Source organism: Cydia fagiglandana, chromosome 1 (genome assembly GCF_963556715.1).
Source record: "Cydia fagiglandana chromosome 1, ilCydFagi1.1, whole genome shotgun sequence".
In the NCBI taxonomy this organism is placed as follows: Eukaryota; Metazoa; Arthropoda; class Insecta; order Lepidoptera; family Tortricidae; genus Cydia; species Cydia fagiglandana.
The window spans coordinates 20994617-21119259 of NC_085932.1; the positions used below are offsets into that span (position 1 = coordinate 20994617).

General features: G+C 37.1%; 3 protein-coding genes across 3 annotated transcripts; 1 reads left to right on the forward strand and 2 right to left on the reverse strand.

Moving 5' to 3' along the window:
• Positions 1-22108: 22108 nt before the first annotated feature.
• LOC134666972 (mucin-2) lies at positions 22109-82589 on the forward strand. Its single transcript, XM_063524285.1, has 6 exons — positions 22109-22147; positions 69192-69264; positions 77282-77325; positions 77739-77907; positions 78155-78270; positions 78472-82589. The coding sequence occupies exons 2-6, from the start codon at positions 69198-69200 to the stop codon at positions 82078-82080; spliced, it is 4005 nt and encodes a 1334-aa protein (XP_063380355.1). The 5' UTR covers positions 22109-22147; positions 69192-69197; the 3' UTR covers positions 82081-82589.
• A 499-nt stretch (positions 82590-83088) lies between these two features.
• LOC134667306 (ribosome biogenesis protein NOP53) lies at positions 83089-88259 on the reverse strand. The gene is made up of 8 exons (XM_063524653.1): positions 88076-88259; positions 86995-87154; positions 86269-86482; positions 85815-85996; positions 85250-85369; positions 84415-84626; positions 83994-84190; positions 83089-83278 (listed from the first exon to the last, which is right to left on the reverse strand). Exons 1-8 carry the CDS (start codon positions 88195-88197, stop codon positions 83112-83114), a joined length of 1374 nt encoding a protein of 457 aa, XP_063380723.1. The 5' UTR covers positions 88198-88259; the 3' UTR covers positions 83089-83111.
• A 6697-nt stretch (positions 88260-94956) lies between these two features.
• Positions 94957-104365, reverse strand: LOC134671156 (tol-Pal system protein TolA-like). The gene is made up of 7 exons (XM_063528929.1): positions 104141-104365; positions 104018-104059; positions 101367-101570; positions 99419-99597; positions 98838-98969; positions 96107-96310; positions 94957-95293 (listed from the first exon to the last, which is right to left on the reverse strand). The coding sequence occupies exons 2-7, from the start codon at positions 104046-104048 to the stop codon at positions 95105-95107; spliced, it is 939 nt and encodes a 312-aa protein (XP_063384999.1). The 5' UTR covers positions 104049-104059; positions 104141-104365; the 3' UTR covers positions 94957-95104.
• Between the last annotated feature and the right edge of the window lie 20278 nt (positions 104366-124643).

The following is a 124643-nucleotide window of genomic DNA, read 5'->3' on the forward strand; positions in this document are numbered from 1 at the left end:
ACCCCTTTCTCACCACCTTGGGGGATGATTTTCAAAAAGGCTTGAATTAGTTTTTATGTTTTTTAATTTAATACCTTTTTTTGCAAATAGTTCAAGTTCCTATCTTTAAATTAAATTTACACCCCAAGACGAACTTTCATCCCCTTTTTAACCCCCTTAGGGGTTGAATTTCCAAAAACGTTGCACTTACTTTTTTTTGTAATCGGCTATTATGTCTTTCTAAGAAGTTTCAAAGCATTTGTAATGGATTCAAACTTTGAACCCCATTTTAACCCTGTTAGGGGATGAATTTTACAAATCGCTGAAATCACTTTTATTGTCTTCTAATAATATCCCCAAATACAAAGATTCAAATCCCGCGCTCGAAAAATGTATGATATCCATACAAACTTTCAACCCCGTTTTCACCACCATAGGGGATGAATTTTCAAAAACGCTGAAATTAGTTTTCTTGTATTTTAATTTAATACCTTTTTACAAAGTTTCAAGTTCCTAGCTTCAAATAATATTTGCACCTGAAGACGAACTTTCATCCCCTTTTTAACCCCCTTTTCCAAGAACGTTGCAATTACTTTTTTTTATAATCGGCTATTATGTCTTTCTAAGAATTTTCAAAGCATTAGTAATGGATTCAAACTTTGAAACCCATTTTAACCCTGTTGGATTAATTTTACAAAACGCTGAAATTACTTTTATTGTCTTATAATAGTATCCCCAAATACAAAGATTCAAGTCCCGCGCTCGAAAAAATGTTTGATATCTATAGAAACTTTCAACCCCTTTTTCACCACCTTAAGGGATGAATTTTCAAAAACGCTGAAATTAGTTTTCTTGTATTTTAATTTTAGTATTTTAAGTTCCTTGCCTAAAATAAAATTTGCACCCTCAGACGAACTTTCATTCCCTTTTTAACCCCCTTAGGGGTTGAATTTCCAAAAACGTTGCAATTACTTTTTTTTTGTAATTGGCTATTATGTCTTTCTAAGAAGTTTCAAAACCATTTGTATTGGAATCAAACTTTCAACCCCTTTTTTAACCTTGTTAGGGGATGAATTTTACAAAACGCTGAAATTCTAATAATATCCCTAAATAAAAAGATTCAAGTCCCACACTCGAAAAATGTTTGATATCCATACAAACTTTCAACCCCGTTTTTACCACCTTAGGGGACGAATTTTCAAAAACACTGTAATTAGTTTTCTTGTATTTTAACGAAGTTACAAATTCCTAGCTCAAAAGAAAACTTAAACCCCATACAAACTTTCATCCCCTCTTTAAGCCTGTTAGGGGATGAATTTTACAAAACACTGAAATTACTTTTATTGTCTTCTCATAATATCCCCAAATACAAAGATTCAGGTCCCGCGCTCGAAAAAATTTTTGATATCCATACAAACTTTCAACCCCTTTTTCAACAACCTAGATAACATTCCAACGTTTGAGATCGTAAAAACAAACAATGAATACGGTCGAAGAGTATGGAAAAGCATTGTACCGCTTATATTGAATAGATTTCCAAATGAATTAATTAACTCGTTAGAAGATCGAACATGTGGGCAAGCTAGATACATTATAAAGAAACACATGCTTAAAATGAGAGAATAATCGAATATCCCTATCTTAAGAATCTTATAGAAAAATAACAAAATTAATAATAGTGTATAATTAATTATAACCTAGACTCCTTAACTCAAAAAATCTTTTTAATTTAAGCAGTGGCGGATTTGCAGTCTTTGCCGCCCTAGGCCCCAGGCCTTGCAGCCGCCCCTTTCTCAGCATCACCCATCATATTGACTACATTTAGGTCAGGCAACGAAAAAGTATAGAGGGAAATGCTTGGGACACATTTTTAATTTAGTAACTTTATTTGGACTCTTTAGGAGGTGAACATATCAAAAGTCCCCTTGAGCGGGGGTAGGGGAGTTTGGTTCGAAGCTCACATTTTTCGGTTTTCCGCTTATTAGGTATATCTCAGAAACTATACGTTCTTGTGATATGATCATGGGAACATAGGTTTTGCGAAAAAAATAAGCAAATACTTACCTATTCATTTTAAGTGACAGTTTTACCAATAGCATTGACTTTTAATGTACCTACAAAACATTCAAAAAATCTAAAAAAGAAACAAATAAAACATTTTTTTTGCTATACCTATAAAAACTCATATAAATTTATTTTCCCTTCTTTTGGCCTCCAGCGAATTTCAGAGAAGTTTAAAGGACAAATTAGTAGGTATTTAGACCCAGTACTTTCAGAGATAAGAGGGGAGGGGAATGGTCATTTTTTACCTATTTTCTTGAATAACTGCTAAACTATTTATCCTAAAATTATGAAAAAAAATATATATTTGAGATTCTTACAATGAGCTCCTTGATTTGATATGTAACACGATATAGTTTGAAAAACTTTAATTTTTAATTTTCTCATTTACCCCCCAAAAATGGCCTCCATATTTAAAATTCATTTATTTACGTTACACGTCCATCTTTGGGTCACAAACATACATATGTGTGCCAAATTTCAACTTAATTGGTCCAGTAGTTTCGGAGAAAATAGGCTGTGACAGACGGACAGCCAGACGCACGAGTGATCCTATAATGGTTCTGTTTTTTTTCTTTTGAGGTACGGAACCCTAAAAACGGGGCCCTCAAGATATCAAAAAACTTGTAGCTTGTAGCAAATTTTACCCGCTTTCATTTTGTATAATGAGCATGTCATTAGAACGCATAGTTTTCGAGATATGTATAAGCGAAAAACCGAAAAATGTGACCTTCAAACCCCTGTCTTCCCCCGGCTCAAGGACTACGGCCGGGGACTTTTGATATGTTCACCTCCTAGATAGTCCAAATAAAGTTAGGTACGAAGTCAAATTAAAATTGTGTTTCATGCATTTCCCTCTATAGGTACCTTTTTTTGAGAATTCGTTGCCTGGCCTAATTTTGAGTTATTTTTTGTTATCATCAGCGAATTTTTTTGTCACAATTTGCCGCCCCTAATATTTTGCCGCCCTAGGCCCGGGCCTACTGTGCCTTATGGGAAATCGGCCACTGAATTTAAGATTAGTAGTTAAGATTGTAAATATGCATGCTTTTTTTTTTAATGAAATAAACAGATTAATTTTTTTTTTAACACCTTGGGGGATGAATTTTCCAAAACGCTGAAATAAGTTTTCTTGTATTTGAATTTGATACTGTTTTACAAAGTTTCAAGTTCCCAGCTTAAAATAAAATTTGCACCCGAAGACGAACTTTCATCCCCTTTTTAACCCCCTTAGGGGTTGAATTTCCAAAAACGTTGCAATCACTTTTTTTGTAATCGGCTATTATGCCTTTCTAAGAAGTTTCAAAGCATTTGTAATGGATTAAAATTTTCAACCCCTTTTTAACCCTGTTAGGGGATGAATTTTACAAAACGCTGAAATTACTTTTCCTGTCTTCTAATAATATCCCTAAATACAAAGATTAAAGTCCACCACTCGAATTTTTTTTTTATATCCATACAAACTTTCAACCCCTTTTTAACCGCCTTAGGGGATGAATTTTCAAAAACGCTGAAATTAGTTTTCTTGTATTTTAATAATATATCTTTTTACGAAGATTCAAATTCCTAGCTTAAAAGAAAACTTTAACCCCATACAAACTTTCATCCCCTTTTTAACCCCCTTAGGGGATGAATGTTGAAAAATCCTTTCTTAGTGGACCCCTAGACCTTATAAGGAATCTAGTTACCAAATTTGGACTTTTTAGTCCCAGCGGTTTGGGCTGTGCGTTGATTTAAGTCAGTCAGTCAGTCAGGTCTTTCACGTTTATATATATAGATTTAGTGTCATCGTACGTCTCCGAATGATACGCAGCCTTGATTCGACTGCAATCGGTGGTGAAGGCATAAAGGTGGAAGCATAATCAACTTTAACATTAAGTTTCCTCATTCTTACGCGAAGCCGCTGTCAGCTGATGGAAGGATAACAGGCTGCTTTTGTTAATGTCATCATATCACGCTATCACAAATCATTTAAACGTACACTTTAAGGTTTACGGGTCCCATATTCTAAACAAAATATAAGTGCGTTAAAGGTTTTTAGATGAATATAGAAATTTATTAAAGTTAGTACGATATCTCTACTAGATGCGTCCCAAAAGCATTATTGTCGAGGTCGAAGATTCCTCGATATTTTAACAGTGTAACTAGGGTTAGGTCATACACATTTATTAGAAAACTCGTTCTTAATCTTTAACAACTAATCACAATACAATCTTATTTAGAAATTTTATTCAACGCAATAAAACAATAAATTAAATTAACATCGTCAAAGAGAAAATATACCATTATTTAAGCGCATTAGCTATTGAGCAAGCTACTTTATCTTAATTCGCGAAGCTACGTGGAGATATGAGCCGAGAAATCATATTGCTCAACACATTATAAAAACACCTTGAAAAATTGGCTAGTTTGTGTAAATATTTTTAAAATATAGATATTTTTAAATAGTCTCAAACACTCATATTACTCATAAATTACCATGCTTTAAGATTAGATTATAAATCAACAGTATTAAATAACACGTATAAACTTAATAGAGGTCAATTCGATCGTACACTTAACATCTAAATAAATGATGTCAGTTAGTTCTCATTCGCGCGTGCATTTAGCTAGTACAGTCGACGTCAAAGATATGCTTACACTTTTCGCCTTATTACAAAGGAGTAAGGTGCAAAAGTGTACTGAATTGGCCTTATAGTTTATAGTCATTAAAGGATGACCCACGCTAGAACGGGCCGTGCCCGGGCCGAGGCGTCCGACATGTCATTTTCTATAACGGCTGATTGATGATCACGTTTTCCATAGAAAACGAAGCGCCGGCAGCTCCGGCCCGACTCCGGCTCTGTCTAGCGTGAGTCATCCTTAATCCTACCAATTACGCTACGTCTTACGTAGGCGAACAACGCGCGAACGCGGCGCGGCGCGGCGCGGCGAAATCAATCCTTTGATGCCCATAGAAGTGTCCTACGTAAGCGATCTCGTTGCGAACGCGGTGCGGCGCGATTTGCACGCGAATGTCAGGCGGCGCGGCGCGGCGCGGCGCGGCGGCGGCCGCTTTCGCCGCGCCGCGCCGCGCCGCGTTCGCGCGTTGTTCGCCTACGTAAGACGTAGCGTTATACCACAACGGTATGCATCGCATGAAAGGCCTAATGGCTCCTCTACACGATGGGCCAACGCCGGCCACTCCAAGGGACGCATATATGCGTTAGAGCGAGCAAGTGATATTGCTATCTCATTCTACCACATGGCTGCGTCCCTTGGAGTGGCCGGCGTTGGCCCATCGTGTAGAGGCAGAGGCGCGGACATTGAATGCGATTCGATACGATGAGAGTGCGGCGAAATGATTGCAGCTTCCATGTGTGATGCAAAGCACAAGTGGACTTGGCATTTATATTATGTACAGATCATTTTTCATCAGAAAGTATGAGTTCCTCACTTTTTATCCTCAATGACTTACGGAGTAGGTATAATTATTTTGGCACATAATTATTTTAGATTATTAAGTAAGTATAAGAGGTGGACAAACTGGGAGTTTATTAGTATGATATAGGTAGCCATAAACAGTGTATACGACTACTATATTGCATGATATCTGCTCTACCTGACAAATTACCTACAAATAACTGTAGGTAAAAAAAATGGCAACGCTTTAAATGACGAATGTAACAAAAATGTGCTATTATATTAATGCTAGTAAATTATTATATAGGACTTCAGGGGATCAAATTGAAGTTATAAACTGGTCAACCTAGAAACGCCACTATTGTGTGGAACTGTTAATTTAATAGTGACTTACTTTTCAGCTTACCTCAATAATTATATGTAGCTTCATCCTTTAAATTTATATTTATTTATACTAGAAACTATTATGTGAATAAGAAACGAACAAAAAACTTTACTTTTGCATCGCTATGTCTCATGACATGAGCAACAATTGCATCATATTTGTATAGTGCTATACCGAAACGACCTTTACGTAAATAGCATTCGCAAAACTCGAAACACATTTGATCTTTAGGTTCGGCTGTCGGATAATATAAAGCTTTAAATTTGCTAAAAATTTACGAAATTGATTAGGTGTGCAGATATGTAATTAACTAATTACTATTTACTTAATATACCTACTGTATCTATTTGTGCAATATGTTGCAATACGATTAAATAAATAATTTAAACCGATAAATCAAACTTTGCTATTTGTCTAAAGCAAAATTATAGTTTTCATATTGAATTGTTACATGTCAAGGGCAAATGTCAAGAAAAAAATCAAATAGGAACTAGATTATATTTGTATGGACAGTCTTCAGCCATAACCTTACTATATTACTTACAGTTGATTCTATAGAAAAGAAATCACGAAACTACCTAGCCATATACCCGAGCAACGTTACGAATTTTTAAACAGAAGTATGAATATTTTCAGAGTAATTGTGGTCCTGCGCGATGTCCTTGTATAAATTCCGGCGCATGCGGCGCGCCATGTCTTTTGGTTCCCTCCTGGATTTCCTGGTTTTACGCTACACCCCCTCTTAATGAAACGAATGTATTTTTTTTTCATAATTAAGGACAAAAGTAGGAATGTTACTATCTACCACTTAATTTTGTATCTATGAACTGTTTTAAAAATGCTCTAATTTTTTTCTTTAAAACACATACACACACAACGTTGCTGAAATAAGCAAGGAGAAAAACCACCTGGCTATACTTTATTTTTAAGGTTAACATCAATTAAAAACTCTTATAATTATTTTTCCAATTTACTTACGTCTGTCCGTCTATCAATTTTATGTTCCATCCAGTACATGTTTAGTTACGTCATTTTAACTTTAAGGTAGTGCGTAGTATGTAATACCTAAACGATGTTATATTATTTATGTTTTAGTAAAATACAAAAGCAAAAGTGCATTATTCTCTGGTCTCGCGCATCTTGGTATGACATAATGGCGCTCGATCGTGGTTCAATAAATCATTCTGTATAAAACACGAGTCATTAGTTAGTCGTTCCACTTTTATCTCGTTGCGTTAGCGGTTAGTTTCCATAGAGACATGCGATACGAAATTAATAGGTTTTGTGGTGCATCGAAATTAGACGATTCGGGTGATAAGGTGAGGATTAGTAGATGAGGCTGAAGAAGTGATGATGATACATAGGTATCTACTTACTGTAATTTTATCATAACATGAATTAACTGCACACATGATTACAAAAAAATAGTAGAAGAAGGGTGCTATTACGTATTTATTGAAACATTAACTAAATAAATATAAATCATCATCATCATCATCATCCTCGCTCCATCCCATTATTTGGGGTCGGCAAATAAATATAAATATTGTATAAAAACGTATGCTTAAACTAAAAGTTACTAAATTACAGTAAGTATCCTCAATTATTACAAATAAAACATCCCTAAACCTAAACTACAATAAAAAAAAACACCCCTCGGCAAGGTGCCGTAGACGCTGGCAGCATTATCTCGCTGAATTGCAATGCTAATGCGCTGTGCGAGGAAGCTGCCAAATCAGTTAACTTTTTGCAAGCTTGTTTTGTGGAAACATACCGGTACCGACCGCGGAACTCGCGCGCATCTTGCAACTGATAATCAATTAGTAGGTACCTTTATAGGCTGTATTTTGGCAGTCTCGTGTGCAAGGTCAGGGTGCACATTACATTCACCACATCACTTTCAAAACGATCGGAATACATCTTTAATAAATTCCAACGAAACTGGATTAGTAGCACAGCCAATTACCGCAGTGTACTAGAGTCGGACCAAGAAAAGTCTGCAGCGGATTTGATAGCCCACGCAGTGCAAGTGTTATTTATACGTCATAATTTCATAGAAGTTTGACATTTAAAAATAATACTTGTATTATTAACAAATCCGCTGCAGACTTTACTTGGTCTGACTCTAGAGCCCTTCTAAGCTAACTTAACACCGACTTTGTAGAGACAAATGATAAAGTGACACAATAAAAGTGGAAAACGTATGATGCCGCTTCTTCACTATCACTTGCCCAGTCAGTGCAGAATTAATTTGGACTGAATCTACTTAATTTATGTACCTACGAACCTATTAACAAGTAGATTATCTACCTTCTCGTGACAACCCGGTGACTAAATTTAATGAAATGGACTTATAATCCAATAAAATAACTTGAACTAAAATCTGATTAATGAATTTAAAGTAAATCGCATATTATTCGATTATTTTCATCCAATTGCCACCAACCAGCAATTAACATTCAACGAAAACGGAACTCCTAACTTCTTAATTGTCAGTTATTAAAGTTTGCGTAGGCACTCAATTGTGTAAATTTACCGTAACCGTGGTAAAGGGCCCATGCAAACACATAACACGTAACATCATTATAACATAACAATAATTGACCTTTCTACATACTTTGAGCATTTTTAAAGCATTTGAAAGTAAAGTTGCTATCATAACTTCATAACAACAATAACAACCGACAATTTACAATTTGGAATGTCAACAGTAACGCACGGGATTGTTGCCGTTACTGACACGCCAAGCGTCAGACCGTATTAAGTATAAAAATATCTGATAATCCATTTAAGGCCATAAAAGTATTAAAATAGTTTTTTTAATACAGTTGCTCAAAAAGTGCTACTTTACGTAGCTGTTTAGCGTGCGGAAAGTTGGTTATCTCGAACTAGTGCTTTTTACTTTTCCAATTTTTTTAAATTTATACTTGTCCAATTCACGACTACTTATTGATGAGTGTTAATATTAGTTTCCTTTAAACGTCGTAATCAGCATAAAAACCTACCGTTAATGTAAGAATACGAAAAATATTACATATTTCATATTTAATTATTTAGCTCTTCATCATTATAACACGTTTAGTTTTTAATATTCAATATTGAAAATTCCGTTCTTAATAAGTTGACTGAATGGAACGGAATAGCTGCCAAACGCCCATAGATATAATATACTTAAAGACGACGTTTAACCGAGCTGTCACTGTTACCACTTTTGTTTAGTGTGCGATTAACAATGTTTTTCTTATTTTTTCGCAACTGTATTAAAAAACGTCGTTCGATACACGTGCGGAAATGTCATTCTTCACTCGTCCCGAGTCTTGCCACTCGCCTGCGGCTCGTGGCAAGATATCTCGGTACTCGTGAAGTAATGACATACCTTCCGCACTAGCATCGAAATGTACTATTACAGTACATATGGTTCTACTTTTCGGCACGAGTGCGTGAAATAGCACTTTTCGTGCGTATGTCAAAAGTTTAAAGGGCCATACGTACTATAAAACGTTGTACAGTCAGCAGCAGATATACCTGAGCGGCCAAGGTGTCCAAGAAAACATATACACTTCAAACGTCACAAAAATAAGGACATCTAAGTTGTCATTTTAGCGTAGGCTTTCAGTTCGTCACATATATCTTCTGAGTTTTTCTTTAACACATACACCCTTATTTAATCACAATGACAATAACGGTTAAAAAGTCAGTGGTATCTAAGCACTCAAATTCAAGCTGCTGTCATTAATACCTACACGCACTGCCAATCACGTACGTCAGCAGCCAGGGTGCCACCAGTTGCTAAGCAGTTGTTATTTCAATGGTAACTAAGAATCAACGTTTTATCAGTTTAACTTTAAAAAAATACTGTAGCAGCTACGAATTGACACCTGCTTTCTTAAAGAAGTATTTTATCGTCAAGTGTCAAACTTAGACAATAAATAAGTAGGTTCTGAGTATTATATTCTTTGGTAGGTTCTACGAGAATGATCGGTTTTTTATTTTAACTGTCATAGGCGGCCGTTCTTCCAAACCGTAGAGCATATTATATGTTAATATATTTATTTAGCCCGCTTATTGTACTAAAATATACTATATAGTATATATAGTACTAAAATACGATGCTCCGAATCGATCAAAGAACGAAGGAGAAAACAATAGAATTGAAACGTAACACGTTCACTGTCCCAATCTGACATGTAAACCTTATGGCTTTGTAATAGAGGCTAGCCGTGGCCCCACGTGAAAAGCACGGGCAGTAAAGGTGTTAAGCATATCCAACTATGACTTCTCTCTTTATTTTGTTGGAGGAATGACGAATTTTGTTTTTACAACTTAGCAGAGAGGATAGAGTATACGGAGTTATATACAGTATGTATCAGAACCAAAATCCAAGAAAGAGACCCATTAATGTTTAGGTCATACTGAGCAACTTTTACTATGGGACCAACCCCGAAACCCCGGAAAAAAATTTACTCTCCCATAGAAAATTTCAACATCAGACCAGCAAAATGTATAAAACTTCCAATTATTTTTCCGCGTTATCGGGGTTGGTCCCATAGTAAAAGTTGTCCAGTATGATCTAAACATTAATGGGTCTCTTTCTTGGCCTTTCGTCCTGATACATACTGTATATCTTTGAACTTATTGTTAGTATAAACTAGCAGTAAACATCAAATGGCATTCGGCACCGGAGTAATCTAAGGAACGCCCACTGCGGGTTCAAACCTACAACGTCCTGTTAGAAAGTCATACATACGCTACATGTGACATAATATCTTCAAAAAACATATAAACTTATGCGAAATTAATATAAAACCACAAATTAATAATAGAAATGAAACCTAAAAAAAAAGCTGTAATTTCTAGGTGCGTCCGACTGAGATTTGAACCCGCGGTCTCTGCTTTGAAAAGCAAACGCCTTAGTAACAAGACCACAACGTGCCTTGACGATTGGCTCTAAATTCGGCTTCAGTTAGCTTTCGCTATGTGTCACTCATTCGTTTTGATGATTCTATTCAATAAAAGAAATAGTTTGCAGTAAGTTGACTGACAGACCACTGTCAATGGTTGAAGGGCAAAACGTGAGATAGATGTATGTGATGACAAGACTGTACTGCTTTCGATGATTGTCAAAACGCTTTACCTGAAATTAGCATAGCTATTATTCATTCAATATACGACCATACATGTATGCTTTAAACGTCTATTTTTCCATATTGTTCAGATATATTTGACACGTTGACCGCTTAGATACCAGTGGTTTTTTGACAGCTAAGGTATCAATGATTTGTTGTAAGTGTAGAAATTAATGAATAGCGACTGTTAAGATATTTGTGACATGTTGAGCGCTCACAAGTAAATGCTATCATGACAGTCAACAACTTTTTGACAGTTTAAACATTTACCTCTCTTTGAGCACCTGGAGTGTATAGCGACTTCTGCTGCTGACGTACCATACACGTGCGAATAGGTAATCGCAACTCGTGTCGATTAAAAACACTCCCTTCGGTCGTGTTTTAATTTATCGCCACACGTTTCGAATTTCCTCTTTTGCGCACTTGTATCGTAACGTAAATACTAATTCTGCTTAATAAAATGAAGCAAATATTTTATTGTTACCTCTAATATCTTCGCTCGGGTGTGACTATCATTTGAATTTCGTATTTATAAGGCAAAATGTTTTTATACATTAAAGAAAAAACTCAGACTAAACCAAAGAGAACATTTGTATTGATACGTACTTAATTGCATATTGAAATCGAAGACCATAGTTGCAGCGCTGGACTGGTTTTACGATACTGAAATAGTACAAATTTATTAGAATTTTGTAAATCTCAAAACTCAATATGAATTAAACAAAATTTTTAATCGCGAACAACATTCAACGGGAGGTCTAATACCATTAGCCAATTTATTTTGTAACGCACACGTGAAATACCTCTCTTTCCCAAATCTACCATTACATTAATATGTCAACATGTGTACGTTTTGAGTGTAATTTGCGGCACGCACAGGTCATAGTGCACGGTATTGCGTATAACGATAGAGTTATTTTAAAACGATTAGCGGAACCAATAAAACGTTGTCTACGGTAAATTTTTAACGCTATCGAAATAAGACCTATATTTGCTTAATCACGATTTGTCTCTCATAAGTTAGATTTTATGGGTAATATGTGAAAAATACATTCTTACGGGTGTCTGGTTAGAAGCTTAGAAGTGAGGTTATTTCATAATTTGCCTTTATAATAATTTCATACGAATGACGCTAAACAGGCCTATTCGGATTTCGAGATAATCACAAGATCTAGAGACGATTTAGAGATCAACTAGATCTACATTAGATATTGACATAATTTGTCGAAATCGTTCAAGAGGACCTCCAGAATCGCGGAAACGTCAAAATTTACAATATCTATTTTACAAATATCTTTAAATTATCCATATCGTAACTTGTTGAAGTCTAGTAGAAATCTAATTCCTTTTCTGAATCGAGCCGATAGTCGCATAGTTGTTTTTAATCTGAATGATCGCGTTTGTACAATAAAATGTGAACCGGTGCAAGAACGCGCCGCGGTGAATGTAAACGAATGTTCGACGAGTCCACCAGGGAAAGGACGACACCACTGCAGAGTACCCTAGCACTTCAGAGGGATTGACTAGCGAATGAAGAATGTAGGAGTCATGTTATCCTTTCATACTTACTTCATACGGCGTAACAATGTGTAATCTTGAGAGCTTCGCCTCAAATTGTTACTCACGCCACTCGCCTTTTTTGACCTCTCTTAAACAATGGTTGCATAAAATACTATTTCCCAAAAATTTAAATATGATTATTTACTTAACTACTAAGCTACTTGATAGTAGCTTACTCTCGTTGACATCTATAGTTCGTTTTTTTTAGCATTAGAAAGAACTTGAAAGAAGGTAAGCGATCTTGGCATGTCTTTTAATTGAAAAACGCTTTTTAAAAATCAATAACTATTACTTATGAAAGCAGGAGAATATAAATGATCGTATTAGATTCATAATTGTTACGTATTTGCCGTAACTTATTTTTAAAATGTGTTTTTCATTTAAAAGACACATCAAGATAGTTTACCTAATTTCTAATGCTAAAAAAACGAAGTATAAGTGATAAAAACCTCTCAATGAAGACATTAATACCAATACGTACCTAAGATCTAAGGTACCTAAATATTAAATAACAACATTCCCATTAATCATCATTGTATGTAAAGCTAATTTAGCAGTAATAAAACACCTCGATTGAATCAGGCTACGGTAAATATACATTACTGATTACTTTAATTGCGAAAAATAATTGGCCATAAATAATTTCAATAATGAAGTGCTACTTGTAAATTGTGCCGTGTGGTTTAGTAATAGAGTGTATTGTTGTTTGAAGTGACCTTTAAAGATGATCGTAGGCGTGGTCAAATAATAGTTATGCCGGCTTTTAAAACTTTGTAATAATTGGTGAGTGTCTAAGTGAAACTGTGATATATTGTTCACGATTAAGTCTACAATATCTAGTACAGGGAAATTAGTTTATAATATAGTTTAAGTAGACTATGGGCCCGATTCGGATTTTGAAATTTACATACATACATACATACATCACTGGCTCAGCGACCCAAAGAGGATCCTGGCCTCCGACAAATTTACATCTATTAGATATCTTTTAGACATCACATAGATAAGATAACGATATGTTTAAGATCTAACCTGTCAAATTTGACATTTGCGCGATTCTGGAGATACTCTTGAACGATTTCCACAGGATATGACTTGGAGATCCAATTCACATCTAATGGGTATCTTACTCTATCTAACGTAAGGTGACATTTTTTTCCCGAATTGGGCTGCAAAAGAGAACTAGTTGATATCTAAACTATAACGTATCTAGAATGTATCTAGTACGTGTCGTCTCTTGTGAATATCTTGAAGTTCTAATACGGCAGTATTTCATTATTATCTACGTGATTGAGAAAACGATTTTCCAAAGAATGAAAATTATGTTGATTGATTGATTTTATGTGGAATATGTTTTCTCTAGTTTTAAATTGTTCATAAATTAAAATTGAAGTTTGATTATTACAACAACCAATAATATGTTTGTATAAAGAACCAACACACTTATACACATATGTATCCTAATTATTGATCGTTTAATAGAATAAAAGCTCTGTAGCACATGCTACTCTGCGAGACACTTTGGAAGGAAGGTCACGAGTGTACTCTACAATCGCAGCTCGCGAAGTTGGCTAGGTTCCATAGGTCGCAATATTTAGGGTCTTTACAACTCATTATTGTTTCTAAGTAACTGGTAATTCTACACTCTAATATATGTATATATTTATTTTAATCAATTGCATACAAGCGTAGCTTTAAACGCTAGTAATTGATTAAGTGAGCTATTTATCTTACAATTACAAAATAGAGTATAAGGTATGTAAATAGTTATAAGATTCAACAATGATACCAAGCTATGTAGTTTAGAAACTAGACATATTATGAACAAACGGCGGTAGTATCTATTTAACTTCATAAACTTGTACTAATTAATCAACGACATTCGTTTGACAAAATTTTAAATACACAGACCTCCGATAATGAATATAACGATGTATATTATGTTTCTCGATAATTACGGGAGCAATTAACTATAAGTGATTACATTTGCAAGATGGAAGGTCAGCATTCTAATAAATAGTTTATGTTACCTATACCCATTAACCCATTATTTGAATATCACTAACATCGCGTACGTTACCTAATATAGGTATTTATTGCAAACATGTCTATGTCTTGGATACGTTTTTATAGGTAACTAAGATAATGATATAGTACAAATATATAACTCACGCCTTCATTTTTTTTATTTTTTTTTTATATAAATCAAAACAATCAAAATATTTCTTTTCAGGCAACTAAGGCCCATAGATACATACCTACCTTACAAACTAACATAATTATATACAATAATAAAAATCTTAAATACTAAAAAATCATTTTCGTGGCTTTTAAATAAGCCTAGAGTGTCCCACGCCTTGATATAAACAGATGATTTTTATTAAATTTTACAGTGGCTCTAATTGAAATTTAAACTTTTTCGCGCCTAAAGACTTTTTCTGAACCAAGACAAAATGATAATAGAATAAATTTAGTCATAGGTACAATGTAATACCTAATAAAGTGACCATCCGACCAGATGCATGGAAGCGTAGTAATTTGTAGTGTACTTAACTTGGTATTCGCAGAATTCGCGGTAACTTAACATCAAGTTCGAGATGAATGCGTAACGTCCACTATTTCGCAAACGACATAATACGATACGAGTACTCGTCTTTGTTTATAGGTACATAGGTCGTGGCGGTGAATAAAGTATTAGGTAGCGCAAATGCGTATAAAAATGGTTACCAATAAAGCATCATTCAAAGTACAGTTAATTCGAATAATATACATATTTAATAATATTATAATATACATATTTTGGTTATATGATAAATGCACATTATGATCAATATTTTTGTATGATTTATGAAAATAAACAAACGAGTCGATATAATTTAACCAAAACAAAGGTCCCTTACCTTAGTTTACCAATTATTATTTTTATTAAACTTGATGCCTTTTAGAGTTTGCTTTAGATAGTAAAGCAACATTGTCTTTTAAATGGCTTATGAATGTATGTTTAATTATTGGCTAATTTTTGTAAAAATATTGCATAGAATAAATGCGTGTATTAAATTACCTATAAAAATAGTAACGTACACCCCGACCAATCCACCGCCACACGATATTGTTACCTGTCATAGTATAAAGGTTAAGAAATTTAATACGTAAACATATGTGCCATCAAGGATGACTTACGAGGATCCAAAACTTTACCCAATATCATAAATCCCTTCACGGTCCTCAAGCATGAAAGCACTTTGACCATGACTTTTAAAGTAGAGTGAACGGTCTTGTGCAGGAAATATGTAGGATATTCTGAATATTCATACAAAGAAGTTGTATTCTTGTTTGTCGGTAGGTAATCAACTATTTACGTTACGGTTACTACACATACTACAAGGTCGCTCTTTAACTTCTGTCGTGCTGTTTTATGAATGAATAGTAGAATTAGATAATAAGAGCTAAATAACGATTTAAAACAAACATATAATTATTCCTTAGCTACTTATATTTACATCTTAGTGCCACTTGCACCATCCCACTAACCCGGGGTTAAGCGGTTAAGCCGTTAACCCAGTGTCAAATTGTACTGGTAGTGGTAACCATGGTAATTCCAGGTTTAACCGGTTAACCCCGTGTTAGTGAATAGTGCAAGTGGTCCTAACCGGTTAAACCGTTAACATAGTGTCAAATTGTACTGGTAACCATGGTAACTCCAGGTTTAACCGGTAGTTAAACTCCGGGTTAGTGAATGGTGCAAGTGGCCCTAAAAGGGATTAATACTTTTATTAATTATACATGTTATTATACGGAATTATACATATTATCTACACAAATCAAATCCGCTGAAAACGGAGTACGACTCGTGCGCAACTTTCTTTGCCACGCACGCGACGGTTTCACCTTCAGACGATGACTCCAGATGATCATGATGATTAACGTGTATAATTGGATATTGCACTGTAAAACACAGGGTATGTATTACACCTGTCAAATGCAATACCTTTATAATTAACATCATTCATTCAAAATGTTGCCTTTAATTTTTATAGCATTAAATTACGAATTGAAATATCTTCTGCACAGATGAAAGACCTGATATACAGGGCGAAATCTGGGTCGTGATTCAAACCTATTGTACTTAACTCGGTAAATTAACGCGATGTTAGGTATAAAGCTAATTTTTAAATAATTGCAGCTATTCATTAATTAATCAACAATTTAAGTATCCCAGTTAAAAACACAAATTATGGTTACCTTACAATTACTGTTAAAACCTATTTAATAAACAACTGATTAGATGAGTAAGAAATGTCAACCGTCACTGTTATTATGACAAAGTCAAAACTTTAAAATAAATAAAATCATTCAAAGATTGTACATTGAGTTCATTAATTCCGGTAATTTTAAAGATAATTAAGCAGAAAAATGCCCGCGGCATATCCGTTTTCAAATGTTGAGCGGTCTGACATGGTAATGTTTTATTACCAAGCACGTCGTGCTACCACTGCTCGGGATTTATTTCACCAACGTTATCGATTGATATGTTGAGAAAAGTGGTGCCTGAATTACTGCGAGAAGTGCCGGAACATTACTTGCATAACCTACACTATCAACACGATGCCGATGGTGCTCCGGCTCATTTTGAACACCGAGTACGCAATTACCTCGATGAACAGTTCCCCGGGACGTTGGATTGGCCGAGGCGGCGGCGGACCCGTGGCAAGGCCTCCTCGTAGTCCCGACCTGACGCCCTTGGATTTTTTTCTCTGGGGCGAAATCAAAAGATTGGTGTACCATCGAAGAGCTTTGTCAGCGAGATATTGGAGCATTTGAAAGTGTGAAAATGAATCACTTTGCTCTCGGCAGATTAAAAGATAACCTAAAATGACGAGCCGAATTGTGTCGACAGCAAAACGGATCACACTTTGAGCAGCTCCTGAAGTATGTTTAAGTTGTGATCGTATTTGTTAAAAGCTTGCGGAGTCTCCGTCCCAGTGCTTGTAAATAATTTTAATAAAGTCTTTAAATTATTTTTAAACTTTTTAATTGCTTTTACACTGAATGTAAAACCGAAGATAAGTGTTATCAGTTAATTATCGTAAGTTACACTACTTTCTTTTCGAGATTCTAGATGTTTGTCTTGTCAAGTTGTAGGGTGACCATGACCCTAATTAAGAAATTATTTTGTATTTTATTTTTGTATGTGCAAAAAAAAAACAAATTAATGCACTCTAATCTACAGTGTTGTGTTCCTAATTAAGTGGCAAGTCTTATTTTTCTGTCTTGCTACACGACCCAGATTTCACCCTGTATAAAAGAAGTGCGAAGAGCTGTTTTCGCCTATAGGTAAGTACTACCTATGCGGACGCCTCTAGGTGATCACGACCGCTCTGTCAAAAGCGATACGATAGAGAAGAAGATATATTGCATAATAATTAATAATTAACTTGTATAAATAGTATGCTAAATACTTAACATAAACCCGACTTACTAGTCTAAAGTCCAGTTGCACCAACCACACTTAACAGACTGATCAGCATCATCAACAGAGAACTATGAAAATTTCCATACAATACATATTTTGTGAACGCTTTAACAATGACAGACGGTTTAGTGCAACCGACCCTAAGTATTGATTTAATGTTTATCAGTTTGATCTGGTTGAATATATGTCCTCTTACACTTGACAATTGAAACAAAAACTGCATCGAGGAAATGCGTAATGCATGCATGGCTCGACAAAGCGGCAGCACTCATTGTCAACGGAAGTCGCGTGCGACTCATTTGCATATTGATATGCGCAGAGGCAATTGATTCTCGATTCGCTCATAGTGCTCTAATGTAGCTCATAACCTACTTTGTTTATTTCAAGTGTAAAGGTTTATTGTAATTACTGATGGCTAGATTTGTGTAACATCACTGTCAGGCACTGTTCAAAGATTGTACATAGGTACCTACTTTTCCTAAATAAATTACAAAACATTACCACGGAAGTTTATCTAGTTGCAAATATGTATATAAATTGAATTTAATTATTTTAATTAAAATATATATGGGTAAATTACTTCAACGACGACGACCAAAGTGACAGGTTGTGATGAGACATTCATATGACTACGTAATTACGTAATTTGCAATAAATCAATTAAAAATAGTATCAATTATAATAGTGACCCTGCCTACGAAACCAATGGTCCCGGGTTCGAATCCTGGTAAGGGCATTTATTTGTATGATGATACAGATATTTGTTCCTGAGTCTTGGTTGTTTTCTATGTATTTAAGTATTTATATATTATATATATCGTTGTCTGAGTACCCACAACACAAGCTATCTTGAGCTTACCGTGGGGCTTAGTCAATTTGTGTAAAAAATGTCCTATAATACAGTGCCAGCCACTTGAATAGCCTCACTCACAAAAATTAATATTTCTCATAGTAATATAAAAATGAGATAAACATTAAACATTAAATATGGAATAAAACAAGAAGCCTAGTAATAGTAAATCAAAAATTTATTGTTATCTAATCAAACTTTTAAGAAATAATGTCAAACAAATAATTGGCCCTTCCACTTGAATAGCCTCACATGCTAAAAGATACTGTTTAGTTATTAAAACTCTTTCGTTTAATATTTTGTATACCTTCCATTAGACCTTATTAATTCGAAAATACGATTAGGTAATGATTCATATAAAGAATGTGTGTAATTAACGTCCAGAGAATCCCAAACAGTGTAAATAGCTTGAATCAGTTCTTCTTTATTACTAAACGGTCTTCCGTTGTAATAAACTTGCCGAGACAGCCAACCCCAGGCATTTTCCGTGATGTTCAGACCAGGGGACAAGGATGGCCAATCTAGAACTTCAATCTGGTTTTCTTCAAACCACTTTGTAACTATGGCTGACGTGTGTACGGGAGCATTATCATGCTGAAAAATCATTTTTTTCTACCCATTACTTTCCTGATCTTACTTTATGTTTCTTTTAATGAATTTAAATACTTTTCAGCATTTAGTCTTTCGTCTACCACAATTAAATCAACAGTACCATAGTAAGAAATTGCTCCCCAAACCATCACCGTTCCGAGAGTTGAGTGATGACGTAATAGTACTTTCGGTTCTTTCCTTAGGTCATGAAAATAATATTCAAATCCATCTGGACCATCTAGATTAAACTTTTTGCATCACTAAAAATCACATTTCGCCACTCGGTTTTCTAGGACATGTACTTTTTAGCAAAAGACAATCGACCCGCCACATGTTGTTCGCGCAAAGGAGGTTTACTCATGATTTTTTTCGTTTGAGGTGGGATGATGTTCTAATAATCCGTCGAACTGTAGAGAGAGATGCTCTAGTATTTATTCCACTAGCTATCTGCCTGGCGGTCTTGGTGGAATTTGAAGCAGAGCGTAAAATAAGTCCACGTTCTCGATCCGTAGTGGCAAATTTTGTGCGTCCTTTATACTGGTGGCCGTAATTTTCCTTATTTTTAACATAATTATTAATAACTTTAGGGCTGCGATGTATTTTTTTAGGTATCTCACGATGGGATATTTTTTGAGTTAAATAAAAATTCACCTTTTCAATTTCTAAACTTGTAAGTTTCTTACCACGTCCCATAGTCACAAAAACACTGTGTTTATCGCGTTACTGCAGGTACTTAATAGAACGCCTTCTGTATTATCTAATCTTAATAAAATAAATTTGAAAGCGAAACTTAAATGCACGGTTTGGACGATTATGTTACACTGAGGCTATTCATGTGGACGACCCGTATTAGCTCTTGCGTCCACAACGTTTCGTGCGTAGACAAGTTCAGACTTGTTAATGTGTCGTTCGATAAACGTCAGGGCGTACAATTCAAATTTAAGATATATTGATTAAAATTATCACGTAATAATTATAATACTCACAATATATAGGTGAGGCTATTTAAGTGGTTGGCACTGTATAATATATATAGTATAATATAACATTGGCATCCTGTCGGATCAAATATGTCTCTTCTTCAATACTTACTGCATCTTATTAAGACAACATATCATGTAATGCCTATTTTATTGCTTCCACTCAGAAAATAGTCAATTCCGTAAACTCAATAAACAACACAGTGCTAGTCAATATGTTAGGTATATAAGGTTCATTGTGTAACATGGCATCACAAAAGGCCGTAACTATAAACATTTCACATGTCTACTGTGAGTTTTACGATAGCATATGTTATATATAAGATTCCTAGTAATTGTGCGAAGCTAAGAAAAAAAATATTGTGTGCCGCCGTCATTACTCAGTTATAATTGCTTATTGTACCGATTCTATTATCGCACTAAAGTAATTTTATGATATCACTATAACATATTTTTATGGTGATTTACATCATTCTGTTATTGATTATTATATAATCAAGATGACATGACATGGATTTGGGTACTCACGCGCGTCAAATCATAGTCCTTATATGTATGACAGTCCCTCTTTCAAGTCTCTCTTAGTTGAGCCTAATTTATAAAATATTTGAAGAAATATTATTGTATTGTATTTTTATTTTATATTTCTAATGTTATATTTCTAAATTAAATTAATGTGCAAATCTTCCAAAAAAATGTCTACAAACATATTACGTGACAGCTCTCCAAGTAAATATGATGCAACTCCAAGTAAATATGATTCGACGTGAGAGGTATAAGTTGATACCTACATGGAAATTACTCCTAAGGCAATGGAGGTCTGTAAAACATTACCCTTAGCTCATACTCATGGTTGTAACGTATAGGTTAGGCATTTCGCAAATATCAATAATAACAGATATTTATATCCTGGCAGACATAACGGGTAACCTTTCTAAATAGAACTAAAGATACCAATGCAACGATCAAGCAGTACCTATCTCATCACGGTATCTCGACGACACATTTCTCCAGACAATGCGTAGTGTCGACACTAATGTCGTGTGTCGACACTAGACCTTTCAGATTATCTTGTTAGAGTCCCGAGAGAAATGTCGGGTTGGGTAAGAGGAAGCGGCAAAGGTCGTGAAGATGCTATTGTTGGCCAAATTTATTTGCCCGGTGTCAAAGGGCATTCTAGATGGTAATAAGTAACACATTCTAGGTGCTTGTTACCATCCAGCTGGGAATAAGTAAATACTTTTAAATTTATGCTTGAAACAAACTATAGTCCGTTTTTTTTAGCATTAGAAAGAACTTCGCAGAAGTAAGCGTGTGGTTCCAAACCAAGCACTTTTAGCGGCAATAATTTGAAGTAAATTATATGTATTGACCATGTTACATTAGATAATTCAATAATTATTAACAATTAAAGAACCTGATAAAAACTGCACGCTTGCTTCTGTGGAGTTCTTTCTAATGCTAAAAAAAACGAACTATATAGACATACGTTTCAATATTTATCATGACATATATAACTATATGTCTTTCCTTATAGGGTCAGTATTGAAAGTTCGTAAAAGTTTTACGGTTTAGGTTTTCCAGGCCCACTTTAAAAGTGAATAAACTTATTGTATAATTTTAGCTGCCGTTATTGCATGTTTAGTTTAATACTTAATTGTTTTTGCAAATCTAACTTGACATTTTTTGATTTCAGTTGTGATCTTGGTGCCTGTAAAGCGGTTTCAAACAAACTCTTGGGTAAGTCAAAAGTTCAGAACGTAATACATAATTGTTTGTATTTACTAATTTATTTACTTATGCAATAATGACTTAATGTGACTTGCGATAGAAGTGGCTTTGTAACTAGATTATAATGGCTTAGGTACGCGTAACTGGTTGAACAATTGTTCCCATCCTTATTACTCCACATCTTTCTAAATGAGATGGATAGAAATTAAGCTATTATAAGTTTTTTCTCTACATGATTTTTTAAACTTTGACAACAAGTTATAAATAACGGGTTGGCTTAAAGTAATGAGAATTTTTGTTTTCGGACATAAAGACAAAAAGACAATGGCCATGGATTTCTGGATGTTATATTGAAGAACTATGCAATATCCAACATTAGAACCAAATTCAAGAATGAAGTAATTGGCCTCCCTTGTGTTAGTTTACGTAACATGCTTCTGACCGTTTGCTTTTCACTTTGGACAAACTACCAAGTACTCTCTGACTGATCGTTTTGTAATTACACGGTAAAATTTATTTTATTCTATAATATTTTTGCCTACTATCGCAATATACATATCAGAGTATATAATATTTGCCAAAATTCTTCGATTGATTTAAGTCTTGGGGATATTCTAGGGTTGGAAACGTTTAGTCGTTTTTCCGCGAGAGCCTAAAACCAGTTAAAAACGTCATTGCATACATTTTACCAAAATATGATACATAAACAATTTTCTCTAAATATCAATCAGTTGCAGATTTCATGAAAATGTTAATCAGTTAGCAATTGTGAATGATGGCATGATATAGATAACAAGCTAATATGCCGAAATAATTAAAATTAACGGCAATAAAACAGTTATGGAATGTAAATAAAACGTTGTCCAAAGCATGACGCAGAGGGTTTGAACACAGTTATGAGAAATCGGATGTGGGAGATGTTATAGTATATATAATGTTTTCTTGTAATTTAAAATATGCTCTTGTTTGTCACTGTAAAATTTCGAAAACCCACAGCTATTGTCTTTTTTTTTATATTTCCGAAAACGAAAATTCTCATTACTTTAAGCCAACCCGTTAGCCAACATTTGTAGAAAGATTAGCAGAGTTAAAGTGCAAATCCACTAGTGAGTACTTATCAAAGTATGGGTTTCCAAGCATCCGACATTGTTTGATGTGACCGTCACATTGTGACGAGCAACCCAGAAACGACGCAGTGTTATTAAGAAACATGATAGAATTAGCAAAATAACAAAATTATCTGTTAATTATTTAATGTTTTCCTTATACGATTTTAGATAAAAGCTCCTAGAGAGTCCTCTTTAATCCACACCAATCCATCGAGTTACATAGATCATGTATATATATTTAGTCTATTTCGAGATTAAATAAGTACCCGATCAGGTCGCGTAACCAATATACCAATCGCTACTGTCACTGTCGCACTCATATGGAAGAGTGATAGAGAGACACAAAGCGTTTCGTTGTCGAAGCGATAGCGATTGACACCTTGGTAAGGCCGGCAGGCATACGATACGACTAACACACCTAGTATGACAATTTTATGTATGCCCCGATTGCCCCGGAACGATCAAAACTAAAACGAATTTGTAATTAACCCCTTATCAACTTCATCTCGTGCAGAATGATCGGTTACGAGCACCTTACACAACTTATACAGCTTCATTAATTGTTATTTACATAAGCATGCAACAATAGGATCATGGGAACGGTTCTGGGCGTTTTTAGTGTTGCGAGTGCCATGTGGATTTTGTGTTACTGTGTTATGTTTAGTTCAGTGGCTAGAATTTGCCATAATCTATTTTGTAAATACATGTTCCTATTCAACCAGTAGCTAATAAATTACCGCCAGTCCAAAATAAATTTACGCGGTGTCAGACAGTGATGTTAATTTACGTGGTGTCAGACAGTGATGTTAATTTACGCGGTGTCAGACATTGATGTTAATTTATTCACATGTATGGATAATGTCATCCATGATAGGTACCTACGCCTGCAAATCGTCACATCGGTCATACAATATATCTCGATGACTCATAACATCGATGAATTAAATATATAACCTGAAATTATTTAATAAAGTTGGTAATTTTCGTCAAGAGTTTTGTTAATCATCAAGGGCCAATTTGAATACAAATATCCCTGTAAACGCTTCTTGACATCCTACCTTCCTCGAACTTTTTTACTTAACTTCGCAATATGTTTAAGTGGTAAGGTATAAGGTATCTACAATGTCAATTATTTGTAATTTAATGGTTCAACAATCACTCAAACGGTCATCAAATATCAACTAGTAGGTGCATTAGCCAACCTAGCTCAGAACAAGACTTAAATACCAAATGAACCTTCGAAATTGGATCAATTGCGACATTGTCAGTACTTTATTGAGCGGAATACCCTGAGACGACTAGTTGATTTGTGAATGTGTAGATTTGCTACTCTTATTTCATGTACAAAACCTGACCTAATCATTTGACATTTTTTATACGTGTACTTTTTTATTATTTCTAGTTTAGAAGCAATGAAACCAACTGTGCACAAATACACACACAAATATGCTATGCTATGTACACGCAAAAATGATATAGGTAAAATAAAATTCGCACAATCGACTTGTTTCTCAAAAGGTCTGTATACCTTATACCCGCAGTAAACGAAACCATTCTCATATACGATAGTAAATCTCTCCAAACCCTCCATTAAGCGATACCATCGTATGAGACAATGGCGTGTCCGTATGTATGTCAGTGTATGTACTTTAGCCGCTAAACTGTTGTTGCCGAAGAAAAAGTTCAAGGACGTAATGGTTACTACTAAGGCGGGTAGGGACAGCACATAAATGTAGCACGATAGTAGTTCATATTTTAATAAGATAAATATAATTTCTCACTTATGTTCTTTTACCTACTTACCTATTTTCTTTTTATACAAGTTTCTTTAACCTATTCTTCGGTGCTCAGTGGACAGTGATACATGAACATATTTCGTATTGCAAGTCACCGCCTGAAAGTACTTATACAATAGATATCTCATCTGAACTTACCTATTTTCTAAACAAACATATGTATAAACATGCATATATTACAGTTCACCTGATGGTAAGTCAATGGACTATAACTCCAAAGGTCTCCTATTCACGTTTTCATCCCCCAGTACTCCTCAGTAGTAGTGAACTGAGGATTCTCTACTGTACTTAAAGTGTAAAGGAGACCAAGCCAGTGTCTAGGTCTCTCTGCAAATAATAGATAATTGGTCATCAGAACCCTCCTATATACGGCATATGGATTAAACTAACAGGGTAAGTCAAATAATCAGATTACTCCAAAGCAAAATAGATACTTGATTATTTTTTATATTCTCAAATACTGCTCTACTTTACCTACTTAATCTGACAACGCTACCGATAATCCACTTGCAAAGGCCATCTTCCCATGTGGCATGTCGTGACGTAACGACTCGCCTCGCACTATTTTAATTTTATTGACCTTTGTCTGATAAGGCCGACAATTGGGGTGTTAGTTTTCTCACTGCCCACTTCTGTACATTCTTTCAAGGACTTATATACATTTAGTGTAACCCGTATGCTTTAAAACTATAGGACGTTAATAGTTTTGAAAATGTATCTGATCACTCTTGTATCATCCTGGATCCTACATATTGTCACAATTTGCAATGTCATGAGATATCAGCACTATTAAGTGCTTTTAAGGTGCATTAAGGTTAATAAATCAAATAAGTATTAATATTAATTTGTTAATCGCTTTGCTGTCATGGCCATCATGGTCATAATACGCTATTATTGTCACTAAATAACTAAAACACAATATTTACGGCATGTCACTTGTGTAAATTATTTGTTGGTCGAAAAAACAGCAAAGTAAATTGAAGCACTCTAACTTGAAGCTTCTAACCAGCAAGTTTTGTGTTACCCACTAACTGTTGAACTCAAACTTTATAAACTTTGCACGTCATCGATTCACGGGACATAACAGACGTATCAAATGTGTAACAAGTGACCATCCCGTTCCCACGTCACTCGTCAATACTGACATTTACGGCGACCCTGACATTCGGCCGAAACTGGCTGGCGGTTGTTGCACTTACTGTTACTTTACGTCACGGTAATAACGTTGACATTATTGGTGATACTTGGTAATAAGTGTGGTATGTTGAGAATAACAGGATTGCACTTCCGCGGTTTATTCGGGAATTGATTTGAAGGGCACGATGTCAGTCACCTAAATCGCATCATCTTTAACTGCATAATTGCTCATATCTGGACATTTTCTTACTATGTTTTCCTTCGTAGGAAACCAACTGTTAAATATTTAATTAATAAGGTAACTACCTAATACAAATTTTGCTTCTAATTGAAAACAGAGTAGGTATCTAATCGAAAATAGCTCTTACGTAAATCTGTTTCAAATTTAGTTCCTCACAAGGCTGTAAACATTAGCAACTTTTTACCGATTAGACACTTCTCATCAATCACGAATTGATAAAACAATAGCAAATCACATGATTATTGGATGATCGCGTAACTCTTTTAATCTGAGTTAATCAGAAGCGTCCCAAATGCAGTAACAAAGGCGGTCGCACGCCATAACATAACGCCTTATATAACCAGCGAGTATTCTCACTTGGATATTTTGTTCTATTCTGTCTGACATAGTTCCCAAAACAACCTATATTTTGAACTCTTGATCAAAATCGCACAGTATTGCTTTCTACTTAGGTACATACAGCAAAACAGTTTTTAAACTAACAGGTTTTTTAAAGAAGTACTTATAGTAAATTTGCCCTGAATAAATATGGTAAACATTTCTATTTTTCCACGTAATTTTTATAGTTGATAAATTTTATCTATAAATATATAAAATTGGGACGTACGAGTACCTATAATAGTTCAGTAGGACTTAACAATATATTAGTGTAATTAAAAGAGATTTAAGTATTCGTAGTAGGTACAAGTAGGTATAATTAATTAGATGGACATTTTTTTCTGTGAAACCCCGTTTTTTAAAATAATGTGTGAAAATCGTAAGATAAATATTTCCCCAAAGATCATACTTATTACATAAATGAAATTTGATGTAAGTTGCATTCACTATTTTTGTACATATAAATGCAAGTAGATAAATTACTCTTATCTAAATCTACTTGCTCAATGTCTCGGAATCATATTACGCTGTTAAATATTTGGATTGCAATATAATTTATATTGTTTACGTGACCCAAATGATTTAAATGAAAAGAAATAGTTCTTTTCATTTAAATCATTTGTTTTTATAGCAAAACAGTAATGCTTTCACCCCAAACATGGATAATAATAAGCAGCAATAAGACGGGCAGCTAGGTTTGTAAATATTAGCTACCTATTATTGTGCAAGTTAGGTATCTAGACACATCTGGACCTTCAAATGAGATAACTCTCGTTTCATTATAAGTACTCACTCTTTACTGATATTTTTTTGCAATATTATATAACTAAATAGTAGTTACTTAACTACAAATTTTGGCTAGATATCCTCACCCGCGCTAAGGTACAAATACATATTTGTGTAACTTATCGAAAGAACGTTTAATTAAAACTATTTTTACCGTCGTTGTTTATACTAAATGGAATAAAATAATGTCTTTGAACTTGCCTTTAAATGTAAAAAAAAAAAACATTTAAAATGCAAAACAAACTGCAAAAGTATCATCACATCATGGTAATGAATAGTGCATGAGACATCATTACCATAATTAGAAAAACATTATCTTCCTTTTAGCACCGTAGTCGAGTAAAAATATAAAGGTTGAATTTCGTAATGTCCATTGATAGTGAAATACTTAGTCATGTCAAGGCGTTTTTGTTTCAAATGCTGAAGGTCGTTATTTAGATTTGCTACTTATTTTGGAATTCACACGTTGCGATGTTTAGACTACATACTCGTACAGTACCTATTATTCAACAAATAGTAGTAGTTATATCAACACTAACTAAATAGTGGGATGGTATGTGATGTTGAGGTAGGTCAATCGGTTTATGATACTTAATTATGTTCAATTCCCACATTACATGCTTCAGGTACTAATTATTAAAATGTGTGTTTAGATCCAAATCAACAATATTTTCTCAATTATATATCCATTAATTACGTTATTCAATCGTGACTACATTATAAGCTGATAAAACAAATAGGTGTTCCTAAATGGTCGAGGCCTGCACTTATGGCCAATGCCATAGTCATGACTAATACATATAATGTGAACAAGTCTTGCGGTTTTTACACCTCTCGCCAAATGTCAAGTGACATTATTCTCACGATATTTCCTACGCATCCGGATGCGTATGCCGTATGCACAATGCTTCAAGGAAAAAACAGAGCTTTAAATCAATGTATATTGTATACCTACCTATTATATCTATAACTAATTAACTATGCAACTCCAGAAAAAGTCTTGTCAAAGTAAGTGACGCTGGAATTCCTATAGAAAAAAAACACATTCTATTTTCCAGTCGGCATAACCGATTTCCATACCTCAGTTAAAGAATAAGTAATTTTCATTTTTTTAATAACCCATATAAACATTTGAAAAAAATTTACAACTATTCTTTAAACTTAGAATAAATTTAAAAGTGGAAAAATTGCTGTCTTGGGTTGGGTTGGGTTGTATTGGGTTATAATAGCATCGTTCGCAGACGTTTCTGCTTGTTAAAAATTAAAATTAAAATTATTCTTTAAACATTCAAACACACAACAAATCTAGTTGTATGCACGTATTAATAAGGGTAGTGTAACACTAACAAACAAATGTGGGCCAATTATTTTTTATGGAAATATCAGAGTGCATTACGTTATAAATAACGTTATTTCAGATCTGATCTGATCCGATACTCATTACCTATTCCATAAATAGAGTCGGATCCGTTACTCTGGAAATGCCAAATCGCACAATCGTTACAAACGTTACGTGATATTTGCTCTAATCCTGGTCAATTACAAATGTAATGCAGTTAAGTATCTCGTAAGAAATGTCACTGTAATTGATGAATTGAGGAGGATGCGAGGAGATAATAAACACTGAGCAGACACTATTTGATTGCGATACTAAGTACATATCTAAGATATTCAAATGTCGATAATGTAACATAATGGTTGCGGAATATCGGATGTAGACATTCTTGGCCATTTCGTAAATATAGTTCTAGGACAAGTTAGGTATTGAAATAAGTTCGGAACAGATATAACTTTTAAAAGTTGTAACGTAACGGTGCTAGAAGACCACAGTTTTATCGAACTAATTATTGTAAATTCTAACCCTTTAAGTACCTATTGATATATAGATCCCATCAAAAACATAAATGTAAAAAAGGAGAGCCAAGTTCAATACAAAAATTATGCTTGGCTGTGGGGTTCGCCGTAAAAATAATGGAGATCTAAATAAGTGCCAAGTTCTATGCAAAATCCAAATATGTATTTATAGGAACAAAATAACATTATAAACAAGTATTAAACTCTATTTCTTTGCTTTATTGGATACCTATAACAATTGCTGTTATTTAAAAAAAATGCGAGACCTACTTTACGTACCTACTTTAACCTACCTTAACCTACTTTAAGATCTCACATTTTTTTTAAATAACAGCAATTGTTATAGGTATCCAATAAAGCAAAGAAATAGAGTTTAATACTTGTTTATAATGTTATTTTGTTCCTATAAATACATATTTGGATTTTGCATAGAACTTGGCACTCATTTAGATCTCCATTATTTTTACGGCGAACCCCACAGCCAAGCATAATTTTTGTATTGAACTTGGCTCTCCTTTTTTACATTTATGTTTTTGATGGGATATCAATACTTTTTGTAAAGAAAACTAGGCAGGTATTGAGATTTAATGTTTTTTCTTGTGTTTCCGCTGCATGTTTTTTACTTCTGTTCTTTGTATTAATTATGTGGTGCCGCGCGCCGCCAACGACACACCGTTGGCCGGTTGTTTAGCGCGTATTACAGGTTTTTTGTATGGGGACCCCCCCCCCCTATTTTTTAACTTTTTTTTTATTTTTAGATTTTTTCCTACGCTTACACACAATTACCGAGCTGGTTTCTAAATTTCATCCTTCTAGGTCATCTGGAAGTAGGTTAGGTTTAGGTACTATATGTCAGTCACAATAAAAAAGAAATTTGTATGGGGACCCCCCCTATTTATTAACTTTTTTTTGTTTTTAGATTTTTTCCTACGCTTACACACAATAACCGAGCTGGATTCCAAATTTCATCCTTCTAGGTCATCTGGAAGTAGGTTAGGCTTAGGTACTTATATGTCAGTCACAATAAAAAATGGTTTTTTTGTATGGGGACCCCCCCTATTTTATAACTTTTTTTTATTTTTAGATTTTTTCCTACGCTTTCACACAATAACTGAGCTGGATTCCAAATTTCATCCTTCTAGGTCATCTGGAAGTAGGTTAGGTTTAGGTACTTATATGTCAGTCACAATAAAAAATGGTTTTTTTTGTATGGGGACCCCCCCTATTTTATAACTTTTTTTAATTTTTAGATTTTTTCCTACGCTTTCACACAAAAACTGAGCTGGATTCCAAATTTCATCCTTCTAGGTCATCTGGAAGTAGGTTAGGTTTATAGGTATGTCAGTCAGTCTTCAAATTTACGACTTTTTGACCTTCATATCTTTATAACCGTTTGAGCTAGCTTCATGAAATTTGGGCTTCTAGATGTCATTATAGATATAATTAAACACACGTAGTTTTATGTGTTTACGTTAAAGATGTTTTGAGTTATAGAAGGGTCAAAAGTGGCACCAAGTGGTTCGTGTAATATTACACTTGGCGCTGACTAGCCAGTTCCTTTGCTTGAACTTGGCTTGACACGCTGCCGCGTGTCTAGATATATTCTTCTTGTTCTAATAAGCACAAAAGTGAAAATTTAAACAGCTACCGTGTGGTGCCTATTTGAACGCCGCGTCGTGAGGCCATTTTAAATTTTACACACCATCTTAAGTGTTAAAATACCTAAATAATTTATAACAATGTATAAAGAAAAAATACTAGGTACTGGTATTATGGTAATGAAGATTGAACCCCATTTTTCGGTACTTAATATTAAGGGTCATTTGCTTGATGTTGATTACGTCATTACCAGTCTTTGATTGGTTACCCAATTTGTGGTCCTCTTAAATTAATATGTATGACTACTATCATATGGTATCGGTCGTTGTCAAACTTGTAGCACGATTTAATGATTAACATCTTTTAAGTATTGTAGGTACCTATTATGACAGCGACTTTGTACTAAGCTAGTCTAAATTAATCACAACCCTATTCATATGCGCTAAACACATTCTAAGGTCGCATGAACTTTACGTCAAAGGCCCTAAAACAAAAGTCTCATCTTTTAATCGCTAACGAGACAAAAGAGCAAATGCCATGTTCGTGCCAGCCGGTGTCAAGGATGCCGCCGAACTGTCATACGCGGTGCGCGTACGCACCCGACCGTTAGCCGCGGGACACTCACGATGACCAATCATCTGGTATCCGTTCATCTTTGATCTATTGATGTACATAATTTTGATTGTGCCAGACAGTGTCCAGCAATGGATAAAAGTCATTAAAGCCCACAATAAATTCGCAATATTTATTACTCTTATACGTGGATATTTTTTGATCCGGAATCAAAAATAACTTTCATAAAAATTACGTCATCTTATTATATCCAAATCATATCTATCAACAAGCAAGTCAGTAAATTCATTCGGCAATCAAGCTGTATCAATTCTGCGAATTTTATCTTCGATATCTATCGGACGGAATCTTATAATTGAGAGAAATTGTATCACGCACAAGATCCATCGGACATTGTAACATTAGTAACCGTACATCTCTTTTTTACGACATCATTATGTAAGGAACCTTGTGCTTTCAAAAAGAAAGGATAGCTCATCGATAGAAGGCTTGGTGCCACAGTGATAAACGATTTAAACCCAAAGTTGGGCTTTTTACCTTTATAATTTAGAAATATCAAACAACTAAACTAGAATAATGAATTCACTAAATAAAATTTACCTACCTATAGTTCATCACCTACCTATAGTATAGTTGATTTAGAAAACGCTCAAATTGAGCGTTTTCTAAATTGGTTGATATTCTTCGTCCAGATATATTTTAACCAGCTCGACCTTTCTGGGTGAATGCAATTAGTATTGATTTGAGACCCTAATTTTAATACTTAGTAGTAAGTTTATACATATAACTCCCTATTCAATCACACTATAGTATCATAATTTCCTCTGTGTAGGTTTAGCGTTAGCAATAGAGCGCCGCAGGTATCTCTTATTAACAAAAACAAATGAATTGTTGTTATAGTATATTCTTTTAGCAATAGAAAAAGACTAGGCGATCTATCTGTCTACGATAGTCTTTTTCTAATGCTAAAAAAACTATCCGAAAAGTCGCGTGACTATTTCCATACATTACTAGTTTCGAGTGGCGTTTTCTATCAACGATTGTCATCTTGGCTAGTCCCACTGTCCGCTTCAGCTTGTCACTTGAGCGCAGCCCATCGGTCGTGAGCGATGGTCCGCCTAAATGCCTCCTATTATAACGACTTTCTTTCCTTTGTGAGCGAAGTACTAATCATAATAACGAGCTAATAGCGCGGAAGAATGGCGATAGATGTATAGAATTGACATACGTACATCATTCATGTTGTGAGACAAAAGGGTGTGATGTATGCGGTAACTATGAATGAAACATTATATTACATACTCATGTTACTTTTACAACTTTGAGTGGGTATGTAGAACTTGTGCAAACTTTGATAAAACCTTATAGTTCGTTTTTTTATAGCATTAGAAATAAGGTAAACAATCTTGATGTGTCTTTTAATTGAAAAACACATTTTAAAAATAAGTTACGGCAAATATGTAACAATTATGAATCTAATACGATCATTTATATTCTTCTGCTTTCATAAGTAATAATTTTTGTTTTTTTTTAAAGCGTTTTTCAATTAAAAGACATGTCAAGATCGCTTACCTTCTTGCAAGTTCTTTCTAATGCTAAAAAAAACGAACTATAGGTAGGTAAATTTTATTTAGTGAATTAATTAGTCTAGTTTAGTTGTTTGATATGTCTAAATTATAAAGGTAACAAAGCCCAACTTTGGGTTTAAATCTAAGAATCACTAATAATTTTATATGAGTAGGTATATTAAAACTGTATAAAATAATATACCTAACAATATTTAAAAGACGTGGCGGAAGAAAGAAGAGGCCTTTGCCCAGCATTGGGACACAAAATAGGCCAAAAAAATCAATCACGTAAATTACGTAGGTACCTACGCCTCCTACCTCTTCAGCAAAAGTGCATATCCACTTTATGAATGGAATTGATTCACAAACACATCTACTTTTGTGCAACTGTGTGTAGGTAGGTACATGAATTAAAAGTTATTGTTTATCACAAATTTAATCAAACTGACGTCAAGTTTAAGGATGAGCGTGTGTTTATAATCTAATTTGCAATATCTAATTTAATTCATTAACTGATCGTGGGAACTCCTTCGGTCGTGGGCATATATCAGCCTCCTAAAGATCCAAGGATCATTAATAACAATGGCCGATCGATTTCCGCTTGGGAACCGAGAGCCGCGTACTTACGACCTTCCGACCGGATCCGAGGCTTTATTCTCTATTTACATTTGACGTGTACAAATGATAATGAAATTGTATTGACGTTCTCACCCGCTGCCGCACCACGTCGCATAACAGCCGTAACAACACTTAATAACCATTGGAAAACTCATTGACCTGTTTATTCTCGATATTTATGTGTTATATTTATTTTTGTGCAGCATACCAAATACATACATACTGGTTTTCCGATGACTGTTAGTTATACAGCGATAAAAAGTAGTAGAAAGTATCACGCGCGAGATAGACTACCCGTCTCTTTCTAATTAATTCAGTTAGAAAAAGACAAGTAGTTTATATTGCTGGGCCCACTATGTTGAGCCTGCAGCTCCTATTTGTGTCTTCATCTACCAACATTGTTATTCCTCTAAGACAGCGGTCGGCAACCTTTTAGCAGCCAAGGGCCACATAGTAGTTAACGGAGGTGACGCGGGCCGTAGTTTGTTAATATTTATGACTTTATGAGACATTGTCGTTTGTCACTATTACATACAGATACCCAAGGCGGCACTCGGGCCGCAAGTGACAGGTTCACGAGCCGCATGCGGCCCGAGGGCCGTAGGTTGCCGACCGCTGCTCTAAGAGCATTCATAATATAGGTATATGTGAGACGTCCGAAGTAGCAAGCGGATAGAGTCAGACCAAAGAAAGTCTGCAGCGGATTTGATAGCTCACACGTAGTGCAAGTGTCATTTATACGTTATAATTTCATAGAAGTTTGACGTTTAAAATAACACTTTCACTGCGTGGGCTATCAAATCCGCTGCAGACTATTCTTGGTCTGACTCTACTACTGTGCCCTGTCGCAGTACCAGGCCGGCGCACGATTCAGAATTGTAAACTGCGTGGCACGTTAATATTAGATTGATATTACATTGGTACGAAGATTCGTTTCCGAATAAGGTCTAGATCTGGATGCGCTCGAGTTTCGCAATAACCGGGTAAAAGCAAGGTCGTGTCTGTAGCGATAGTTATTTGGGTGATGGATCTTTAAATCACGTGAATGCTTGATACCGTTTAGGTAAATCAACCTCAGTTTATTTTATTTATTTTTTTATTGGTTATTAGGCAGTTAATATTATAATAATAAATATAAGTACGTAGGTTATAAACACTAGTGTCAAAGTAATTACATATTTGCTATGACTATAATATTATTAATATTATTAGTCTTTAAGTCGATAATTGAGTTGAGTTATTTAATATATGATCTGGTCCACAACAAGTAGATAGATAGACTGACATCAAATATTCGGATTTTTATAGCTTAGATCAGCGGCCCGCGAGACTCCCTGGCTATTTTGTATGTAATATTGACAAATGACATTGACAATGTCTGATAAAGTCATAAATATTAACAAAGTGCGGCCCGCGTCCACTTCGTTAACTGCTGTGGCCCTTGGCTGCTAAAAGGTTGCCGACCGCTGGCTTGGATAAATATCATCCAAGATTTCCAAATGGCCCCACTTTACATTATTCAAAAAAAAAAGCAAAAAAAAAACGGTCACCCATCCAAGTACTGACCACTCCCGACGTTGCTTAACTTTGGTCAAAAATCACGTTTGTTGTATGGGAGCCCCATTTAAATCTTTATTTTATTCTGTTTTTAGTATTTGTTGTTATAGCGGCAACAGAAATACATCATCTGTAAAAATTTCAACTGTCTAGCTATCACGGTTCGTGAGATACAGCCTGGTGACAGACGGACGGACGGACGGACAGCGAAGTCTTAGTAATAGGGTCCCGTTTTACCCTTTGGGTACGGAACCCTAACAAGTATCAACGTTGATTTTTTAACTGTTTTTTTTAACTGCCTTGTTAGCTATTAGTCCGAGTACCTGATGAAGCCTTTAAGTGGAAGGAATAGGACCTTTGGCCGAGTAATCAGTTTCACTCTGATTCGGCTCTACAATACGCGGGATGATGCTATCGCGTGTAACCAGATGAAAACGAAAACGACCTTTCATTGTGCGCACTTTAGCAAGTGCGGACTCGCATGCCGGCAGCCCTACAAATAAATTAGGGTTCGGTGTATGAAACTATACTCAAGAAAAAAATTTAAATGGTTTACTTACAGTAATACATAAAATAGTAGAAATTTATTAAAGGCGCCACTGAGTACTACACTCACTGAGGCCAATGTATAACAGATATTGTCATATAACCTCAAAACTTTACAATAAGTAAGTAAGACCAAAAATAATGTTTATATACCACATTTCTAAAACATTACAAAGATAACCTAGTATCCCTATCTAGTTCAAACGGCCTAATATGTAATGGTAGAGGTACATATTTTTGACCCGGTTATTAGGTAGGTACATATCTAAAGGGGCCCACTGATTATCAGTTCGCCGGACGATATCAGCTTGTCAGTTGTTAAGGCACTGGTCCCACCACGAGCTAGTAAGCTATGAGCTATCGGCTATAAACACGAACAAAAGATAAGCACTCCCGTGTAAATAAAAGAGACACGGCGATATTTATAGCTCACCGCTGGGCGAGTAACTATAAATATCGCCGTGTCTCTTTTATTTACACGGGAGTGCTTATCTTTTGTTCGTGTTTATAGCCGATAGCTCATAGCTTACTAGCTCGCGGTGGGCCCAGTGCCTAAAAGCAAACAGCCGAACAACTGACATCAGGGTAACGGTAATATCGTCCGGCGAACTGATAATCTGTGGGCCCCTTAAATATACCAGAGACCATTTATTGAACTATACGCAACAAATGGTGGTATGGTGGGTTCTCAAAATGTATATAGGTATAGGTTCTCGGTCGCGTTTCTAGAGTCAGACCAAGAAACATCTGCAGCGGATTTGATAACCCACGCAGTGCAAGTGTTATTTTAAACGTCAAATATCTATGAAATTATGACGTATAAATAACACTTACCCTGCGTGGCTATCAAATCCGCTGCAGATTTTTCTTGGTCCGACTCTAAAATATAAAAATCCTCCTTCTCCCATGACTAATTTTACAAATAAAAACAAAGTTAAAAAAAATTGTTACCAAAAAATTAGAAACTACTTAGTATTAGACCAAGAAAAGTCTGCAGCGATTTTAAGGGTGTTCTGCCTTTTCGCAGAACTATTTTTGGCGGAATTTCATTTGCCAACCAACATTTCGCCGACGTTTCACTTTGACAACTAACGATTAGCAAATTTTTGTATGACAACGTTTCAATTGGTAGAATTATTGTAAAGCAGATTATTATAACGCCTCTAAACTTTTGGGAGACTTATCATTTGTCAAATCTTTCACTTGGTCGAACAACTTTTGGACGAATAACGTTTCGTTGAAGCTAACAGTTCGCTTTTTATACATTAGGCAAGTTACAAATAAGAAAAAGATACATACCAAAAAATCAAAAATGGCCGAGTTGTTCGACTTTTTATAACGTATATTTTAATATTTGAAGCCAGTGGCAGCGAGCGAGCGAAGCGAGCGAGCAAGACCTTCTTGGGCAGAGCCGACTTGGATATGGTTAGGTTAGAAGACTAAGACGGGAGCTTTGCTCCCGCCTTAGTCTTCGAGGTTATTTTTTTTTTCAACAACCTAAAAAACGTAATTACACAGCAACTTTCGGGTCAAATATCCCAACTTTCGTGTCAAATATCTCGGCCGTTTTTGATTTTAGAGAAAAGTTATTCCTACAAAACGGCCCCCCTTTGGCTCAGTCTGACCAAATGAAGCAATTTGTAGACAATAAACAACTAAGTGTATATTATGCCAACTAAAACATTCTACGACATGAAAGTTGGCATTTTGAAAATTGGCATTATAAAACACAGACCAAACGTTTAGTTGGTAACTGTACGGTTGGCAAATAAAAAAAGACCATTTGATAAATTGGGAAATGAAAATTCGGCGTAATAAAATTCCGCCAAACGTGAGTTGGGAAGTGATAATCGGCCATACCATTTTCGGCGATAAATAAGAGAACCGTTGTTTCATTCAACCGGTTACCCTACAATAATGATGCGTAGATTAAAATATGTAGAGTTAGACCAAAAAACGTCTGCAGCACTTTCGATAGTCCACGCAGTGCAAGTGTTAATTATACGTCATGATTTCACAGAAGTTTGACATTTAAAATAGCACTTGCACTGCGTAGGCTTAAAATCGGTTCTCTTATTTATCGCCGTTTTTTGGTCTAACTCTACATATTTTAATCTACGCATCATTATTGTAGGGTAACCGGTTGAATGAAACAACATTATACCTATCTAGTTTTTGTAATAGGTACCTATTATTACTTGTAAGGCTGTACCTATTGTAATCAAACGAATTAATTATAGGTTCGGAGTACATATAGCTAATACCTAAGTGTGGAAAGAGTGTGGGATCGATACAATTATTAAGAATGGCCTATTTTAATATTGTTATGTCGGTTATCAGTTCTATCTGACTCGTATCTGTAACCATTCATTAAATTTTGATGGCAATTTGCCTAACAATTGTTGAGGTTTATTATACCTTATATACTACAGTATATATCATTTCATATGAAATTCGTACTCTCATGAGGTTCTTCTTCTTCCTAGTATTATCCAGCTTATTGCCACGGTGTGAGGGTCGCGGGAGCCTGGGAACCCTTTGGTTTTAAATAAATAATTTAAAAACCTACTTTAAGTAAGTATCGGCATCGAACCAATTCTTTTGAATCGTGTATCGGGGGTCAGTTATTCATATTAAATACCGCTAAATCTGTTGACTCAAATTGTGTCCATAGTAAAAGAAAGTCAGGAAAATCAATGACCCACGTCATATAATATTTCTGTACCTACTTTAAGATTGACAAAAAAACACTTTATTAATAAAATTAAGCTTACAGGATCTACAGTATTTACCTATAGTAGTAAAAGCTGTTACGGCAACGCAATCATGGTGCTAATTTCTAAAAGGCTGAATAAATCAAAACGCTTCGCACGCATATCGGCGCATCTACAGATTGTCTGATTATCATCTATCCCAATTTCTTTCGTGTATTGTGGTACAAGTCAAAGAAAACACGACAAATGGTTAGTATTATATGTATACCTTAAGGCCCGGGTTCGGGTTCTTCTCGCACTCTCACTGAGCGCAAGCGCAAGCGTGATGGCCGAATATTTTCTTTCCCTGGTCAGCAAGCAACTGCTTCTTCTTCTTAAAATCGTCTACATAGCCTTTTTGCCATAGCCGATTGTACCTATTTCTACTAAAGAGGCGTTCTTTAACAATGTGATTGAAATAAATTATTGTATAAAATATATGTCATTAGTGAGATGCCCCGCGCTCCGACACTCCCACGGCGGTTCGCACGCTCGCTTTATCCACGCTTCCTAATGCATGCGTGCATCGCAGTTCGCTACACAAATTGATTTTTTGTCCTACAACCGAAGATTGAGAGGGTGATGTTAATAAACTAAAAAAAAACTAATTAATAAGGTCACTGAACAGACACGCTATGCATATCTTTCGATACTGCATGGTGTACGTAGGGCTGCCATAACCGCTGCCGCGAAAATCGAAGTTCGCAAATTGCTGGCATTTTTCTCTGTCACTAATTACGCCTTCATTGGAGTAAAAGAGAAAGATCCCCGCAATTTGCGAATTTCTGTTTTCGCGGTAGCCCCTCAGAGATGGCCGGACAAAATACATAAATGTAGGCCACTAACAAAACTAGGCAGGTAGATATACCTACCTTATAAAAACTCTTTAGTTCTCATATAACTGAGGCTATAATATAATTAGGTAATTTTAATGTAATTTGTAGGTAAACAGTCTATTTTATACATAGGTCTTATCATTTTAGAACTAAACTAAAAAAGTTTTGCTCGCAATATACAAATGTTATTTGAGTAGAAAATGTTCTGGAAAACCCAACAATAAGAGCAAGTCTCATATAACTCGGCTAATAAGGTGTTAAATTCTTAGTTAGCCGCCAGGCAGTAACATAACTCCCCTGATGCGATCTGCATTCTGCGCTCACTGTCGTTGTACTTTATGCGTGTGCGCAGATCATATATCGCCCCTTTTTGCTGTTGAGTAATCTTAGTGTTGTCTACTCTAGTTAATTGTATTAACACAACAAATTAGGTTGACGAGAAATGAATTAATTAGTACCTAAATTTTCGTGCTTTTTCCTCAAAACATCCTAATCCTGGCCGAGGATAGTATGTAGTTCGTGAGATTAAATGTCTTTTGTATGAACAATATTGGGATTAAACCAGCTTGTTCGTAAACTCATAGAGTCAGACCGTGAAAAGTCTGCAGCGATTTTGATAACTAGCCCTCGCAATGCAAGTACCTATCATTTTAAAGCTCAAAATAACACTTGCACTGCGAGGGCTATCATAATCGCTGCAGACTTTTCTTGGTGTTTTACTTACGATTCATATTATTTGCCCATCAACGTGCACACTAGCACCACTGCTAAATAATCGTGATTATTACGATTAACCGATTATAACGGCAGGTATTTTAAAAAGGGGCCGCTTAACTATTACTGTATTTTGTATTCGAGTAGGTACCGTAAAATGGGGTGAGTTGGGTGCAATTTGACTTTCAAACCTCGATAAAATTTTATTTTTACATGTGAAAACTGAATGATGTAGGTATATAATAAGTGGTTCGGACGTTTGTTTTTTAGTTTGTATTTTATTTTGGGTAGTTCCATTTCATAACTTTGACGATAAAGAGGAAAACCCACCTCACCCCGTAGTGTATTCGGGGTGAGAGGGTTTTTCATACAAAGGTGATATTGGAAGATTATTGGATCGATTTTTTTTATTATTCGTATTACTATAGCCCCATTTTAAATTGGAATACATTATTTTTGTAGCTTTACCTTAAAATCCCTTCTCACCCCCCTCTCAACCTTCTCTCCTCATTCATAACCCAACTCTCCCCGCGAAACCTACTCACCCCGTTTTACGGTACCTTTTGAATACTTCAAACTAGTTTTGATGTTAGGTCGAGGAATCTAAGTTGGTACAGCGACATTACGCAGCGCGAGCGCTCACCGCGTTGCGTGCGCATCTCTCGTACGGCGCGGCGGCGCAAGCCACAAACTACACTGCAAAATTATAAATTAAAATCCAGATTATAATATAAGTATAAGTAGGTAGTGTTTTAACTATAATATATTGATTAGAATTAATTTTGAGAACTTTAAGTAATTATCCAAGCGTCCAACCGGTATCCGGTGATAGTTACCTATTATCATATTATTTAGGTATCTAGAAACAATGTTACAACCATTGACTTATATATTACTTCGTAAAGACGGGCCTTACAGGCACTAAGGATGGCCAACACAGCGGTATCACGCAAACGAATGTCTAACGCCACCACAACGGGTTTGGTTGATGAGGTCACAAATCACGCGCGTGATGGTCACAACAAGTTGCGTTACACTGCACGATTGGCCCGAATTCGTGAGTGACACCGCTGAACTAGCGCCATTCTTAGTGCCCATAAGGCCGATCTTTATTATAATATAAGTCAAGTGATAATATACAGTGAATAATTATTTAATGTAAAATCTAAACATGTACTGTGAGAAACCATACGTACTTGGTTATATATAAAAGCAAGAAAATGTTTAAGGATTTATTTATCTTATGTTGTAAATTATATTGTTATCGTATATCGCCGCCCACCGCTTATGCCTCGCGGCCGCACTTTCACCAGTCGCAGTCGGGATGCGCGGGAGTCGCCCAACCACGAAATCGATTCAGAAATCATTTAATCGACTCTCATTGCGCTGCTGTAATACGATGTAATCCCGCGTCATTGTTCCACCATATCAGTGTAGATGAACTTTTGAGATTTTATTTGTTTTTCGCAAACATCGTGATAGGTAATTTGGTGGTGAAACAGCCAATCGAACATGCCAATCTATTCGCCATGTCGAAATGAGGAGCTTAATTTTTGGTGCCATCCAGATGCATCTCGATTGCGAAATCCTTGAGAGTCTAGATGTCGAGATTTTATACTAAGTATTATTCGAGGCATGGCAAAAATCTAGATGCCCTGCGGAGTTGGCATCTAAGATTCTAAGCGAATGAGAGCTCTTGATGCTACATTACTTAATCTTGGTAGGTATTCTTCATAATTTCATAAGTATAGCAATTTTACAGCTGCCGTCAGTTTTAATATAATGGCAACATTGAAAATGTCTTAAGTTGTCTTAGGTTGAACTCGGAAGTAAGTACCTACCTATTTATTTCGCTGATTATTTAGTGGAGTAGGAAGTTTACTCATAATTAGTTATTACAAGAGAGGAAAATAGACATTCCTCCCGCTCTTCCTCTTAATATATACATACGAGATACGAGCACAGAATAAATCACTTCCTACAAAACCTAAGTTTGACAGCGATTCAGGGAAGAATCATGCTATTCCTTTCTAATGTATGGCACTATCCCTTTTGGCTACTTAAAATAGTCAAAATTCAAGTCATCTTATCTGCGGTCATGCACGCAAAATGAAGTCAAGTGGTGGCAACCCTAATAATTGTTCGGAGCAATGCTGAGCGAAACGGGGCCGAGTTTGCCCGAAGTCAGGGGGGCTCCCGCGAAAACCGAAATCCGCAAATTGCGGGGATCTTTCTCTCTCACTAAAATGAGGCTGCAATTAGAGTGACAGAGAAAAATGCCCGCAATTTGCGAACTTCGATTTTCGCGGTTACAGCCCAGGACTGTGTGTGTGGGCCACTGATACCAGTAAGCAAATCTTACTTCTCGTGACAGCTCCAACTTGTATAAGAGCCAACAACATTGTTTCGTTACTAAAACACGTTTTTCGTGTCATTGCTATTGTTCCAGAGGATTATTTCGTTACTTCGCACGGTTTTAATTTGCCTAAGGATTTTGTCAAACAATAATTAAACAATGGACATGCGAGCGACTTGCATGCTACGTCAAATATGTTTTTATTGCTTTGAGGGGCCCACTGATTACCAGTCCGCCGGACGATATCGGCCTGTCAGTTAAAAGCAAAATTTGACAGCTCCTAACAACTGATAGGCCGATATCGTCCGGGACTGGTAATATTTGGGTCCTTATAGGGTTTAAATTGGACCATATGTATGACCGTCGTTATTGTCATAGGGATGATATTAAAAGCATTTTAAACATTTTAGTGTGTATGAATCTTAAACATAACCAATTAACTACCACAGCCAATGTAGATCCAGTTACAATACAATTTCCTGTTCATTTAGCGTCGTTGACAGGACGCACTGATCATCAGACATCGTATAATTTATAGCGTTTTCGGTGCAGCGGAGATTGACATAAATCATTTCAACCCTAATGATTAATTAGCGTTAATTACATTAATATAAACCTTAATTTACCATTTCAGTTCGAATTGTCTATAGGTACCAATTCTGTTAACACCACTCCGCTGCACCAAAAATGCAATACCTACGATACAATTTACGATGTCTGCTGATCATCCATGGTGGCCTGGTGTGGTGAGCCATTGGCAAAAACATGATCAGGCTGTAGGCTCGGGGCGCAGCTCGCAGGCGCGGTAGGTAATAAAGCTCGCTTTCGAGATGCTTAGAAACACATTAAGGCAACTGGCGGGTTTGACCTTTGCACAGCTTTTCACGTGTCACAGTCTAAGAATTAGCGACACTAGACTTATATTACAGGCCAAATCAAACGTACTTTGACATCAGAATTATATTTGAACGATTTTCATTGTTTATATTATAATACGTTCAAACAGCTTACGTTCGAATTGGCCTGCTATTCTATTTAATTATTAAATTTATTATACTAAATAGTAGACAGATCTGTTAGATGTAGAATCTCTTAGGCTTTTGCTAAATACATAGGTAACTAATATTTCGATTCGTTCTGTATTTCTATTTGTCTTCTGTGAAGGTGAATTCCACTTAAAAATATGCCTTCGTTTTCCAAATTTATGATCGTAATTAGTCAAAATAGAAGTAAATCTTCAAACAAGAGGGGCTAATTAAAGTCAAATTGGTCACATACGTAATTGGTATTATGTTCATGAGTTAAGCTACTGTTAAATATTGTGTGTTGCGGATTCACGCTAGACCCTGAGGCCAGATTGCTGTCCTAGGTAATAAAAGGATGTCTTAATCCGGTCTAGCCATTAAAAGGGGAACTTAAATTCTTTCCACTTTCACCACGCAAGAGAGCAAAAGTCAAGTTGCGCAAAATAGTCATTCCCTTAGTTAGCGTTTGAATTTGACACAAATAGAAACCTTTGCAATTTATGTATGTAGGTCTGATGGTAATACATATACCTACATATTGTAATAAATGAAATATCGTTTTATCAATAATAAAATTGTAATTTTTTACTTAATTTAAGATTGACAAGTGAAACATTTTGCCGGGGTGGGAGAAACGGTATTAACATAGGTAGAGTCAGACCGTAAAAGGTGTCATTTTAAACGTCAAACTTCTATGAAATTATGACGTATAGATAATAATTACCACTGCGTGGGCTATCAAATTCGCTGCAGACTTTTATTGGTGCGACTATACCTACCTAATACCTACCTATATGTTTCTAATATATGAGTAGTTTGGTTCTTACATTCAGAAGGCTGGATGTGACCGCGGTTCCATACCTGTGTGGAATTATATTCAAATCATTTTCTCCTTTTCAAATAGTCCCACGCTTAATACAAGTTGCGTACTTTTAATATTGTAGTCTATCGCAAGTAATCGACACTGAAGGGTCATAGAGAATTATCTCACAATATATTTACAAACAAAAACAAACCTCCTTCAAAATCACAATATCAAGGTCAAAGTACTTAAAGTGAACAATGCCATAGGCCATAACTGAGCTATTCTGAGCCAGTGTCGAAATATACTAATATCCGTTCCGGAATAACTTCCGAAATGGGTTAATTGTACTAACTGGATAGATGCATCTTATTGTTACCGCACACTAACAAAGGATTTGTTTAATATCGGAAATGAGATGCCGAATTCGTAAGTGTGTGATGACTGTGAGACCCATTACTGCAAAATAATGTTGATGGTACCTACACCTACTGGGCCTACTGCCTGTAGAACCTATAATTGACAAGAACTGGGCCCAAATGCCCTCAATGTATGGAAAAATTGGAAAATGTATTACATCTGTCGAATATCTTGGTCCAATGTGTATTGGCCGTTGGACATTTTGCTTAATGAGAGAGCAATGTGCCATTGCACAAAGAAATTGGACCGGTGGAATTCCACCCTTATACACCATGTCCTGAAAAAAATCATTGGATCGCGAGCGCTCAAAATTGAACTGAATCATGGATTCGAACCCACAGGTTTATTGGCAGAAGAAAAATATAAGCATAGTTAAGACCGGCATTATATTCATCCGTGATTTTCACGTCCGGTTTGTGGAGGCAGTGGAGAAAGCAATCGCTTTGGTGCAACAAAAAGCTATGCACTACGATAGGTCAAAGTGTAGGTGTCCGGAGGTCAACCTAATGAAAAGTTAAAACCACTTCCTTATACTCGTATAAGTAGTTTAAATTTTAAGTAGTTTAAAAGCAGAAACATGAGAAAATTAGAAGTGTGCCAAAACTCCATGCAGAGGAGCCTATTAGACATAAAATTAAAAGACAGAGAAAGCCTAACGGACATTAGACAAAAAACAAAGGTGATCCCCATAACAAAAACTATCAAAAAACTTAAGTGGAGATGGACGGGTCATATGATCAGAGGCCCAAACAAATGGTCACAGAAACTAACCCACTGGTACCCCAGAGATGCTAAAAGAAAGAGAGGCAGACAGATACTAAGGTGGGAAGATGATATAAAGAAGGTTGCTGGACCAACTTGGAGTCGGGAAGCGCGGGATAGAGCGCTGGAAGGTTTTAGAGGAGGCCTATGTCAGTGGACAAGCTAGAAATAATTAAAAAAATAGAGGAAATAAAATAAAACATGAAACTACACATAATACCTAGCAATAAAGGCTATCTTTATCTTTAAGTAGTTTAAATTCCAGTTTGCTTCTAACTTTTGCAATCGTTTATGGATACAAAATGACGAATCTTGGCTTTTATAGTAACCAGCGACCCGCCCCGGCTTCGCACGGGTTAATAAATTAAACCCAAACCTTCGTCAAGAATCACTCTATTGATAATGTGAAAACCGCATGAAAATCCGTTTAGTAGTTTTTGAGTTTACCGCGAACAAACATACAGACGCGGTGGGTGACTTTGTTTTATAAGGTGTAGTGACAGTTTATATTATTAGGTATAAATATCCCTTAAAAGTTACTAAAGAGTAAAAAAAAGGGCACCTTTATGCAGCACCTGTATGAAGGGGTGGGTTCCGGATTTTTTTCGTTTAGACCTCACTTTGAACAAAGAACTAATCGCGACAGCATCGCGGCAACGACAGCAACGACAACGACATCGCCTGCATAAACGCTGCAGTAATATAGTTGCAAAAAAAGGGCCTACTGTGAACCATTGTGTTGCCTCCCTGTCACACTTACACACGAATTTACAAGTACGACAGAGAGGCAACACGTCAAACTTGGTTCGCGGTAAGCCCTCTTAATAACGTTGCAGTTACCATCCGTAAGTAATTTTTAACACAACAGTCGTGTTCTTAGTACACTCCGTAGATCCCAATACAAAGTACCTACCTAATCTGTTTTCATTGCTCCTGAGGGTAATAGATAATTTTTAAGAAAAAAAACCGACTTCTATGGGGCCCGGTGAAAGATTATGGTAGATGGTGCACTATGTAGAAAAGGAGGTAAAACCAGTACCTACTTTCCAGTAGCATTTCGTTTCCGTAAGGGTCGTAGTTATCTAGCCTAACCTAACCCACTTCTCTGATAGCAGTTCGGTTCTGTGAGGATCGCAGTTCGAACCTAATCAAACCCACTTTTCTAGTAGCATTTCGTTTCTGTAAGACTCGCAGTTCTAACCAAACCTAACCCACTTTTGTTCGGTTCTGTGAGGATCGCAGTTCAAACCTAACCTAACCCACTTAACGGCGCATGCGGTGCGGTGTACGGGAGTTTGAGCGGGAGGGGTTTGGCATCATCATACCCACATTTTATGGTAGGTAATCAAAGTGGTTTATTTAGTTTAGGTATCATAGTGGTTTTCCGGGTCAAGGTCCGGGTCTCTGAGTCAGAGTCCGGGTCCGAGTCCCGGTCCAAGTCCGGGTCCGGGTCCGAGTCCGGGTCCGAGTCCGAGTCCGAGTCCGGGTCCGAGTCCGGGTCCGAGTCCGGGTCCGAGTCCGGGTCCGAGTCTGAGTCCGAGTCCGGGTCCGAACCGGATCCGGGTATGAGTCCGGGTCCCAGTCCAAGTCAAAATCGAAATTCGAAATCACCAAACATGTACTATGCGTCGTTGAAGAGTTCTGTTCTGATCACCATCAGCAGTTCCACTTCATCAAATGCGACAGTTTTTAATGTAAATGCTTGATTTTATGATGAATATACAAAAAATTCTATACGTATGCCTTTAAGATTTGAGGAGTTCCCTCGATTCCTTATGGATCCCATCATCAGAACTCGAGCTTGACAGAAATGTGGCTTAAAAACTAAACTTGCTTAACAAACATAACGAAGAGGACAAATCGCCAAACGTGAACTATGCGTCGTTGAAGAGTTCCGTTCTGATCATCATCAGCAGTTCCACTTCATCAAATGCGACAGTTTTTAATGAAAATGCTTGATTTTATGATGAAAATACAAAAATCTCTATACGCATGCCTTTAAAATTTGAGGAGTTCCCTCGATTTCTCGTGGATCCCATCATCAGAACTCAAGCTTGATAAAATTGTGGCTTAAAAACTTAACTTGCTTAACAAACATAACGAAGAGGACAAATCGCCAAAGGTGAACTATGCGTCGTTGAAGAGTTCCGTTCTGATCATCATCAGCAGTTCCACTTCATCAAATGTCACGTTTTTGAATGTATATGCTTGATTTGTTGATAAAAACACAAAAATCACCATATGTATGCCTTTAAGATTTGAGGAGTTCCGTCGATTCCTCACGGATCCCATCATCAGAACTGGATTTTGACAAAAACGGGACCAATCTGTATGCATATACATACAATCAAAAAAATAATTTTCAAAATCGGTCCAGTAATGACGGAGATATGGAGTAACAAACATAAAAAATAAAAAAATAAATAAAAAAAATAAAAATAAAAAACATACAACCGAATTGATAACCTCCTCCTTTGGGATTTGGAAGTCGGTTAAAAATACGCAATAAGTCATTTTAAGGTATGTACTCCTATGGTGTTCTCGACAATTATGCAAAATCCACAATCGGCGTAAGGCCGGCACCGATTTGTTAACAAACAATTGCATCGGAAACACTCATTGTTACCTTACAGCTCTTAGGGTTGCCTAATTACACGAAAATGGATAAACTAAATAACAGGGTCGTTAAACTTACGTCATACAAAGTATAGGTTTTACTACGAGGTAATATTTGGTAGGGTATTACTTACATAGTAAGTATTTTTAAGATTTAAGTTTTAGGTACTTTTTTTTTAAAATACTCGACGTAACGTTTGATCCTATTTTAGAAGCTTTTTATTAACTTGCAATGTATCATGTATGTATGTAACTAATGTTTGTACGGGTCAAGTCTTGCAAGTTAAATTTGACCCACTTCCCAACTTCCAATGAAGCTGAGAGATATACTCGACTATTACTATCTTTTTTGTTAAGCTATGGTTAAGAAAATAATATGTTTGTCCTATCAAACGTAATAACTTTTGACGCATATCTACTTGTAATAAATAAATAAATATTATAGGACATTCTTACACAGATTCGTAATCTGATAAAGCTTCTTTTAATGCTGACTGTACCTATTTTTAAGTTAAAATTCAAAATCTAATCATGAAACAAACGTAAGTATGGTTTTAAAAACATGATAGTTTTGGCAACCCTACGGTTAGTTCATCAGACGCGTTAGTGGAGCGATCGCGAGACAAGTTGGGCGATTGTTCGCGGCCTCACTGTGTCAGCTGCAACGCACATTTGCATATACTGGCTCAAATTGAAATGAGTTATTACTATGTTAAACATGATGAAATTGCTAGAGTGTCTGAAGACAATGATCTTTTCTAAGAATTATAACTAAGTAGGAATTATAACTAGGATCATTAAACCAGCAATAGGATTCCAGTGTGCTATCACCTATCACCCGACTGCCGTAGGAGGGTTATATTTTACTTTTAAGTACTTAACTTTAACTTAAAACATATTATATATATTATTATACCGTAAAAGATTTTATGAATCATACGGAGTGATGTGTTATATTACAACCATTTCTTAAACTACTTAGTGTCTTCTAATTCTAATCTGAATCTAACTGTTTTTATATATTACTGACTCTTTTTTACTGATGTTTAGTTACCATTTGTCGGATTAATTTATGTTGTGTGTAATGCTAATTAATATCCTCTATAATATTTGCATACTGTTTAAAACAGTTGAAAAAGGTGAAACATATTTTATTTTTACACTAACACATGTAATCTTAACCCTTTTTCTGCGAAAAAAATATTGTTTGTTTGTTTTATGCCCATAAGTTCAAGGTAAACCCATATCAAATTAAATGAGATAAAGTCTATTCAACGTTACCATTGTATTTACATATTACTCTTTGGTTAGAATACCCTCAACTTGCATGATTTGCGTGGGTCAAACTGTTTTCAAGGGTGCGAGCTCATTGTTTCATCCCAAATTACACTTTGCGAACCGTTACCTTCAGCTATTCATTATAGTCTCATATTGTATGGAAACATACCATAACATTGCATTCATAACGACTTAAGTCGAGAAACTAATCCGTTACAATACTAATCTTAATACGACTTGATAAAGTTGGTAGCCTCCATAATGGAAGTGGTCACCTAACTATGTCGGTATTCTGTTTTTAGTAGGTACTTAGACATAATGATAGCGAATGGTTGACCGATAATCGCCGCTTACGCAAAGTAGCATCCAAGGAAAAAGCACTTGAATAATCAATATTAAAAAAAGCTATAGCAAAATTTTCTATTTTTATATATTTTGTTTTTGTAGGTATTCTTCTCTTTTCGTGTTACATAATTATACCCAATACAATTGTGGAGACCAATTGCTGTTTAGAATATTCTCATCAAATATGTAGTTTTATATTACAGGAGCATTTTGATCACTATAACCTAGACAGTCTCCATATTCTAATTTCAGAGCACTCGTAAAGTTAACAGCGATCCGAAGCATCAATCACATTGCGCACATTTGCCTTCGCAGTCGGCAAATGAAGAGAAAGCCCTTCGACCTTACGACATCTCCCAGCGAAAAATCGTGAACAATCCCAACTGATACATATTTCATAGCACGAACTTTCGTCACATCTCGAGCAAACAAACTGACAAATGACGTGATAATTATTGGTTATAATCGTTGGTCGGTTGGTGATGGGTTGACGTCTAGTTGTTAGGTAAGGCATAATTGTTTTAAATATTAGAGAGGTGCTATTATTAAATCATCGGTTGACATCCCGAAGGCCAATGTTAATCCTGAGGTGCTAAATACTTATTAAAGTGGAAATTAGCTCAAGATTATCCACTAATAATTAACTTATAGAGTTTTGTACGAGTATGATCATTGTCCAGTATTTCACTTTACCCAATTTAAGTGGATAAAATAAAATTTTAAGGACATCAATAGATGAATATCAAAAACATTAACGGTTACGTAGAAACATGTGGTTAAGTAGAAACTACAATTACAATGATAACAACCATTTGATGGTACTTTTTAACACATGCAGCTAAACATTTTTCGTCGAATGAATGAATTCAAAAACTTAACGTGCCTACAACACGTCATAGTTATTGATGTAGCATTGCACTTTACTTTGTATAATTTATTTTAAATGTATTTTTAAACGCATTGATTTCCGATCTCGCGTCAAGCATCGTTACCTGTTCAAAAAGCATTGCATCCTTAAGGCCATTGCTGCCAAATATTTCATCATCGGTACAAAATCTTCTCTTGAGGGGTGAAAAGGGGGTAAAATTTGCTATGGAAATGGTAAATGGTAATAGTAATTCTACGCGTAGGAAGTCGCGGTCAGAGCTATACATACCTCGTTTTTTACACGACTGCCTAAAAAAAGAGTGTATTGTTTTCAGCGTTCATGTTTGTATGTAGGTATCTAGGTATGTATTTATTTTAGTAGTTGAAAAATAACTTATAGCAAGTTTGGAACATTTATGTAGCAAAGATATATATGTATAGGTATCATTTAGTCACATTCTTTTGGTTTCATAAGTAAATAACAGTCTAACAGCTGTCTATTTACGTGTTCAATTTTTAAGAACGTTTTAACTCTGCGGTCTGAAATCTGCACGATCATTAATCATCAGAATCATCACTATACCTTATAAAACACAGTCCCCCGCCGCGTCTGTCTGTTTGTGTGTATGTATGTTCGCGATAAACTCGAAAACTACTGAACGGATTTCACCTATCAATATAGTGATTCATGAGGAAGATTTAGGTGTATAAAGTTTGTTGAGTTTTTGTGTAACCAGTGCTAATCCGGGGCAGGTTGCAAGTATGTAATAAACGTGTAGTACCTACATCCCCTTTCTAATTTACATATACCTAAGCACAAAATTATGCCAGAAAGTGGACACTTCGCAAGTAGTTTAGTTTAGTTTATTTATCTCAATATACAATTTTCATACAGGTAAAATATACATACATTTCAGCTTGTACTACTTGTCGTATGATGATCGTTTTTTAGAATAATAATAAGAATTAGAATAGAACATCAAAATATAAAATAAAATAAGATTAGTACATAACAAATCAAAACAATGCAAATAGAAATAAATTAAAAAAAAGTCAAAATGTCACAATAGTAAAATATTTAAAAATAAAACAATGTCAATAGAAAAATTAAATCAGTTTCAGTACTACAAAGTACCTACAGATCATAGAAAATGATGTCAATAAGAAAATTAAAAATAAAAATAACATAATAAAAACAATTTATTAAATATATCTAGTACTGTATAGTACGCATCAATGTCCACTAGCTAATTATGTTCAATATTTATTTAATTATTTGTATATATTCTTTTACGGAGTAAAGTTCCTTTTCCAACAAAAGGCTCTTCAGTCTGCGTCCAAACGTTTCCTCATTAGTTTCCTTTTTCAAGTCGACAGGAAGGTGTTCTGTTCATAGTATGTCGGCCCTATGACTCGTGCGTTTTTTGCTTGCAGTACTGTGCGACGCGGCACTGTCCGGAGTTTACCCGTACTACGTAGGCACTTACCTATCACTTCCACTCGCTTATACTGTCCTAGGTTTCTCCGTGTGTACATAATTACCTCGAAAAGATACTGAGAGTACTTAGTGTGTCATTATTTGGTGTTCAGAAAACAAGGTTTTGCATGACTGTCTCTGATTAAGACCGAGCATTGTCCGCAACGCCCGTTTTTGCATACGTAGCACTCTCTCAGCATCAGTTGAGTTGCCCCACAGAATCACACCATAAGTCATAAGCGAGTGGAAATGGGAGAAGTATGCTTGCCTCAGCGCATCACGGGAAATCAACGGCTTTAGTTTACGTAGTGCGAACACTGCACTACCAAGCCTGTCGCACAGCGAGTCCACATGGTGTTTCCAATTTAAAGTAGGGTCTAGCGTGAAACCTAGGAACCTACACTTGTCACTCATCGGTATTGGACACTGAATGTTCACGCCTGAGACGCACCTGCCAGAGAACAGCATTACGTTTGATTTGTTCATGTTGAGTATCAAACCATTTGTCGAAAACCACGTTTGCAGGTGGCCGCATATTATATTGATTTTTTGGTTTAATTCATCATACGTGCGTGCTTTAACTACTACTGTCGTATCGTCAGCAAACAAAGTGATTTCTCCTTCCTTTATGGTTGATGGTAGGTCGTTTATAAATGCAAGAAAAAGGGTGTTTCCTAATGCTGATCCCTGCGGTATCCCAACTGTCAGGTAGGTAGGCAGGTAGGTGTAGGTAGGTAACTATAACCTACCGTAACGTAACCTAGGGGCCGATTTTTGAAATCCGACCACTCGATTTCGTGTATTTTGTTAAATGATATCTCCACTACTATATAGGCGTTTAAATTCTACTAATAGAATTGAAATCGAGTGGCCAATACCACTAGATTTCAAATATCGAGCGTCCGTATTTCAAAAATTAGGTTTTCGCCGTTTTCCACCGATTTTCGAGTGACGAAATCGAGTGATCGAAATTCAAAAATCGGCCCCCTGGTTCGCAAATAACTCAGTATTTTCTTTACATGTAAATGAGTTTGTCTAAAGATTATAGCTTAGGCCGTCTTCAAATAGAGACGGTATTTAGCATCATTGTTTTGGCTTAAGCAAAGGAATGCTTAAGCGGCTTAGAGATGACTTATTCCTTGACCTGAAATCATATTCGGGTCAGCCTGAAATCATATTCGGGCCTTTATAAACACTTGTTTTTTTTTCATTTAGTTCACTTTCAGCTTAGACGTGTTTTCATTTGCATAATACCATGGCATTACCTATATATCTACGAGTAAATTAGCTTGGATAAACAGCTAAGGCTATTTCGTAATCAACATGTAAATAAGGAAGAGCTTTTGTAATTAAATAATTTTATTAAAAATTTAATACTTTTCCATTTTTCATGCAATTACCTACTTCCTATACCGTTATTTTATTTGGCAGACGGGTAAAGCAGATAACCCCGAATCTCGATTTCATCTTGAAATTATCGTCTGTCCACCGATCAGATCTCCCATATAACCATTCCAGTCGCAGAATCATCAAAGTGGTAACTAAATGTCAGATGTGTCGTAACAGAGTCCACACAATGTGTCTAGAATTGTTTCGAAACAAAGTGTCGTCGCCGTGTGTACACTTTTCCGTAACAAGGTGTCGACACATTTGTGTGCACTTTGCGTGCGGTTTGCGACTAAATCTGACAGCAAATTTGTGACAGCAAATGTCAATATAAAATACCTCTTGAAAACCAAGGTTTGTCAAACTACTATTAGTGTCTCGTGTGCTCGTAAGTAATTCTAGTAAGTCATCATGGGCGATGCAAATGATAATAATCGAACAAAACCATATAAACACCCAACACCCGTAAACCTTTTACAGAAAAGTTTTTAAAGAAATGCAATAAGCTACTTAGGTCAGCCAACGAATGCTCCAAAAAGTTGTAGAGGGACTCGGAACACAATTTTTGACTCTGTAACTTGGTTTGGACAAGTTAGGAGGTGAACATATCAAAAGTCCCCGGCCGTAGCCCTTGAGCGGGGGTAGAGAGGGGGCTTTGAAGGTCCCATTTTCCGGTTTTTCGATTATATCTCGGAAACTATGCATCTTAGCGATATGGCCACTTATACAAAATGAAAGTTAATTTAATTTGTTACAAGTTTATACAGTCAATTTTTTCGATATGTTGAATAGTTTTAGAGATATCCGCTCTTGAAAGTTTATTTAGGGCTCTCAATTTTATCTTGATATATCTACATCAGTGAAGGTGCTAGGCCGTGTATGGTATCGTTTTCGTATAAATATGGGTTGCTGAATCCATTTAGGGTATCACATTGACACCATTCCACAAAATTAAAAAAAATCTTTTTAGGGTTCCGTACCTCAAAAGCAAAAAACGGAATCCTTATAGGATCACTCGTGCGTCTGTATGTCTGTCCGTCTGAATACACGAAATAGTTCTTTACCTATAGATGACAGGAAAACCTATTAGAAATGTGCAGTCAAGCGCGAGTCGGACTTAATATACGGAACCCATAATACGCGAGTCCGACTCGCACTTGGCCGGTTTTTTTTAAACTCCTCTTGACGCTTTAACCGCTGAACCGATTTCGTTGAAATTTGGTATAGAAATAGTTTGCGTCCCGGAACAGGACATAGGATAGATCTTATAACCAAAATCATCTTTTGAAGGTGTGACAAGTGGCGTGGAAATTTGTACGGGAAATCAATAACCGCTGAACCGATTTATATTAAATTTGGGATGGTCTACAACTTTGATTTAGTTAAAAATGATAAAAAAACATGACTTCAAACCTAAACTTAAACAGTATTAACTTCAAGAAGTCAATTCTGAATTCCCCCCTACACCTCATTTCACACCTTTAAAGGATGATTTTTGAGATAACTTATTATGTCCTGTCTCGGGACTCAAAATATGTGTACTAAATTTAAATTAAAACTGTTCAGCAGTTTAAGCGTGAAGAGGAGTTTAAAAGAAAGTATTTTAATAAGTTTATATGTTTTTACTTTGGAATGGTGTCAATGTGATACCATAACTAAATTTGGTACTGCGAATTTATACGAAAACGATACCAATCATGGCCTCGTAGCTTTACTGTTGTAGAAGTCAAAATAAAATTGAGAGCCCTAAATTCTTATTACTTGGCCAAACTTGTGTAGAAGGAAAAGGAAAAATAAAAGTCTTCGGCAGGAATATAAGACACAAATATAATTTTTTTTTGCGTTACTATTTCAATCATCAAATAAAACATACCTTGATTATATTTAGAGAATGCTCCCGGTACTGAGTTTGTATGAAGAGAACCGGGAATTCCCGGTTCCGTTACTGTGTTTGTATAGAAAACCAGTACCGGGAGCACTCCCTAATTATATTATTCTAGTGAGATCCTCATAGATAAACAAAAACATTTACTTAAAAAATTACAAGGTCGAAATGTCACGGAACTTGTGAGAGTAATATGTGAAAAATAAAAACTTTTATAACAAAAAAATCTGGACACAATTTAAGAAGCATCCAATTGCGTCGAGGAATCATCTGTATTTTTGCTTGTTTCATTACCTCCTCGCTTCTTTTTTGTCCTTTGTATTCTGTAGCAATTTGTTAGATCTGAAAATAAAGATAACTTGCGTCGTCACGGATGTCAATTTATAAGTTTTAGGGAGTGCAGAATTCGAAAACGATGATCATTTTATAATCCAAGATGGCGGCTACGTATTTTGTCATAAAAGTCGTCATGAATATCGTTTTATAGGTTTTGGGAAGTGCCGATTTTGAAAATGATGACCAGTTTGGAATCCAAGATGTGTGCCGTGCACTTTGTCATAAAAGTCGTCATGGATATCGTTTTATAGGTTTTAGGGAGTGCAGAATTCGAAAATGATGACCATTATGGATTCCAAGATATCTGCCGTGCAGTTTGTCATATAAGCCGTCATAGATGTTGATTTATAGGTGTTAGGAAGAGCAGATTTCGAAAATGATGACCATGACCAATAAAACGACATCCATGTCGACTTTTAACATAGTGCATGGCCGCCATATTGGAATCGAAAATGGTTATCATTTTCGAAATCTCCGCCCCCCAAAACCTATAAAACGACACCCATGACGACTTTTATGACATAGTGCATGGCCGCCATTCTGGATTCCAAAATGGTCATCATTTTCGAAAGCGGGGCCCCCTAAAACCTATAAAACGACATCCATGACGACTTTTATGACATAGTGCATGGCCGCCATCTTAGAATCCAAAATGGTCATCGTTTTCGAAATCTGCGCCCCTTAAAACCTATAAAACGACACCCATGACGACTTTTATGACATAGTGCATGGCCGCCGTTTCGGAATCGGAAATGGTTATCATTTTCGAATCTGCGCCCCCCAAAACCTATAAAACGACACCTATGACGACTTTTATGACATAGTGCATGGCCGCCATTCTGGATTCCAAAATGGTCATCATTTTCGAAAGCGGGGCCCCCTAAAACCTATAAAACGACATCCATGACGACTTTTATGACATAGTGCACGGCCGCCATTTTGCATTTCAAAATGGTCATCATTTCCTAAATCGGGGCCCCCTAAAACCTATAAAACGACATCCACGACGACTTTTATGACATAGTGCATGGCCGCCATTTCGGAATCGAAAATGGTTATCATTTTCGAAATCTGCGCCCCCCAAAACCTATAAAACGACACCCATGACGACTTTTATGACATAGTGCATGGCCGCCATTCTGGATTACAAAATGGTCATCATTTTCGAAAGCGAGGCCCCTTAAAACCTATAAAACGACATCCATGACGACTTTTATGACATAGTGCATGGCCGCCATGTTGGAATCCAAAATGGTCATCGTTTTCGAAATCTGCGCCCCCTAAAACCTATAAAACGACACCCATGAAGACTTTTATGACATAGTGCATGGCCACCATTTTAGAATCCAAAATGGTCATCATTTTCTAAATCTGCGCCCCCCAAAACCTATAAAACGACATCCATGACGACTTTTATGACATAGTGCATGGCCGCCATTCTGGATTCCAAAATGGTCATCATTTTCGAAAGCGGGGCCCCCTAAAACCTATAAAACGACATCCATGACGACTTTTATGACATAGTGCACGGCCGCCATTTTGCATTTCAAAATGGTCATCATTTTCTAAATCGGGGCCCCCTAAAACCTATAAAACGACATCCACGACGACTTTTATGACATAGTGCATGGCCGCCATTTCGGAATCGAAAATGGTTATCATTTTCGAAATCTGCGCCCCCCAAAACCTATAAAACGACACCCATGACGACTTTTATGACATAGTGCATGGCCGCCATTCTGGATTACAAAATGGTCATCATTTTCGAAAGCGAGGCCCCTTAAAACCTATAAAACGACATCCATGACGACTTTTATGACATAGTGCATGGCCGCCATGTTGGAATCCAAAATGGTCATCGTTTTCGAAATCTGCGCCCCCTAAAACCTATAAAACGACACCCATGAAGACTTTTATGACATAGTGCATGGCCACCATTTTGGAATCCAAAATGGTCATCATTTTCTAAATCTGCGCCCCCCAAAACCTATAAAACGACATCCATGACGACTTTTATGACATAATGCATGGCCGCCATTTTGGAATCAAAGATGGTTATCATTTTCGAAATCTGCGCCCCCCAAAACCTATAAAACGACACCCATGACGACTTTTATGACATAGTGCATGGCCGCCATTCTGGATTACAAAATGGTCATCATTTTCGAAAGCGGGGCCCCCTAAAACCTATAAAATGACATCCATGACGACTTTTATGACATAGTGCATGGCCGCCATCTTGGAATCCAAAATGGTCATCGTTTTCGAAATCTGCGTCCCCTAAAACCTATAAAACGACACCCATGACGACTTTTATGACATAGTGCATGGCCACCATTTTGGAATCCAAACTGGTTATCATTTTCTAAATCTGCGCCCCCCAAAACCTATAAAACGACACCCATGACAACTTTTATGACATAGTGCATGGCCGCCATTTTGGATTTCAATATGGTCATCATTTTCTAAATCGGGGCCCCCTAAAACCTATAAAACGACATCCATGACGACTTTTATGACATAGTGCATGGCCGCCATTTTGGAATCGAAAATGGTTATCATTTTCGAAATCTGCGCCCCCCAAAACCTATAAAACGACACCCATGACGACTTTTATGACATAGTGCATGGCCGCCATTCTGGATTACAAAATGGTCATCATTTTCGAAAGCGGGGCCCCCTAAAACCTATAAAATGACATCCATGACGACTTTTATGACATAGTGCATGGCCGCCATCTTGGAATCCAAAATGGTCATAGTTTTCGAAATCTGCGTCCCCTAAAACCTATAAAACGCACCCATGACGACTTTTATGACATAGTGCATGGCCACCATTTTGGAATCAAAAATGGTTATCATTTTCTAAATCTGTGCCCCCCAAAACCTATAAAACGACACCCATGACAACTTTTATGACATAGTGCATGGCCACCATTTTGGATTTCAAAATGGTCATCATTTTCTAAATCGGGGCCCCCTAAAACCTATAAAACGACATCCATGACGACTTTTATGACATAGTGCATGGCCGCCATTTTGGAATCGAAAATGGTTATCATTTTCGAAATCTGCGCCCCCCCAAAACCTATAAAACGACACCGATGACGACTTTTATGACATAGTGCATGGCCGCCATTCTGGATTCCAAAATGGTCATCATTTTCGAAAGCGGGGCCCCCTAAAACCTATAAAACGACATCCATGACGACTTTTATGACATAGTGCATGGCCGCCATCTTGGAATCCAAAATGGTCATCGTTTTCGAAATCTGCGTCCCCTAAAACCTGTAAAACGACACCCATGACGACTTTTATGACATAGTGCATGGCCACCATTTTGGAATCCAAAATGGTTATCATTTTCTAAATCTGCGCCCCCCAAAACCTATAAAACGACACCCATGACAACTTTTATGACATAGTGCATGGCCGCCATTTTGGATTTCAAAATGGTCATCATTTTCTAAATCGGGGCCCCCTAAAACCTATAAAACGACATCCATGACGACTTTTATGACATAGTGCATGGCCGCCATTTTGGAATCGAAAATGGTTATCATTTTCGAAATCTGCGCCCCCCAAAACCTATAAAACGACACCCATGACGACTTTTATGACATAGTGCATGGCCGCCATTCTGGATTCCAAAATGGTCATCATTTTCGAAAGCGGGGCCCCCTAAAACCTATAAAACGACATCCATGACGACTTTTATGACATAGTGCATGGCCGCCATCTTGGAATCCAAAATGGTCATCGTTTTCGAAATCTGCGCCCCCTAAAACCTATAAAACGACACCCATGACGACTTTTATGACATAGTGCATGGCCACCATTTTGGAATCCAAAATGGTCATCATTTTCTAAATCTGCGACCCCCGAAACCTATAAAACGACACCCATGACCACTTTTATGACATAGTGCATGGCCGCCATTTTGAATTTCAAAATGGTCATCATTTTCTAAATCGGGGCCCCCTAAAACCTATAAAACGACATCCATGACGACTTTTATGACACAGTGCATGGCCGCCATTTTGGATTCCAAAATGGTCATCATTTTCGAAATCGGCACTCCCTAAAACCTATAAATCGACACCCATCTCGACTTTTATGACAAAGTGTTTGGCTACCATCTGCAGGCAAGACATTTCTATTAATTTTACGTACAAAAATGGCCCCCTGTCAACTTCCAACCGAGATTTAATCGATAATTTATTCGATTAATATTCAGATTAATTCAATTTCAATCTATGTTAGGTCGACTAAACTAATCGCGATTAAAATTTGAGGATTAACTTTTTTATTCCATTAATTTGTCGAATAAACAGTTAATCTATTAAGTCCCATCTCTGACCACGGCATTTTTACACTTTGAGAATATCTGAAAACAAATGAACACAAGGAGCCATTTTGCAAATCCAGTAACTTTGTTATTACTTTTGACAGCGCGTGTCATGTGTCTACACAGAGTCGACACAAAGTCGAAACATTTGCGACTACTTTTGACTGCAATTTTTGTCAGCCTTAAACCATATTTATACATCATAATTAACAACTTTCGTAGTATGTAAAGCGTTATTTCTGTTATTTAAGTATAGTATACGCATCCAAGTACTAAAAATGCATCAAATAATATAGTTATGAACACAGGCACTGAGAAGTAAACAATTTCATTTCCGGCTAAACTAATACAATGTGGTGGCGCGTTGATTATATTACACTTAGTTTATCAAATCACTCGAGCAGTTTAATTCCCCATAATAATTTAAGTCCTATTGTAATATAAATGCAAACAATATATAATGACGTCTTGTAATCCGTTTTAGAGATGGCGTATTAATGTCACTTATTTTTATTTAATTATTTTTCCATCTGACAGTTTCCATTTGACAGGAACAAAATGAACGAATGACTTTGGCATAAAGTAGTCGCAAACTCGTAACAATGTGTGCACACGGCGACCACACTTTATGTCACTTTGTGTCATGTGTCGACCCTTCCCCATTTCTGGTAACTGTGTCGACACGGCGACGACTCTGCGACTGGAATTGTGACCGAAACAGACGGTGTCGACACAAGATGTGTCTACACCGCGTCGTAACGGCGACTGGAAATGGTTGTATGGGCTGTATCGCGTTGCTCACGATAATAGTATTACAACCAGTACTGTTACTTCTTGTAGGAGCGGTAATTTAATATCACACTATGATTTGAATTGATGTGATGAAATGAAACCCGTTCAATTAAAGATAAAACCATAGGTCTATTACCTACTTAAATGACATTTGTTGTTAAGTTATTAATGTTAATTATATTGTAATTATTTCTTAAAAGTTACCTATAAAACGTCGTTTGATACACGAGAATAAGTGTGTTTTTAATTCACCCCGGGTTTTATCTCTCGGACACTTGTGAATAGGTAACTATAAATATCGTTTCAACATGAAAATCTATGTAGCTAATTATTGCTATTAGTTATTCTCAGAGGATTGGCGCTCTCAAACTCAATCTTAATCTCAATGTAGCATATTAATAGTAGTATAGTTTCCGGAGATAATGTTAAAATATATTTTACAGATAGGTATCCAAATATGTGTGTATACGGCAAAAATAAAACGTCTCTTACACGTATTAGTCTTACTACGGTTGCAATATTTTAACTGTGTCGGTCGCCCAACGAGTTGACCGACGGGTCGAGTCATAATACGCGCCTGCGCACCCGCAATATAATTGCGCTGATCTCGTAATATTTGCCATTGCGCACAGAAAGACTTAACTGGCGACAAATTATTACTGAGATACAACCTATTTGGTAACCATGAATATTTGATCTGAGATCTATACTGCGTCAAGCAGATCTTGTCAGTAGAAAAAGGCGGCACTTTTGAAAAATGTAGGCGCGAAGGGTTATCGTCCCATAGAAAATTTGAATTTCGCGCCTTTTTCTACTGACAAGATTTGCTTGACCGTCTATAGCTTTGTCTGAGATTAATGCCTTAGATGTATTTTATAGATACGTAGGTAGGTTTCGATGTGAGTACCTTGTACCTTGGTGTATTGACAGGTAAAGACTAGACATTTACAAATTTATCTAACCTCTAATTTGAATTAAAGAGGAAACTTCACTCAGTCACATAATACAATAAATAACATCATAAGTAACATTACCATGAGATAGGTAGGTAATAAGTTAGGGATTATGTTTTTCAATTTTATTTAAAATCTTGAACCCGATATATATATATACATATATATATATGTAAAGATTATTATTGAAAATCTTAGAGTTTCATATGTACTTTTACGCAGTACCTTACTAATTCTATCTATTACACAACCGGCATACATGCGATGTAACCTAGTAAAGCTTGCGGGAGCCGTCTAACGCAATTAAAACGCAGCTTTCTTTCCCGCCTAGTCCTCCCATCAGTTTCCTCGGCGCCACCGAGCTTATTTCACAAACAAGCCAGAGTAACAAGATCTCTCAATCCGTAACCACTATACAGGGTAGGATAGTGCACTTATACTGTTTCTCTTGAGCATTCAAGTCTCCAAGAGACTGAGATGACAGCTCCGGGCTGCGCTGGCGTCGCACGATCCCATCGCAGCCGATAACAGCTCTCACTCACGCGCAGAATTATCGCCGATCTAGCGCAGCTTTGACTATGACTAGATATATTATATGTGTATCTATCTTAAGCTACAGTTTACACGCAGTCACAACCTAGGCACTTATAGATGACATAAAATTTAACGGTCTTATATCGAATGTGTCCAAAAGCTACCTACTTGTGAACCAACTGCACTCGAGGGCACATCATTTCACGAGTAAATTGCAAACTCATTTAGGTACATTACAGTTAATTTGTACATAAAATCTAGGTATTTACTTCTGATCTATGCAGTTTGGCACCTCTTCAGCAACCAAACCTGAAACACCCTATTAACATTCATTAAGATCGTGTTATAAAACAATGGATATTAAAATGGTGCACTCTTAAAAAATCTTACACAACCAGGAAATGGACTAAACGTTGAACTTTCACTGTATATGGACACTAAAATCACACAAATATGTAATTTAAAATTGCGCACATTGTTACCAAATTGCATGAAGCCGACGATACTGATCGGATTTGCATAATAACTAGTTACAAGTTGTTACAGTGGAGCCAAATTGATAAGATGTCAATTAAAATGCTAGACAAATTCACTTCTCTGTATAATAACACACTTAAAAACTATTATTCAACTAAAGAAAGATAATGAGTGAAAATTATGTGGGTACCTATAATAAAATATAGATTATAAAGTTTCTTTAGATATCAAAAACCTATTTAAATAACTAATACTGCTTACATTGTCATAGCATTTAAATCTAAGTTCTGATTTTTTTTATTGGAGACAATTATTTAATGTTAAGGTAGCAAAGTAATAAGTGCATGCAAAAACGAATTAGGTATGTTTGATAGGTAAGAAGGTAAAGCCTGTCACATAAAAGTTATCTAGCAGAAAATATTTATCTAGCAGAATATTCATTTTTCAATTTTGTATATTCTTATAATTTTTGAAAAAAAAACAAATGTTACCTACGAAAAATTGTTAATACGAACTATTAGGTCAATATAATAATTAGCATCAGACATCGTACATACATTTTATAGCATTTTCGGTGCAGCGGAGTGGTGTTAACGGAATTGGTATAGATAATTCAAACTGAAATGGTAAATTAAGATTAATAATAACGTATTTAACGCTAATTAATCATTGGGGTTGAAATTGTTTATACCAATTCCGTTAACACCACTCCGCTTCACCGAAATGCTATATTTATTTAATTATTAGACAAACTTTATCCATTAAGATTAATGTTAACGGTTCTATTTTTATTTTAAATATAACTAGCATACAACAATAATGAGATCATCATCATCATCATCTCAGCCATAAGACGTCCACTGCTGAACATAGGCCTCCCCCTTAACATAATGAGATAACGACCCATAAAATACATTATCAGTAGGTATTTTAGGTATAACCTAGTCCTATCATTTACCCATATTATGTCACGGAAACGGTATGAAGTAAGAAAGTCTCGGCCCCGGCCCAATCACCCTCGATCTCCCGATCTCGATCGCCTCGTGACAGTCGAAAGCGACTAGCATGGGAAACGCCGGGTTTTGCAAGCGATGAGCCGAGGAAGTCTCCTGACTGCGGTCTGACTCACTAAACGCCGCATGTTACACGGACTGTTCTGCCTAGCGGAATATAATATGATATGAAATATAAAAAGTAGTTCTGTTAGATCCTATTTATGTTCATATTTGACTTTAGTTTGACCTAAAAGAAAGGTATGATAAAATACCTAAGTAGTTACGGTAGCTACTGTAACCTTAATCTGTGTACCTGTAGCTACAGGTAATATAATCCAGGGTGCGTTGCCTACATGTCAATCGTCTACGCTCCGTAGCTAACGAAACGCAAAGAACTGTCACTGTCGCACTAATATGAAAGAGTGATAGAGAGGCACAAATCGTTTCATTGTCGTTGCGCAAGCGATTGTCACCTTGGTCAAACACCCTGGGTCAAATGAAATATTTCCATCGGAAGTAATTTATTTTTGGATACTAAAATACTAAGTAGGTAGCACCTAATGTGATTTATACAATGCTCTCTTTATTCCACGACCACTAACTGATGCAAACTAACCTCCAACCAAAATAAAATAACACTTATAAATTAACACAGAATTGGAAAAAAACTGGTATATAAAGCAAGTCAAAGGCTTTAGTTTTAATATTTAGAAGATGCACTTTGGTATTGAATAGGTAAAAGATTCATACAAGTCACACGATACACGCATTGTCAATGTCACAACTTTACCAACTTCGCATGAATGCCAAATGGATGCGAAACATTTTCTCAGTTCATGTAAGTATAATGGATACCTACATCAGTACCTATTTATCTCTCACTGTGAAATTCGTTCACCTACTTAAGGCGTAGGTACCTGTGCTTCCGATCAACAAGTAACGAGTAGCCATGCAGATCACGAGATCACAGACCACACGCCGTCTTGGTTATGCTTGGATAACCGCTCGTTTGACGAGCAACCGATGGCCAACTGCCAATTGATTTGCGACCTGAGCCCGCACGATTGTTATACAACTGCCATAAAAGTAGGAAGATGGGCTGGTAATTCGCTGTTCTAGAAAATACGATTGGCTAAAAATGGTTCGCATTTCGTATTCAGTTCGCAACCTATCAGATATGGAAATGTTCCTTCGGGAATGGGAATGGAAACTGGTATATAATAATATTTATTTTAATAAGTAGGTAAACAATGACATTTTAGATACAGTTTTGAGGTAAGTTCTACCATAAATATATATGTGGTATAACTTCGATACAATTGCTTATTCTATTGTCTAGACTAGATAATGCCGCTTTCTATACAATAATTGTAGTGAAATAGAAAGCTATAGTCACTGAATCTTAATAGTTGTTCGATTAAAAGATAAAATATGCCTTCATATTTATTCAACAAGTGTATATTTACGATGTAAGATATTCCAAGCAGGAACGGTCCGAGTTCGAATGTCAGAGGGAAAGCTCGGATATGCGCGATATTAATTGGCCGGAGACAGGGAAGCCGTCGCACGACTTCCGTGCGGCGCGCGCGCAGCCTTTTGTATATGGGGTGTTTAGTTGACAGCGCGAAAATCTCATTGCCTGTTACAGACATGTTACAAATATATTATGTTGTAATAAAATGTTTGCACATACATTTATTTAGTAACAAAACTTATAAACTACTATTAAAAATAATAATTAATATTATAAGTATAATAACCAATATAATAAAATTTGTTTGTAAAGCTACTTTCTGTGCTGTGGTATTTTAAACTCAAAACATTTTCTCCTCTGGTTACTTTTAAATTAGAACAATATATTCAGCAATGAAAGTTGTAATGAGGTTTACCTAATATATGGTTTTTAAGTATATGCAATTGTAACGAAACCTTATCTAAGTGATATATAAATGTTAAAATATTTTCAGGTAAGTACAGTAGTTTTTAATTTTAGAATGATGATTTAACACAAGAACTGTGTTCAAAAAAAAAAAAAAAACATCAAATAACTATTAAATCAACCTGTATACTTGCAATCCATGCATGTGCAAACCCAGATATGAAACATAACTCGCCTGTCGTGCGAACCCGTGCTGTGCACATCGAATTGTCTCCGAACCAGATTTATTAACAACAAGGGTCATAAATAAAAACAAGAAAGCATCTCTTAAAGGTTAAAAGGTCAAACTAGTATTTTTTTTGTAAACTACATAAATATTTATTGTAGAGTTCGAAATCACGACTACCCAACACATACTAATTCCTACCTTTGCTGATATATTGGTATTTAAAAAAAACCTAACAGGCATAATGCGAGAATACAAGACAATTAAGTCACACAACAAAAAGTTTTTCGGAGAAATTATTAGACATGCCCCGAATAGTGAATTTGGCCGAATACCGAATATTCGGCCCCACCTCTCGGCCGAATACCAAATATTCGGCGACCGAATATTCGGCATGAAATGCGAACATTTTGAGTCACAATTATTATGAAAACTGTTCGCCTACAAATCACAACGTTTGCTAACATACATTTTTATGTTGAACAGAATCAATTAATGTAGTTAGAGTCAACCAAATCAACCCATGATAAAAATAAAATATTCTGTAATCAACATTATGCTCAAAAACGTACCATGGTATTTAACTAACTTTCCAAGAATACATTATATACCTAGTTAGGGTTCCGTACCCAAAGGGTAAAACGGGACCCTATTACTGAGACTTCGCTGTCCGTCCGTCCGTCCGTCCGTCTGTCACCAGGCTGTATCTCACGAACCGTGATAGCTAGACAGTTGAAATTTTCACAGATGATGTATTTCTGTTGCCGCTATAACAACAAATACTAATAAAAACTTTTTACAAAAAAAAGAAAACCGACTTCAAAAAGGATGAAATAAAATATTATCCTTTTTAAGTCTATGCGTTACCAACTGATATGTTTGAAGTCGGTGCCAAGCCAACTTATGAAGCATACCTACCATGATTTTGGTACGATTCAATAAGTATGTACGTTGGATTGCCTTACACGACGACAATGAACGTACTTTTTGTAGGTACAGTCAACGTTAAAAGTATGTTTACACTTTTCGTCTTATTACAAAGGAGTAAGGTGCAAAAGTGTAAACATATCTTTGACGTCGACTGTACCTGAACACACGATCAAACCTTCTTGGCACAGTCCGTACCATGTTTGTCGGCACGCAAGCGTGGGATTGGGACTGAGTTATTTCCCGTCCCTTATTCAGAGGACTACATTTCAAAATATAAAACAATTCAAAGAATTTACCTTGTTGCCAAATTTCACCTAAATCGGTTCAGTTGTTTAGCCATGAAAAGGCGACAAAGAGGCAGACAGAATTACTTACACATTTATAATAGTTATTAGTACAGTTCTAATGGGATTTATAGTCATAAAGCTGATTATTTTTGACGGGTATTGTTACTACTTGGCTTGGCACCGACTTCAAACATATCAGTTGGTAACGCATAGACTTAAAAAGGATAATATTTTATTTCATCCTTTTTGAAGTCGGTTTTCTTTTTTTTGTAAAAAGTTTTTATTTTTCCATTTTTAGTTTTAATGCATTGTTAAGAGCGCGACGCATGAATGAAAAACAACATCATGATTAACATTAAATGCGTGTACCTACTTTAATAAATATGTAATCAGGAATTTTCTCGAGTCCGTCTGGGAAATTATAATTCCTGTCACTACACTAAATCCATCCTCCGCCCCGCCACTGACCCAATCCCTCAACCCCCCGATAACTCTACCTCACAGCGCATCAACCCCTGATCCATCAACCCCTCGACCCTGAACCAGCAACCCTTCAACCGCCATTCCCCGACCCCTTTAACTCCTAACCCTAACCCCCGATCAGTAGCCTTACCAGCTTACCAAGAGTTTGACATTGATTTATTCGCTAGCGTGTGTGTAACTTACTTTCTTTGCATCTCGCTCGTACTGGCATATTAATGCGAACGAGATGCATAAAAAGTAAGTTACGAAGACGTTAGCGTCGCTAACTTAGCGAATATGTCAATGTCAAACTCGTGGTAGGGCTACACTTGCACTACATCAAATTGGCGGTTTTCGGAAGCAAATGCTCGAGTTACTTTAGAAAACACCGAAATCACTTTACACGTGCCTTTAAAAACTGAGGAGTTCCCTCAATTCCTCATGGATTCCATCATCAGACCAGAACCAAAAATAATACGGAAACACCTTGGAGGTAACTCCTTCCAAACAAAAAAAGAATTACTCAAATCGGATCACAGGTGCCGGAGTAATCGCTGAACATACTACATTTCAAAAAATCATCATCATTATCATCAAAACAATCATCATCATCAGGTCTACTTCATCAAAGTGGTGGTTTTCGGGAGAAAATGCTCGAGTTGCTTAAGAAAACACCCAAATCACCATGCATGTGCCTTTAAAAATTGAGGAGTTCCCTCAATTCCTTATGGATTCCATCATCAGAACAGAACCAAATTAAAATGGGACCAACTCGGAGGTAGCTCCTTTCAAACAAAAAAAGAATTACTCAAATCGGACCACGGATGTCGGAGTAATCGGTGAACGTACATAGAAAAAAAAAAAGAAAAATAGCCACAACCGAATACAGAACCTCCTCCTTCTATGAAATGGAAGTCGGTTAAAAACAGAATAAAATAAAGATTTAAATGGGGCTCCCATACAACAAACGTGATTTTTGACCAAAGTTAAGCAACGTGTGGTCAGTACTTGGATGGGTGACCGTTTTTTTTTTTCCTTTTTTTAGTTTTTTTTTTATTATGGTACGGAACCCTTCGTGCGCGAGTCCGACTCGCACTTGCCCGGTTTTTTTTTTGGTTATTTTTGTGTGTCATTTTTCTTTTTAGGTAGGTGCAACAGGTATTCGGTATTCGGCCGAATGGTAGGCAACATTCGGCCAAATACCGAATATTCCGCAAAGTGGCCGAATAGGCCGAATACCGAATAAATAATAATAATTTAGCCTATACCTATACGTCCCACTACTGGGCACAGGCCTCCTCTCAAGCACGAGAGGGTTTGGGCTATAGTCCCCACGCTAGCCGAATACCGAATAGTTGCCGAATATTCGTGACATCCCGAGAAATTATACCTTCCATTAGGCACCACAAAACACCTCTTTCGTGGGCTCGTTACGAAAACACAGACTAAAATTAGAGAAAATACAAATATTTTACCAAGAACATAACACACCTTGTATAATCCGTAATTCGTCGAGTCAGTGCTTATAATCTTGTTTATTTTTTGTTTCAGAGTAATATGCGGCGGAGGTGGAACGGTTGCGAGATGACGCGGGCTGTGCTGATATTCACCTTGTTAGCAATTTGTAAGTGACCAACTTATTACCTGGCATCTTTATCGTCTGGGAAAAAGTCAAGCCGTTGTACTGTTCGCCATCCAAAGAGTCAAACTTCTATGAAATTATGACGTATAAATAACACTTGCACTGCGTGGGCTATCAAAAACGCTGCAGACTTTTTTTGATCTAACTATATCTAGATACGTTACATATCCATTTATTTTATTCATATTTATTTATTTAGTTATTTTATTTTATTCGTTGTTAGGTATATGCATTTATTGGTAACTTTTCAACGGTGCTGGTACAGAATCAAAGACGTAACTTACTTAATTTGTAACATAACTTTATTCACAGCGGCGATAAACGACGTAATCGGAATAATGTTACTTATGCTGATATTCTAAAGGACCTAAAAAGTCAAAGCTCCAAAGACATTATGAACTCGCATTTCTTAACATAACAAAATTATAATATCGATAAGAAAGTTAGCCAACGCCAGTGCAATTGCAAAACTCGATCATTAGAGGCCGAGGATCAATGATCTTGGATCACAATAATTATGGATGCCGTCTCCGGACCGTCTTGCGCCAGAGGACCAATTCCACGCTTGCGCATTGCTACGATGATCTTGTTTTGACGATATTTCACAAAAGAAGTGACAGGCAGGTGTCATGGCATCCAAAAAAACTACATTCCCATCAGCTTGCCAATTCACACATGCTAATGAGGAAAAAGTAAAACTAATAGGTTAGGTACTCAGATTTGGCTTGCCTTTAGATTGATATGATGTCTTGCCATCTCAGCATCCATACTGATTATACCTATATACAGTATATATATAAATCTAATTTAAATAAATAGCATGTAATTTCACGGATGTGGTTATGGTAACGCACTGTTGCGTAACTGTAAATAAACTACACCCGAAATGTCAGTCTCGTTAACTATTAGTGTAGATGTATGTGTATGCGTCTAAATTCGTATAATGTCGATTACTTATGATATGAACAGACTATCCACTAGCGAAACGAGTTCCTAACTAATAAAATATTTCTATTCATCTTCTTGAGACACTTTTACTACACGGTATTCATACCTAAATTAATTATTTTTGTTAGTCGCTTCTATGTCGTTGAACGAAATGTCCATAATACACCTCAATTAATGTACAGGTGATTTTTTTTTACATTTTAATTTGACATTACATATACTGGTATTGATTAAATTGTGTAGTTTTCCTACAGTGGTATGTAGTTTCAATAGTAACAGTTTTGGCATAACATGCATAGTATTATAGGTACCTACGCGCATAAAATCGGTCATATCTTATTAATGACTGCTTCGAAGGCGTAACTCAACCACAAACCGCAGTTTTATTCTCGAATATGTATCAATATTATATTGATATTGAATTGCCCTAGCTAGCTCTAGCGGTTAACTACATGGATGTGAGCGTGGTGCATTGATACGATGATTGAATTGGTATTAAATATTGCTCTTGAGTACCGCAGACAGAATGGAATGCCCGTTACAATGCGTCTTCTATCATGTGAAGTCATAATGTGACGAAACTGAAACAGTTATGGAGCGGGATGTATTGTGGTTTCCTTATTGGATATTACTGTTTTCTATTTCACAGTGTTAGCCACGATTGAAAATCTACACATAATATAGACATAGAAAAACTTTATCTGAAACAGTTTATGCAAAAAAACGCTTGTCGTGAATAATTTATCGTACATTTTCATCCGTTTATATACCAACCCATCCATAAGAAGAAAACCGTACTGAATATCCCTAAATTACCTTATTACTTTATTTATTACCAAATTGGTTTTGCTTTATAATATCTTGCTCAACTAACACCCAAACCTTTCGTCGAACCGTCTACAATCTTGACATGTTGACAAATATGACAGCTCATTAAACTGCGTCTCGCGATCACGGGTCAAACACTAAGCGAGTATGACTAGTAAACTAAGTACAAACATTGGAATCGACTGCTCCTTTTAACTGCTTGACAGGTTGTTGATAGGTGATTAAAAAAATGAAAAATTAAATTAGGTACTGGCATTTGCTAAAAACTCATGTTAATAGTCAAATTTGCAAGTTGAGTTACGCCTGTTATCTAGAATCGGGTACGAAGTAATAGAATGTCAACAGCTGAATTGTGTTCAAAACGATTTGATAATGAGCTTGTAGATAAAGAAGCGTCAAATGTCTAGGTATCTATGGAGTCATCTCAAACGACATTAAGGTTGTATTAACTCAATTGAGACATAAATGACGCAATCTATGAACTATAAATCCATTGATCAAATGACGTCGTTTAATAATAAGATCGAAAGATCAAATTATTACATCTGTAAAGTCCTTAGTCATTCGTTGTGCTAGTTATATATGGCTTCTGCTATCAGATTTAGTTATCTCATGAACGTCAAAGTAACTATTCAAAGTTACTTTCACAATTATAATAGGTAAGTAACTAATAAATTCTGCATAGCAGGAACAGTATTGTTCGATCAATATGTTACTTCGCCGCATAATCGATGATAGGCCCTGTGTAAACATCATCAAGATGATCTAAATAACAAAAGGCGATCAACACGTAATAGAATGCCAATAAGGCATCAATAAGACAATGGCGTTTCACGATAACTCGTCAAAACTAATGAACGACTTGTAACTTTCGCCTTTGCCCTGTCCGACAGACAATTAAATCCCTCGTGTGTTCTGTCGAAGGTTGGTACTAAGCTCGTATATGGTTCCATGTTATTTAATATTTATCCCACTTGGGATCTGGGTCTGCATTCAGCAACAAACAATATAATAAGTATACGATTATGATTTTTAATCTGATTATGCTCTGATACATCTGGACATTTGCTACAGCAAGTACCTACCTATTCGCCTACGGCCGTCTGTTTTCGATTCAATGTCGATTATCAACTTAGAACAGTCTACATACAATAAACAACAAAATAATAACGATGTCTGATAGGTCCGGTAGGTATTGGTTTGATAATCTGTTATGCCATTGATTTTATTCTGACCGAGACATATACATATATCTTCCTCGTGTTGTTCCGGCATTTTACCATGGCTCATAGGAGCCTGGGATCCGCTTGGCAACTTAATTCCAGGAATTGGCGTAGGCACTAGTTTTTACGAAAGCGACTGCTATGTGATCTTCCAACCCAGAGGGTAAACTAGGCCTTATTGGGATTAGTCCGGTTTCCTCACGATGTTTTCCTTCACCGAAGAGCGACTGATGGTAAATATCCAACGATATTTCGTACAGTCAGCCAAGAAAGTGGTCTACCACTTTTCGACTCTATCAATCAGATGATAGAGTCGAAATGTGGTAGACCACTTTCTTGGCTGACTATACATAAGTTCCGAAAATGCCAGGATTTGAACCCGCGACCTCCGGATTGCAAGTCGCAAGCTCTTACCGCTAGGCCACCAGCGCTTCATTCTGACCAAGACATAATGTTCAAATGATCAAAGCAATAAGTAACAATCCCTAAACGCTAATTAGCAAGGAATGTGTATTTTCATGTAGGTAATACCTATATATTTTCATATTTCAAAATACAAATACATACCTGCAGACTTTAAGGATCAAATAAACCTGAAGATGTATTGAACTTGAAGCGTGAATTTGAAAATTATTAACGCTTGTATATAAATTTAACAGATAGGACTCGCTGTACCAACGCTTGTTTTATCGTTAATGCCCATTATTTAACAGCCTTAGGCGATTTGCAAGCCTTTACATTGTTTATTTATCTTACTTGCGAAGAATGCGCTAATAACAACCTAGTACTGAGGATTTAGATATTGATATCGAAATTTCACACGTAATTATGGGCTTGTTTTCTTATACCTATCTTATAGAACAATAGATACTCAGCTTAAAAATATTAAAGCACTTTATTAGGCATAACAATAAAACCGCTTAGTGATCGCATTGAACACTACGCTACGGCTACTACTACCAACAGTACCTATAATTACTGTTGTATGCATAGTCTAATAAAACATGGCCTTCTCTTCCCAGAGTGACACAAGCCTACGTCACAATAACATGGCCGCTATATATAGCGCTATCGCATATTATCATATAGCGCTGTCGCATGATGACGTAGGCTTGTGTCAGTCAGGTGACCTAGAAAAGACGGGAAGAGAGTACCAGACGGAGTTTATTATTATACCATGGTTGTATGTACAGTAACAATAAAAAGAGTGTTCATAAAATATAGGTTAATTTTATACGGTTCTGTATTTGGCGCCAAAACTTTTTGCATTCTGCTGCCAGTTATTAAATGCTCTAAGCATTTAGCTAACTAGACGTAATAAATAATGCTTAAAATTCGTTTGACACTATACCTACGTTCAATTTAGACAGTTATGCCATTGTTGTCCTACAATCGCATTCATATCGATCCTAACTTTCTGCCAACAAAAACTACTTAATCATGTTCACAGCTCAGAATGATCTATGCCAGGCGGTGATTTTAATCGCCAGATAATGAACACACACAATAACCTGCCGCTTTCTAACATTGTACTGACGTTTGTCAAGAAAGCCCGGTCCTGACCTCCTCAATGTTATTGGATCATATCTGTTGACAAGTGCGTTTAGCCTACTCTTTTGTCAGTAAAATGATATTGATCTTCGATTGACGTTAGATCTATAAGTTCGTGGTAAATAAATCGTGCCTAGTTTACTATAATGCGGGAGTATTCATTTGAAACATTACAGACACTTTGATCAGTTTGAACCTCCTTCAAAATAGGAGGATCATTTTTTTTTGTTACGAATACTTATCTGCAGTGATCGGACAACTCATCGCAAAAATAAATATTAGTATGGAACATGATACAATTTTTTAACAATCTTGAACTGCAGTTTTTAAGTATAATTTTATAAAGATACTTTGTACATAATACGAGTTTAATAAATCTTGTCCTATTTTGAGATACCTACCTATAAATTATTTTTGATGGTTTTGTGACAAGTTGTCCGATAACTGCTTATCTGACTCAGAACTCGTCATATGTGAACTGATTTTGTTTATAACGATGTAGTTCCCAGTTCGTCCCATTTTTGTCAAATCCAGTTCAAATTTTGGGATCGATGAGGAATTGGAGAAACTTCTCAAATCTTATAGGAATACGTATAGGTTGCGTTGGTTCAAAATAAAAACCGGAAGTTAAAAAACCGGCGGGCAAGTGCGAGTCGCACTCGCCCGCCGAGGGTTCCGTACAAATTAAATTAAGAAAAAAGGGAAACCCATTTTTAAAGTCGTGTCGTGACTCCTTAATTAAGTAACAATCAAGTGGCATGAATCCGTAGGCTACATAAGGCGAGCTGTAGGTAGATATGTATAGCACTTCGTAAAGCCAATTTTATTGAATGTATTGCAACTAATACTGCCTTACCTAAGTATCCTACCAATACCTACCTACTTACCTAAGTATAATCATGAACTGCAAGCAAATAGAGACATGCAAAGTTTGCACTTTGCAAAGTTTTGGTTTTGCACATTACCTACTTACTTCTTAACTTACTTAAATACTTAAATTACCTACTTACTTATTCTTGTTCGCAAATGTCATTGCCTTGTCCGGAAAGGCGCATGCGCCTCGCTGCAGCCGTGCACGATAGCGACTATGGGCCGCAATTAGTCGCGGGTTAAATTTGACGCACGACCGTAGATATGCGCACGCGACGAAGCTACGGCCTGACACACTTCCTATTGTCACAAGGAGTATAGAAGGTAATGCTACCTATGCAGCCAATTTAACGTCCCAGTAATATGAAACTAGATAAAATAACCCTATTAGAAGTATTAGAACAAACTAAATTATTTTCAGAAGTGCGTAGGTATACTTGAAAAAATTCGACCTATGCCGCTGTGGCCCGGTGGCCGAATGGCACAGGCGCCTGCCGCGATAGCAGAGGACGCTGGTTCGATTCCAGCCTGGGGCACTGGAAGCCTTGTGGTCACTTTTTCTGAGTATATGACATTTATTTCAGTTTAGATAAAATAAACCAACTGAAACGCGGAAAGTTGTAGGTACCTACAAATTATTGAAATTGGATTTGACAGATGTAGCTTAGGATGGTATTCCACCTGTCCAATATATTGGTCCAATGTGTATTGCGTCTCACATTTTGCTTAATAAGAGAGTAAGATGCAATGACATTGGACAAATAAATTGGACAAGTAGAATACCACCCTCAGGTAGAAAGACCTTAACCCTTATCTTGGCATCGTAACACCCGTGATACATGGAACTTAAAAAAATCTAGCAGTTTCACTTTATTACCTAACAGAATAATTCTGCCATCAATATGTCGAGCTACCCTCCTTACTTATAGAAAAAAATAATTGACACGGGTGTCATTGTAAATTAATTAGTAATAATCAACATGGCGCTGCGGAAACAATAGATTTCGGTTCGTACTGGAAGTTTTGCAATTATTTCTTATGTTAGTATATATTTTTCCATAATCTATATTTTGATATCTTTACTGTCTCTTAGTGCATACATATTTACAATGCCTTCAAATATAAAAACATTTAATACACAGAACCTTACATGAAACTGTTACGTATTATATTTGATACAATGCCAAGAACTCAGAAATGTACATATCGAAAGGATTGTATTGCATTTAATACATTGCCAAGTTATCGTCAAAATAGTTTAACATGATTTTTTATTTTTTATTATTTTTGTGGGGTTACAAAACATGCTTCAATTATTTAATATTAGTTGTCGTTTTATTTAGTTATTAAACTTTGATTTTTTTAAGGACTAGATGTTATTTAACTATATATTCGTATGCTGTAGCATTATTGCTACGCCGTAGCCCGTAGCACGGAAAAATATGTGTATGGCAAAAAATGGTCCCAAAGTAAAAAAAATGTATTTTTTTTTTAATTTTAATTATTTGTTTACTTTTCATATTTTACTCAACTTTTTGCTGACGACTTTTTTGAAACTTTACGGGATCAAATTTTCCGCCCATGTGATCAGGTATTCGTAGATATAATTAATTTTTACAGGTTTAATAGTCATCTGATGCTTTAGATTGCGTTTAATTAGCAGTAAATGCTAATTTCTGTTGCATTACATGTTTTATTTTTATTAAAATCTTCATTTTTCTTCTAAAAAGTAGGTAACTATTTTGTCGAGTTATTGGCATTGTATCAAATATGATACATATGATTTTCCAAAACTGGAAAATCCTGGATTTTTTTCCTTATTTTTTAATAGCCTAGTATGCTCAATAGGTGACAAAAAACTAAAAAAATTACTATATTTAAGATATTTTGAGCCTTGCCAAGATAAGGGTTAAGCTTCGAGTACTTTTTGCAGTTTGAAATTTGGAGCCTTTTCCCCGCCGATAATAGATTAAAATTCGATGTCAATGTGTCTTTATAATAAAAATCGGTATTGTAAAAGAACTTTTTTGAAGAACAATAACGTCTCGCTAGGACACTAGTTATGTAAAGTGAAATAATTATGTAGGTACTCGTACATATAACCAGTCGTGATTTGAAAGTGTAAAAAAGTACCTGTTTGTGTCATCCTGGACGCTGCATATATCGTGACTGCACTTTCGCCGACTCCGTCACGCCTGCTCCTTTGTTCTTCTTGTCTGCCTGTTAATGTTGTCAATGACTAGCGTAATTTATTAGGGCATTGTCTACATTACCTAGACTTGGGTTAGGTTTTGTGTGAGTCATGACCGGTTGAACGGTTATTTATGTGCTGGACATGTTTGAGGCGTGTGATAGTGTACGGTATCATGTAACTTTTTTGTGTTATTCAGAATCTCATTCCCACATCGTCGCTTAATACTCGTACTTATGTATAGCCGTATCCCAAAAGATGTTCGGAGTAATGTAGATTAATACATTGTTTGCAAATATTCATGTACTACTCACACTAGCTAGCCAAAAATGTATACTTAGAATACGTGGTAATTCATTGCTAACCTTGCTTATATTTTATTTTTCAGCAGCCAGCAGTTGCGATGGGGCGCGACGAGCGCAACGGAGAAAGGTACACCAATCTATCACAATACAACACATTAAGTACTTGTACCTGCGCTAATATAAGGAGTCCCTTTCGAAAAGAATTACAATTTTTCCTTCTGGAGAGAAGAAATGAAACATGAGACCGTCTTTTCCGCTTGTTGCACCCTGTCTCACCTATCGCGAATTACTTACAAACGACACCCTGTTTTCACGTTTTACTACCTTGCATTGCATGCAGCGAAGAAATGTGGGTATAGATAGTTCTTCGCGGGAAAAAAAAAAACTTTCACACATTCTGCATCGAAATTCTAAGGTGTCTTAAGCCTTGTGGCAAGCGTGCACCGTGGAAATGAAATAAATCCACACATAGTCAAAGCCTAGTTGTAGACCATACGTATGCATCCATAGACTGATGATGATAATGATGATGAATTCCAGGACACGGCCCGAGCTGAGCTGCCGTCAGCGGCTCCTAGTGCCGAAACCCTGACAGCTCTCGCACAAGCGATGGGCGCTGCTGGATTTGAGCATCGCGAAGGTCGGACCTTGGTCAAGAGGCTCATCCCTGCTGACTCGCAGCCTGACTTGGATTTGGTGGAACATCAAGGTACGTATGACCACACAGCGAAAGGGTTTCAGAGCTGTTTCTCAACGACGTTTTTATCACTAAATATGATAGCCAGGTTTAACCTACGCCACCATCCGCTGGGCTATAAAGAGAAGATACCTAAGCCATTGAGCCCAGTAGCGGGCTGTATTATAGTTTGATGAAAAATTAATAATAATGAGACCTAGCCCCGTTTCTATCTAGCTACCAGACTACCTAATTACCTAAAAATAATTTATAATTATAGGAGTAATCGGCAAGGCAGGCGTGGACTTCCCAGCATACCCGAGCATCCCGAACACCGGCTTCAACTGCAAGAACGTGCCGACTGGCTACTACGCCGACTTGGAGACCGACTGCCAGGTAAACGCACAATATGTGTTCACTATTAAGTATCAAATGTAGTAATCATCAGTCAATCATTTTATAAAATCCAAAGAATCTCTTAAATTGCAAGGTGATTTAAAATAGCGAAATCTTCTTTCGAGCTTAAAATAGAAAAAAGAGCTTTACATCTTAAGCACTAAGCCATAGTGTCTTCATGTTTATTGTTTCATTTTGCAGGTCTTCCACATCTGCGACACGTCCCGCAAGATATCCTTCCTGTGCCCGAACGGTACCATCTTCAGCCAGTCGCACCTCATCTGTGACTGGTGGTTCAAGGTGGACTGCGCCTCCGCGCCTGCCCTCTATGAGTCCAGCGCCGAGTACTACTCCAACGAGCAAAAGAAATCTCAAAAGATCACCCAAAGTCTTAGCAAGAATATTGACCTCCAGCAAATTGCTGATAACAGCGCCAGGGCCGAATCTAGGAGGTCGTCGGTGAACGTTCCTAGTACAACGGAGAGACTCCAAAGACACAGGCAAAGATTACAAACTGAGGCACCTAAAGCAACCGCTAGAAGCTTCCATGCTTTCTTTGCTGAAGTTAACCCTACATTGAAGACTGAAACCACGACAAACATCGACAAAAGAAGGAGAAACCTCGTCCAGTTGATAGCCAACAACTTTGGTAACGGGCCCGCCAGGACTACCCTCCCTACGTACACGGAGTCATCGACTTATAGAACTGATAAGGCCGCAGGAGACTACAACAGCCTTAAGGAGATGCAAGTCGCAGCGGAGACAGCTTCGTTCACTAATAACAAAAACAGGCAATACTTACAAGATGCATACAATAAGAACTATCGCCCCTATCCAGTTTACACGCCCAATCTTCCCAACCACCAACCGCTCAAACTTAGCAAACCCAAAAGCAATCCTACTTTGACTACATTGTACGATTTTAGAGATAAAACTTTGAACAATCAGGGTGCTAAAGCAGTGACTATTACTACAAAACGACCAACCCTCTTACCCTACACGAAGAGTTATTCTACTACTTTCAATGACAGACGCGAACCTTACACCAGACCTGGAATATCTTCCCTGAAGGAATTTCTTGAAAAGGAAAGAAATAAGACTTTAGCGGCCAGTACTACGGAGAAGGTTGCTCAAGTTACAGATAGAAGTGATCAGTTCACTCCGAATGTAGAAAACACAGTGTCCATAGAACCAAAAAATAATTTTGAATCCGTAACCAAAATCCCACAAACAACAAGGAATCACTACTATGGTGAGCCCGCCAGCGACAGGATCTCGACTGTTAATTTTAACCAGATAACAACGGAACCGTCATACCAAGAGCGGAGGGAAAGGTTATTGAAGAAACTGAATTTAGAAACATTCCAGCCAACTGAACCTACCGTTCCGACTACGCTCACTGAGAAATATTACGGCGACCTTCCAAATAGACCAGGTCTTCTCGTACCACCGTCTCTAACTCCAAAAACTTTACACACTCTGGCTATCTACTACGCAACGGCTTTAGATAATCTGTCCACGACTGCATCTCCTGAAGAGGTTAGCGAAGCCAGCACACCGACATATGAAGACTATGGCGCCATGGAGGACGCTTTACCAGCTCTGTTTAGCCAGCACACAATAAATAAATACAGCAAACTTTTTGGCCATGGTACAGAAACATCGGAATTATTAGAAGAAATTAAACTAGACCCCAATGGTACGTACAATGAATTGGCCGATGACTTGGCTGTGCAGCAGAGTCAAAATCCTCTCGCTACCTCGCCTCAAATCAGGGAATTAGCTCAAGTGTTCACACACGCATTATCGGCTTACTTGCAAGACCCTGTTCAATTTAGAAAAGTGCTTTCGGATATTCGTCCAACCCACCCATCTTTCGGTGATATGCTCTCGACGACTGAAGAATCTTACAACACTGAGCCAACCACTACAGTCAACGAAGATGATGATGAGATATTAGGATTTTCCGACGACAATAAAGTTAGGTCACCGTTTGTTTCTCTACGAGACGGCAAATCTCTAAATATTGCCACTGATTACCCGACAGTATCCGACGATGCAGTGACCACACCCAGCACAATTAACACTGAATTTATATCGACGACTGTGCAACCAACGACGCCTAGAAGTCCCTTCAGATGTTGCGGAAGAATATCAGCGTCTTACACTACTGTCTCTACTCCGTTTGCTCGTAACACCACTCCCTTCTCATTTACTAATACGGTTGCATCTAACGTAAACACTTTGGCAAACAACAGTACTGATTACACAGTAACCACAACGGAAGATAACTACTTGGGACAAAGATACGGTGGATTCCAAAACAACTCTAACAATTCTCCTTATGGTACAGGAGTCTTACAAACGAATGCGAAACCTTTGACTGAGTACGTTGAGGTAACAAATCTGCCTTCTGCTTGGGGAGTTGATGTTTCTGATGCAAGCATTGCACCAATCACCGATTCAGACAATAATTTTGAAAGCAAAAAGATAAGAACAACGACAAGTATCTCTGAAACTACACCAGTGTACTTCACTGAAGGCGATAGTAGTATTGAATTAGAAAACGAAGAAGAATTGCAAAGAGCTCACAGTCAATCGTTTGTAACACCACAAAATAACTTACGTCAAGGTAAACAAATCAACTTAGAGGAATCTAAAACAACCGTTAAGAAGCCTTCGGAAGAATTGGAAGCACCCACAGTATCAGACACATCAACGACGACAGTACAAACTACAACTCAACCCAGTACCACGATAAAAGAAGAAGTTTATACAGTTACGCCAACTTCCGACGTGTTCACTTCCCCGGAGAGCGACAAAACATCTGATTTCAACTGGCCCACTACTTTCGAGTATTGGCAAAGCACCGTTATAGACCCGATAACTTTGAATGATGGTCTAAGTCCGTCGGCTCAAGAACAGGGAGTATCACAACTAGCAAGACAAACTAACGCTTGGGCTCAAAATACTCTAACGACGCCAGCAACAGAAACGAAAACAAGCGAACAAGCGGTCTCTTCGTCAGTCTTTTACGAATCTACAACACCAAAAAATGGTAAAGAAGAAAGAGCAGGAAGATTGATTAAAGACCCTACTTCTACAGAGCCTGCACAAGATATAACAACTATTGCTGATACTGTAGTAGAGAAAGCTAAAGAAATCATGGGTGGAATGAACGCTACAACAACGGAAAAACTCATGAATGTTATGAAAAAGACAAAGTCAAAAACAGTGAGGAGACTAATCCTTTTATTGGTGCAAACTTGTGATGATGACCATAATACAACGGCGGAAGCTTCTAAGAAAGCGCTACTCGAAGCTCTAATGGCGGTATCGCAGAAAGATATGGACGAACTCACGAAAGAAGAAAGCGCGGAGGATCTTCCTACGACAGTCGCTGATATCGAAGTCAAAAACTACAAGAGGAGCGATAAAGTCGCTGCTCTAGAAGAAATAAGGCCCAAACAATTCGAAAGGAGAGGAAAAAGCATTAATTTCAATCCTTCCGCCATCAACTCGTTATCAAGCCCATCTACGACGACTTCAGGGAATATAGAGACGACTACCGAGTTTTACACAGAAACCACACAAGCTCCTAGAACGACTACAACCAGTCGGAGAGGTGTCAAAAAGTTTTTAGTAAGAACGACCCCTATCGAACAAAAGACGACAAAGTCTCCGGTTGTTGACAACCCTATCGCGGAGGCTAGGGTTGCGCCTCCCAATGATGAACCCAAAACGCCCGCTGACACAAGAGCGTTGGAGTTATTACGATCGCTTTACACGATCGCCGCTAGATGGGGTTGATTCAACATAAAGTTATTAATGAGTGACTTCAAAATATTTAGGGATGGGTATGAGTTTTCGTTACAAAACAATTGGTGTACAGTCTGAATTTTGTATATTATCTATGTATGTTATCATCCCTAAATATACATAGTTGTAAAATATTGTGATTTTGTAGATAGAAAAGTTCAGGCTCAAATTTTGTTAAATCATCTATTTCAATGATGATTGTCGAATATTATTGTTGAAAATGGTGATTGGTACGTTGCCTTAGCATGTAACTAGTTAACTTATTACGTTGTGTTATTAAACAATGATTTATAGACTTTATTTTTATTCTGATACTTGGGTATTCCCCATATTTGGGAGAACAACCTGAAAACCTACTGAGTTACCTATTTTAGCCTAATTAAGCTATTGTTACATTGCCAACTTGATTTTACTGTAAAATACTCTTAAGTAGATTATTTTTAGTTGTAAAATGTGTTAAGGATTTTTTGTAGTAAATTTAATAAAAAAAGAATAAAATTTTTATTGTTTTTCATTTGACAACCTTCACTATGTGAATTATTTACACGCTTTAGTTCATCGGCACCATACCCGAGAACTATAAACACATATACACACATAAATGTTAATATAATCAACACTAATAGATTTCAAAATTTCGTGTGATGATTACCCATGATAGCTACAACTTATTAACCGGGACGGACTAAAGGCACACTCATTAACCCTTAGTCTCAAATCAAATTATAATTTATGGTTGCTGTGATATTGTAATGAAAGTAACTCGTTCATGTTAACACATTCACTGCTCCCAACGCACATGTGCGTTCACCTTCATACAAGTTTGTTCCTAGGCCACGCCCCCTGGCAGTGAATGCGTTAATGCTAAAAGTGAAATAAAAGATTATATTTTCAAACCAGCATGAGCATAGGCCATTTAAAGGTAAAAATTTAAGGAAACCAAAAAAATGGTGGACTAGAGCATAGGAAATAAAAAATATTGAAACATTTTACCTTTTATTTTTCCCCGTCTCTACAAACGCTTACTTAATATCTTTCTTATTAATATACCGCTCGATCTCCTTATCGGTGACCTTGTGTCCAGGCTTGAAGTAGCTCTTGACCCTGCGTTTCTTCTTCATCATCAGCTTGGTGGCGGCCAGCGCGCCGCGATGCTGCAGGGATTCGAAGCGCTCGCGGAGAAGGTTAGCTGGAATAGACATTGTTACTTTAGAACGAAGGTACAAATTTGCTGAACACATTCAATCAATCAGTTTAATAAACCATGAACAAAGATTTGTTTCTAGACTAGTCGACACAATTCTGACGCAATAGGATCAAGTAAAATATAAAAGAGATAAATTAATTATATTGGTAGTTCCTAGTAAGAGCTACTAGGTTACTAGAGTCAGACCGTAAAAAGTTTGCAGCGATTTTGACGCAGCGCAAGTGTCATTTTAAACGTCAAACTTCTATGAAATTATGACGTATACATAACACTTACACTGCGTGGGCTATCAAATCCGCTGCAGACTTTTATCGGTGCGACTATACTAACAGTTATATAGTGACCAATGTAAAGAATATCGGAGTAACAAAGTTAGGTAGCTTTTGTGGTAGCTTACTCCTGTTGAACGCTGGTACAGCTATATCCGCACGCTTCACGCGCTTAAATACTTATCTGAGTGAGTAATCATCTACTTGTATATCTATTTCTCATTCTCAGGAATGTAGTTTAGCTTTTTAGAATACTGTTAGGGGCCAATCTCGTGAGATTCACGCCCAGATCAGCTGGGTTAAGGCCCCGTAGGTTAGGTTCCTTTTGAGCCGCATCGTTGCTGACGATTCAGCATTTCGTTTCCTACCACTACCCTCCCCTATCTATAACTATTCCTTGTCTATAAAGTCTTGGTACTTATACTTACTGCTAGGGGCCAGTCTGGTGAGGTTCCCGCTCAGATCAGCAGGGTCAACGAAGTCGGGTTCCTTCTGCGGTGGCTTGTTCTTGTTCAGTGCCGGCGGGGCCGTCTCCGCTTTCTCCGCGCGTTTCGTCGAGCGCAGTTCTCGAACTTTCTCCTGTGTCTGCTCCTTTGTGGTTATGGACGACTGGAGCTTGCGTAGTCTGTCAAAAAAATTAAAGTAAGTCTCAGAATAATCTTAATTACGCCTACACACTTCGCCATATTTGTAATCTAATCTTCTTCTTATCAATCTTCTCCCTCTTAAGCCTCTCCTTCTCGAGTAGCTTCTCCTTCTGCTTCCTCCTGGCCTAGTGGTCTTTCTTCTTGTTAGCACGGGCGGGTTGACGGCGCTATATAATTTGTACTTATATTCTATTCCACTCACTTGTAAAGATCAGTAATCTTCTTCTTATCAATCTTCTCCCTCTTGAGCCGCTCCTTCTCGAGCAGCCTCTCCTTCTGCTTCCTCCTGGCCTTGTGGTCTTTCTTCTTGTTCTGCACGGGCGGGTTGACGGCGCGGTACTCGGAGTCGGAGCCGCTCTCGTCGGCTGGGTTGTGGGGCTGCTCGTTTAGATTCATCTCTTCGCGCCATTGGTTCTGGAAGTACATTGATGGTTTTGGAAGTACATTGATGTGTCTAAACCGGTAATTCCCAAAGTTGGCAGGGCTCCGACCCACTTAACAATACCTGCCAAATTCGGGACCCACCTTTTGGCCGTCTAAACGAAACCCCAACGATAAGTTCACATTCCTGCTCGTACATTCTAAACAGATAATAATTATCTGAGCTTATTTATGTACACAATATTATTTGATATTTAGTTACCAATTGGTCATCAGTGAAAACACCGCGACGAAATCGAAATAATCCTATTTTGAACTAGTTTAATGGTTTTCATGAACATGATGATGAAACTAGGCTCTTTCGTAAAAGCCTGCCTGAATTCATGGAATTGGGGTTCCATAGCGGACCCCATGTTCTAAGTAGAAAAGTCTCAGTACAAAAAGTACTGAGGTTGACTAAAGTAACATGATAAATAGGAACAGTTCCGAGAAAATACGATGGAAAAGGATTATCTGGGGGCACGGCAGTGCCCCCGCCAAGTCGAGCAAAACAAAGACACACGGCCGTACCATCCTTTTCCCGAAGCGATTCAGGCGATTTAGTATTACATCTGTAGTACTATTATCTAGCAGTTTTTCAAGAAGAAGAAGTTTACCTCCTTCTCCTGCACGGTGACCTTGCTGAACATGCCCGTGGTGACGCGCTGCAGGTGCTCCCCGCGCTTGATGATCTTCTCTTCATGCTGCACCACCTGCTGCAGCAACTCTTGGTGCTCCTGCGAATGTTCATCTACTGTTAGCTCTATTTTTAGCCGTGTTTTCTGAATACAATAGATTTGATGACTGAGTTGTATAGCAGTCATAGCATTAAGCTATTAATTAAGAAATTAGTGATTTTGAAGTTTTGTCGATTTTTTCAAAGACGCGAAGCTCGAGCCTTTGTATAGCATTCTACACATTCATAGATGTAATATTCATCACTCCACCTTATAAAACAAAGTCCCCGCCGCATCTGTCTGTTTGTATGTTTGTTCGCAATAAACTCAAAAACTACTGAACGGATTCTCATACGGTTTTCACCTATCAATAGAGTGGTTCTTGAGGTACATTTAGGTGTATAATTTGTTAACCCGTGCGAAGCCGCGGCGATTCACTAGTTAGCTACTAAATTACTCTTCCTACTGCTATCTCATTTGACAATTATACATAATTGAACCATACCTTGAATGAAGGATTATAACTGACTCCCGGGTGAGGCAGCTCAACAGCCTTCCTGTTGACAACAGTTTTAGCCAGCGGAGGCTTAGGTCGCAGCCTGCGTTCTGGCAGTACATTGTGAAGCTGAGCCTCTGTTGACACAAAGTCATCAACCAGAGTTGATGGAATGCCCTTAGCTTCGGGTACTGCAAAAGAGGGTTAGATTTCGAAATTGACAATGTCAGAAAGCTTGTGAAATATAATCAAAGCAAAGAATTCTGACTGTTTTGAGACAACAAAAATTAGGATAAAATTTGATATTCTAAATATTGGCATGTTGATTGAGTAGCTAATATTTAACTGGTCAACCATACTAAACCATTTTATTTATGTACCTTCATTCCTTTCCTTAGAAGACTAAAGTAAGATTTTTATAGTAGGTACCAAAATAGCTATACAATATATCTAATCCACTCACAGTCCTGGCCCCAGAGATCTAAACCAAAGTTTTGCCGGGTACTTTTCATTTTTCTTTTCTGATTTAATGCCATCTTCCTATTCTTTTTTGCCAGCTCTGCCTTCTTTTCATAAATCCCTTTCTCAATGCGCCGCTTTTCTTTGAGTTTGCTAAGTGCTGTTGGCTTTGTACCCGTTGGATTAACATGATTACGCTTTGCATTGGGATCTTGAACCTGTAAAATAATAATGTATTGTTTATTTGTATGTTTACTAACCTTTTGAATGCCGAACGCGCATCCACTTCATCTCGTCAATTGCCATCTGTTCTGTGCTAATAAGCAATATAATGATGACTCAATGTCGCTCTGTTTTCAAAGACCTAGAGGTCATTATAAGCATTTAAAAATTGGTCGCTCCTATTCTTATTCCATGTATCTGATTGCAGCGGGCTTGATAGCAAGTGACCTTGGGTTAGCTGGTAAACAAGGCTTGGAAACGGTTTTTTCTTCATAAAAATAATACTGGTTATATTTCGTTCATTGGTTTATTATTTCATTTTTAATGGGACAATCTAAGTATTAATACAAAGTTGTTACCTAAATACATGATTCAGTCCTACGTAAAGAGCATATAATAATTAAATATTTCGTGTTTAAAAAAAATGGTTCCGAGCCTTGCTGGTAAATAAGTTAAATTCCTATAATGGCTTTTGTTAATAATCTTTAATTGATATGAGGTTATTTACCTTTGAAGAGGGTATAAGGACTTCATAACATTTAGGAGTCTCTGCAAGCTTAGCTCTTTTCTTTGCTTTAGCTGTGAGGGGCCTCTCTTCCTTTACTTTCACTTCATCTCCTGCGGTGTCCACTACAAACAACTCTGCATCAGGTTTAACTTCAAATTTACTGCAAGGTAATAATAAAAAATATTTTTTATACCTATACCTAGCTGTTGATTGGGTACACAAACAAAGAAATTACATGGATATGACTCCAAAAGCTGCTCGGACCTTCTTAACCTAGCCAAAGATTGGGAGAGATATATGTACTGAGTAAAATGAGTTGAAGATTAATAAGATTATACCAACATTGAGTTGGCAAGGCTGGAGAATGTAACTGGCTTTAATATTTATTGCCTAAATGAAATGCTTTGGTCACATTTATATTTATAAAAAATAAAATAAGACAGAAACTCTTATATGATTGTGGTTATTTAGGGGTCATCCATTAATTACGTCACACGAATTTCTAGGTTTTTTTACCCCTCCCCCCCCCTTGTCACATTTGGTCACATTTGGCAAACCCCTCCCCCCTAGTGTGACGTCACATTCGAAAATCGCCAAATCGAGTTAAGTAAGTACCTAAGTATTATTAATATTTTATCAAAATATTAATATTTTATCAAGATATAAATATTAGCAATTTTATAACCCAAAACTGCTTAGGAAAGAAAATTAAAAGAATAAAAACGATTATCGTTTTAAAAACTTGTTATTTAAATATACAGCGAATAAAATAATTTAAAAAATAATTTGGTTACTGATGAAGTTAAAGTGACGTCACAAAGTTTGTGTCTCCCCCCTCCCCCATGTCACAATATGTCACATTTTCTTGACCCCCTCCCTCCCCCTAAACGTGTGACGTAATTAATGGATGACCCCTTACTGAATTTAGAGGCCAAAGTAAGCTTTTAGAAGATTGCTAAAGCGGTTCGCAGGTGATCGCTATTTATCAATAATAAGTCATAGTTTTCAGGGAGACCCCTAATGCAGTATTTACCAATATTTATTTTAACAGCATGCTGTAAACACGTAAACATAACCTCACCCTAATCTTTCCTCTAGTCGCTGGTCTTCCAGAAAGGCCTCGACGTCAGTAATATCACAGTGCTTCCGCCAAGCCTTCTTGTTCTTTTTGGACACATGCTTCTTTTTCTTAACAACAGACATTATTGTTTATTTAAAATAATACTATAATCATGTGGTACACGAATAAGTTCGCGTTTTGAAGTGACAGTGTGACAATGACAGCAGTAGCAGCTGTGTTAATAGGCGTTTACAGAGACTGTTAGAAATAAAAACCAATACTTTAGGTTTAATCAAATGCAAGCATTATTATAAATCTTAAAAATAACTATGCTAGAAAAAAAGTCTGGCTACTGAAATTTTACCCAAATGTTTGGCGGGAAATTCAAAAAATCTTAGGCTGGTCACACTTTGTGTAGTAGGAATTATATATAGTTTTGATACTAGAAAATGTTTTTGATTTTCTGTACACACGTAAGGTACCTATGGCAAACGCGCTCAGGGTGGGGCTCGTAAGAGATGGTCTGACGCCATGAAGAAGACCAGTGGTGGCGGCAGCCTGCACCGTGCGGTCCACTTGGCTTATGACCGCAATCAATGGAGATATGTTGCATGTGGTCGCGATCCTCAGCATTGAGGGAACGAGGAAGAAGAAGGTACCTAAGGATATAAATAAGTTGAATATACCTGAGCCTGGGGTCCGCTTGACAACTAATCCCATAATTTGACGTAGGCACTAATTTTTACGAAAGCGACTGCCATCTGACGTTCCAACCCAAAGGGGAAACTAGGCCTTATTGGGATTAGCCCGGTTTCCTCACGATGTTTTCCTTCACCGAAAAGCGACTGGTAAATATCAAATGATACCTATTTCGTACATAAGTTCCGAAAAACTCATTGGTACGAGCCGGGGTTTGAACCCGCGACCTCCGGATTGAAAGTCGCACGCTCTTACCGCTAGGCCACCAGCGCTTCCCAGCGTTTGACCAACTAACTATAACAATTAACAAGTATTTATTACACATATATTTAACATCAAATTATTTTCCTTAGAAGTTATTATCTATCTAATACTTAGATCTAATAATAACAATAATTATTCTCTTTATTCATCATTGTTCTTAGGCTAGGGTTTTTATAATATGAATATATAAGTAAAATATAAAAACACTTACAAAACAATAAACACATTATAAAAAACCTAACCTAGGGTGCCGCCGGCGGCGGGCAGGGTTCAAGCTGCCGGTGGTCAGGGCCGCAGGGTGAGGAATCGACGTACTATACGCGCCGTGTCCAAAATTACCGCCTTCTGCATCTGACCCTTGATCCAACCACCCAACGAGAGTCTCTCTAGGTGTTGGTCGAGACTCTTCGCTATGAGACCGTTCGCTTAATAATAATTATTATTAAGTTTTATAATTAACTTGCTTTTATCTTATGAAATCGAGTAGAATCCGATTTATAAGCTGGTCAAGCAAATCTTGTCAGTAAAAAAACGCGCGAAATTCAAATTTTCTATGGGGCGATATCCCTTCGCGCCTACATTTTTCAAATTTGCCGCCTTTTTCTACTGACAAGATCTGCTTGACCAGCTTATAGATTTATAGTTTGTCAAAGGACTGTCTCATTTGAATCATAGACAGAGAGAATCATACTATCTTTGTCCTACACTAGTACTAGCACCTAAAAGAAAAGGATAAGTATAGTTCTGTTTTCCTGGTTCATACTGACTGAAAAATTGGTTTGACCAACTATACGTAAAGTTGGTCAAGCCGATCTTGTCACTAGAAAAAGGCGGCAAATTTCTAAGAGCTTGACCGTCTATATTTTTAACCGACTTCCAAATCTCAAAGAAGGAGGTTATCAATTCGGTTGTATGTTTTTTTTTATTTTTTTTTTATTTTTTTTTTATGTTTGTTACTCCATAACTCCGTCATTACTGGACCGATTTTGAAAATTCTTTTTTTGATTGAATGTATATGCATACAGATTGGTCCCGTTTTTGTCAAAACCCAGTTCTGATGATGGGATCCATGAGGAATCGAGGGAACTCCTCAAATCTTAAAGGCATACACATAGTGATTTTTGGTTTTTTATCAACGAATCAAGCATATACATCCAAAAAAGTGACATTTGATGAAGTGGAACTGCTGATGATGATCAGAACGGAACTCTTCAACGACGCATAGTTCACGATTGGCGATTTGTCCTCTTCGTTATATTTGTTAAGCAAGTTAAGTTTTTAAGCCACATTTTTGTCAAGCTCGAGTTCTGATGATGGGATCCATGAGGAATCAAGGGAACTCCTCAAATCTTAAAGGCATGCGTATAGAGATTTTTGTATTTACATCAGAAAATCAAGCATTTTCATTAAAAACTGTCGCATTTGATGAAGTGGAACTGATGATGATGATCAGAACAGAACTCTTCAACGACGCATAGTTCACGTTTGGCGATTTTTCCTCTTCGTTATGTTCGTTAAGCAAGTTAAGTTTTTAAGCCACACTTTTGTCAAGCTCGAGTTCTGATGATGGGATCCATAAGGAATCGAGGGAACTCCTCAAATCTTAAACGCATACGTATAGAATTTTCTGTATTTTCATCATAAAATCAAGCATTTACATTAAAAACTGTCGCATTTGATGAAGTGGAACTGCTAATGATGACCAGAACAGAACTCTTCAACGACGCATGGTACACGTCTGGTGATTACGAATTTCGATTTTGACTTGGACTGAGACCCGGACTCGGACTCATACCCGGACCCGGACCTGGACTCGGATCCAGATTCGGACCCGGACTCGGATCCTGACTCGGACCCGGACTCGGATCCGGTCTGGGATCCGGACACGGACACGGACCCGGCCTTGGACCCGGACTCGGACCCAGACTCGGACCCGGACTCGGACTCGGACCCGGACTCGGTCCTGGACTCGGACCCGGGCTCGGACCCAGACTCGGACCCGGACTCTGACTCGGACTCGGACCCGGACTCGGACCCGGACCTTGGCCCGGAAAACCACTATGATACTTTAACTAAATAAACCACTATGATTACCTACCATAAAATGTAGGTATAAAGTATGATGATGCCAATCTTACTAACCCCTCCCGCTTAACCCCCCGTACACCGCACCACATGCGCTATTAAGTGGGTTAGGTTAGGTTTGAACTGCGATCCTCATAGAACCGAACAAGGGTTAGGTTAGGTTGAAACTGCGAGCCTTACAGAAACGGAATGCTACTTGAAAAGTGGGTTTGATTAGGTTCGAACTGCGATCTTCACAGAACCGAACTGCTATCTGAGAAGTGGGTTAGGTTAGGCTAGAACTACGACCCTTATGGCTCCTCTACGCGATGGGCCAACGCCGGCCACTCCAAGGGGCGCATTTATGCGTTAGAGGGAGCAAGTAATATTGCTATCTCTTTCTACCGCATGGCTGCGTCCCTTGGAGTGGCCGGCGTTGGCCCATCCTGTAGAGGAGCCATTACAGAAGCGAAATCCTAGTAGAAAAATGGGTGGTTTTACCTCCTTTTCTACATAGTGTACTATCTACTATAATCTTTCACCGGCCCCCAAAGAAGTCGGTTTTTTTTTCTTAAAAATTATTGTTGAAGGCCTTTCCAAAGACTGTTAGAAATAAAACCCAATACCTATTTTAAGTAAAGTTTAATCGCTAAAAACGCTAGCATTATAAATCTTAAAAATACTTAACAATGTTTTAAACTAAAATAACAAAACAAACTAATGGCATATAAATTAATAGGCGGATCTTTGCGTCACTTATTCCTCGCTGTCTTCCTCTTCTTCTTCTTCTTCTTCTTCTGCTTCTTCGTGTTGAGCAGCAGCTGGTTGTTCTGCAGTTTCTGAAAAATATATTTACGTTGTTTTATAAACAATGGTAGTATTTATTTATTCAAAAGTTAACTCGGTAGCTACCTACTGCCAGTGGCGGATTTGCCGTAAGGCCCAGTAGTTAGGCCCGGACCTAGCGGCAGTAAGCTAGGGGCGGCAAATTGTGACAAAAAATCACTGATGTTAACAAGAAATAACTTAAAATGTAGTCAATATGATGGGTGCTCCGAAAGGGGCGGCTATAGGGCCATGGGGCCTAGGGCGGCATAGACTGCAAATCCGCTACTGCCTACTGCCCCACCACGCATTACAACCGTAAGTGACATTGCAATAACAGATCTAGATAAAGCAACCACACTTAACCTTTTTTTATAAGGGCCACAAAGACAGTTTGGTCAGTTTGGCTTGTAGCCCCGGGTAGACTTTGTGGTAGAGATAGACCCTCAGTCCTCCTTTGCTTAGACTAATCAACGCAGAAAATTAGTTCTACAAAAAAAATATACAAAAGTAGAAGACGGTTGCTTGTTTTGCGATACCGGCGGTATTTTGTTTTTGGACAATTTCTTTGAAATTATTCCTATTTACTGATTTATTAATTGATTTTACGGTTTATTTTAAACCATAGTTGTCAGGTAGGTACTTGCTGCAGATTATAAGGCAAAATAAGCATGGTAATTGTAATAAAATAAAATAAATATTCATCCAATTAATTTAAACCTACCTAAGTCTTTAAACTTTGCATCGCCGACCGTATGTATTAAGGCCTGTGCACACCGGCTGCGTGTGCGTGACGTGCACGTGCGCGTGCGGCGTTGTAGTATACAGATCCTTATGAGAGACGGCACATCGCTTGCGTGACGTGTGCGTGTGCGGCTCCAACATTTTAGCGCACGCACACGTGCATGTCACGCACACGCAAGCCAGTGTGCACAGACCTTTAGGTGAACAATCCACTGTAATTGCACCCTTATTACAATCTGCGAGTTATAAGGCCAGACATTATAATTGTATCTAGGTAAAATTAATGGATAAGAAGTATTTTTTTTTCTACCGGCCTTAACACCCGCGGGCAGTGAGTGAGTGTTGTTACTACCAATACTTATCTAATATAAATAAAATGAAAAAAACACTTACCACTTTCCATAGATGTGGGTTAGTCACAAGGTGTTTAGTCGTCTCAGGCTGACATTTCAGTCATATTAAATATCTTAAGAACGGGTCACTCACGTTTCACCGCGTCATCACGGGTCACCGTAAACGCAAGCCCTGATGACACTCCTCGGTACGGAGTGAAACATGTTAAGCGTTTTTCGACTTAAAATACGTGAGTGACCCGTTCTTAAGATATTTAATATGTCTGTGTCTCACGGAAGTTTTGTTATTATAATTGACATTTCAGTCTCGAAGTCAGTCGTTATTCCATAAGCATCGTTGGCACAGAGAACCGTCCATTTGAAAACTTTATTACAATGAGATAAGGTCTACGAATTATCTGGGTGCCTAGTCAAGATGCCAATCGATCGTAGCGAACGATACGCTGTTTCTCTATCGCCCTAATATGTAAGAGTGATAGAGAGAGATTACCGTTTCGTTCGCTACAGCGCAAACGATTGACATATTGGCTAGGCCTTCAGTTAAGAATGTTGCTTGTATACAACGATCAGTCAACGATAGCCATGGAATAACGACAATCTGAGTGTGTTTTATGTTAGTCACAAGGTGTTTAGTCGATTTAAGGCCGACTTTTCAATCTGGATGACCGTTATTCCATACGTAACGGTATGTTATCTATGAAATAACGTTATTATTGGAGAGTGAAAAATACAGCGCACACAAAAAAGATTAGTCAGTCAGTAGGTAGTCGTTAAGTTAGAAATAAGAATCAAGTGAGATGTCGTCTAGTCAGAGTAAGAGTCAAGAACAGTCAAGTAACAGTCAGAAACAGTCAAGTTATTAAAATAACATGTTATCACAAAATATTTTATTTAACAATTATACATTTGTTTGCTTTCACCATTCAGCAACTGGACATCGCACTTAATTACAGGTTCTTATAGTCGAAATAGTATAAGGATTATAAGAAGTCAAATTTACTAACACTTAACACAGTCAACCCTTGTACAAATTTGCAACACTGTGTTATATGTAAAGTTGGTATTAAAGTCGATATATTACTACTCTTGCTTGACACTCCCATATTTTAAGTGAATTTTGTTGCTCAACTCAAAATGAATGTGTTAGTGTTATAGCAATTAGTGGCAGAGACATCTTATCTTACTCATACTATTTTTCCCAAGGTTCACGGGCGTCAGATTAGTGTCGTTATTTACTTTATAGTTATGTTGTACATGTATTTTCATTTGCATGATAAAATTGATGATATAAAAGCTCACGACGGTCTACTGTAAATAAATAAGTAAATTTTATAAAAAAAAAGCGATAAAAATCAAGTAAAAAGTATATCACAAAAAAGTTTCGTATAAAAATCAAACTTGAACAACTAGGTATAAAAAACCTATTATTTACATTTTGTTAATTAGTTAAAATAAGAATAGGATTCCTTGAGAGCAAAATGACTGAAGTTAAGAACAGATTAACTAGATCACTTAATCATAATTACTATGTCTATATAAATTATGGCTTCCTATTCTCATGTTAACCTTGTTAATTTTTATCTGTGATTTGGTTCACTTTGTTGAATAATTTGTCCCATTGGAAGTTGGTAATTAATTAATTAAGTAATTATAATAGAGGTCCTATTAATTTAATTTATTTTAATTTACATTTGTAAGACGATCTGTATAATTTTTGCCAGCTTGCTTACACCTATATGCAAATACTAAAAACGTTGCACCACTTTTATGAGCATTAGATTTCACTAAAACTTGCCGTTATTTTCTAATCATCAATATAGAAAATGCCAGCAAGCTTTTAGCGGTATTAAATTAATTGAATATTGTGCATATAGGCATTTCAAAGCATAACGCGATGCGCCAAATTGTTTTAGCCTCATGCCGTCCAGAGACCTATAAAAAGGTCTCCTGTTCCATTCTAATTTGAACTTTGTGTTGACAAAATAAAATTTCATTTTGCTTGGCAAGGTTTGACGTATGGGTGGCTCTGAGGTTAGGGACTTCCAATGATCCAAATTAAGGAACAAATATACCAATCCCAGACTGGACTAAAGCTTAGCTACTAGTGTTTGTAGTTCGACGGGACGTTGATATAGTATTCCTGCGGTGCCTCCTGCGCGGGCAGGGAGTACTCCTCGTAGCTCGTACCTTCGTGCGAGGCGTCCTTGTGATGGCCGCCGGCGCTGAGCCCGGCCGCCGCGGCCTTCGCCGCCGCCTCCGCTGCGTTCGCTTGCGCTTGTTGAGCAGCGGCCTGGGGATAAAGGGTTTTTGTTACTTGGATCACAATCATCAAAGGCGGGATGAGAAATTGAGAATAGACCCGTAGGGTCGCAAAACAGGAGCGTTTTCAAAACTTTGTTATTCGCCTTATTATCGCTTCAATCAATAGCAACGCAACGCTCGCAGCGGGGCGATCAGTTTGATTCGATTTTGTATCGAAATGAACACACCACATATCGGCCTACCTATTTCAATTTAAATACAATTAGCGCCGAATTGAACAATAAACCATAGAAGTTGAAGGACATGAAAGAAAAAGAAGAGATAATTTTAACCAGGTTTTTATTTCAATAAGACTCATTAATCTTCGTTCTCCATTAAACCTGTAAGAGCTGTGAGTAGTTGATGGCTCAAAAGGTGATATCAATCGTTATGTCCTCGAATACAAGCACTGGTGGTTTCTTCGATATCTGTGTACCAAAGCGCACCTGTTATTTTTTTGTTTTGAACATTCCTTAATTATAATACTACGAATAAGTAAGTCTATTTAAATAAATAATTAAGTAGGTAGTTTCAGTGTGGACTATCAGGAGAAATTAATGCCAGTTCTTACTTAGGTACGTAAAAAAAATAGCCAGCTATATTTAACCTACAAAGTTTGGAGCTTAACGATAATTGGTGACAATACTCGTACATGGCGGTCTATTTTTCATAGATCCACTAAACCCAACACCATACCAGCCCTTTTTAAGCCGAAGTAATTTCGAAATCAATCCTGACTCCATGTAGGTCACTATGCGTCAACCATAGCGGTTCCTTTTAAACTTTTTGCTCTTAAACATACCTGCGCCTTCCTAGCAGCAGCCTGCGTTGCCTCGAAGTCGATCCTGACTCCGTGCAACTGCTCCTGAAGAGAGCCTAGCCTCTGCCGCGCCGCGCCAACCATGGCGGTCTGTGCACCCAGCTCGCCGGCCGCTTGAGACGCCGCCTCGTTGGCGTTCTCGGATGTCGCCTGAGCAGCGTTCAACGCCGCCTGGATCACGTTCACCTGGAAAATTGAGGTAAAGAAATTAGAAAGAGGTAACTTCCATTTCAAAAATCTGGCCGCGTAGCCAAGATGCCAATCGCTTACGCTCTGTAGCGATCTAAACGCAACTGTCACTGTCACACTAATAAGGAAGAGTGATAGAGAGACAATGCTTTCGTTGCTTTTCGTTGTCGAAACGATAGCGATCGTAACCTTGGCTAGGCCGGCTGCTCTAGGTAGTACCTACAGAGGTAGGTACCTATACATGATCCATGCAACCTATAACATTATGGTTGCTCGTAAGTTTTAACACCCGAAACATTTCACTGCTCACATATTGAACCTCACTTTTCAATACATATTTTTTTTCCTTTAGTAGGTATTGTAAAGTAACTGAAACCACAATCGCAATCGGATTCATCATAAAATTATTTTAGCGTACTTAACTATTTAATCATAATCATTTAACTGTTTAATCAATTTAATCATTGTTTATAGTTCGTTTTTTTTAGCATTAGAAAGAACTTGCAAGAAGGTAAGCGATCTTGACATGTCTTTTAATTGAAAAACGCTTTATAAAAATATAAAACTATTACTTATGAAAGCAGAAGAATATAAATGATCGTATTATATTCATAATTGTTACATATTTGGCGTAACTTATTTTTAAAATGTGTTTTTCAATTTAAAGACACATCAAGATTGTTTACCTAATTTCTAATGCTAAAAAAAACGAAGTATAGTCATAGAAACCATAACTTTACACTCTTGTAATTCGAGAGTGAAAATAAGGAAGTGGTCAATGTAACACCAGTAGATCATGCGTGGCAATGAACTTCTCACGTATGAGGTTTCTTGTGGTATTTGAACACGCATGAGGTTACGTTCCTTACAAACAACATTATCGTAAGATCATAATTATGATTCTTCAAGAAATAAGACAGCTATAGTACTTAGGTATACGTAAGAAATTTCTATTACTTTTTGTATTTTTAGGTCTAAAAATGATACAACAATTAGTAAATAAATTAAGTAACCAAACAAATTAAGTGAGTCTTATTTAATTAGTCACAATGAATGTCCCGCGTTTGCCAATAATTAAACCGATTCATCTGCGCTGGGGCGTAACAGCATCGGAATAACTTTCGAAAAAATCTCATTTCTTCAACTCAATAAGTTACAGTCTAATAATATAGTGTGATAATAAGGTATTGAACTTGAACTACTTTAAAACATGACCCACATTAGTTTATATAAATTATATAATACTATCTAGTTAACATAATAAAAAATAATGTATACATTTTGAATGTAGCGCTATGTTCATACAAACTTTTTTTATCAATGTCTGTAGTAAGTGACGTTTAGTAAACAGTAGAGTAACTGTAGAGATCGAAGTTAATTACCTATTTAATTGGGTTTACCAATCGACTGTTGTGACATGACGCACGTGACAAAAGCGGAGCTGCGCAAGAGTGGATTTTACAATTATTTGCAAATTTGCATTGCGCTGTGGCGTAAAATGAGTTAATATTTATTTTATTAGAAATTTTCTATAAGTAGGTACAGTATAAATGTCAAGTGTGTAGGTATTTAATTTACTTTTTCAAACATTCAATGCTAAAAAAACTAGCACATCGGCAGGCCATAGAACGAATATAAGTTTATTAAATGAGTAAAAATTTGAAAAAAATTAACGGTTAAACGATCCAATTTTCATCAATACCTACTTATGAACATCTACCTACCACCCACCCACACCCACCCACTCTTAAGCTAAATCTTATAACTTGTGGTTTTGATTTCAGTAGCTCTTAGATGAACGTTTTGTGAAGCCCTAAAAAACTGCGCCATATTTTCGTTGATCGACTGCTTTTACGTTAATGCCATTTAATTTTCAAGATAAAATTGTCGTTGTAGCAATTTGTACAATCTTACGTAAAGCGGTTTCAACGTTGACTTGTCTTTTAACTTTACGCAACTAACTTTTTGCCGAAGTGTTTCAGTCAGCACCTCTTAGTATGTTTTTTTCATTATTTCTTAAGTAGTATTCTTTGTTGCATTTGCATAAGTAGCAAAAAGTTCATTGTCATATCGATAGCAACCAAAGTTTTACTATTTAATTATGCAAAGATTTCATATAGTAAGGTCAATAATTGAACAAAGAAATCGGTATAGTTTCGGTAAGAACTAGGTAAGTATAGTTTCAATTAAAGTAGGAAAATGCATAATCAAATACCTTTAAACGAGCAATTATTGTTTATTTAGGTATATAAATATTTCGGGGATCTCGGAAACGGCTCTTAATTAACGATTTCGATGAAATTTGCTATATAGGGGTTTTCGGGGGCGATAAATCGATCTAGCTGGGTCTTATCTCTGGGAAAACGCGCGTTTGAGTTTTTATACGTTTTCCGAGCAAAGCTCGGTCTCCCAGATATTATGCATAAAAGTAAACTGCCGCTTCAGATGAAGATGAATAAGTAGTAACACAAATTGGATCATCTAATTATAATAATTGCAATTAAATAGACCATTTTATACTAACTTGGTGCATAGCCTGCTGCGCCGCCTGGGCCGCAGACTGCGCCGCTCGCTTGGCCTGCTGCAACTGCATCTCTTCACCTTGGAGGGCTACCTTGGCATCACGGACTTGCTGCTCCAGCCCCGATAGGATCACCTGGATAGGATTGTAATTGTTAGCAAATTATGCATTGCATAAGTTAATAAGGATTGTCATTAATTGATTGGGCACAAATCAACTTGTTCGTGCTACGCGCCAGTGACGTCAACTGTAACGTTTAAAATAAAATTCATAATGTCCATATGGATGTATGGATTTTCGGCAGCCGACCTGTCAAGAAATTGTGTTCGTAAATCCGGCGGAGATGTTCTTGCCTTGTGATCATCGGTGTTCTGGTTTCCCAGTTGCTTATAATGATCTCATATCAATTGTCATCAATTCCAACTGACCTCTTCGCCGGCATACGCGCCTTAGCGCGCGGCTGCGCGAAGATATCCTTGTATATGGGTGCGGCTACGAGTTGCCGGGTGGCTAGCGCGATTCTGTTGACCCATAGTACTCTTCCATTGCCTATAAATCTCATACCAATTGTCATTCTAACTGACCTGTTTACCAGCAAGCGCAGCCTGAGCGGTCGCGCTAGCTTGCGCAGCGGACTGAGCCAGAGTGTTCTTGGCGACGTAGGCGGCCTGGTGACCAGCGGCGTTCTGGTTGCCCAACGCGGTCTTGGCTTGGTTGGCCGAGCCGACAGCTATCGTTCGGAGACCGCTGCCTCGACTGTAACCTGGAGTAGAAGTTACATTTTTAGAAAAGTTCAAGGAAACAAGCTCTGCGTTCTCATCGGAAACAAACGGCCTGTACTTTTCTCATTTTTAATTTTTTTCAGGTTTAGTGCTTTCCCATATTTAACGGTTCTTTGTTAACACAATACTTAAACAGCACAGTAAATAGTTTAATTTGAGGTAATGCAAGGTGTTATTACCGACGCGGCTAATGTTATAGTTACATAAGCGGAGCATGCAGAGTCGTTGTGAATGATCGACCCTCAGTTTTCCTGCTTGCATAAAACATACATTGAGTTTTTTTTATAACACCTGCACACTACATTTGTAAAAATAATTATAGGTCATTAACTTTACAGCTTGTATCTATTATTTAATTGCTACATTTACTATTAACTTGTCTGTAAAGTCTCATGTAATAAATTGTAGATATAGTTGAAATTTACACGAGTGCTAGGTAGGTTGCCTAAAGGGGCCCACTGATTACCAGTTCGCCGGACAATATCAATTATTTTAAAATTGTTTCTAAAAGTTGAATCTTCAGCGTTGTAGGTGACCGAGTGAAAAGTGCGCGTTAGCGCGGGTGCTGCAATCGTCTTGTAGACGTACTCCAACTTACTGGACCGCAAGTTCATCATCATGTCCATGGGCATCATAAGCTTTTGAAATGAGAGACTAGGTTTACCTTTCTTAGCACCACTGCAACCGTCGGAACTGGCCGAAGTCTTCACGTCCTGAATGTGCCTACACGTCATAATGGCTGGCGGACTCTTGCGGATCCTGTGCGGTGTACGCCTGTGCGCGTGCGGCGGACGCCTTATAGGCATACGCTACTTCATAGGCCTTAAGTTCAGGCAACAGTGCGAATCACAGCTGCTGGAACAAGGGCCTAGGTGTACCAACAACGCCACTGGCTACAGGTTTCACATTCTGAATGTAAGCGTCATAATGGCTAGCTGACTCCTGCGGTTCCTGTGCCAGCGCCTGCGCGGGAGGTACATTCCATTTACTGGAACACCAGTTCCGCAAGTTCGGGTATCACTGCTACTGTAATAAAGGACTAAGGGGTACCTTTCTCAGCACCACCGCCGCCGCTGGCCGCAGCCTTTACATCCTGAATGTAAGCGTCATAGTGGCTGGCGGACGGCTGCGGTTCCTGTGCCAGCGCGGGAGGTACATTCCATTTACTGGACCACCAGTTCCGCAAGTTCGGGTATCACTGCTACTGGATGAAGGGTACCTTTCTTAGCACCACCGCCGCCGCTGGCCGCAGCCTTCACGTCCTGAATGTAAGCGTCATAGTGGCTGGCGGACGGCTGCGGTTCCTGTGCCTGCGCTTGCGCGGGAGATACATTCCACTTACTGGACCACAAGTTCGGGCATCACGGCTACTGGAATGAAGGACTAGGGGTTCCTTTCTTAGCACCACAACCGCCGCTGGCCGCAGCCTTTACATCCGGAATGTGAGTGTCATGGTGGCTGGCGGACGGCTGCGGTTCCTGTGCCTGCGCTTGCGCGGGAGGTACATTCCGCTTACTGGACCACAAGTTCGGGCATCACGTCTACTGGAATGAAGGACTAGGGGTACCTTTCTTAGCACCACAACCGCCGCTGGCCGCAGCCTTTACATCCTGAATGTAAGCGTCATAGTGGCTGGCGGACTCCTGCGGTTCCTGTGCCAGCGCCTGCGCGGGAGCTAAATTCCACTTACTGGACCACAAGTTCCGAAAGTTCGGGTATCACTGCTACTGGAATGAAAGACTAGGGGTACCTTTCTTAGCACCACCACCGCCGCTGGCCGCAGCCTTTACATCCTGAATGTAAGCGTCATAGTGGCTGGCGGACTCCTGGGGATCCTGTGCGGCGGGCGCCTGCTGCGCGGGCGCGGCCGCCGACTCGTATTCGTAGTCGTACTCCACATGCTGGGGCTGCGCCGCCGGCTCGGGTACCGGCGCGGATGACGCGAGCGCCACAGCTGAGGGAAATTAGCATTTATAAGACAGGTAACTACGTGCAGGCAGCAACTAAACTATTGAAAGCGGAAAAGAAATAAATATACATAATTTCGTCGGGTGACAAGCAAAAGTCACTAAGTACTATCAAAAAATTTACGTAACAATGCACTTTAACACTTGTAACACGGTTTATTAGTGAATGTTGCTTGTCACCCGACGATTTAAAAAATATATAAGTAGTGAGTTAAGACAAATCACTACAGCGAAACTCTACTTATTGTAAGGTACATACTTATTTCAAGATATATACCTAATATGTATTTTCGGTACAGAGCAGAATGGTGTTCCGGATATTTGGAAGGCATGCGCTGAGCCGATGTCATACACATCGCAAGCGTCGACACTTGATAATTTAACACATTCACTGGCCCCGACGCACATACGCGTCCACCGTCATACAATTTAGTTCCTAGGCCACGCCCCCTGGCAGTGAATGCGATAATGAAATAATTACATGTTTCTATGCAGAGGCGCTAAGCTAATTGCTTGGCTGACTATATTTGTAAGATGTACAGTCACATGTAATAATATATTTCTCTTCAAAGGCCGCAAAAATATGTGACACGCTCTTATGGCTCTACAAATAAGATCGTGTTAGATATGTTTGCTGCCTTCGTTGTGTAACATATTAATGCAGGTGACTTTACACTTGTACAGCGTAAATATTGTTATTTTATTCCTTTTTATGTAATTAAATCATTTTCGATGTGACTCGTCTCGTACTATCACAGCTGGTTATTAAATTAACTTATCTACTATTCCGTATTAGCTAAATTAACCACGCTAAAATCATAACTCTCGCGCAAGACAATGCACCATACTTACTTAGTCATAATCATAATAATACACTGTATGATATGAATTTGATACCTATGTTTTCAACATTACGGTACACTACAAGTAGTTATAACATATTCTTATCAACTAAATTTATTTTGATTCTACTATACCTAATGTCTGAACAATCAAATTTCAAAAAGCACGTAAGGATTCTAAAATCACCCGACTCGCGACATCAAACCAAATCAAAGAAAGCATTATCTAAACGGTCGTAACGCGATTGCGTGTAATTACGAGTAATTTTATTGTAATTTGTTTATGTAATTTGTCGAGGAAATGCGTGTTAACGATAGTTCCGATTCTGTTACATTGTGTACATGTTCACTTTTACGAGGAAAGCCCAACCTGGGTTTCACCCGTTATCACAACTCAGATATCTGAAGTGTGTCTTTACATTATCCCTTCCTTACCTAGGTATGGTAATTTGTGATAAAGATAATGTACAATTTAAAATTTATAATTTATATATTTATTTCACCAATCAATCAAAATTGCAAAAAAACGAATAAGTAAATAAAGCTGCCGGCGTATTATGGATGGCTTTATCCATCTTTATCCACGTGATAAAAGAACTGTCACTTTTTAAGAGCGTGGGATAGAAAGTGACGGACACCGTTTTATCACGCTGTCACGTAGAAAAAACGACCATCATATCCGTACTGGTCAAGCAAATCTTGTCAGTAAAAAAAAACGCGAAATTCAAATTTTCTATGGGACGATATCCCTTCGCGCCTACATTTTTCAAATTTGCCGCCTTTTTCTACTGTCGAGATCTGCTTGACCAGCTATATCTCTACTAGTTACTGTAGCAGCTTAATTTTTTCCAAAATATTTATTGCATCACTTTAAAAAAAAAATACAATCTAACTTGCTCCTTGCAGGAGGTTATTAATTTATTAACTTATAATTATCTACACACCGTTAAGTCCATAAACACAAGAAAGAGCGTCTAAGACCTATTTGTAGACAGCTACCTACTTAAGTACTTGCAAAATAAATGTTCGGACATTTGAATGGATTTCATCTTAAATAAAAGTAAACATCTTCGATACTTCTAAGGTGAAATGAAATGAAAAAGAATATTTGAAATCTCTTCATGACATGTAGCATGGGAAAATCATGTGTGACGCACATCTAATGCGAGGCTCTACGGCGTAGCACTTGTTACGTAACATCCACTCATGCGCATTCGTAGCGCGTCCGCTTACAGTCGTAGATGTCATTGCAACTGAAATACATCCTGCCTATACTATAATGATTTGCTCTACGGTATCTCTTACGCAGGTGATATTACTTTAAATGTTTTGTTTAGGTACAAAATATACAAATAATGAAAAGTTATTATTAAATAAACATTTTGCTTTAAAAGTACCATATTATAAATTCCAACCAAATAATTATGTGTCTAATTTTTACTAGTGACCTTGAACTGAACTTTATATTATATACCCATTATTAACTTTCATTATTTTTTTAATAAAAAATGATACTTAACTGAAAATGAAGGATACTATAATTTTTAAGTAAATTTTTTATGATATTAAATTATTATCATAATAATACTTACCAATACACAATAACAACGTCCTGGTCTCCATTTTCAGTCGAACTGAAATCACAACGACACTTATATAAAATATATCAAAAATTGACAAAACCAAGAAAATTCACAAATTCACTGAAATCTAACCTTCCAATACTTTCACAAATGTTAAGTGGTGGGGGGTGTGACCCCTTGGCTCGGCTGACGGTGAGGCAATGGCAGGAATGGCCGAGACACTAATATTTATAGTGAACCGCTTGGACCCCAGAGAGAGGCAGAGGTAGGAAATATAGAGAGTTGATGATAGATTCTCCAAAACATGACAGAACAAAGAAAATCTCTGTACTGCATTCTCCTGTTGCAGGTTTTCTTTTATTTATTTAAAATATTGGTAGTTACCTACATCTTTATTTTCTTAAATGTGTCGCTTAACTTCAAACTCGGGTAAATCCATTCGACCCTCTCAGCAAATATCTACCCTATTACCTTTTCTTCATACCAAAATCGCATAATCTGACAGACGGATTTACCTGAGTTTGAAGATAAGCGGCTGCAATAGTATCTAAAAATCCTAGGTTTGTATTGTCGTGTATGTCACACTTTAAACTTTGTCGTATGTCATCAATAATTTTTCAAATATAGTGACCTAGGACTGTTCTTAATTAATTAGATGATAATGGAATCTTGTTGCATTTATTTCAAAACATAACATATTTAATTAGATAGAAACCGAATACGCTTGTTTGTATTAGTAATATAAAGATTAAGTAACTTATATGCGTTCGTTCGATGTATTTATTTAAATACATATATATATGTACTTATTAAAAAATAATTGAGTCCTTTTCACTTGAAATGATATCTACAAGAACATCATCTTGTATGTCGGTTAAAACCAATCAGTAAACCAGTAAACAATTTGATACTTTTAAACTGTATATGTATATATGTATGTATGCATGTCACTTAATTGAACACAAACAATTTTAAGTACACAAAACAGATAAAATAAAGTACCTAACAAATATTTTAAGCCTAACGGCGAACTTGTCCTTAAAATGGAATGTTTCTTTTTTTAATGTACTGTCACTAATAAGAATAAAACTATAAAATAACCAACAACGGAAGGTAATATCATCTCTATAAACTGTCTGTTACAGATTCTGAGCGCATGCGTCTGCATTATGCGCAAACGCATATGTAATGTGATTGATGAAGCCGAATCCCCTATAAAACTGATAGTAATCTATGCAATTAAGAATAACTTAGATAAGATTTTTTGGCATGGATTCTAAATAAATTCACACTTCCTAAACACCGTTTCTTGCTAAAGGAAACATTTGCAGTAATTGTAACCTAATATATTAGGTACGTATAGGTATAGGTACGTGAGAAATACAGGATTGGTACTTGATAAATTTGGGTGAATCAACTTGCAGTGTCACTCGTTGCAGTCATTGCCATATAGTTATAACTACTCATACATAGTCACATAATTATGTTACGATGTATTATATGGTATTGAAATATACCAAACATGTATTTTTGTGATAGTTATAAGCCAATTATCCATAATGGCCTACGAGTACCTACTAAGCATGTTAGCATCCAGGGTTACTAACATGCTTAGGGCCACTTGCACCATCACACTAACCCGGGGTTAACCGGTTAAACCTGGAGTTACCATAGTTACCAGTACAATTTGACACTGAGTTAACGGTTTAACCGCTTAACCCCGGGTTAGTGGGATGGTGCAAGTGGGCCTTAGTAGGTTATCCAGGCTTAGCCACTAACTCGGTGTTAACCTATATAGGGTTAAATTGTACTGGTAACTCCGGGCTTAACCGGTTAACCTCGAGTTAGTGGCCAACCCTGGATGGCGCAAGTGGCCCTTCATAGCTAAGTACCGTGAAAACATCAAACATTGACCTGAAGCCAGATTCTAAATTAGTTTTTTTTCTGAAACTGATGATTCTGATCTGGTATAGCCGTAAAAAGTGCGATATCTAGACCAGATTAAATCCATAACAAAGACTAAAATCAAAATCGGGAAAGCCTGTGCCCAGCAGGGGGACGTAACCATACCTACCTATGTATTTATTATTTCATGTTACGAGTAGGTACCTAGATATAAGTTTAATCATTCTATGATAAATGTATTCTACACCATTATTGTGATGCATTCCATTACTAAGCACTTATTCCATATTCCATTACGTAAGAAAAAGTTTTCGCTGACATACAATAAACCCAATGGAGCGGACATAACTAAATTACTTTAAGTTTAAATTTATCTAATTGTATAATATTGCCTGTATAGACTTGTTTAGATTTGTTTTGGTCTAATAAATACTGTAATACAGATTTGTAACAATTATACGGATTACTGCACCGGTCAATGTACAATGTATATGATACTCAATACAATATTATGTAAGTAGGAACTACCAGTATAGTCATAGTCTGTTTTTTTTTACTATAAAGTTAGGCATACAATATGAATAGTGTAGTAATTTTCAGTTAAAAAACCAGTTCTGTAGCTCAAAAGGGAAAAAATGGAACCCTTATACTTCTTATAGGATCACTTTGTTGTCTGTCTGTTAATCAATAGATACCATACATATACTCATGGACTCATGGAGGATTACAACCCTTTGAAGCTGTGAAAAAATTTAACTTTTAAGTTAACGTGTGGTTAACGTAAAATAAAAAATACGGCCGATTATGCCGCAAAGTACCTACGTACATATATGTATATCGACACTCTCAAGGGAATCAAATAAATTTATAGGGTACATTCCGTTGACCTAAAACTGTGAAATACTGTGAAATATGGCGAGTAATATCGTCTTACACTACAAGTACAGGGAAACGTAAAAAACTATAAATTTGTAAATAATAAAATAAAAATAAGTAAAATTTGTACGGAACCCTGGTGGCGAACTATTAACTATCGATTTGAAATTTGGAGTAATTATGAACAAAGCTAACCCAGACGGAAGGTTATTTTTTTTGCAAATTCAATAGTTAATACCACGTTACCAGGTCAAGTGGGATATCATTAGAAAAGAGCTCAAATTGAACATTAAAAAACAATTTTTTATTTGCTTTTGGTAGCGAAAAAATTTTGTTATGAAGGAAAATGTGAAAATGTAAACAAACTCGCACTTGACCGGTTTGTTATCAATGGCGGCGAATATTCAATGAATTCATTCATAATTCTCCATGCATTTTCGCAGCTCACGGAACCCTCATAATAAGCGTATTATAGGTATCTATAAAATAAATTGGAGCAGATATAATTAATATGAACTCCAGTACATATTTGTCATTGCTTAAACGAAATAATCAGATTCAATGTCAGATAGGTAGGCCTAACGGTGCAACGCGGGACGCGACCTCCGCCAATATCACAATATCGGTATTATTAATATTATCACAGATAACAGCACGATTTGTTATGAAATAGACTTGCAACTTAAACTATTGTTACTGGAATTCATGGGAATGCCGCGGTTGCTTTTTTTTTATATAATAAACTGATCGGCGATTGGCTCTAGTCACACCTGATGGAAAGTGAAGACAGAGCCTAAGATGGAGCTCACCGGTTCAGTAATAGCCTATTCACTCTAGCTTTAAAGAGACCGAGGTCATATTTCTCAGGGAATACAGATGCCGGGAGCGCATTCCATTCCTTAGCCGTCCTTACCAAAAAAAGACGTGGCAAATCGTTTTGTGCGGACAAATGGAATAATACTAACCACAAACGGGTGCATTCGCTCCCCGCGCCTACTAAGGGTAAACTGGCTATTGATTATTATCGTTACGTTGTATAGGTAGCATGTCATAACCAACAATAACAAATACTTTAAATAATTTAATGAAATAGTATGTTTACTATAGTCGCACCAAACAAAGTCTGCACCGGATTTGATATCCCACACAGTGTAAGTGTTAAGTACACGTCATAATTTCATAGAAGTTTGACGTTTAAAATGACACTTGCACTGCGTGGGCTATCAAAATCGCTGCAGACTTTTTACGGTCTGACTATAATACTATGTTTGTCGTTACTCATCAGATTTAGTTTTTTTCGCGTACGTTTTTAAAAAACTTGCAAAACGATTACTTCGAAAATTTTAATTGGTGATAGATATAAAATGAGATTACATTTATAAAGGGAGACCAACAGAAGACTCAGAAAACAATACAAGTAAATAGATAAACGACGCGATTCGGGAAATGAATTAGAGATTCACTAGATATAAAATAGTAAAGATAATATATCTAGTGAATCTAAATAGATACATATCTAGTAAATATAATATTATCTTTACTATTTCATATCTAGTGAATCTCTAATTCATTTCCCGAATCGCGCCGATAGTCTATTTAGGTGACAAATGATACGAAGTGCAAGCAAAGGGGTGGAAGTCTGTTACTTATCATCATATACTTAATGTTAGAAGTTTAATTAACATCCAAAGCATTGCACCTTGGTGTTCTAATCATCGTAATGTACCTTAAGAAGCCTTAATGCTACACGAAAAATACGGAAAGAAAAGTTTTGGTAATCTTGGTTAAAACAGCTTTTTTTTGCTTTGTTTAGCTATTGCATGATTTTAGGAAACTGAAAGTGATCTAGATCCCCGATGATTCAATCGTCCAATCCTCCTTTCTTGTCCGATCACGAATTATTTGGAAAGTGTCACGAAAATGTAGCAAGAAGATTTTAACAATGGATTATTTATTATTAAGTTAACTGAAGCTCAATGTGGTTTATTTAGACGTAAACGATGGGTCAGTAGCCTCGTGACCGCTGGATTCGCCGGGAGCGCAAACGGGCGGTAAGAACGCGGCGATTAGAACGCTAATTTAGGTAATGGCTCTACACGATGGGCCAACGCCGGCCACTCCTAGGGACGCAGCCATGCGGTAGAATGAGATAGTAATATCACTTGCTCCCTCTAACGCATAAATGCGTCCCTTTGAGTCGCCGGCGCTGGCCCATCGTGTAGAGGAGCCATAAGAATTAGACATAATATATATTGATTTCTATTTGGCGCATTAATACATAATTGTCTAAGTATTTATGTAGACGTACTAAGTCGTGCATTAATTAAATATACTTAATAATTGGATTAGTTCCAAAATGGAATGTGTTAACGTTAACTCTACTACTACAACTACATACAGTCTACGATTTATCAATTTAGCTCGAATATTATTGAAAATTAGCTCTCTAGCGAACGATATAATTTTTATAATGGAGACTAAGTTAAATGAAGAATATGTGTAGTCACCTACTTAAGTACAATTGATTGGTATATGCCTAATACATTCACGACTTTCACGAGCCTTAACATTAAATAAATAAATAGATATTACTGTACAATTTTACACAGATCGACCTAGTCCCATAGTAAACTCCATAAGCTTTGTTTGTAGTAAAATAAATGGTATGTGTAAGGGTATATCTAGTCCTGTAACGTTTATTTTCAGTTTCAGGTAGATACAAGTATCTACAGGTACAATATTATATTATATTAACAAATGACCTACCGCAGACCAAGTTCGACATGTTGCCTCTCTGTCGCACTTGTAAATTCGTACGTAAGTGTGACAGAGAGATAACACGTCGAACGTGGTTCGCGGTAGGCTCTCTGAACGCTCGTCTGCCGCGTCGAGTACGCGTGCGGGGACAGCAAAGCAAATAAGTGCAGTTTTTTCGGAAAGGGAAAGTGAACCGACAAGGGCCTTGACCTAGCGCCCGATATTGCCCACCGCTTTATTTGCGATTAAGCACTTTAATTTTCTGTCTGAAACACGACTAACGTTTTATAACCAGTATTTTATGGGTTACTCTTCAACGATTTCCCGGAGATCATATTAATTACTAATTAATTATATCAGAAAATGCCTCAATATTTCACAAGTCACTAGTGGCCCACTGTCCCCACTGATTACCAGTCCGCCGGACGATATCGGCCTGTCAGTTAAACGCAAAATTTGACAGCTTCGAACAACTGACAGGCCTATATCGTCCCCATTAGTGGGCCCCTAGTTAATTTTTTATTTAAGCTGAAGTTTAGGACTATGAGAGCTCATAGTCCTAAACGGTCAGCTTAAAAAATGTCAACTACATTGAAATAACCTTACATTATCTACCCATGAATATCGATTACCACTTTATTCCATTTTTCTCAAATTTTCAATTGCGGACGGCCTTAAATCTAACAAATATTTATTGGGACTTTCAAAACGTACTGATTTTTTCTGGCTGAAAAACTACTAAAGTTTTATAACCAGTATTTTATGGGTTACTCTTCAATAGTTTCCCGGAGAACATAGATCACGCTAAAGCGATTTGTAAATAGGTAATTATTTCAGTAGAACACGCACATATAATGTGCATATATACATACAAATCACGTTTACATTGACATGGTTAACCGGCAGCATTAACTATTAGGTATACATATTCTTTCATGTTTGGTAGATACTATTTATGAGGTACCGACACTCCGGAACTCGAGCTATGTAAATTGTAGACGCTGCGTGCTGTTTCACGTGCCAGTAACCTAATAACCTTAACATTAAAGCAGGGTAATTAAATCGAATAGGACTGAATTAACGTCTACTAGCAATAAATACTTAATTAAATAAGTATCTGTTGTAAAAAGAGCACCGGCAGGGGAAGGGCAATTGACTATAAGCAGCTTCCGAACTGACGGGTTGGGTTTGAACCGTATTAGTTTCAAAGTACAAGGAGGAGGCACCAGTAGCTTTTCGGTAAGGGAAAACGATCATGAGGAAACCGAACTACTTAACGATAGCTAACAATAATATACCTATAGCTTTGCTAATGTTTGTTTGAATTAATTACTAGCGACCCGCCCCGATACCCGTAAACCTTCCTCAAGAAGAATCACTCTATTGATAGGTGAAAACCGTATGAAAATCGGTTCAGTAGTTTTTGAGTTTATCGCGAACATACAAACACACACACAGACAGACGCGGCGGGGGACTTTGTTTTATAAGGTTATAAAACTAAAGTGGTGGTGGTGGTGGTGGTTTATATTGTAAGATCATGCCAGATCGGGGCCCGGAGACCTTTAATATGGACGCTATATGACGGCATCGCTATCCTAGGAAACCAGAGCACAAGTAACTATTAAAATAAATACCTAATACACATTTAAGTTTGCAGATCATTAAACTACTTATTGGCACAAGTTAACAGTTTACACGCTCGCATTCACACGCATTTGTGAATCATAATACTGGTTTATATGTTTCGACTACGATAAAGGGCTATTACACCGAACAAGTACCTACACTTGCGGCGGTTGTTGTCCTTCTCCCTTACTTACTTACTTTACTTTTATTTTACTTTAGCCCTTTATTTTTACCGGAAGTGGACAAAAAATATAATTCGGCATAGGTCATTTTAGGTAAGTAATAGGTTCAAATCGGTTAGAAAGTATTGTCACGCAACAACTGCATTTATTTCCTAACAAATGACATCAAACGCGCACAATTCATCAAAACTAAGAAGAGGAACGGTCAAATTTCATTGATCAAATATTGCTTATCAAGTTTAATCGATCTTTCTCAAATATTGAGACTGCTTTTACATATACTTTTAGAATGTACCTACCTATAATGTAAATCTATTGCTTTTGGGTTTTAATGAAGATTTTTTTAATGACTTGGTGAAAATGGAAAACGCAGACGGAGTATGACTGAAATAAACTACAAGTTGTGTGTGGTATACAAACCCTGATATGAGATGGCTAGTTTCGAAACAAGCCAGTGACCACAAAAAATCACTCATAATTAAACAAACATGTTTTGCACATGCATTGAAGTAGTCTGCGTTTTGACATTTTGTAACGCGAGTATACATATAATTATTACGAGTATAATCGTAAAACTTACGACATTGTTTTTTTTTATTAAGAGGCCTACGAACCTATATTCAAGTTATTCAACATTGAAACTATCACTGATGCTGACTTTACGTATGCGTAGCATGTAATCAATCAAAGTGCCGTATTAATAGAAATAAGAATAGATTTAACAAGTGGGTACTTACTTATTTTATTTAGGTGAAAAATACAAAAGTTTATCTCTTTGTGGAAATTTGTAATACCTAACTATGTTGCACTTTTTCTGAAGAAGCTACCTTGATAACTGGATATTAATTAAATATTATGGGGCGATCTTACACAAAACGACCTAGTTCCACAGTTAAATAAAAAAATCGGACAAGCGCGACTCGGACTCACCCACCGAGGGTTCCGTACTTTTTAGTATTTGTTGTTATAGCGGCAACAGATATACATCATCTGCGAAAATTTGAACTGTCTAGCTATCACGAGATATAGCGTCATGGTGACAGACAGAAAGCCGGACGGACAGCAGTCTTAGTAATAGGGTCCCGTTTTTGCCCTTTGGGTACGGAACCCTAGAAAATATTAAGTAGTTAGGTAAGTAAAATTGGATTATATTTTATATTATAAATGACTGCCCACTGCAATGCACGGTAAGATTTGTTTATACCTATCCAATTGCGACCTTCGCTCGTAGCGTTGACCTTATTGACTTATTGTACCTTCATAATGCGTGCTTTTTAACATTATAATTATCGCAATAGCAGGCTCAAGAGGACTAAATCAAAGGATAGAGACAAAATACATCTATACGAGCCTCTTTTTCAGTAGATATTAAATTATCTATTTTTTTTATTATTTAGGTACTTAGGTTTAAATAGTTGAAAATAATTTTAGATTTCTTGTACTAGGGTGACTGCCAGTATAGGTACCTAGTGTAGTAATTGGCCACTCCTTACAAATCAGAAACCAACAAGCAATTTAAAACTTATTTTTAAGAATGGCCAACTACTATATAAGATAAGATAAGATAAGATAAGATCATTTATTTGCTTTTCACATATAAATACATGCAAATATAGTTATATATAAATGCAAGTGTCCTGACTGACTGACTGACTGACTGACTGACTGATTCATCAACGCAGAGCCGAAACTACAAAAGCCAGAAAGTTGAAATTTGCACACCAGATTGCATTTATAAAGTGTACAAGAGATAAGAAGCGATTTTGAGAAATTCAACCCCTAAGGGGGTTAAAAAGGGGATGAAAGTTTGTATGGGGTTTAAGTTTTCTTTTAAGCTAGGAATTTGAAACTTCGTAAAAAAATATATTATTAAAATACAAGAAAACTAATTTCAGCGTTTTTGAAAATTCATCCCCTAAGGTGGTGAAAAAGGGGTTGAAAATTTGTATGGATATGAAAATTTTTTTCGAGTGGTGGACTTGAATCTTTGTATTTAGGGATATTATTAAAAGACAGGAAAAGTAATTTCAGCGTTTTGTAAAATTCATCCCCTAACAGGGTTAAAAAGGGGTCGAAAATTTTAAACCATTAAAAATGCTTTGAAACTTCTTAGAAAGGCATAATAGCCGATTACAAAAAAAGTTATCGCAACGTTTTTGGAAATTTAACCCCTAAGGGGGTTAAAAAGGGGATGAAAGTTCGTCTTCGGGTGCAAATTTTGTTTTAAGCTAGGAACTTGAAACTTTGTAAAAAAATATCAAATTCAAATACAAGAAAACTAATTTCAGCGTTTTAGAAAATTCGTCCCCCAAGGTGGTGAAAAAGGGGTTGAAAGTTTGTATGGATATCAAAAATTTTTTCGAGCGCGGGATTGAATCTTTGTATTTGGGGATATTATTAGAAGACAATAAAAGTAATTTCAGCGTTTTGTAAAATTCATCCCCTAACAGGGTTAAAAAGGGGATGAAAGTTTGTATGGGGTTAAAGTTTTCTTTTGAGCTAGGAATTTGAAACTTCGTTTAAAGATATATTATTAAAATACACGAAAAGTAATTTCAGCGTTTTAGAAAATTCATCCCTCAAGGTGGTGAAAAAGGGGTTGAAAGTTTGTATGGATATCAAAAAAAATTTCGATCGCGGGACTTGAATCTTTGTATTTGGGGATATTATTAGAAGACAATAAAAGTAATTTCAGCGTTTTGTAAATTTCATCCCCTAACAGGGTCAAAAAGGGGATGAAAGTTTGTATGGGGTTAAAGTTTTCTTTTGAGCAAGGAATTGGAAACTTCGTTAAAAGATATATTATTAAAATACAAGAAAACTAATTTGAGCGTTTTGAAAATTCATCCCCTAAGGTGGTGAAAAAGGGGTTGAAAGTTTGTATGGAGATCAGATATTTTGTGAGTGCCGAACTTGAATCTTTGTATAAGGGCATAGGTACCTATTATGAGAATACAAAAAAAAATATTTCAGCAACCAACATCAAAATCCACTTGACTTAAAACTTCATACAACTTGCATATGAAAATTATAGGTACTAATACTAAAGATGTAAAATGTTGAAGATAAGATTCCACGCGGACGAAGTCGCGGGCAACAGCTAGTATAGTTATAAAATATACTCTAAGGTACTTACATGCTAAGATTGCCTATTCTAAGGTTAAAATTATTTTGTAGTTACATATAAAGTCATTCAGTAACAGTAAATTAAAATTGTTACAATAATTTCAATGGTAATTAATCTAGTGCATTCGCGAAAAATTCATTGATTGTGTAGTACGGTCTATTAGTAAAATAGTCTTTTGCTTTTTTGTTAAATATTCTAAAATCTTCACAATTTTTTATGTCCTGAGTTAACTTGTTAAAAATTTTATACTGTAATATACTGGCCAATAACTACCTAAAGGAGTCACCCTACTTATATCCAAACATTTTTGGCGGGAGATATTTCAACTTCTTTCCTAAAATTCTTCCGGGCCATAAATATCCGGTCTTACCCACGGTGACCATACCCATCATATTACACCAAACGGTCTATCATACATCCATGCAAACATTATATAGCGTTTACCTTGCTAATTGTAACGAGGTGAAGCAAAAACTGACAAGTTTCATTTTTAGTATAAAAACAGCTACGTACGCTCTCCTAGTAAGACGGACTTACTTGAAAACAGCTGTATATCCCTCTCACATTCACTGTTTCAGTAAAGGACAGACAGACTGTATTGAGGTAACTGAAACGAAGTATAGAACATTATAATTCATGTTCCATTGACATTCTAAACCGGGTTCGATCTAGTAGATTTTAGAATTTTAGTCATAAGGTCACGGGTAGATATAGTCGGCTGCAGTTAGTTGACCCCCGCTGCAATCAAATTTCTATTGCATTTATCTCTGCAGCTAATTGTAAATTTGTAGAGCAAACTGGAGTTCTTCCATGAGGCACTGATGTACCTATTACCCCTTACCCATTTTATCTGAGTTAATGATGTACGTAATACCTAAAATGTGTAGAGTGGTATTACGCGGAATAAGAATTCATTCTTGCAAGGATACTTAAGAATTCTCTTTCTTGCATATGGAGCACCTAGTTACAATGAAACAGAAAATGCACTATAAACCTAAAATTCCAGGTTGACAACGATGAAAGATCCCTTTTGAATGCTTCTCAGAAAATAGGCTACTTTCGACTCCATCTATCTATATATATAAATGCAAGTGTCCTGACTGACTGATTCATCAACGCACAGCCGAAACTACAAAAGCCAGAAAGTTGAAATTTGCACACCAGATTGCATTTATAAAGTGTACTAAGTAAGTAAGTAAACTTCGTAAAAAGATATATTATTAAAATACAAGAAAACTAATTTCAGCGTTTTTGAAAATTCATCCCCTAAGGTGGTGAAAAAGGGGTTGAAAGTTTGTATGGATATCAAAAAATTTTTCGAGTGGTGGACTTGAATCTTTGTATTTAGAGATATTATTAAAAGATAAGAAAAGTAATTTCAGCGTTTTGTAAAATTCATCCCGTAACAGGGTTAAAAAGGGGTTGAAAATTTTAATCCATTACAAATGCTTTGAAACTTCTTAGAAAGGCATAATAGCCGATTACAAAAAAAAGGGATTGCAACGTTTTTGGAAATTCAACCCCTAAGGGGGTTAAAAAGGGGATGAAAGTTCGTCTTCGGGTGCAAATTTTATTTTAAGCTAGGAACTTGAAACTTTGTAAAAAAGTATCAAATTCAAATACAAGAAAACTAATTTCAGCGTTTTAGAAAATTCATCCCCCAGGGTGGTGAAAAAGGGGTTGAAAGTTTGTATGGATATCAAAAATTCTTTTGAGCACGGGACTTGAATATTTGTATTTGGGGATATTATTAGAAGACAATGAAAGGAATTTCAGCGTTTTGTAAAATCCATCCCCTCCCCGGGGTAAAAAGGGGATGAAAGTTTGTATGCGGTTAGTTTTCTTTTGAGCAATGAATTTGAAACTTCGTTAAAAGATATATTATTAAAATATAAGAAAACTAATTTCAGCGCTTTTGAAAATTCATCCCCTAATGTGGTGAAAACGAGGTTGAAAATTTGTATGGATATCAAACATTTTTTCGAGTGTGGGACTTGAATCTTTGTATTTGGGGATATTATTAGAAGACAATAAAAGTAATTTCAGCGTTTTGTAAAATTCATCCCCTAACAGGGTTAAAAAGGGGATGAAAGTTTGTATGGGGTTAAAGTTTTCTTTTAAGCTAGGAATTTTAAACTTCGTTAAAAGATATATTATTAAAATACAAGAAAACTAATTTCAGCGTTTTTGAAAATTCATCCCCTAAGGTGGTGAAAACGAGGTTGAAAGTTTGCATGGATATCAAACATTTTTTCGAGCGCGGGACTTGAATCTTTGTATTTGGGAATACGATTAGAAGACAATAAAAGTAATTTCAGCGTTTTGTAAAATGTATCCCCTAACAGGGTTAAAATGGGTTTCAAAGTTTGAATCCATTACAAATGCTTTGAAACTTCTTAGAAAGGCATAATAGCCTATTACAAAAAAAAGTAATTGCAACGTTTTTGGAAAGTCAACCCCTAAGGGGGTTAAAAAGGGGATGAAAGTGCGTCTTGGGGTGTAAATTTAATTTTAAGCTAGGAACATGAACTTTTTGCAAAAAAAGGTATTAAATAAAAAACATGAAAACTAATTAATGTATTTTTGAAAATCATCCCCCAAGGTGGTGAGAAAGGGGTTGAAAGTTTGTATGGTGATCAGATATTTTGTGAGTGCGGAACTTGAATCTTTGTATAAGGGCCTATTACTATAGGTACCTATTATGAGAATACAAAAAAAGTAATTTCTGCAACCAACATCAAAATCCACTTGACTTAAAACTTCATACAACGTGCTAAAAAAGAAAAGTACTTAATTTCAACATTGCTTGGACATGAAAATTATAGGTACTAAAGATGTAAAATTTTGAAGATAAGATTCCACGCGGACGAAGTCGCGGGCAACAGCTAGTCTCCATATATTTTGAACTTATATGTAATACACTAATTTAGTATGACGCTTTGAACGCGAAAGTCAATTACTTATTACTTCATGTCGTAAAACTGGCGTCGTTTTCCCCCTGAACTCTTCACCTGTTCTGGTAGAATAGGCAGTTCAAGTGATCTTGCCACTGATTTTAACCAGCCCAGCCGTTAAATCAGTTTGACCCCCAATAGGGGCATTCTGGGCACTGTCACCAAGTTTCGCGTCACTCTGGACGCCTGTAATCTCGCAATTCGACAGAGTCACGGCCCATAATCGGTTCACGTGCGCGTTGCCAATCTTTGTGCAACTGATGTTCCGCAAGCCTCGGATCCTGAGAGCAAATTTGTGAAATTTTGCATTACTTTTCAATATTAAATTAGTTTATGCACTTAGTGGTGGTAGCGGGCGGTGGTGGCCGAGTAGATATGACGCCCGACTTTCAATCCGGAGGTCGCGGGTTCAAATCTTGGCTCGTACCAATGAGTTTTTCGGAACTTATACTGTACGAAATATAATTTGATATTTACCACTAGCTTTTCGGTGAAGGAAAACATCGTGAGGAACCCTGCATACATCTGCGAAGAAATTCAAAGGTGTATGTGAAGTCCCCAATCCGCATTGGGCTAGCGTGGGGACTATAGCCCAAGCCCTCTCGCGCATGAGAGGAGGCCTGTGCCCAGCAGTGGGACGTATATAGGCTGAATTATTATATTATTATTATGCACTTAGTAAGTTAGCAACAATGCACTCTAATGCTGTTGCAGTTGCCATCCGAATGTCTAGCGATGTCCCGTTCTCGAAATTTTCAAGAGAACAGAGAAATCTATCGGAAACGTTCTCGGAAGATTCTCGGAAATGTTCTCTGAGAGCTTTATTCTTTTGTCGAAAAAGCAATGTATTCTTTTATTTAATCGCTTAGTGTAGGAGATGAGACAATACAAATACCATGGAAGCTTAAAGGCAAATACTTGGCACCGTTCATAGCAATATAAAAAATAATACTAATTGACAAAAAAAAACCAGGAGTATAACAACAAAAAAATGCCCAAGCAAGTTATTTGAAGCAAAAGGTAAAAACTTAACAAAAGTAAATATGTCATTCCATTAAAATTATTAAGATTGTTCATAACTTAAGTAATAAGAGAACATTCTCAAGAAAGTTGTAAATTTCTTCGGAAAGGAATTCTCAGAAACGAGATCGGTCTCATGGGCACATCACTACGAATGTCACCTTTACTTTGAATCCAGGATCTCCGTTTTAGAAGCGCTAACCGCTCTACTACCAGCGTTTCTTGAGTGAAATGTTAATTATTAAGTAGGTCATTACTCTCATCAATAAACAGGTACATATATTATGCCTGATGGTGTTAGCTCTGAAGCGGGCAACAAGTCTTAGCTCGAAGAACATGTCTTGTAAACTTTTTGAAAGTCAACCAAAAGCAACGCGAATTTAGTTGCCAAACTTCCCAACTTTTACGTTCACAAAGGGGTTGACATTGACCACTTATCAATATGGTTCACCGACCAAGTTATCTGCAAATCGGATATTGATTGTTACTTAATTATCTCTTTCGTAATACGTCTTAACCACGTTCCTTTTGTTTCTATAGTTGTTTATTTTTTGCAATCATCTCTGGTAGGTAAATCATAATCAACTTTTTTGGACATATCCTCGCAAGCCGTGCACGTATCTCCAATTTAACAGTTAATATAGATGGCGCTGTACGACTTGTTACATTATGCGGTAAATAAGGTTGTCAAAAACTATTAAGTTACTATGCATACAGCGCCATCTACTTTAGCAGAAAAACTCAGGGCATATCTTGTGGGGTTAAAACTGTCATAATTATCAAAATGATATCGTGCGTCACACTTGTTCTTGTTTGCCTGTCACGTTCAAGCAAGCGCGAAACGTAAAATATGATATTAATGAGGTAGTTATCTACTTAATATTCTGAGGGCATCCGCTAGCTGGCGCGGTTTCATGGAGTGGGTGAAAAATAGTATGAGCAAAATGACTGACGCGTGCGACTGATTTTACCTACAAACAATGGCACCCGCGTGCGTGCATCCCCGCTCCGCGCCATCTAGCGGACGCCCTAAAGCTTGAGATAATGTTTAGGCGCACGTAGATTTTTTAACACCAAAGTACGTGGGACTAGCGTAGAGTAAACTAGGAACATAGCCAGGCTACTCAGAATCCTATTTTAGGTACATTAGGACTTCTGGCCGAAGGGTGTGGTGTTTCGGCGGTTCCGTGGGCATCTGCCAAATCCTACGCCGGAACATGCGACACAACTGAAAACCGCCGTGTCGCCGAAATAACTATTTAGCTTGTAAGATTTTACTATTGTCAGGCGTGGCTCACTCCGCGATTTCGTCGCTTTGTTACAGGTCATCCGTGTAAAAGTACATCCGTTCGACCCCAATTTTGGGGTTTGCCATAAGCCGCGCGTGGCGCTGTCGCCACCTAGCGGCCATATCTGTGCTGATCGTGACAGACGCGTTTTGTTAGAGAGTGAGGCTTGTGTACCTAGTACTATTATTTATTCTGTGCTATTGTATGTATGTTACTTTGTAAGGTATGTATCTATGGGCCTTAGTTGCCTGATAATAAATGATATTTGATTAGTTGCAACGTTGTTCCGATAGGTGCTTCTGTCATTACCTAACTCGTTGCGTACCGATTGGAACCATAGCGGAAGCCTGCTGAAAAAAGATGATGCGGACGCTTTTTAGACGGCAAAATGAAATAAACTGTTATTAGATCTCGTTACTTGTTCCACTTCTTGATTTAGTCATCTCAGAGTTACTATAAGTATTGTTCGTTGTTTCTAGTCAGGCTGTTAGTAACAGACTGTTACTCAGATTGCATTAGATAATTAACTAAAGCCTGGCCAGGAATATGTAATCGCGCGCCATGTTGCGAAATTTCACTGGAACTACTTTTTTCATACTTACCCTGACCCATAAGGATAACAACGCCCTCTTGATACTGATCATATATTTCTGGTTTGGCTTTAAGGGGCCCACTGATTAACAGTCCGCCGGACGGTATCGGCCTGTCAGTTAGAACAAAATATTGATAGTTCCGAACAACTGACAGGCCGATACCGTCCGGCGGACTGTTAATCAGTGGGCGCCGTTAGAATACAGTAATGCGCGCAGAGAAGATGGCCGATGGGGTCGAAAAGTGCTCGAGTGGAGACCACGGACAAGCAAACGCAGCGTAGGACGTCCACCCACAAGATGGACGGACGACCTTGTTAAAGCCGCCGGAAGACGCTGGATGCGGGTGGCTTCCAACCGGTACGAATGGAGGTCCAAGGGGGAGGCCTATGTTCAGCAGTGGACGTCTTATGGCTGAGATGATGATGAATGCGGAAGGCAGAAGTGCTAAACTCTAGGCCAGATAATGATCCGATCCGAGTCTCAAACGGATACAGATATGCTTGCTGTGAGTCCCTTTCCCGAAAGATAGAAGTTGGTACTGCTGCTGGTATGTCTCTAACTCTACGGAACACCTCTACCTATTGCTGCTTCCTGGCTTCTATAGCAAATTCGAATCCGCAAAACAAATACAGTCGAGAACAATAAAAACGGATCTGTTTGTATAAAAAAATACATACTAAGTCACCCGTTCATTAGGTTAGCCATATTCGAACTTTTTTTATGAGGATTAGGTACAAAGGCTCGGATGGCAAGAGGCAGATATCTCAAAATACGAATTGGATCCAACATAAAAAAAACAACTTGTAGCTACATAAACAAAATAATAGGATGTAGGAAGTAAGAAAATACAAAATTAATGATTACAAAATCTAACTTTATTACAAAAACTCATAAATCGTCCTGACAGACAAAAACCTAGCCCATAATGGACAGATGGACTGTAAATTCATAAGATTTGGTGCAATTGACAAGCAATACCTACAAATATATTATACACCTTGCCATTTTAAATTCTGTATACAGAGAAAAGTGAACTTAATAGCCGTGCAAAGACAAATAATTTTAGAAAATTTTAATTAAGAGTTATTTCATTACCTACATGAATTCCACATGATGTTATAAGTATCCATATCTAGGTATAATCTAGACGTGGTGGGATAGAAAAAACTACTTTTAAATTCTGTCTTTGCAAGTCTATTAGATTAAATGTCTGTTTCATTTGATTTTTGCGACTATTATATTTAAAAGAGCCGTCTTTATCTATGTGATATAAAACAGTAAACAACAAACTGCCTCAGCATGGATCAATAGTTTTAGATAGAGTAAAAAATTACAACTTTTTGCAATGCTGTAAATAAACACTTGATATGAATCTTATGATTCTCATAATGATGATCATAGGCCGAAATGTATGCAGGTACCTACACAAGAAATATGACATATACAGGTGCCTAGACTAGAGTTCAGGGACCGACAAACACGCATGGCAAAAGTCACTCTCGTTACCTGTCAACGTTTTTTTTTAAATAAACGAACTAAATAAATGTTACTCTTAATACTGGTATCAACCACCACGACCACGACCACGACGACCAACGAGTCTATACTTCGAGAACTCGGCATCAAGCAGCGTTTATCATCTTTGGTGCAGTCTCGTATCCTCACCTTTTTTGGTCACGTATGCCGCCGAGGGGAGGTGGCTATTGAGCGACTTGTGGTCCAGGGAAAGGTCGAGGGTACCAGGCCACGAGGAAGATCGCCTATGCGGTGGACTGACCAGATAAAGGCGGCAGTAAATGGCTCACCTGAAGTGATGACCACGACCACTCTGTCAAGAGTGATACCGACGAAGAAGAGAATACTGGTTTATAATTATTATTGCGGTAGGCGTATCATTTCAAAAGTTTGTCGATCCCTGGACTAGACAGAGGTATATTTTTTTTCATACGTTTAATATTAATTTGTATCCCCGAAGTTCTCATAACATTTGGCACTAAAATGTGCTTGTCAGTCAAAATGCATAGTGTTTTCTAGGCACAGTGTGACTACTCGAATGGAGAAGAGACAATGGAGTTGGCAACACTGCCAGACCTCTTTCTCATCTGATTATCTACGATGTGACAAACCGTCAAATGCCACACGGCGTTAATTATTCCCGTATACTGTATATGGGATTTTATCGAATACCGAGTGGACACCAAACATAGTGCGGCCACAGAATTAGTAATAGTATTATCATACAGAACGGACACGCACCGCCCCGTCCCGACTCGGATTACCTCGCCCCGCGACTGAGTTCTAACGGACTCCTGACGTACGCTCAGTTCGGCTAGCGACGCCGCGACGCGATGACGCAACGTTCAAAATGCCGGTGTATTGTGCGATGTACGGGTAGTACGGATACCTACTTATTGTAGAAATGAATAATAATATAGTTTTCCAAAGAGACGGAATATGTATCAGTAAATAAGGCTATACTTTTGCGTAAAAATAATAATATCATATGAATTAAAACCCGTTCGTTGAATTTGTGAATGTTAAGCCAACATTTAATATTTAAAGTACCTAAGGTAACTAAGACCTTCTACACAGATATTCCTCGTAAATGTTTTATTTTTAGTTCAACACTCTTTTCACAAAAAAGAACTTGTTGGTCGCGGGACATTCGCGTTTGATTTTTAATTTAATTTTAAGAATTTAAGAAATAATTATGTATGTTATATAAAATAATCAATAGGCATCAACAATAAGGTACATTTAATAATGGCGTGTTGAAAGTCCAAGTACGTGCAGGACTATAAACTGACAAAGCCAATTCAACAATTGGAGCGAAATAAAACATAAACCTATATTTTGTTTTTTTACGTATTTCGGTCGAATTATGCAACGCAGCGGGCCGCTCGTCGTGTCCTTCGGCCGGCCTCGGCAAACCTCGGCTTCGCCTTCCCCGCGCGCCGCACGAGTCAGCCCTAAGCCACTTAAGGACTGTATCGTTTATTATAAATACAGATAAAACCTGGTCTAACTGTTGACGTGTGTATTATTTTGTATTACTATGTTCTTAAGGTATAATCTGGGGGTATTTTTAAGACATATCTGATATAAGAATGTTTTACATTTATTTTATTTTAGGGACTTTATGATGATTTTAATACCTTCTAGCAAATGTAATTCGGACAAGCCTATCGAGCTTAATTTGAGACTATTTCACCGATTCCTTAGTACGATTTAAAGAAACAAAAGGTTAATATGCTGCCAAAATATGCCATCTAAGTGTCCTTTTCATGATTGCTCAATTGAACATCCACAGAATAAATGTGGTGTATTTTATCTTTACATGAAAACGACTTTTTATGCAACATTTTGGATTCCCGTCAATTTCTGACGCCAGGGAAATGACGGAAACAGCTAAAAGAATCTACTCACACAATGACGCGTGTACAGACGTGCCGTGCACACATATAAACGCAAATGATTTTCAATGTATGGCGTGTCCGCCCTGTGGTGCGGCGTCACGGTAGACCTAGAAGGAGATGGCGGCACGATCTTGACGTCTTTCGGAAAGATTGGCCTAATATTGCCATAGAACGAGACGCGTGGAAGAGAAAAAGGGAGGACTAATAATAATAATCGTAGCGACAGCAAAATTAACGCCGTGTGTACCTAGCCGTAGTAGTAAAAAACGGAAGCATAATTTCATAGGGAACAATGTGAACTAATGTAATAACCTGAATAAATCATAAAGCGAAGCATCATTTAGTCATAGACCATATATTATGGCCCGTTATTGAATTTTATTGAATACTGATATAGCACTGGTAGCACACAAAACAACTTACTCCACAGATAGAACCACCCTTAGGAAGACTTTTTAGGAATATATTTACCACTTCGTTGCCTTATTACAGAGTAATGATGTCTTCTAATGGACAATTCTATATGCTTCGTTTGTCAAATTTTCAAAATGTATTTTAATCTGTACATGGTAGAATACCGATATCCTGACTAGAGACGTTATAGGCACTTTTGAATCAAATACTTTTGAGTTGTAGATAACTAATAACCTAACTAATCACACAAAAATCTAAGACGTGCACCGTATTGCACACTATTCGACGCATGGCCTAGCTAAATCGGAAAAATATGCGTCGCTTACAAATCATTGGCATGGTTAAGGGTAGTTTCCTTCATTAAAATTTTGCGCTATCGAATTCTTTAGGATGTTTGTATAAAACTGGTGTCTATCAAGATCTCATATTAGAATTTGAATGAATAAGTCACCAATTGATTTGCTTTTCCAGATTT

Bases quoted from the DNA above. Each gene is read 5' to 3' on its own strand.
- LOC134666972 (XM_063524285.1), top strand. From the start codon at position 69,198: ATGCGGCGGAGGTGGAACGGTTGCGAGATGACGCGGGCTGTGCTGATA. The intron at 69,265-77,281 runs GTAAGTGACCAA...TTTATTTTTCAG, and splicing joins ATTCACCTTGTTAGCAATTT to CAGCCAGCAGTTGCGATGGG. The intron at 77,326-77,738 runs GTACACCAATCT...GATGAATTCCAG, and splicing joins GACGAGCGCAACGGAGAAAG to GACACGGCCCGAGCTGAGCT.
- LOC134667306 (XM_063524653.1), bottom strand. From the start codon at position 88,197: ATGTCTGTTGTTAAGAAAAAGAAGCATGTGTCCAAAAAGAACAAGAAG. The intron at 87,155-88,075 runs GTGAGGTTATGT...ATTACCTTGCAG, and splicing joins CGACTAGAGGAAAGATTAGG to TAAATTTGAAGTTAAACCTG. The intron at 85,997-86,268 runs GTGAGTGGATTA...CCTCTTTTGCAG, and splicing joins AGATCTCTGGGGCCAGGACT to TACCCGAAGCTAAGGGCATT.
- LOC134671156 (XM_063528929.1), bottom strand. From the start codon at position 104,048: ATGGAGACCAGGACGTTGTTATTGTGTATTG. The intron at 99,598-101,366 runs GTACCCCTAGTC...CTTCTACTCCAG, and splicing joins CGGTGGTGGTGCTAAGAAAG to GTTACAGTCGAGGCAGCGGT. The intron at 98,970-99,418 runs GTCAGTTAGAAT...AATCCTATCCAG, and splicing joins CTGCGCTTGCTGGTAAACAG to GTGATCCTATCGGGGCTGGA.